At 42.1% G+C, this 144,179-nt stretch overlaps 5 protein-coding genes and 1 long non-coding RNA gene across 11 annotated transcripts in view; 3 read left to right on the top strand and 3 right to left on the bottom strand.

Moving 5' to 3' along the window:
- Positions 1–7,451: 7,451 nt before the first annotated feature.
- On the top strand, positions 7,452–29,275 carry LOC135247946 (protein HEG-like). Of its 2 annotated transcripts, XM_064321958.1 has the most exons (13): positions 7,453–7,688; positions 18,670–19,347; positions 19,665–19,745; positions 21,420–21,530; positions 21,761–21,870; positions 22,364–22,422; positions 22,704–22,846; positions 23,404–23,538; positions 24,309–24,351; positions 24,556–24,593; positions 25,118–25,205; positions 26,498–26,693; positions 27,250–29,275. In XM_064321958.1, the coding sequence occupies exons 1-13, from the start codon at positions 7,628–7,630 to the stop codon at positions 27,355–27,357; spliced, it is 1,851 nt and encodes a 616-aa protein (XP_064178028.1). In that variant the 5' UTR covers positions 7,453–7,627; the 3' UTR covers positions 27,358–29,275. The 2 variants fall into 2 exon arrangements, with proteins under 2 accessions (XP_064178029.1, XP_064178028.1); XM_064321959.1 differs by lacking the exon at positions 18,670–19,347 and having other exon boundaries at positions 7,452–7,688.
- A 2,232-nt stretch (positions 29,276–31,507) lies between these two features.
- On the top strand, positions 31,508–89,322 carry lrp2b (low density lipoprotein receptor-related protein 2b). Its single transcript, XM_064321960.1, has 81 exons — positions 31,508–31,743; positions 32,956–33,066; positions 33,185–33,307; positions 33,838–33,954; positions 34,635–34,745; positions 35,068–35,181; positions 35,605–35,721; positions 36,725–36,868; positions 37,719–37,835; positions 38,022–38,150; positions 38,318–38,487; positions 38,603–38,826; positions 39,736–39,942; positions 42,039–42,241; positions 42,409–42,549; positions 42,881–43,090; positions 43,681–43,873; positions 44,654–44,779; positions 44,996–45,126; positions 45,215–45,352; positions 45,896–46,177; positions 46,730–46,969; positions 47,844–47,966; positions 48,165–48,281; positions 48,900–49,277; positions 49,759–50,007; positions 50,364–50,572; positions 50,934–51,118; positions 51,392–51,620; positions 51,725–51,902; positions 52,125–52,253; positions 52,343–52,509; positions 52,924–53,067; positions 53,237–53,346; positions 53,458–53,635; positions 54,019–54,232; positions 54,735–54,971; positions 56,993–57,184; positions 57,954–58,874; positions 58,979–59,144; positions 59,276–59,434; positions 59,566–59,855; positions 60,552–60,752; positions 61,137–61,379; positions 61,752–61,877; positions 61,984–62,103; positions 62,929–63,060; positions 63,557–63,761; positions 64,792–65,087; positions 66,262–66,778; positions 67,159–67,311; positions 67,562–67,732; positions 68,781–69,004; positions 69,493–69,670; positions 69,845–70,041; positions 70,443–70,688; positions 71,098–71,226; positions 71,395–71,514; positions 71,616–71,732; positions 72,197–72,313; positions 74,249–74,386; positions 74,850–74,972; positions 76,374–76,502; positions 77,070–77,201; positions 77,949–78,074; positions 78,452–78,595; positions 79,196–79,361; positions 79,684–79,812; positions 80,117–80,337; positions 81,305–81,487; positions 81,799–81,918; positions 82,003–82,090; positions 82,232–82,296; positions 82,504–82,624; positions 83,441–83,528; positions 84,159–84,296; positions 84,392–84,490; positions 84,590–84,694; positions 84,792–84,866; positions 87,716–87,787; positions 88,687–89,322. Exons 1-81 carry the CDS (start codon positions 31,662–31,664, stop codon positions 88,726–88,728), a joined length of 14,001 nt encoding a protein of 4,666 aa, XP_064178030.1. The 5' UTR covers positions 31,508–31,661; the 3' UTR covers positions 88,729–89,322.
- LOC135247948 (uncharacterized) lies at positions 48,642–55,942 on the bottom strand. Its single transcript, XR_010328335.1, has 2 exons — positions 55,742–55,942; positions 48,642–54,969 (listed from the first exon to the last, which is right to left on the bottom strand). It is a non-coding gene; the product is annotated as an uncharacterized LOC135247948 (long non-coding RNA).
- A 7,479-nt stretch (positions 89,323–96,801) lies between the features above and the next one.
- On the top strand, positions 96,802–133,936 carry LOC135247950 (MAGUK p55 subfamily member 3-like). 3 transcript variants are annotated; one of them, XM_064321961.1, is made up of 20 exons: positions 96,802–96,959; positions 110,102–110,185; positions 113,002–113,120; positions 113,350–113,427; positions 116,341–116,421; positions 117,197–117,334; positions 118,177–118,258; positions 119,495–119,580; positions 119,832–119,906; positions 120,000–120,196; positions 121,223–121,287; positions 122,200–122,220; positions 123,589–123,630; positions 125,028–125,093; positions 125,896–126,057; positions 127,893–127,973; positions 129,135–129,228; positions 129,499–129,607; positions 130,812–130,940; positions 131,125–133,936. In XM_064321961.1, exons 2-20 carry the CDS (start codon positions 110,149–110,151, stop codon positions 131,302–131,304), a joined length of 1,842 nt encoding a protein of 613 aa, XP_064178031.1. In that variant the 5' UTR covers positions 96,802–96,959; positions 110,102–110,148; the 3' UTR covers positions 131,305–133,936. The 3 variants fall into 3 exon arrangements, with proteins under 3 accessions (XP_064178031.1, XP_064178032.1, XP_064178033.1); XM_064321962.1 differs by lacking the exon at positions 125,028–125,093; XM_064321963.1 differs by lacking the exons at positions 123,589–123,630; positions 125,028–125,093.
- A 1,838-nt stretch (positions 133,937–135,774) lies between these two features.
- Positions 135,775–141,620, bottom strand: psmc5 (proteasome 26S subunit, ATPase 5). Of its 3 annotated transcripts, none has more exons than XM_064321966.1 (12): positions 141,480–141,620; positions 140,467–140,538; positions 140,317–140,386; positions 140,042–140,139; positions 139,889–139,945; positions 139,397–139,627; positions 138,881–139,007; positions 138,050–138,240; positions 137,371–137,469; positions 137,100–137,210; positions 136,116–136,202; positions 135,775–135,955 (listed from the first exon to the last, which is right to left on the bottom strand). In XM_064321966.1, the coding sequence occupies exons 1-12, from the start codon at positions 141,564–141,566 to the stop codon at positions 135,902–135,904; spliced, it is 1,284 nt and encodes a 427-aa protein (XP_064178036.1). In that variant the 5' UTR covers positions 141,567–141,620; the 3' UTR covers positions 135,775–135,901. The 3 variants fall into 3 exon arrangements, with proteins under 3 accessions (XP_064178036.1, XP_064178037.1, XP_064178038.1); XM_064321967.1 differs by having other exon boundaries at positions 141,357–141,509; XM_064321968.1 differs by lacking the exon at positions 141,480–141,620 and adding an exon at positions 141,209–141,231.
- Positions 141,621–143,337: 1,717 nt separating this feature from the next.
- The window catches only part of smarcd2 (SWI/SNF related, matrix associated, actin dependent regulator of chromatin, subfamily d, member 2), a 15,019-nt gene continuing 14,177 nt past the window's right edge, over positions 143,338–144,179 (bottom strand). The window contains exon 13 of the mRNA XM_064321964.1: positions 143,338–144,179. This exon is cut by the window's right edge and continues 1,119 nt beyond it. The gene's annotated coding sequence lies outside the window, so the exon portion shown is untranslated.

The following is a 144,179-nucleotide window of genomic DNA, read 5'->3' on the forward strand; positions in this document are numbered from 1 at the left end:
TGTTCCTACTTTATTAACACAATCAAATTTGTGAAAATTAGGAGTTCAGAGGATCCATAGTGCCTACTTGGCCAATCCTGTATGGAGAGCTGAAAACTAACTAACTGTACACATAAAATCAATGTGTTTTTCTATCTGCTTTCTGTTTGGAGGTTGTTATTGGCATATACTGTATAGTAATTCTGTTCTTGTGTTCAGATGAAGATGATGTATCTGGCTATGAAGTCTTTCCCGGAAACATTGATCCAAGGTTTGACTCTTACTCTATTTAAATTTACTCTATTTTCTCTTGCTTGGGATTTCTTCAAGGATTTCACCATCACCATTTTAATGGGACCAGTTAACACTACGTGTGGGCAAGCAATGAGAGTCTAATTCTCTAGGAGCATTCCACCAACAGAAGTTGTCATGACATTTCACATAGAAACATAACCTTATGTACACGCTGTCCTGTCAACATAGGTAAGCCATAAATGGTGCAATAGGCAATAAATGAATAAAACGTCACTGATAGACATTATAAAACACATTCCTCTTCATTGCCAGGAAAAATTAGTGAATCATTCACGCCACCTTTTTTTAACTTGTGATGATTTTTACTTGTTTGAACGCTATTTAATATATTGTTTATTTACTATGATAAAATTCTGCCCAAAAGAAGATCGGAACTCTTCCCCCTTGAACATTCATGGATTTAGAATGTCCTTGGTCAGTCAAATAATTATTTAATACTTCTGGAAGATTATGGCTAATGTGCATCGATGTAGAATCACAATAGTGTCCTGTAGACTCCGCCTACGTGATGCCTTATTTTTAGTATAGGATAGGGATATCAGAGTAGCCTAATTGCTGTGTTTACTTAAGGTGATATCCAAATGTACTATTAATTGATTAGTAATGGAACACTAATTTGATCAAGAGCAACATAATTGTCAATCACACAAACATACACATAGCCTCCACCAATGGCCTCTAACATTAGATCAATCTTTTGGCATGGTAACGTGCTTAATCAGATCATTTAATTTACAGAAACATGTAACCCTTGTGTTCTTTTTGGGTCAAATTGGCCCTTTTATACTTTTAGTAAAAGGAATGATCCTTTTGAGAAATGTATTTCATAACCAGTGACTTAACCGGTGTAAATTTGGATTCTTTTGTGTTTTTTTTTGTTATTTCCTTGGCTTTTTGCCTATACAGTTTCTTTGAATATAATAAGATAAATATAAATCACATAAAGAAAGAATGACACTTTCAATGTTAAATGCGGTTTAGCAGAAGTAAATGGAAACCATTAACATTACATTACAGGCATTTAGCAGACGCTCTTATCCAGAGCGACTTACATTGTATCCAATTATACAGCTGGATATACACTCACCGGCCACCTCATTACGTACACCTGTTCAACTGCTCGTTAATGCAAATATCTAATCAGCCAATCACGTGGCAGCAACTCAATGCATTTAGGCATGTAGACATGGTCAAGACAATCTGCTGAAGTTCAAACCAAGCATCAGAATGGGGAAGAAAGGTGATTTAAGTGACTTTGAACATGGCATGGTTGTTGGTGCCGGACGGGCCGGTTTGAGTATCTCAGAAACTGCTGGGATTTTCATGCACAACCATCTCTAGGGTTTACAGAGAATAGTTCGAAAAAGTGAAAATATCCAGTGAGTGGCAGTTCTCTGGGCGAAAATGTCTTGTTGATGGCCAGACTGGTTTGAGCTGATAGAAAGGCAACAGTAACTCAAATAACCACTCGTTACAACCAAGGTATGCAGAAGAGCATCTCTGAATGCACAACAAGTCGAACCTTGAAGCAGATGGGCTACAGCAGCAGAAGACCACACCCGGTACTGGAGCAATGCTGGTAGTCCCTTTGTCAGATACAGCGAATGTCGGGACCGGGAATGAACCTGCGCCCTTTGGTTAAAGACAACTCCTAGCATTATAGTACCTGTCGCCACTATTAACAATACTGATTTGTTATATCTTGATTTATTAAAAATAAGAGCTCAAATGTTGCCAGGCACATTTTGATTAACAACATCACATGGGTAAAATTCTGCTTATTACAGCGATTTGAAACTTGTTGCACTGGCACTTTTATACATTTCAGGGCACCATAATATTTGGGTCAAATGACTTCACAGGTTTTTATGATTAGTCAGGTGTGTTAAATTGCTTCCTTAGTGCAGGTATAGGAGCTCTTTCAGCATCTAGTATTGATTCTAGGCTTTTTATTGATTTTGGTGACTGTTGGCATTTGTCAACACAAGGGCCAGAGTTTTACTAGTGGAAGTAAGATTGTGTTGTCCCAAACATGGTTCCCTGAAATTGGAGCTATGAATAAAAAGTGCTGTAATTTCTACATAGTGAAACCAAAATGTATGAAATACCCTTTAATAGAAGCTGAGAATCTGCACTTTAACCACGTGCGCATTGTTTCATAAAAAAATCTAAAATTGTGTGAGTAAAGAGCCAAGTCAAGAAAAAATATGTTTTTGGCCCTAATGTTATGGAGCTTTCTGTATATTGAGTCTTTTTGCATAAATCTTTGTAATGGTTTAATGTCCTGGGTATATTTGGCCCAGGCTAACATTATGGGACACCCATTCTCACTTATATACCCTGTGTAGTGAGGTTTGGTTCAGTTTAGTCAGAACAATGAAGTTCAACAACCAATCAGAATTCTGTATGTATGTAGAGCCTAACTTATAGACAATGAAATAACACAGACAATAATTTAGGAAAAAAGATTTATAATTATTGGCCATGAAAATGAATATGTGAATAGGCTAATTGAAAACAATAATTTTCATAATATTAGCAAGAATATTTATGAAATTCTTAATCAAAGGAAATTATAATTATTTGACTGCTAAACATAGAGGTTAACAGTACTATCATTAACAAAGGTTAATTTGTGTTATGCTTCAGTGATGCCCTACTTTAATTTAGATGGTTAGTTTGTTTAGTCAGTTTCATAAAATAAATTTTTAACAATGTAAAACAACAAGGTCAGGGAATTAGCTATTCCAGACCAACACACGCATAGCAAAACAACAAGCAGCAATAAAATAGCCTAATTAGGTATTACAAGTTTTATGCTATTCTATGGTTTGATGTAGGTGTTAAATAAAATGTGTTTCAATACTTAACAGCAATAAAAGGAGAGGCCAGTCCTTAGTTCAGTCAGGTCATGCGTCAGCTTATCAGCTGGTCCAAAGCCATTGCAGGTGCTCCTGGAAGACTTCTTCATTGAAGTCGGGTCACAATGGGTTTCAGTCAAGACAGATTTGGATGTGTACAGATCTATACTCGGGTCTGGCTGCAAGGGAGATATGGGGGAAAAGTCTGATGATACTTGTTCCTCAAAATAGCTGTTGGAGAGAAATAAACCACCTTGGTTTATTTTGCGGACGGCTGCAGGCTAACTCAGGCAGGTCTCGATGATCAGACGAGATGCTTGTTGGGGCGTGCAATCAATTACCTTAGTACACCTGGTCGAGTAGATAAGTGTCTTAACCCTCAGAGCAGGGCTGTTAAATTTTTGCTCACAAAGTTTGCATAAAACCCCATGTTTGTTTCCTGGAACGAGTTTGGTAGATTATATTGGGCGCACAAACATTTGATTGGCTCATGATATTGGAGCTGTCAATCAAACACTGATAGATAAACCATTGATTACTGCTTTAATGTTTAATATGTTAAATCGGGCTCCCAATTTCCTCTTAAAAGGGGCTTCCCTGCCCCAAGCTGGTGTCTAATTGACCAGGCAGTGAGTTTATTTCAGGGTCACAAGAGGCAGGCTGCAGGCACTTATTTTTGGCTTGGTTTCACTAGAAAAAGTTAATGGTGAACGTGACTCAGTCGAGGGTCAGTTCCTTGGTCAGGAAGTCAGAGGCCACAAATGTTCCTGTGTATAGTTACATATATCGTGACACAGGTAAGTAGTCAAGTAGCCAAACCTTGTTTTCTATAAGGTTATTCTTTTAATGTGCAAATAAATTAAATCAATCGGATCAATTTTTCCTAACGTTTCTTGGATGATATGTTTAAAATCCCATGGGCAATGTCTCCAGATTAGTGCTTTCCTGTACATTATCCAAATGCTTGGTAAAATAGGAAACTTCATAATCATAGTTGACCCTAGGTAACCTTGAAGACTTAGAGTGGCAGATGTTAAAAGAAATAGAATTCAGATTACAAAGCTGAGGAAGAAGCTGACCAAGAATACAGTGCAGTCTGTAAGTATTTGGACAGCAACACATTTTTTGCTCTGTTCTCCAGCATATTGAAATGATTTGAAATGAAGCAATGGATATAAGGTCAAAGTGCAGACTCAACTGATATTTGATGGTATTTACATCCAAGGTGAGCCATGTAGGAATTACAGTTTTATACAAAGTTCCTCCATTTTAGGGGACCAAAAGTAATTGGACAGTTGCCTGCTAACTTGATTATTTGCATGATTCTTTCTTTAACAAGAAAGCTAACAAAAAGTATAGAGTTGATTCCAAGTGTGGAATTTGCATCTGGAATCTGGTGATAGCTCAGCAAAGGCAAATGACCTAAGAATACTTTCAATTTTGAAGAAAAGCCCATGCTAACTGTTAAACACATGAAGAACACTCTCCAGAATGTAAGCATAGATGTGTCAAAGACTACCACAAAGAGAAGACCACACCAACATAACCTCAGAGGTTTTACTGCAAGCTGTGAACCACTGGTGACTTTCAGGAACAAAAAGGACAGGTTACAGTTTGCTAAAAAAAAGTACATAAAAACTGTACAGTTCTGGAACAAAGGCTTTTGGACAGGGGGGATGAGTATTTACCTGCTCCAAAGTAATGGAAAGTGCAAAATGTGCAGAAAGGAACTGCTCATGATTCAATGCATGCCATCTCACCTGTGAAGATGATAGAGGTAGTGTAAAGGCTTGGGCATGTATGGCTGCCACTGGAACTGGTGTATATGTGCCTGCTGATGGCAACAGCAGGATGAATTCTGAAGTGTACATAAACGTGATCAGATCCAACAAAATGCCTCGAAATTTGTATGCAGGTATATACCCTCAAATAAAAGCTGATAGTCTGAACATTAACCTCAAATTCATTGTTTTATTTAAAATCCAATGTTTTGGAGTACAGAGCCAAAAGAACAAAAATTAATTGTTAAAATACATAAGGACTGCACTGAATGTCACCTGCCCCATGCAGCCCACTACCAGGGAAAATTCCACTGGAGGTAGGGTAAGTGAGCATGTGCTTCTGTGAGACTTCTCGCCCACTCCCACTTGGTCCAAGGCCTTTTCCAGTTGCCTGATGCCAGACCTGATCAGATGTGTCACTCTGGCACTGCCTGGGGACTAGATGCACCTTCCCCAGGCCGGTCATCCTGACCACTGATCCAGCCCTAAGGATTGTGCCTTATGGTCTTCCTGCCAGGCCATTGGTCAGATATGTTGGTGTGGACGTCCAGAACCTCCACCCATGGACACGGGTGTCATCATTGTATAACCCCTTGTCTTTAAAAAAGCAGTTAAATTGGCAACTGCTAAACTCACAGGTTTTTACTAGCTTTTAATTTCATTTACCCAAGGTTGGTGTGATCAGTCCGCTATTAATCACCATTGTGTATCACCCACCAAGGTCAAACAAAGACTTTATTTCCCAGTTCTCAGACTTTTTATCTCATATTGTACCATGCCTAAGAGTCCTTATTCTTAGTGATTTTAACATTCATGTTTGCTGCCTATTTAAATATCCAGCAAAAGAGTTTACCCAACTGGTTGAATCTTTTCATCTTGTTCAGTATATTAATGGACCTCCACATAGGATAGGCCAGGGGTGGCTAACTCGTCAGACACTCCTTAAAAATGCTTTACCACTGCGAAGAGTCACATCAAAGGCTTTGTATGAACACACACACAGGAGACACCAGCACACACACCAACAACTTCCAATAACTTGCAATGACAAAACACTGTTTTAATGGGTCAGTGTTTTTCTTTTTTTTTCTTTTTTTAACCATGCATGTGGTTGGTTTTGACACATCGGGACTTCTTGCTTTCAACAGTCACTTTAACAACACTTTAAATCTGGATTGTATTTACTTGCAGCTAGACAGAGGAACTCTTTCATGTGTGTGTCAGAAAGAACAGAGCAATGCTTTCATTTTACATTTCTGGGTAGAAAAGATTGATTCACAAATGTAGTTGACCCAAACACTGACAGTAGTTTCAGTATTTGTGTCCACTCCTTTTATACCTAAACTGCGGCCATGCAAGATAATGCAAATCTGACACAAAAGAGCATGGAATCTAACTGGATATTTCTCAGTCCACACCTGGGCTAACTGCACCAACACAAAGAAGTGATTTATGATCATAAAACTATACAAAATAAGTGCTGGCTAGCTAGTTAGCCAGCTGCCTTTACAATATCTTGCTAAAAAAGAGGAGGGAGCATGCATATACAGGACAACACCATAATCTATTACAGACAAAAATGTAGATCTGACTAAATTCTTAAGGAGAAACTATTCTTTCTTAAAATGAAACTAAAAACCCCATTTCAGTTTTTAAGTTTTCAGTATGTAAATGCCATCTTATCATCCATATGCCAAGATAGGATATTAATAGGAAGGAATTATTTACAATTTGTTTTCACCTAAGCTCAACGTGGTGAGACTTTGTACAGACTCTATGCAACCTTTGGTCAATATAAATTTAGTTGTTTGTATATTCAAGACTAACTTCAAATCAAAGAGTGTGGTTTGAAGAGTATGAAAAGCAACTTGGCGGTCACTAACAGCTTGATTCAAGGGAGGAAATAACTGTATAGATGACTATGTCATCTGCATTTAAGTGAAGCATTGCTGGATGGATACCCTTCCCTAAATCATTTATAAAAATAGAAAATAAAACAGATACTAAAATGTAGCCTTGAGAAACACCTGTAGTGATCTCTAAAAATTCAGCCTTGTGGTTCTTCGCATGAACACATTGTATTCTGTGTGGTAAATCATTTTTGAACCAGCCTACTGTATTTTCACTAAGGCCGATGCAGTTTAGTCTTTGTAAAAGCAGGCTAATGCATGATCCACAGAGTCAAACGCTATGGAACGGTCAACAGACGTGTGGTGCGCAGTACAGCCTCTTATCAAGGGATGTAACGAAGTCGTTGGTTACAAGCATGACTGCCGTAAAAGTACACATCCTGACCTAAGGTCGGACTGTGATCCATTGAGGATATCATTTTCAGTTAAAAATAGCTTCAGTTGTGTATCCGATAGTGACTGAAAGATTTTGGCCAGAATAAATAGGCCGATAATTATTAACATTCATAAAATTCGTAGATTCATCGGGTTGCTGAAGTCTAGACCCTCCCCAGGGAGGAGTGGCTTTTAAGATTACGCCACTATGAGTCCCATATAGCTTTGAGTTCAGAAACACCTGGAGTAGTCACTGGTGAAAAGGGGATACATCAGGCGAGTTTAGCCTGACAGATAAGAACAGCGAAAAGGCACAACTAGGGTTTAACAACAGCGGTATCATTTATTCATTTTAAAACGCAAGCAATACTTTTTTTTTAGGTGTTAAACTTATTAAACTTTAAATATGTTAGTTCATAAACTTGTTTTTTTCTGCTGGCTTGTGGCAACCTGTTTCGGAGAGGCGGGTAAGCGAATTTACATATATCATTAAATACGAAAAAAGCATGGCAGTTTGAGTCTATTCTTAACTGCACTGTTTAGCCTAACGAGCTGATTATTAATGTTCCCTTATTATAAAGATGTATGCGCTTGGAGGAAAGCAGCATTTTAAAATAACCAGATAATCAGCTAGTATGAGATTACATTTGTTTCGATTTCTAAATTAATAATGCAGATGATGATCAAGAGACGGTAGAATTCTTAAATGTTTTAATGTTTCTCAGACTATTCAGACACGGCTTTCGTGATAACGGCTACAGCTGAGCTCTTTAATGACATGTAACTCACAGAAGAGTGACATGAATGGCCTGGTGAAGTATTACTGTAACATTAGGACGGTAGTAGACCCTGTCGCAATTAAACCGTGCGCTTGGTGTGGGTATGTAAGTGTATTTAGAAATATATATCTGTCAAATGCAGAAAACTATTGACACGAACATTATGGTGACACCCTTGGAATATCACTAGACACAAACAACGTAGTTTTCCACTTTGTGGCGGCTGAGTTAGTAATCGCTTTGGTTTATTTGTAAATGCGTCGATTAGCTATTTTCATAGCGGCTGTTGTCCCATTTTTCTATTACTTTGGAATAAAATTATCATAGGAAAAGTTAGATTCGTTATAATTCAAATAATTTACATTTCCATTTGTTGGATTTTTATTATCACCCTGTTCATTAACTTCAGTTCAGCTGTAGTTGTAATGATTGTAATGCCGTATTACTCTAGTATAATGAAATACGTTGGGCACACTTGTGTTTTTTTTTTTTTTTTTTACTGCAGTATTGCTGCAGTTATAATGCGGTTTCACTATATTATGTGCAATACTCATGAAGTAGAACTCTTTTGTACTGCATTTGAACTGCATTTTACTTTAAACTACAGTCTTACTTTTTAAGGGCAAGGTTATCACAATTGTTGTACCTGTGTATTATGTGAAGAAGCATAACCAAAATTGAGAAATTGGAATTTAATGATATAGAAATATTGATTCTGTATCCTGGCTAGGGAGTGGTTAACGCCCATCTCATGACACACTCTCTGGGAAGTGTTCTGTTGAGACAGTGAAACAAATTATCTTGGGACAATTCATAATATCCCCTAATATCCATAATATAGAGGGTGGTTTATGGATAATGTTACCTCACGAATGCCTTGTTTGTTAATGGTCAGTGAGCGAAGTTCGTTTCTTCCTCAAGGCAAAAAATCTGTCAAGTATTAACCAGGTGAATTACACCACAAGGGATTTAGGAAAGGTGTTTTTCATTGTGACTTCAGGTTCAAGTGGTTGTTACCAGTGTCTGTCTTGTCTGCTCCTTTACATCCACTGCATGGAATGATGTCAAAAAAGACATATAGGTTTTGTCCCTTTGTCAGGATTAGTAGAATAGGCTTGTTAGGAGTTAGCTTCTTGGCATTGAACCCCAACTCTCATTGCTGGTGTGTTAGTGTCATGAGTGCTTCATTGTATTTCCAAACAGCTAAAACAGCAGGGCAAACTAAATGTGAGCCATAGCTCTGACTCAGTACTTCCCTGCTGACTTGACTGAGGATGGTCACGTAAGACTAGATGAATGCGCTGACCACAGAAGACAGAATACCCCCCAAGACCAGTCAGAGCTGCTCTAGCATTGTCCAGACCCTGTTTATTAACTTCAGTTCAGCTGTAGTTGTAATGATTGTAATGCCGTATTACTCTAGTATAATGAAATATGTTGGGCACACTTGTTTTTTTTTACTTCAGTATTGCTGCAGTTATAATGCGGTTTCATTATATTATGTGCAATACTCATGAAGTACAACTCTTTACTTCCCTGCTGACTTCACTTAGGATGGTCACGTAAGACTAGATGAATGCGCTGACCATAGAGGACAGAATACCCCCCCAAGACCAGTCAGAGCTGCTCTAGCATTGTCCAGACCCCTCGTATTAACTACTTAAGTGTTTCATAGGCTTTTAAATAAAGGGAGGGGGCCGCTGTGTGCTCCTATGTTGAAATCTATGTTCCTGGCAGATTGACACCGGAAGACTGAAAGCAATTAGTTGGGACACATTCTACAGCCGTAGTTCTGCAGGTTCATTCGGGATTTCACCGCACAATTTTTCCAGACGTTCCTGTGGTTAAGGAGGAAGCTGTGAACCACAACGAGGAGCGAAACTCCAGCATACTTTAGCACTCGCTGATTAGCTCCAGCCTGGCCCTCCTGATAAGCGTGCAATGCCAAAGGTGCACAAATTCCAGCAGGGATGGCCTTGAGAGTTTCTGGAAAAGCCAGTGCTCCCCCAAGGCTTGATGGAGAACAGGAGCATTACAATGCAGAGGCCCCTTGGAAAAGTTAGAGCCCACTTGAAGGCTTGTTTTGAAATGTGGATCTAAAACAAGACCATTGTAAAAAGGGCCCTGCCGTGACTCACTGCAGTGTTGTCTCTCGCACATCCCCCTTTGCAGCTCACTTGTCCCAAACTGCTGCTATTCCAGACGTCAGTGTAGGAGGTGGCAGGTCTCTCAGTTCTGTTTTATGGTCACGTTTAATACTCACTCTGTAATTGGAGTACAAATGCTGACCGTAGGAGGTGTTACAGGATACGATAGTGAGGCTTCTTGAGAGCAGTGTCTGCTTCTGGGAACCATCTGTTCTTTAAGCATTAAGAGCCTCGCACAAGAGATGAATGGGCTCTCTGTGTTCTTTCAAAATTGATGGATGGATAGAATGGTAGAATGCTGCACCCCACGGTTCTGTGTTATCTAAAATGAATGCCCGAGGCTTGTGCTGTGATAAATCTTTTAGGATTTCGTGTACAGTCCAGGAACACTGAAAAATGAGAACCTCTGGAGTCAGAAGTTGTCTGGTTTCTTTTCACTGTGTCAGTACGTGTTGCTGCTGTCGGAGCAAATTGCTTTGACTCTGTGCTGCCCATGTCGCAAGCCAAAACGCAGGTGTGGCTGGTTTCAGAATCTGGTGTTGTCACTGCACCGAGACTAGCGGTTTGCAAAGAACAGCGGTTGGCTGATTTCCATACACAGGATTCGCGGCATGAGATCAGGGAGCTTTGCTTTACAGATTTGACTGTAAAGCAATTTGATCCTGCAAGTTCTTCAAAGCACTTTCTGGAGTGAGAGAATGGGAGACAGATTCCCACTAACTGGGTCATGGGAAATCTCTACCCCCTGTATCTATGCACTGACTAATCTGGGTCCTGTTGGTTAACACTTCCCACATGGAGCCAGGATGTCCAGGCAGTATCAGCTGGTGATATTGAGCAGCACATGCATTGTTTTGCCCTGTGCTAAAGACAAGTGTTTGAGAGTCTGTTGTGGAACACTTAAGAGTTTCCATCACAATTATGTAGGCCCAGGCTGTTTGTGTATTTGCTTTGGGGGAGTGAAGATAGGAGAATAAATAGGGAAATCCTTTATAATATGAAAGGAATTCGTACACACACAGTTTTGCTGCTGGACAAGGGACCCATCTGTCACTTCCCAAATGTAGCTAACTATGCTTGTGAAAATGTGTCACTTTCAATGGAATAGTCAAGCCAGAAGAGGATTTTGCTGAGTTACACTTAAAATACATTCCTATGTCTTCACAAAACAACAGTGAATGCAAAAGTGAAATGAGGCAACAACAAAGGAGAATTTTGGCATTTGTTTAAGTAGCATAATTAATGGTATGGTGATTAAAAATAGGTAATTTTCCTGGTTTTATCCATTACATTATATGTGAAAGTGCTAAAGTACACTTAGTGGTGTTGTCTTACAGGCATGTAGCTTAACTGTGTTCCAGACCTATATTAGGACAGGAGAGTAGGGCTTGCTCCAGGTAAAAATCAGGGCAGTGTTGAGGCAATGTTGTCGCCAGGGTATCATTACATTGTGAAAACATTTGAGTAACATTAAGAATGGGCTGCTAATTGGGCAGAGTTGGGGTTAGTTCCATTTCAGTTGAAGTCATTCAAGATTAATTGCCATTTAATCAACTGAATGAAAAATCTTTGTAGAACATTATTGGCATTTTAGATTAATGGGTATAATTTAATTTCCCATATTGATGAAATTTAGATGGAATTGGCTTTGACAAGAATGGCAGGTCAGGTTTGCTCGTTATATTTAATGACAGTGTTCATCTGCTAAACACCTGGAGTCTTACTGTGTGGATTATTGAAGCTGTACAGTTGGTGAGAATGTGTCTAACAGCAGGGGAGGAAAAATAACACACCTCAGAATGGTGTGAAATAATACATCTCAGAAAGACATGGTAGACCTTTTAGATCAGAGTGACAGATTTGGTATAGCAGTGCTTTGGTGGACAAAGTTGGCACTGAGTCTTCTTAACCGAGTAATGTTTAACCTCACATTGAGATCTGGGCCACTATATTGTCCCAGCACATTAAGCTGTTTCCATGGCAGTCTTTTGCTGGCCTGTACAAACAAAACGTAAATTAGCACAGGCTTACCCCAATATGCTAAAGTGAAAAGGTCAATAAAGATCTTAATGAAGGACTGCTTAATTTGCACTAAATCTATTTACGGTCCCCGCGTAATCACATGGTTTTGACGCAAGGATGCTTGTTCTTGACCCCACGACCTAAGTAGGTGTAAACTTGTAGACCTATCCTATCTCTCTGCGTTCTTTAATTGTGGCTTCAAACTGCCCGATGGGAGACAAACTATCTCTGGAATGCACTCTAATCCTGAGTAAGCAGGACATGTTTCTGTGGCAACTCCAGAAGCTGGCATAAGCCCTGGGTGCATTCATGATTCCTCAGTTCAGGCCTTTTCAAGTCCCATGTGTCTACCCCACAGCTAATTTACACCTTTGAATTAATGCATTTTGTGTTGTAAATTTGGGCATTTGCATATATGGTGATCATATATTTTGTGATTATGTTATTCTTTCTCTAACAAAGTGTTACAAACAACAATTACTATATAGATGATGTGGTCAATTAAAAAAGAAGACTTAGGCCATACATCACTGATGAGCAACATGTAGCTATACAGCTGTGCCAGAGTGAGTGAAAAAGCGTATTGCTGGTGTTAAACGGAAAGGCTGTTATAACGGTTCTTTCTTATTCATCGGTCAAACTGACTCACTGCACTTCTCTGTGTGTATCAGGTCTGACTCCCTAAGGATTATTCTTCCCGAAAGAGTTTCAGAAAAGCCAACTGTGTGGAACTGCTGTGAAGGTCCTTTTTACACTTTGGCCTACTTGGCTGAAACTGGCCCAAGCTTTCCTTTTTTTTTCCTCACAAAGTTTCACAACGCCTCAGAGAATGCTCCTGAAGCACGTTTGGCCCCGTTGCTCACTATTCTCAACCTCTCTTATGACAATACAAAATGCAACACGAGAGTGCTTTGTCATGCACTTGCAACGCAAGCCACAGCACTTACTTTTAAGCCGTGTGCTTTTAATTACAGCTAATCTGGTTTCGTCCTGCAGTCCAAAGACATGCAAGTTAGGGTACTTGCGGGGGGAGGATGGGGGTGTTCACAGGGCTTTGCTGCAAGAGAGCATGCATGCTCAGTCGACCTACCTTGTATAAAAGTTAATAAGTAAATAAATATTATAGTTCAATGGAACTTTGTACTTGATCATATCTATTGTACAAGTTGTCCTTGGCAGAAATTTAACATGCTTTATTGCTTTTGCTTATTGCTTTGCATATAGCAATAATTAGATGCCCGGCCAACTGAAAATTGCTTCCATGGGTGTAATAATTTAGTGGAATAATTAGTTCTCTTCACAACACCTGTTAAGCACATTTCAAATTAGCAGAATCTCCATCTACTGAGCACAGTTCATATTGATATGAAGGGAATGCAACACACGTAACAATTTGTGAAACCCACAAAATAAATGAGACTTAAATTTGAAACCCGCTTTGTGGTTTTCTTGATGTTAGCTGTTCTTGTAAAATGGCTTATCTGGTCTCTGCACAACAGACAGTAAATTTAGCTTTTATTTAAATCCTAACTCACAAAATCCTGAGCTGTTATGATGTGTAAATACTGTAGAACTTTTGCTCTGCAGTATTGTGTGGCTGCATTACACCACTAGAAGCAGAATAAAAATCCTAAGGTTGCAGCAATATGCGCAAAATGGTGGTGCCTTCTTACAACCAAACATCTTCTTATTGATCTGAGAACCTAAACTAATCTTGTGCACCTGTTGACTCACAAAAGCAGGAAACCTGTTAAGGTGTAATTTATCACATTGGCATGGGTTTGACTGACACATACCAGAACATTATGTGACAGTTATAGTTGTCTACCTGCCAGAGCTTGCATGGTCTGGGGCAAGGGTGTATTTACTGTGAGAACACATGGCAGTACGATGTGTGTGCATGTCTGTGCAGTGCTATTTGTGGTTACACCGAATGACACTTCGATCCGTAGGCTGTGGATTTGGAAAGAGGAAAGCACCACTGCTTCTACCTTAATAGAAGATTTATTCTCAACAAGCTAAATACTCCTCTTGTAATCTTGTCCTGAGCTACGTCGCTATGTCGAAGCGACATAGCTCAGGAGGTAAGACCGATTGTCTGGCAGTCAGAGGGTTGCCGGTTCAAACCCCGCCCTGGGCGTGTCGAAGTGTCCTTGAGCAAGACACCTAACTGCTCTGGCGAATGAGAGGCATCAATTGTAAAGCGCTTTGGATAAAAGCGCTATATAAATGCAGTCTATTTACTTTTGATATTAATTAGGACATTTAATGGAGAATGGTTTTGGGTTTTGCAATGTAACATCAGGAGAGTGTTCAGTTCTTTGAATTGAGGACCATGGTTATATATTCAATTCATTTATACACCTGAATATTTCACTGAAGCAATTGAAGTTAAAAACCTTGTTCAAGACTATAATGGCAGTTCCTCACTTAAGAATCTAACTTAAAACTTTGGAGTTGCAGGCCCAGTTCCCTAACCATTATGGTACACAGATGCTCCTCTTGAAGTTGTGCCTGATTTTCAATGGGCCATCTCGTATTAGAAACCTGACGCCCATTTAAGGCATGGCCCACAGGAATCTGTTCCCGCATCCTTTTTTTAAAATTTTTTTACAAACGCGACACAAAAGGACCTTGCAGGTCCACTCCCGTGAGTGGGGAAGTAGGGGGGAATCGGACAAGTCTGAATAGGCGTCTTTCAGGTTCCCTTGTGAATGTTTGGCCCCTGCCAGAAGGTGCGTCATCACCGCAGACAGGACCTGAATGCAGACCTGACTGTGGCATTGTTGAATGCACACTGCTGCAAGGAATGATTCATTTTTTAAACAAAACCAATATGGAGTCACGTGCTGAAAAAAAGTTATTTGTATAGTTTTTTCTTCACTGTTTGAGAGCCACCGTTAAAGATCTTTTTTTCTGGCTGAATGAAAAAGTGAAAATGGAGGTGTGGACATAGTATAAGATTCCCCTAGTTTAAACATTTGACTAGAGATGGTATCTTGGATAATGGAATGTGTCAAGGGGAGTGAATACTTAAAATGTGGATATAAGCAGCTTAGTGCTTAAGGCACATCTTGATTTTTTTTATAGGATTCTGCTCAGGGTAAATTGTGGTTCCAGAGCATGGATACTTTCTCCAATTAAACAGGACATCATATTTCTCTATCCGTCTTGTTGATGCACATTTGTTCTTGTTTGTTACCAGATGTTGATATATCAACACAACAGTGCAAATGCATAAGGGGCGAAAAAGCCATTGACTTGACATAGCATGGACCTATAGTATAAATGGTCTGTAAACTAATATTAAAATTTAATTGTGCCTATGAATTTGAGAGCATGCAGCTGTGGAGAGAATGTGAATTAGCAATGGTTAAATCACAGTTTAATTTTGTGCCCCTTTGCTTGGGGCCATTGGTCTGTGGGACTCCTCAGCAGTTTATGCATGAGGAAGCATGAACACAACTGTGAGTGCTGATAGGCTAATCTCAGCTGTAAGCTTATTCTTTAAACTTCTGTCAACTGGACCACTGAACACAAGTGTGGTTGGTCAGGAGGAGGGACATTGCACAGTGAGGTGCACAACCCAGTTGTTTATGTGATACCAATATATTTAAAAAATGTAAAAATATATATTTTTTTAATAAGGAAAATAATGACCAACCTTTTCACAGAGCGGTAAGTGCTGTATTGGCAGTAATCCTGCAATTGAACAAAGCAGAAACCTATGGAGTGAATATAGGAAAGGGCCACTGGTCATTCCCCCCTCACTGTTTGTCATTGTGTCCACACGGTGATCTGATTTTTGGTTAGGTTTCCATGACAACATCAGTGTCAGTGGTGGTTAACCATTGCTCAGCAGCATGGTGATCCTCAGGGAGGCTCCCATTTCAGTCCCGAAGCCTTGCAGTGCATTGCCATGGAGGCGGGACTTCAGCTGCCTCTTCAACCATATATGGTTTCCTTCTTCAAGCCGTCTTTGTGTTTTTGAGCTATACTTTCCCCACCATCCCTCATCATGAATATAGACTGAAAGCCATTGACTCCCATCTCTTGGCATTGAGGATTCTTATATGTTATATGGGATATTTATTTTAATTGAAAAGCCGTTTGGGGTTGGAGTGTGAGTCATAGAATAGAGGACGCTGGTTTAAGCATAAGGTCTGCTTAAGCCTTCCTGTTATTTTTATGTCCTGCACTCAAGTCTCCTGAAATAAGAGCTCAGCCCAGCCCAGGCCGGTCCCACCAGTGGAGAGCTTCATCAGCTTGGTAGTTGGGCGGGGGTGTGGGGGCAGTCTCTGATAAAGAGGAGGTGTGGATTACCTGGCACCAGTGGCCTCTACAGCCTCGGGCCTCCCTCCTCTACCATTCGGGCTTTGATGTCAAGTCAGGTGCTACGTGGCCCATCATTGCCCTCACCTTGAGGAAATGGGCAGCGGAGGCCTTGTTGGCTCAGGGCTTTTATTTTTCCTTTTCACCGTATTTGCTTTGTCTGCCCTTTCCACCCCGCCGCCTTTTATTGCCGAGCCTGCTCGCTGACGCCAGCCAGTATCAGCTCTCTGGCAACCCGGAGGCATTACAGGCTTTGAAAAGTCAGTTGAGCACAGTGATTTTGCTCGGTCTGAGAGAAGTGCGGAAAGGCAGCCTCCAAACTCATTTCTCTGCGTCATGAAAATCAACACAGTTATCTTGCCCTGGAGGAGTTCCCAGGCCCTCCCAATGAATACAGAGGTGTTTGAAGCCACTCCTTATTGGGTTGTGTTCTTTGTATCCATCGAAGACCAAACCCAAGATTTATTTTCCGCCAGCGCTAGTTCTTATACTTGGTTTATCCAGTCCACCCCGGAGTGTGTTTGTGAGTTAAGGCTTATTCGACGATGGTAGAATGTTTCTGGCATCAATTTAATTTAATCAGTCAATTTACAGCAAAGTATGTTTTAATCCATTTGTCGCCATTATAAAATATAGTTTATTTAACAAGCAATAAAGCCACGTAGTTACACAGCTTAAACTGCAATAGACTGTTACTGGTAACAAATACGCTGTTTATCGCTCACATTTTATATTTGCATGGAGTCTGTAGCTGGTTTTATGTTGCTGTGCTATACTCAGTGGGAACATGCTTAGCAGTATTTCTTGGACCCCGCGCCGTCCTCAAATCTGGCAGAACGCAGTACAGCGAATGAAACTGTATCCCACTGCTTCCAGCGGCACAGGCTTGTCTGTTCATTGTGGCGCTCGGGATCATGTTTACTCCAGGGAAGGATCTTTATCAGGTTGGGACTGGCCCCCGAGAGCAGCCCAAAGAAAGCCTCATTCTTAACCACACTACCGTTTCCCTTTCCTCGGAGCACAACTTCCACTTGGTGAATGGGGGGAAGGGGGTTGTGGTTATCAGGTGGCTTTCTGATGACAGGTCCATGGGGGTTGGAGTTCCAGTGCCTCTCTATGCTGTACGTTAAGGGACTTCAACATTGCCCACAGGGAGCAGATATGTAGCTTTGTCTCATGAAGTGTCCTAAATCTTTTCTTCCTAAGATTCAGATATTGTTTGCTCACTTTGCTGAGTGGTTACCCATTTTGCTTAACTCTTTTACGGCAAATCTTTTGGTTGAGATTAGGATTGTGCCTCGCCAATATAATTCTCCTTTTGTATTTTGTGCTGTATGAGGCGATGATCTGAACTATTTATGAAAAGCATATTGAATGTGGGAATTCAGGGTACAGGTTCAGGACCTCCTCTGTTTCCAATCCTCACTTTATTACACAGTAAGAAAAGGTGCACTCAAAACTTGTGTTGCAAATGATGTCATTCCCGGTTAGTAAGTGCTTTTGTTTTAAATTTGACCTCTCCTCAGCCTACACCATTGCGTCTGTGTTGTTCTTTTAGCAATGCACACAATTGTTTTAGGGATGTTGGCTTTTACCTGATACTAAAACTCAATTTTTTCCCCTCTTAATACATTTTGTCGGGAGTTAATGCAGGATTAGAGAAACAGGTTTGCTTTGTTGTCCTGCCTATTTTATCCCCAGGAGATCTTTTTTTGTAGTGGGGCTGTGTTTATGGGGGTTCTTATCAGGTGTGTTGAGCGGAGAAGCATTGTTTGTCCAGGGCAGAGTCAGATGACTGTGGGAGTACCCACAGCTGAAAGAGTGATAGTGGATGAGCAGGGAGGAGCTTGTTCTTCCAGCACACTGCAGCCTGTAACCCCTCTTTTTCTGCCTGCTGAGGGCTGGCTTCCTGACTGAAGCCTCTTTAGCCAGTAATAGTGAACACTAATACTCCTGTACTGTATAATACATACCATTGGGATATCTAATGAAAGTGAGAGGCCAGTTTCTAATTTTAGACTTCGTCACTCGGCCTTCTCAGTCTTCTGTCAGTCTGTTTTTCAATGTACCTGCTTCTAGTGTGTAACTTGTACATAATTTTCGAGGCATGTGATATGACCCAGAATATTTGTGTTATCATCGTAAATGTATGCTTGTTTCCCCTGCAGCTGAAACGATAAACACCCAACCACCAACAACAACATTAAAGACGGACACAACCGAGAGCAGCACTGCTACCTCCACATCCCCACTTACATCTACCACCCAGACCCCGGCGGATACGTCGACCACGTCTAAAACCAGTGAAATAACAACTACTCCAGGCCAAGAAAGCTCCAGTACAACATCAAGCACCACTGTAACCGAGAGCAGCACTGCTACGTCCACATCCACACCTACATCTACCACCCAAACCCCGGCAGATACGTTAACCACGTCTAAACCCAGTGAAATAACAACTACTCCAGGCCAAGAAAGCTCCACTACAACATCAAGCACCATTGTAACCGAGAGCAGCACTGCTACGTCCACATCCCCACCTACATCTACCACCCAAACCCCGGCGGATACGTCGACTACGTCTAAACCCAGTGAAATAACAACTACTCCAGGCCAAGAAAGCTCCACTACAACATCAAGCACCACTGTAACCGAGAGCAGCACTGCTACGTCCACATCCACACCTACATCTACCACCCAAACCCCGGCGGATACGTCAACCACGTCTAAACCCAGTGAAATAACAACTACTCCAGGCCAAGATAGCTCCACTACAACATCAAGCACCACTGTAACCGGGAGCAGCACTGCTACGTCCACATCCCTACCTACATCTACCACAACAGGTAATGAAAGTACGGTAACCAGCTCACCAACACCCTCTTCGACCCTTTCCACAAGTCCTGCCACAAGTCTACCAACATCTAATGGTATGCATGCCCCCAAAGCTTTTCTTTGACTGTCCATGCACCATCTGATCATGGCTTTATTTCATCAGTAATGGAGCACTTTTGCAGATCAGTTTTTCAGTCTCCCTGGCTGATCTGCCTCCATTGCCTTTCTTTCCTAGCTGCCTCAACTAATCTGATTAGTTGATTTGTTTCTGACTAAATTGCTTTAATGAAATGATTTAACATTTGATCTACAATTACAATCACTTCAGGAACAGAGACGACCAACAACACCACGCCAGGAGAGCCGAGCACTACCACAACTACTGTCCCCACCACCACTAAGCCACCAGGTATGTTCTCAAAAAACTCAATGTACAGCTATTTTAGATATAAACAATGCAATAAACTGTATGCAGTATCAATGAAGTATGACAAAAACTGGATATTTTGTGAAGGGATATATATTAGGGGTGGATGGAGATGCCACTATGTGTATTTGTATCTGTATTCGTTCAGCCAATATAATAATTTGTATTCGGATGAAAAATGGAAACGGGCGTGGCTAAAAGTGGAAGTATGTGCGGTTTTACCCAAAGCTGTATCAAATGCCAAAAATACCTGATTTTACCATTATAATCTCTGCCACAGCTATTGTTGAGATATTAAAGCATGGTCGTACAATGACATCATTAGTAATCTAGTTTAACAACAGGCAATTAGCTTTTTAAATCTGTGCTTAACAAACAATTGCCTATATGTAACATAGCTATAACTGGCTTTTATAACACTGAGGTAAAGAAACAGTCAAATCAAGTTTCAAACATAGACAAAATGTTTTTATAAATAAAAATATAGTTACTCATCATTACTCTGAACTGCAGAGTACAAACTGCATAAACCACACCACCACCTCTACCTGAGGGACACTAAAGTCAATTATAAACTGAAAAAAATCTTTTACGCACAGACATATCCAGCATTACAGTATTTCTGCAGCAGCAATGACCTAATTTCATAAAGAATACAAAACCATGTTAAAAACTATTTTCTTGACATAATGGACACAACTGAACTAATTTCAACATTTGAATTTCTGAACGATAGCGGTTTTGATATATAGGCTAATGCAAAATGCGTCATAGTCATATTACGGCAACACTGAGAAAAGCGCAAAAATGTGCGTGACAAAACACAAAATGGTAATTTTCTTGGAGTGCACTTTTACATGGTATGAATACCGTCGCTCTCCTCTTAACAATTCTGTGAAGAACGCGCAGCTTTGGTGGTTTGCTAGGATGGCACGCACACAGATCGGTTACATTTCACCCAGTCGTCATGTAGCTGCTCCATTCACAACTTGTTATCAAAGCATTGGTCATTCAGTTGCAGAAAAGTGTGCTGGAGTAGACAGCGACACGTTCGCACCTGGGTGAAAGCACCACGTTATCCATTGTTGGTACAAAAAAATGTACAAACTGCCTGTGATGTATACTGACTCGATTAAAAAAAAATAAAAAGCAGTTATTTTAAGCCCAAATATTTAGGAAAGTCGTGGAAAGAGGAGGATATAGCATTTACAGTGTTGGAGTAATTTAAATTTGAAAGCGTAGCTCTGGCCTATCAAGTGTTATGGGAAACTCTCACTCGCTGTCTCTCAGCAGGTGTGTGTGTGTGTGTGTGTGTGTGTGTGTATGTCTAATTGAGAAACTTGGTGCTGACTTCTGAGCGAATCACATCAAAGAGATGGAGAAAAAAGATCAGAATCCAATTAACATTGGCCAAATTCGGGAGGAGACAAGATTCGGAGAGAACGCATTATTTGAGTGTTGCCGAATATGCATTTGTATTCAGCACCATCCCTAATATATATATATATATATATATATATGTGTGTGTGTGTGTGTGTGTGTGTACTCTATACATACACAGGTTATTGTCCTTAAATCACCACTATCACGGTGGAAAACAACCTACTTAATGCTAAGCACTTAATGAATAGACTGCTGATTTTTTCTCATTTGCAGCCTGCAGCTCGAATCCTTGTCCCTTTGACAGCATCTGTGTTGAATTGTTTGATGGATTCACCTGCCAGTGTTTTGCTGGGTCATTCCTCTTTGAAGGCAGCTGTAGGAAAGGTAGGGCCTTCGCGTCTCAGGCGGCACTATGAATTATACGTGGGTTGTTATTCTTGTGGCTTGGAGTTTTCTGCAACAAGCATTGATAAACATCTACTAGATGATAAAACTGGAATTGCTTCTTGTATTTTGAACATTTTTTTAATACACGGCAGTACATTTTATTCTAGTTTTTGTCTGCTTGAGCATGGCAAACGGATCACGGCACCCTGTACTTCTTTCAATTTCAGCGAAGGTCTTTGCTGGCGACTTGCGTCTCACGGACCAGCTGTTTGAGGAGGGAATGAAGGACACCGGGTCCAAAATATTTCTGGAAACGGCCACAAATATACAAACTGCGGTAAGGGGACATGCTTTTCCAGGAAGGCACCATAAAAGCTGCTGTGTGTGTGTGTGTGTGTGTGTGTGTGAGTGTGACTTTTAGAGAGAGTATTTATTCCTTAGCACAATTTATATACTGTACATAGCACCTTATAGACCATTGTGTAACTCACCCACATGTCTTCAGTTACTTGTACTGAAAGCAGAATATGAAGTGTCTTGTAGGCAAAGGGTTAAATAACTGACCCCCTAGTGAGGAATTGCTTTTATACTCGAGGAGATCATACAACCTTAATTGCTTCAATGAATATTCAGCTGTCTAGATGAATAGTAAGTAGAGGGGAGCTATGCACAGTAATTTGTCCTGACTAAAGGTGATGGCTAAGCAACAATCATAGTATTCATTATGGCATCCAGAATTTGAAGGGGCACAGCCTCTTTGGGGAATTGTTGAGAAGCGGTAACATACCAGTGAAATAACACACCTTCTTGTATGCTTGCTATGTTTTTAGCTGAAAGCGGCATTGGGCAACGATTCAAATTATATTGAATCCAAAGTCCTGCAACTCAGGTGAGTGGAAAGGTTGTATATTTATTGGTTCTTTCTTACTGTTTGCCGCAACAAAATGAACGCGGCACCATTCGGGATTACTGCCATTGACTTTAAGCGTACAATCTTTTTCCTGGATGCTCTTTGTGTTTTTATTTGCTTGTATTTTACTTGTTATTACACTTGACATTAATATGCTGAACTCCTTCATGAAGTGAGGCAAGATGTTCAGTGTTCTTTCAGGGAAAGGCTCTGAGCAGTGAAAGCAGGGGTTGAACTGATTGCCTCTTTTTGTGCTGTAGAAATGGCAGCATAATCGCAACTGTGGACAACATTTACAAAACCACGTCCACTTTGACCCCGACGTCCTTTGACACTGCCTTCAACAAGTCAGTCCAACAGTGTGGAAACGACTGTGCGATACTACAAAAATCCACGTTCTCAAGTATGGTTCTCATACATCTTTGTTCATTTGAAACCTTTAAACTGTATGTATTACTTCTGTGTATGCCAGGTGTCTGCATGTCAGTCACAGTCCATCTGAGCTTGTTATGAGAGGCTAAATCAATGGCAACCCCGTTCCTGGAGATTTACCATCCTGTTGGTTTTTATTTCAACCCTAATGTGGTGCGCCTGATTCTACTAATTAGCTGCTCAGTGAGATCTCTAGCATTGAATGAGGTGTGCTTTGTTAGGGTTTGGAGTGAAAAGCAGCGAAAAGTTGCTACATTGTTTATCTTAGTCATATTTGTTACATTGTTGTTCTCCTCAGTGTGTCACTGTAAAAGAGAGCTTTCCTCTCAGTTGGCCCCTGGTTAAAAAAGATCTCTATCTATCTGTCTGTCTGTCTGTCTGCCTATCTATGTATCTATCTATCTATCTATCTACCTGTGTTGTCACATGACAGATTTTGGTGTACACTGACACTTTGAGACAGATAGAGGTATTGGAATGGTTACAATAGACTGACTGGCTTGTCCTCCTCTCTCGCACTGTCCACAGAAGTTGACCTATGCATGCAGAAACCAGCTCCTTGTGATGTGGATACAACAACCTGTAAAAATAATGATGGCAACTTGAACTGTGTATGCAAGCCTGGCTACATCAGGTCAACATTCTCGAGCAGAAGCTGCTCAGGTCAGTGAGTGGAAGTGGGCATTTACCATGTTATCTTTGTGTGTCCCAGCATTGTGTTCAATGGGTGTGTGTGTGTGTGTGTATGTGTGTGTGCGTGTGAGAGAGATAGAGAGAGAGAGAGAGAGCGAACAAGAAATCATGAGACAGAGAGCAAGGTTAGTGTCAAGTGTTCCACCAGTACTAGTAGTCCATGGACTCAGCACCCCAACTCATTTATTTATGAGTTTATGTTATTCTTTTGAGACCAGCGTTTCTATGGATACACTCTAAAGAATGGCTGTTTCCTGCTGGTGAATGGATGGGTGTTGTTGCGGAGACCCAAACAAAAAGCCTCCTTTTAGATAGCCTCTTTCCTGGGTTCCCGGACTCTCCCTCTGCCACGCAGAGCCGCTGGTCTCTCTCCCAGTCACCACGGTGCAGAGCAAAACAGTCACTTTCCCCCGTCCTTATTTTATTAAACCTGGCTAATTTCACAACAAGACCCTGGCGTGCGTTGGTATGACTGTTTGTTCTCATAAAGCATCAAGATCGGAAAGATTTGAATTCTGACGGCTGTGGGTTCCACCGAAAGGGCCAATAATTACATGATGGGTAGCTTATTGGCAGAGCACTCTGAAAGTGAGGCTTAGACCGGTGGCAGATTTGGTCTGGAATGTGTGGGGTGGGGTGGGGTGGATGATGGAATGTATATCTCGGCTGGTCAGTCTGGTCTGTCCAGCTCTGGTCTGTCCAGCTCTCCTCTTCTAACAGCTTCATCCTCATGCCCACAGCTTGCCCCAGTGGACAGAAAATAGAGAAAGGCATGTGTGTCCCGTGAGTACCATTATTCTGTCTGAAAGTTTGTGTAGTTTTTGCATTTTACTCATTGGCACCACCCAACGCCATCAGAATGTAACTTCATATGGTATTTGAAGTTTGTGCGTAGATCTCCCACCACATTTTAACAGTCAAACCTGTTTTAGGTTTGTATGGTCCTGATGGTGTGTAATGTAACCCAAAGTACCGTTTCCATTTTAGATGTTCATTTGGCTACTCAGGATTTAACTGCAATGACTGTAAGTATTGTTGGAACTTGTCTATACCCACTGTATAAAACTCTGTTATTGTTGTTTCTCTGTTATAGCAATTAAGCATAAATACTAATTATTTAAATGTAAAATGTTCCCAGAATCATGGAGAATATTAGTCCATATGGGCTAGCAGTTGGGAGGTTAATTTGAGTAAAGCATAGTGTTGGAGGAGTAAGGCTTCATGACCCCCGAAATGGGCGGAACGAACGCATGCTGTCTAATTCAGCTATTTTAAGCGCTTGCAGTATTTTTGGCACACAGAGAAAAAGCACTTCGCAGGTTTATGTGAGTTAGTGACAGGCTGCCTGTCATATCTCCACCCACAGTGGCATTCGTGAAGCCTCACATTCCGGTCAGTCTTGATAACAACTAATTAACGACTAATTACAGGCGGTATGCTCTTAGCGGCACAGCTTCCTGTTTCTAAGTGCAGCTGCTGTGAGTGATTTTGGTCTGTATTTGAGTATTTCTCCCTCGCTCTGACCTCTGTTGCTGTGTGCTCTCTGTAGCGAACCTGTTGGCTGTTGTGGTGATCTCCTGTGTACTGGGCGCACTGCTGCTTATCACGCTGCTGGCATTTACCATCTACGGCTGCAGGTGAGCTGGCGGCCCAGAATGACAGGCACCTCACAGACACCTCACTGTACGTTACATTACATTACATTATATTTATTTGGCAGACGCTTTTATCAAAAGCGACGTTAAAAAAAAGTGCATTTCAGGGTCATGGACAACTGCAAAACAAAGGTTCAATAAGATACAATACTTATTTTGTACAGCTATTTCTAGCCAAGAACACAGTTTAGTTCACACAGTGAACACTATTCTGACCTAACCTCTGCAAAGCCAACTAGGCAGAAGAACAAGGTACAGTATTAGGACAAGTACAAATTACCAAAAAGTGCTGGGATAGGGGAACATGTAACGAGTGTCATGAAAGGGGGGGGGGGTGGATTTAGAGTGAAATATACAGAGTGGCGGTAGTTAGTCCAGGTATAGTCTGAAGAGATGAGTCTTCAGAGCACGGCGGAAGATGGGTAGTGAGGGAGAGGTTCGAAGAGGGACAGGAAGTTCATTCCACCACTGGGGAGCTAGGGTGGAGAAGCTCTGTGATCCCTCTGCTCAGGCGGGAGGGAGTACAAGGCGCCCTGCTGCTGCAGAGCGGAGTGGTCGAGCAGGCGTATAGGATCGAATCATGTCCTGCAAGTAGATAGGGGCTGTCCTGTTGACTGCAGTGTAGGCGAGGGTCAAGGCTTTGAACTGGATCCTGGCAGCAACCGGTAGCCAGTGGAGTGATCGCAGCAGAGGAGTGACGTGGGAGAATTTGGGAAGGTTGTAGATGAGTGAGGCAGCGGTGTTTTGAATCGTCTGTAGTGGCTATACAGACACACGATTCCTTCTAAACACGTGCAACTCTGCCTGTACCTGCCTGTACCTATAGCTGGTCTGTGTGCCTACAGTAGCTCTTACACCTCCTGTTTCTCCTTACACAGAATCGTAGAACAGTATGTTTGACTCACAGGATGTTAGTGCACCAGAATAGTGCTGCCATTTTACAGTGCAGCATGTGCAAAAACTACTACACCTAGTGTAAAATCAAGGTTAATGCCAACAATTAAGATTAAGTGTTATCTAATGATCATGCAGAATTTCTACCTGAACCCAGTGAAATCCCATATGGAAATAGCTCTTTGTACCCACACCCTATCATGCCTCAGGTCTAAAGACCCTTACATATGCACAGCCCAGTGTCCCCTACATACAGTTTGATGCCCCACAGCTACAGTGTCAGGGCCCCTATTTTAGCCCATGAACAACTGAATCACAGTCCTCTCAGACCTGTGAGCAGACATTGTACAGAGCCTCTAACTCTCAGCTTGTGTTTCCAGGACGAAACCAAAAGACTACAGCAGTCCTTACCCCCCCGCTCAGGAGACCAGGACCACTTGGACCAATTCCAATGTACCCAAGATCCCGCGGGCCAGCGCCAATATAAATGCCCAGTGGGACTCGCCCAATCTGGAGATGATGGAGAGTGGCAGCACGCGGGCCCTGGTGGCCAAGGATCGTCCTGGAAACGGAGTGGTAAGTAAAAACGCGGGCGGGCGCCACGCCCTGCTCTCCCTTTTCTCCCCTTCAGCAGCGCACCTGCTGCTCCAGTCACTGTGGCCTGGATGAAGCCAGGTCTTTGTCTGGGTCCGCCCGTCGTTTCCCAGCGGAGCTGGGAAGCATGTGATTAGGGTTCGTTATCTCCTGGGAGTGATTTGTTTGGCCCTTTTTCAGGGCAGCCCTGCAGGTATAGGCATGACATGAGACCCACCTGCTGTATTTTCGATGTTCATTGTACTTTGACCTAGCGATAGAGGATAACTTTTCCTTGCGTAACCATTAGTGACACACACATGCATTCACACGCACGCCCGTGGACACACGTACCCACACGCACATACACACGCATACACACACACACACACACACACACACGCATTCACAAGCATGGACACACACTCACACACACACACACACACACACACACAACCGTGCACAGCCACACACATGTTGCCTCTTTGCTCAGTCAGTCGCTGTTGTACCACGAGTGGCGTGAAGCTTTACGAGGCCCATCATGTGCTGTGCTTTTCAGATGGGCCCTTACAGCGGCATGAAGACCTTCGCAGGCAGCGAGCCGTCGCCCTACTACGGCCGGGACAATCCACGCTTTATCGGCGATTACGAGCGTGGAACCAGATAGGACCAGCAGCAAAAGAAAACAGCGTCTCTATCTCTTTCAATTTCACTCCGAGATATCTTGCGCTGTAAACATGGCCTCCCAAACAAACCCAGCCCACTACCACTGGTTCATGGTGCTTCAGTTTGATATCCAATGTGCATTTTTTTTTTTTGCAAAAGAAAAATTTCGGGTTAAATTATTTCCTCCTTTTTATTTAATTTTTACATTATTTATGACGGCAACAACGCTGGGTTAGAATCTGAATGGCAGGATGTACACATAAACTACTATGGAATAAAATATTACAAAATATAAAATTTAATAATAAGTCATTGAGATTCCTCAGTTCTAAAAATATTGTAGGGTTATATACTATTATATAGACTGATGGGGAAACGTTTGACAGTACAATGGACAGTTGTTTTTAAAGCATGGTTATCTTTAATAAGACATTAAGCCATGACTTATTGAAATGATAATTTCTCTCTGGGTAAGTTATGGTGAAAGACAATGAACTGCAGTTCTGTCTTGTAATCATTTAACACATTTCACCCAGTTTTGAGATACATACTGTACTGAGGAATCAGTGTTAAGATGTAATGTGCATGGTATCCAACAGATGTCACTGTTTCCAAGCACACTCACGCACGACTGGGAGTTCTTTCACACTCTTAATTTTTATGCACACTTGTACTCTGTGGGCAAGAGATAGGGGTTCAGAAATTCTCTTGTGAATTGAAGCTGTTTTTGATTGTGGTTTTTGTTTGAACAATCATGTCTATTTATACAAGGATTATCCATCAGAAGCTGATATTAATTTTGTTAAAATATAACATTACCTTTGTGCACACCAAGTCATTCCTAATTATAACAAAGGCTTTTGGTTAATGTTAGGTTACATTTTGTTCATTATACAGTACCTGAAACTATTTTATGTGAAATGCACAGGTAAGTTTTAAGATGTAATGGCAATAACAAATGATGAATTTCTTAGCTGTGAACCTTATAATTGAATGGATTTTGTAATTTTTCTCATTGTACAGATAGACTTTTTAATGAAAAAATTCAGGTCTGACTGTTTGGTAACATCTGCGTTATAGGACCAGCCCCATAACCACAGTACCACATATTTATTAAAATGGGTTTACACATTTTTATTTTTTTTCACAATTATTATCAAGTTATTCACCGTTTCAAATAGCCAAAAAGATTTCAAACTACCAAAAGATGTAAACTCTCTATCTGTTTTTCTTGTTTACCAGCCACCATGATGGATACTTTGGTTTCATAGATTACTAAAGCATCTGAAATAAACGTATTTATTAATAAATCTAAATTGCCTCACAAGGTAAAGCTAGTGAAGTGGAATAGGAGTGGAATGATTGAATTTACTTTCATGACTGCACATATGCTGATTTATGTTATTGTTTCCAAATTACTTTATGGATTTATGTTCTGTTTTTGAGTCTCAAAGTTCACAACAACAAATTTTTAATTATTTTTTCTATACGGGCTGGAACCCAGGAATAATAGTTTGGGAGGATATATTATAATTAATGAGGCATAGTGTGTTGAGTGAAGGGATCGTGGGTTATGAGAGTGTCTCCCAGTTTTGCGTTTTTGAAATTTATCAACTGTTCATGCCATTTGTCTTCGCTCATTTCAAAAATAACGGGCATAATGCCAAAATCAAGCTTTTGATAATCCGTGTATTTCAATGTGCCAATATTATGCATTATATATTACAGTGAATGTGTTCAAATGTCACCATAGGTTTTAGTCATATGTATATAACATGTAATGAGTGCTTAAAATGATAAACTTTTTTTTCAAAATTTTCTAATTGTACATAATTTTGTAAAAGGAAACAGAAAAGGTTTTTTTTACACAGAAGGGCATGAGTTGGGAATGAACACTGAAATAAATTAATTTAAACATACAGCTGGCATCTGAGTGTTTTTGTGACTGTGATATGCATGCACTGTGTATGTAAAAAGACTACTTTTATAATGAACAAATTGATGGACTTTAACTGCAAATCCTGATAAGTTGACTTTATTAAAAAAATCAATAGATAGATAGATAGATAAAGACTAGGCTTGCTACATTACTGCATGAATGCTACATAATTTGAGTTCTTGAGAGATGACAGCTCTACAAAATTTCAAATCAATTGTTAAAAAAAGAATTTTAGGCTGATGTCCTGCATTTCCTGATATAAACTTCTCCGATTTTATGACTTCACATCCAAGTTCTGATGCAGACAGGAAACCTAAATAAGTTATTCACTTATAAAATTTGATGGCTAACACTATCTTTACATTATTATATAAAAAACAGCCATCAGAGTAACAGGTCCACGTATCTAGGAACATCTGCATCTTTTCCAACAAATACCCAAATGTAAATGTAAATGTGAATTCACAAATGTGAATTTCAATATGAAATGCTCCTCACTATACAAGCTCAGTTAAACTAGGAACGATTAACCCGATTAATTTTGTGGATATAAGAAATTGAGTTTGGACGGCATCTTGTATTTTCTGCTGCTGGGTCAGGTACAGTATACTTCTATTTCCAATGAAAAACAGTTGTACTCTGATAAAGACCAAAATAGCTCATTGTGTTGTGCCATTATTTTATTAGTAGAGACCATCTGGGAAAACTGCCAAATATTATTACATTTTAGCTTTTTAAACACCTACTATAGCAGCCCTATGTCTCAGTACTATAGCTGAGAAGTTGTGTCAGAGACACAGCAGTAATAACCCAACTGGGGTTCAAACCTGCATGCTCCCGATCACATGCCCAGCATCTTAACAATACACTGTGCCCGTTTTGGAAATGATGTATTATGTTTATACTGCTCAGTTATTCACTACAAATAACAGCAATGGTGTGTATCAAGGTAAAGGTAGGTGTGTGGGTACAGTGAATTTTGAAAATGATATCATGACTAAAGTAACAGTATACAGATCCACATAAAGTGTGAGAACCTCAGCACCTGGTTTGTGTGAAGGAAGAGGTTGTAAACTGAAACTTGCTTAAGCGCATTGCTGTGAAATGTCAATTTTTCGACTTATCCAAGATGCCTCGCATTATTTAATGCTGCAGTATTTTTGGTGGAAAATTAGTGCTGTTAATTATAGTTGATAATTAGTGTATCACGTTCTTTGCCAGTTCTCTTGGCTTTCCTCAGGAGACCACAGCTTGTTCTTGCTATACAATCCTGACAATCATAAGAGCAGCTCTCCAGCTCGTGTTTTATTATAGCTTTTTTTTATTTTAGCTCATTTGTATGAGATATTAAACCAAATGAATTCATTTGTTTCCTCTGGATGAAATGCCATAACACTGGTCCATCATGTTAATATTCAATTAATATAGCAGCAGGTAGCCATTGAAATAAACTGATAAAACAGTACAATACATGGCTCTTGAATTTATTCTGGAAAACACATTTTTATATCCTATGAAAGAAAACAGATTTTAGGATAGTCACTTATTATAAGGAACATTATGTTTCTAATATATCTACAGCTAACTCTTTGGTTGTATGAACCATGCATTTATCAATCAACCATCAAAGAGCAAGTTTTTGATGTGTAGATTCGAGTCCAGTATTTATGGGCTACCCCTTGGTTCAAACAAAATAATGTTTTGTCTCGCAGGCTTGGACTTCCCAGATAAATAAAAAGGGGATATATTTTAAAAGCAGAAAACACAAAGTTTTTTCATGAACCATAAATTGACGATAGATTAACATCGAACATGAGACATTCTTAATCTTAACTATATATTTCATTCCAATCTAAGAACATAATTACAAGTTAGCACACCTATTTATTGTATATAAGAAAATTCAGGTTAAGTACTTTTCTGAAAGATACAACTGCTATGCCCCCTCTGATACATATACCTATAACCTTGTTTTCTCAAAAGTTACTCCAATTTGTCAAACATTTAGTAAAAACACACTTTTGAATATCAAACAAACAATTTTACTCCATTGTACGGCAGCTAGAGTGTATGTATTTTTTTGCTGATGCTGTCAGCATTTTAGCCAGCGAAAGTTAATCTTACATGAATACTGCTGAGCCATAAACAGTATACTTTGTCTTTTAACTGAAATTTCTGTCTAAAGACCCAGGGTGAAGGACTTTCATCCATAAGGCTCGATGCCACTTGCTGGTTGCTCTTCATCAGAGGAACAACTGGAGAAGGAACTCAGTGATGAACAAACTGGAGGCACTGCGTGTTTATTGATTTTATTCTTCTTACCTACCTAAAAACCAAAACAGGAAGGCTGTTAAGCAGAATAGGGAATGTGCAGAATGGACCGTTTAGGTCTTCGTTTTTTGTCTATTATGTTAATACTTCTTTGTCAAGGGACCGGATTTGTTCAAGGTATGTATCAAATTTAATGTATGCTAATTTAATCTATGGGTATGAATCACATGATGAAAAACACCTGGATTCAATCAGCATTTGTCCTTCACTTTCACTCACCTTTTCGGCATCATTATGAAATCTAAAGGTTCGTTAAGATTCTTAAATTGGCAATGTTTTTAAGATGGCACAAGACAAAAGTACTTAAAGAATTCCATAGTTTACCCTAGATAGTTCATAGCAATATATATTTGATGAATATGATTTCAACCATCTAAATGTAGTCCTCATTAGACTGAATACATTTTTAAGCTGATATCGGAGGATTTTGGGATCGGGGTGTCTGAAGCAGCACATATCCAATGCATAGATGTAGCTCAAGCTATTTTACACATGTAATGGGTTTACTGAAAAGATATGCTGGTTCATTTGATTCTCCCCATTTATTTAAGAAGTTCATATCCATGCTTATTATTAAAACAATCCCACATCCATTATCTACTTGGTCTTTGCTACAGTATAGCTGTGATCTGTGCAGATGCCTTAAATGTGAAGTAATATGATGCCAAGTCAAATGCATTAAAACAGACAATTGAAGTGACTATATCAGATTCTATTCATGTTTTTTTCACAATATGAACACAACTGGGGCGTACAAGTGAGGTGCACGATCTACAATATCATTTCCTATTCTTTATGCACCGATCGAATAACTTCGAATTAACATGACAATTATATTCTACTAATATAATAATAATAATAATAATAATTAATGGGGGGGGGGTTCTATATTATTGTTTATCTGTGTATTTAAATTCCTAATCTGGGACAATACTTATTAAAACGCATTGATTTTATGTAACGTTCTACCTCAGTTCTCTACCTCAAATCTTTAGATTTTTAAAAGCTTGACTCTAGAATTTTATGTCTGTGAAAATGACAGTCTATGCAGGTATAAACCCAGTTTACTAAATAGTAAGTGGATTCTTAGACTCCTTCCTATTTGAGATACGGTATTATGATTATTTTCAGTGGAATATTACGGATTTAAAATGTCTGCTTGGGGCATTGTCCACATGGTTGGTGTACGAGATGCGCTGCCTTCAAGCTATACAGGGGACACGGAATGATTCTTACTTTTTGCGACTATTCATACAATTATGGTGTTGAGCCTGGGTGACGTCCATGACAAACTACGGGGCATTAGTGGTTCTGACTCTTGCTATCCAGGCCAATGCGAGAGCGGCCAGTTCCAGTGCTCCAATGGCCAGTGCATCAGCCAGAGCTGGCGGTGTGACGGCACCAAGGACTGCATCGATGACTCTGATGAGCTCAACTGCCGTGAGTTTCCCGACAGCGCACACCTGTACAGCCATATTTGGCTTAGTCAGCCCGTGCTCTGATGCAGGAAATGTTCATCTTTAATGCTTTTGCGCTTATTGTGCCCTGCGCCTTTCAGCGCCCCCTACCTGCAGGGCAGGGGAGTTCCAGTGTGTGACTGGAGGCGAGTGCATCTCCAGCCTGTTTGTGTGTGACGGCGAGGAGGACTGTGCCGACGGCTCGGATGAACAGCGGACCTGCGGTACGTACGGGCAAGCCACGTCTCTCCGGAGGCCCTCCCATTATTCTGACCCAGATCACTTTGTCTGTCACAGGACTGTCTCTCCCAGAGACTATAAAATTGCCCAGATTCAGACAGTGATAATAACTGGCCCTTGTGGCCAGATTGTATTCAGTGTGGCCCAAGATGGTTTAATGATGAGAGAGAGTGTACTGCCTCCAGGTGCACTTAGTGGCAAATGGACTCCATTTGGGCCCTGGACGCAATGCTTATTATAAGTTAAGTGGCAAGAGCATTCATCTCTGATAGTGGAGTTCACTATAGGGGATATTGAAAAGGGAACAGCATCAGAATAGGAAATGCAAAATAGTGACATCACTGCTTGACTCTCAGGACCCACCTGGCGGGTAGCATAAGGTGAAAGCCACTGCAGAGTAGCATTTGCACAATGTGACCCTGCATTCACATAGATTTAACATGACTCATTAAAGACCTCAGCATCTAGTCTTGGTGGGCTCTGATTCTGTACCCTTACTGTATGTGTTTTCCAGCTGGTCGTACTTGTAACCCGGACCAGTTCACTTGCCAGGAGGGCCAGTGCATCCCAAAGAAGTACACGTGCGACAGAGTGCAGGACTGTGTGGACAATTCAGACGAGAGAAACTGCAGTAAGCCTCATTCCTCCTTGCTCAGAAAGCTTCAGGAGATCCAGCTTAATCTGGTCTTCACCTTGTTCATTATGATCGATCTAAATGTATTAAATGTTACTGTTCCTCAGTATTTTTCACTCAGCATATGTCACTCAAGGTTTGTCACTCAGTCATTTATTTGTCTTTTGAAATGTGCTGATTTTGTCAGTTGCAGTGAGATTGAGCAAGATTTATGGCGGCTTTTCAGTCTTTTTAAACTGGAAAACAGTCACTTTCATGTACGCCTATTAAAACACAGCAGTTTCAGAAGCAGTGGAAGTGTAATAGGGGCTATTATATTGTAAACCTTGCCATAGCTCCTACTGTTCATAGTGGTATGCTGAAATACTTCACGGTTTCAGAGTAATAATTGTGTGGTATCCACTTCCCCCATGTTACACAGTTCAATTGCTGTCAGCTACAGGGAAATTCTTTCGCGTTACTCAACAGGATCTGAAATAAAATACAATAAACCCCAGGAATAGATGATATAGAGATCAAGCTGCACTTTCCTTGGCCTTTTATTTTATTTTTAGATTAATCCACAACATGGTTCACGAAAGGAACCTCACAGAAACACAGTCATTTGCTGGACAATAATGAAGTGCATGGAAGTAGATATTACAAGGAAGTAAAAGGTCCAGCATGATGTTTTCCAGACTACCCCAGCTGCACTGAAAAGACCTGTGCCAATGGAGCATGCTACAACAACTCCCAGCACTGCAATGGGATCCCGGACTGCAGAGACGGGTCAGATGAGAACAACTGCAGTAAGTGCATAGTTCAGGCCAAACAATCCAGCAGCCACACTTATATTATAACTCTCATCCACAGGCACACACACAAAGAAAACTTCCATTCAAGTAGACTGTGTGTCCTCTAAAGGTTTATTCATCCTCTATCCAAGAGATATACACACTTTGAGGTTTCATAGTGCGCATACAACTTTCGCTAAATAGTTTTGCTATTATAGAGAAGCCAGTGATACCAATAGGTGAGTATTATTTAAATTGACTGTGGCAATGTTAAACCAAAATCTCACACAAGCTAAAATGTAGCATTTCCCATAATCCTATTGGTTTCCTTCAACAGCACAGCACTGCCCCATGCACCAGTACCAGTGCATGAATGGTTACTGCATCCCACTGTCCTTTGTGTGCGACCACTGGGATGACTGTGGAGATAACAGTGATGAGGAGGACTGTGGTGAGTAAAGAGAGGCCGCTCAGAATAATGGTTCAGACACATCAACTTCAGTTCATTGCAGAATTATTTTGTGAGTTATTGCAGCCATATTGATGCATACTTACCAAATTCAAAATTCCAGGAAGCAGGAAATTCAACATGCTGTTCAGTGTGTTTATTATCATTAATATTGTTAATGTAATACATATACAATGAACATTTTAAATAAGGTTTCTGATTAGCTCCTTTGGAAAAAAATATAGACTTTCCATTAGAAATGAAAACTCAGCAGTCTCTTAGTAAAAATGTTTTAATATAAAAAAGGAACTATACTATTTTCTATTTAAGATCTATAAAATATGAACTATACTATTTTCTATAGGTGAGTATCTATGGTGACTAACTGACCTCAATGACGCTGATCATGCTCTCTCTGATCCCCAGCATATCAGAGCTGCAGTGGGAATCAGTTCACCTGCACCAGCGGCCGGTGCATCACTCAGGAATGGGTCTGTGACGGCTTCAATGACTGCGGGGACTACAGCGACGAGAGTGGATGTGGTGAGACTCAGATGCTGAAAGTACACCTGGGCACTGGAAAATATGTGATTCATACATTTAGCAATTTTTTTTCATGCATTCGACATTGATTATGTACAGTATATGAGACATTCAACAACGTGTGAAATATTCATTAAATGTATAAAACATTTTTAAATAATTAACATACAAAAACTGAAAATTAAGAGATGACACATTTGCTAAATGTTTGAATTGTGTTAAAATATCACTAAATAATAAAATGTCCTTGTAACGTTTAGATTTTCATCATAAATTTATCATTTTGGAATAGCTTATACAGTACATTACGCAGACTCGCCATTTCACACTCGATAAATATGAGAACTAATCGCATTTTTTGATTAAATATGGGATGAAATGTGTGAAAAAGGCAGGTCTTTAGCATCCTATTGCTAACAAGATATTAACAGACAGTCCAAGTCTCTCAAAAGTTCTCGGAGTTTCCATATGCCCCACATACCTTGATGCATAAAATCTAAAATGATACAATATCTTCCACAAATAGTTCTCGCATGGAAAGATTCACTTATTCATGCAGTTCCTCGTCTCCTCCAGTTCTTTGAGTCAAAAATCATGTGACACTTGGTAAATGATCTATGCTCACGCTCGTGACTAGTATAAAGTTAAAACATGTCAAAGTCCTGTTTTATCAGAGACACTGTGTAATGATCGGTATTTGGTATATAGATCATTATCGCTTCACAGAAACATGCTGTAATATTATTTAAACTCCCTCTAGGGTATAGAGGACATTTGCTTTCTTCTTTTTGGCAGACGTATCCCTTTCTGGATGTAATTAATTTTGTCCATGTTTACGAAAAGAATAGAATTTTAAATGATTTGCTCAGAACTGTCCCCACGGCACTGTTGGTCTATAACTTAAAATGAGACCATTTTAAAACCCTGCACACTAAATAGTGTCAGATTTAAAGGTATTATCTCAGTAGTATGTGAATGCATATGTGCACTTATGCATTTTCAGATAGCAACTCTCGAGACTGTTACCCTGGAGAGTGGGCATGCCCAGGTGCTCCTCTCTGCGTGCCCATAGGCAAGGTATGTGACGGACACGCTGACTGTCCCAATGGAGCAGACGAGACCAATGCAACTGCCCAGCTGACCTGCAGTGAGTCCATACATTTCCACAGCACGATAATACAAAGTAATGCAGCCATCAGAACCTTTCAGGGTCAGTTACAATAACAGTTCATTTGTAGTGAAATGTGAGGTACATGATTGTATTGTAAGTGCACTGTTATTTGTTATAGTAACACAGTCCATTATTGGTATTTATTTATGCTATTATTTATTTGGTGACTCACAGGAGGCCATCACCCTCCCCACCTCCCTCCCCTCGCCGTCACCAAGTCAGCTGTATCCATCCTTGTCAGATAAACATTGGAATGTTTTATATGTGGTGTTTGTATGCATGAGTGTGTGCGTGTGTATCTAAAATACATTATGTATCTTCAAAGTGACAGACTGCTCTCTTACAAAAAGGCAGTCTCCCGGATGTTGCGTTTTATTACAGATTATAATCTTAGGCCAAGGGATAAGGCTGTACACTTTATTATTTTATTGTTTCACCTCATAAGTGACTCATGACTTGCATTCATTATTATCTTTTTGGTTGTAAATCTTCCTGTTTATCTTTCCCAGTAGGATTTTTACAGTGACCTTTTCTAAAGTTATTTCCCTGCCCCAGTCTTTCCTGTGACCCCTTGAGTAACAACTCGAAATTTACATACCTGAGATGATGTGGTTGTCTGTAAATGTACTCAATCCCCATGAAACCCCTATCTCAGACCTGCAGTACATTGGCTGTCTGGTCCAAGTCAGGTTTTATACGATACAATTACCTGATTGCCTATGAATTTATAGCTTTACCAAAGAGGTCATGGGGGAATTCAGTGGGAGTAGTGCTGTGAAACAGTTGCGACGGGGTCAGCACAAGCTCCTCTTGGTCATTCCTTCAGGTCTGGAGCAGTGCTCTGCACTAAGCTGTGAGTACCACTGTCACGCCACCCCAATGGGCGGGGCCTGTTACTGTCCTGACGGCTTCGTTGTGGCTAATGACAGTCGCACCTGTGTCGGTGAGTCCCTCTTACGTGTGGAAAAGCACTATAAAGTCTGGCATGCAATCACAACCGATCAAAGTTGAAAGCATATTATGGTTCAAAGTGCTTTCAATCAACACATTATGGAATTGACATGATCAGCAGTATGACAATGTACTGGTTGGTGGTGATTGGAAGTGATGCCCTGGATGTGTTTTCCAGACTATAATGACTGCAAAATCTGGGGTATCTGTGACCATTTCTGTGAGGATCGCCCTGGCACACATCGCTGCAGCTGCGCAAATGGGTACTTCCTGGAACAGGGGCACATTTGCCGGGCAAATGTGTCAGGTAGAGTAAATAAAGCAGCCCCTCATACCCCATGGCATAAGTGTTCACGACATCATCACTCACAGTCCTCCATACACTAACCTATAGATCATTTATTTACAGTCTTTAATTGAATTGTTTGACCTGCAATAGTCTGATCCTTAACCTATTTCTCTTCCCCCTGTAAGATGGCCTCCCTCAGCTTATCTTCTCCAATGGCCAGGATGTGATGATGGCGGATGTGCACGGGCGGCTTGTTAGGACCCTGGCCCAATCAGAGAACAAGGGCCGAGCCATGGGCGTGGCATTCCACTGGCACAGACGGCGGGTCTTCTGGACCGACACTGTCAATAAGAAGGTTCGCAGAGATACTGCTGTTGCCTTTGGATTTCATCCACTGGCTTCAGTCACCCTTACAGTACCCAGCCACTTCCTGCACACGATATCCTCATGGTGATCTCGTGTCACTCCAGGTCTACTCAGTGAATTATGATGGGGGGGACCTGAAGGAGGTGCTGTCAGTTGCGGTGAACAGTCCTGAAAACATTGCCGTGGACTGGATCAATTTCAAGCTGTACGTGGTCGAGAGTTCAGTGGACCGAATTGACCTGTGTGACTTCAGCGGGGGGAACCGAGTCACTCTGATTGGAGAGAACCTCTTGGCCCCCCATGGACTGGCACTAGACTCCACAGTTGGGTGAGCCGAGCGACATGTATCATAACCCTAAATGTAGAGTGGTGTTTAAAGTCAAAGCCTCCATAAGTATTTAATCTTTATAATTCTCTCTATAATTTATAATGCATTATATCTCATTGACAAAGATGTGACAGCCATGTTTAACATTTATATCTTTAAACATTAATGTTTTTAAAATATTTTTTTTTTGGAAAAAGTTATTTGTAAATTACAAGGACTTGACTATTTTATCTGTGGAATCTCATTTTCAAATGTGCGTTCAACATATTTGTGATGATATATTTGTGTGATATACTATATGAAAACAGTTTTAAACATCTATCATGTAGTCATGCTGAGCTAATGTTATTATTTCACAAACATTTTTACAGAATTCACATTTTTAAAAGCAATTTAAAATAACATTTTAAATAATGCTATGTTTAAAGGCAATGTTGCATAGACCCTTTAGGTAATCTTGAACTTGAATGGCTTAGTAACCACCCATGGATACTTTTTACTTTCTGATATTTGGTTGGATTTGTCATTCTGTCCTGCTCAACAGCAACAGATGGCACATTTATGTGTGGTTGTGTTACAGTTGAACCCGATACTTTTCCAGACATTAATTTTCATATGGAGACATATGGAGACATTGTGGTTCCAGGTGGACACAAATGGATTTAAAAATCCATATTAGTTTTAATGCTGAATGCTAATTATAAGTATGCATCATTGATAATCTTTTAGGCATTGATCACCTTTTGAGGGAACTCTTATGTTCTGGACCCAGAATGCAATGAATTATTAATGTACTGACATTAGGATTACTATTTGTAAAGTGAATACTTCATATAGTTCATTGTCTGCAGTGAGACCCTGTGCAATGAAGTGAACATTAGATGATGTTCTGCCCTCTGTGCATCTCAGGTACATGTTCTTCACTGACAAGGGCTACAGCAATGAAGAGGTCAAGCTGGAGAGGGCCTTCATGGATGGCAGCAACCGGGTGGACTTGGTCAAGACCAGGCTGGGTGCTCCTTCTGGCATCACCCTGGATATCGTTACCCAGAGAGTGTACTGGGCGGACAGCCATTTTGATGTGGTGGAGACGGTCACCTACATTGGCCTGGAAAGGTAGTGTGGGAGGAAGCATGCCTGTAGATGATTGGAGTCCTAGCCTTTTCAAAGTCTACATTTCACAGGCTGCTGTAGTTTTTTCGTGTGGTTGCCTTAGGCAATCACACTACTATTATCTCACATATTCTTATTATTTATTATTCCTCACATTTTTTGGACCGCTACTCCTCCCACAGTTTTCGCGCCACATACACGTGCAATATGTCAAATCGAGCAGCGCGATTGGGAATGGTGTGCTATTACTTTATGGAAAGGCTCGCTGCACGGTTTTTGAGAAATATGACTTTTTTGGGGCAATTTTTCCCATAGAGAATGAATGGGGACTGTGACATCATTCACATGTGAGTGATGAAGTTACAGCATTGGTCGGCTTTGCACGCGTGATACGTTTTCACCTGGTTTATCTACTGGGTATTCAGAACCCAGAGACGGTGCATATCTCCCTTTTTGTCGTAATTACAGAAAACACACATTCGTGAACCTCAAATCCTGTATACCACAATGTAGATAAGACCTTGACGAAGACGTACATGTATGGATTGTGTTCAAATGAGGTTTCCTGGCGACTTAACCACCAGAAAGGATAGAGCTGAATGTGGAAGTGAACGCGATAAAACGGTATTCCAAATGCAAAATTACAAATGAAAACGCTGTCAGCTAGGTATATCAACAAACATATGGCTTAGGCATACCCAGAAGTCCTCAATAATATTAATATTTCACAAGATATTACGCAAATTTGTTGACAACGTTTCGTCAGGTGCAGCGTCTTTGAATGCTAGTGCTAACAAAGAGTGAATGCATTTAATGCGATGATGAGAAAACTTTCAGTTGACCTAAAACCGATATTCCAAAACCAAAATTAGACGTGTTATACGTGGTTAGAAAGCTTATACTCTCACCTACTGAATGAATGAATTCTCAATAAAGCCAGACTGTACTAAAAAGTGCAACAACGCCGTCAACAACAGCAGCTTCTGGTCCGGTCTTACTCCAGAAAACGATGTCATCTTGTAATACCACACATGTTGCTTTGGGTGTTGTCGAACTTTGTAGTACAATCTGGCTTGATCTACACTTCATCGATCCAATAGGTGACAGAATAAGCTTTCATTATGTATAATATGTCAAATTTTACTTTTGTAATACGGTTTTATATGCCGTCGTATCCGAAAGGTTCGTCTCATTATAGATGCATTACGCATTCTTTCTAGCAGTGACAGCAACGTTTTCTCACCCCGACGCGTTTGCTACAGTACACAACTCCGCTTGTCTGTTGATGTACCCCTCATTACAACAGAAGCTAGTACTACTTGTTACCAGCCGATACTTATTCACAGAAGCTGTATTTAAAATGAATTAAATTTCTAACACATAGGCCTATTTCTCGTCTCATTTTCGGTCTTGAAAATTTGACTCGGCTAACACGTAATCGGCTACTATCCTCTGTCTATGAGTTGGTCTCTAAAGTAACAGATTAAACTCTGAATTACTGCCCAATTAAGTGTTTTTAGTTGTATGTTGCATGGTTACAATGAGCTGAAATTCACTCAAAACCATAAGTCAATCAAATGAATCTCCCTAGCCATGTCTTGCTTTTTAAAATGGTGCGATCACGCAGTGTAGACATAGGGTTTTTCCAAGGTCTTCTGAACATGCCAGCTAGCATTATGATTCGCCGTCACTCGTCACCGCATACGGTGAGTAAAACACTGAGATCTCAAGTTTTGATGAAGGGATAATTTAGCTCTGAATATAGGCTATGTGTCGCAAATCAACTCGTTGCCGTTATGTTATAGCACGTACACAATACTCTGTTTCTGCTTATACTACAGAAACTGTTCACTCTATTCAGCACAAAGTCGACTTTGCGTTGGCGGCAACCACACTTCACAATTTCTGCAGGAATTGTCTAGTTCAGGAATATAATCCCACTACATGTTTCAATATTTTTAGGACTCTGTTTCCAGGTTTTACATATACAGCATCAGCTAATTTCACCATAGTCTAAAGACAAAGCATGCTGTATTTTGTGGCACAGCAACAGTGACAGTGTTGTTGCCAGTAAAATGACAGCGGTTCTCATCTTTCAGGAAAACAGTACTGAATGGAGGTACTCAGGTTCCACACCCGTATGGCCTGTCCGTTTTCGAGAACCACGTCTTCTTCACAGACTGGACTAAGATGGGTGTCGTACAGGCCAACAGGTTCAACGGGAGCAACCCAAAACTCTTGTACCGCACCACAAGCCGCCCCGGTCACATTGTGGTCTCACATGGCGTCCTACAACCTGTTGGTGAGAAAAATCTGCGTGAAAAATGATGATGAATAGGATGTCCAATGTTGAACCCAGAAAGTTTGATTTTGTCATATACCCAATTTATGTATATGTGTCTTCTGTAGTTTTGCTTGCGGCATTGCTTTTACCACTCTGTGTTTCTCCCCCTCCCTTTCTCCTCATAGTGAAGAACCCCTGCGGCCGCCACAACGGGGGCTGCGAGCACATCTGCGTGCTGAGCCACCGCACTGACAATGATGGGCTGGGATTCCGCTGCAAGTGTCGCCTAGGCTACGATCTGCAGCCCGACCGCCACTCCTGTTTCAGTGAGTCACAGCGTACACTTGGGAAGGGACTGGTGTGACAGAGGGCTACAGCTGTCGGCATGCTGTATCTTTAGGGTATCCAGAAAGGAAAGTTACCATTTGTGTGATGGGTTTCAGTTAAAAGAACTAGCAATGGGATCTGTTTTAAAGGTTATGAGCTTCAGAAGTGAAGCTACATGAAGACACTTACATTCTTTTCAGTAGCATTAGTCTATTGCAAGTTTCTTCTGTTCTTTTCTAATATCCTGTCTCTGGTTGGTGACCTGCAGCAAATGCGTGTCATATTTCAATTTTTTGAGGTCTCCTCTTTTCCTTTTTTTCTTGCCATCAGAGTTGACAGACTTCCTGTTGGTGGCAACACAGACAGCGGTACGGGGCATCCCATTGAACCAGTCCATGCAAGAGGACGTGATCCTCCCCCTTAGTGGCCTGGGGGCCACCTTCTCCTCCTCTGCTGTGGAGTATGATGGGAACGAGGAAGCTGTTTTCTACAATGACAGGACCAGGGCACTCATTTACAAGGCGGCTATCAATGGCACGAGTGAGTCTGAGACCCACATTCTGGACTGCATGGGTTTGATTTTCAAGCCACCGGCTCATTTCATAGGTTCAAATGGGTTCAGGGACTTCTTCCATCATATATCAATTGAAGAGAATTGTGGGAAAATAGTAATCCAAGTAAAACTTCTCTTAACTTGCCAATTCCATTAATCTTACTCAAAAAATATACATATACGAAGCAGTTAAAAGTTTTTGAAGAGTAAGCAGCTTCCATATGTATACGTCAGTATGTGTCCATTGTTAAAGATCATTGTTTTATTGTGCAGTGCATATCCACCCCTCCTCCCACCAAAAAAAGAGCCAACAAGGATAGTCTGTAACAATATTCAAAATTCAAAAGCCTGATAGCCAGCAGACTATGCCAATATAAAAATATTATATATATATTTGTGCCCAGAAAGAGAGTTCTTTTAAACTGAAGATTAAAGTGTAAACCTGATATAAATGAGACACCAGAGCTTGCAAGAGGAAACAGGCATGACCCTGTCAGCATGCTAAATCATCCTCTCAGTGGTGAGTTGAGTGTCTGTTGTGGTTGCGAGAGTGTTGTTTAACATTGTTGTACTACAGGTCAGCAGATCCTGACAGGCTACAGAATTGGAACGGTTGAATCCATGGCATACGACTGGACCTCCAAGATTCTGTTCTGGACATCCCCCTCCTACCGGACGATCGTTGCATTCAAGGTGACGGACAAGTCTCGACGGGACATCGTGACGGGCCTGAAAAATCCTCGGGGCATTGCAGTGCACCCCAGTGCTGGGTGAGCCATCGAATGCTGCAGGAAGACATGCTGCTGTCATGCATTTGATATTTAAAAGACAACGTGTCACTTGACCTGGAACCTTATAGTTATATACATAGTTATATATAGCTAACAGTATTGAGTATGAATCCTAGGAAGTTATACTTATCTTATACAACACCTTTGTCAGACCACACTTAGAGTATTGTGTGCAGTTGTGGAAGCATACTAAAATAAAGATATAGAAGCTCTGGAAAAGGTTCAAAGAAGGGCAACCAAATTGGTTTCTGGTATGAAAGATATGTTATGCGGAAGGACTTAAAATGCTTAACCTCTTCAAGCTTAGTTAAATGAGACTTAGGGCATTTTGAGTGAGGCTTTTAAATCCATAAAAGGAATTAACAAAGTGAGCTACAAGAGATTCTTCAGGTTAATTTTAGTTAGTAGAATGAGGGCACATAAATGTAAATTAGCAAAAAGTGAATTCCTCACAGACATTAGGTAGGTAAGTATTCATTCACACAGAGAGTAGTCATTGTGTGGAATAGCTTGCCAGGTCATGTAGCAAAGGGAGTTTTCAAGACCAGGCTTGATATGGTACAAGATACTATCTAGTTTGTAGGTAAACTGATCACTAGGTACACTTTAGTGGTTAAGAAAAATGGTAAGCATTGTGTGGCTGAAAGCCCTGTTCTCATCATTATGCCACGTTATGTTATCTTCTATTTAAGGTAATTCAAAGAGAGGGTTTCCACGGTATGCTATTTGATGTTAGTGTGAAATCATGTGCCCCTGCAGATACCTTTTCTGGTCGGACTGGTATCGCCCTGCTGTGATCATGAGAGCCTTCCCAGATGGCAGCAACGCAATTCCCCTCATCAACACCACTCTGGGTCGGCCCAATGGGCTTGCCGTAGACTACATGTACGGTGAAAGCCCCACGTGTCTGTTTCTGCACCAGACATTCTTATTGCTATTCGATATGTATGTGCCTGCGTGTGTTTTAGTTAGATCTGTTGATTCATCATCAAAGGTAGTGCAGTTTCATTGCATGATGACTGCACGTGTAATTCATTATGAATTGGTTGGTTTAATTAATTGCCATGCTCAGGTTTTCTCTGGTATGGCTCCATCCCCAAGGTTGGACCGGGTCTACTGGGTGGATGCACTCCTGGATAAGATTGAACACGTTGACCTGCACGGTCAGGACAGGCAGACTTTCCCCAACATCGGACAGATCACCGAGCCATTCTCCCTCACCATCCACACAGGTGGGGACATCCACCTCTGGAAATCAGAGGCTCATTTTGATCATGATTGCCTCTCTCTTATCATTGCGCTTGTGCTTCTCTCCCTCAGATCACCTTTTCGTGTCCGACTGGAGGACGAGGGCGGTGTTCCGCCTGCGGAAAAGAGATGGGGGAAACATCGTCCCCATCCGGCAGGGCATCTACGGGATAATGAGCGTAAAGGCCTACACTGCTTCACTTCACAGCAGTGAGTAAACGACAGGAATCACTTCCCTCAGCGCAGTGATGTGCTCAATATTTAGGATCAAATACTAGCTGAAAAAAAACCCCATCTTTTCTGGTAAATGGTAAATGGACTGCATTTATATAGTGCTTTTATCCAAAGCGCTTTACAATTGATGCCTCTCATTCGCCAGAGCAGTTAGGGGTTAGGGGTTAGGTGTCTTGCTCAAGGACACTTCGACACGCCCAGGGCGGGGTTTGAACTGGCAACCCTCCGACTGCCAGACAATCGGTCTTACCTCCTGAGCTATGTCGCCCCATTTTCTATTAAAATTTCCTGAACAAATGTTTCCTATTTCTTCTTTTTCATTAAAGTGTCTTTGTGAGAGTGTCTCTGTTAAAGGTGCTATAGAATAACAATTGAAAACTTCTCTCCTATTCATTTTCATACACAGTTTGCCATGTGTTAAAGGAAACATCCATGTTGGTGTTCTGTATGGCGAATCACTCATAAAGGGAGCTATAAGATAAAGAAAAAATGTTGAGTTTAAATGTTTCTCCTGCACAGATTTTGGCAGCAAATGCAATTCTCCCGTCCCGAATGGCCGCTGCAGTCACTTCTGCTTCCCAACGCCCACGTCCGGTCGCGTGTGTGGCTGTCCCTATGGCATGAAGCTGCAGGAGAACCAGCGCGACTGCGTGAAGGACGACTCGGTGCCACCGCCGGACACCAGCTGCGGGTCCTACTCCTTCCCCTGCGATGAGGGCCGCTGCATCCCCAACTCCTACCGCTGTGACGGCAAACAGGACTGCGTAGACAACACGGACGAAACCAACTGCACCGATTCAGGTGAGCTGATGAGCGTGTGTGTCTGGATCAGTGTGCGCCTGTGTGTGCGTGGGTCTGTGTGTGTGTCTGTAGGTGTGTGTATATTTGTAGGCCTGTGTGTCCGCGTCTGTAAATGTGCATGTGTGTTGTAGGTTTGTGCCTGTGTCAGTGTGCATAAATGTCTTCATTCGTCTTTATTAAAAACCACAGCTGTGTCATCCCATTCTCAGCACTAAGGACCACAGGGGCAGGTCTTACACACAATAAAACCACAGATGCCATTTTTTTCATACAGTGATGCTTATACAATGCTCAGATCTATATATAGGAGTTAGTCTTGTAACGTAAAGGTCACAGGTTCGATTCCCAGGTAGGACACTGCCATTGTGTCCTTGAGCAAGGTACTTAACCTGCATTATATATTATTTCTATATAAATGCTATATAAAAAGCTGTGTAAATCGCTCTGGATTAGAGCGTCTGCTAAATGCATGTAATGTAATGTAATATATTGAACACAAAAACACAGGGTGAAATACGTTACCATTACACCTACTCCTTGTCCTCTCGACAGGGATGACCTGCTCCCCTCGCGCATTCACCTGCGGGAACAAGCGCTGCATCCCCTCCGCATGGCGCTGTGATGGCCAGGACGACTGCGGAGATGGGACGGACGAGGACAACTGCCCCACCCGGCGACCGACCACCTGCGGCTCATCGCACTTCGCCTGTGCCAACGGCAACTGTGTCCCCAGCAGCTGGGTGTGTGACGCGGACAACGACTGTGGGGACGGCTCAGATGAGAGGAACTGCAGTGAGTATAGAGACGCCAGGACAGGGAGGAGCCAATCCATCTGAATCCTTGAGAGCGGGAGAATTCTCTGCATTTTATTGTAATTGTACGAGGAATAATATTTATAGTCCATTAATTATTTATTAAAATGTATGCAGAAATTAAGACAATTAAGGAGGTTTCGTGGACATGGATTTCTTATTTTTATAATATCTCCATCAACCAATTCTGTGCAATTCAGCCTAGGATATGTAGTATGTATTATTTAATATAGCAGTCATATGATTCCTGATGTTTAATATTCAACATAATCTAACAGTTTAAGTGTGCACAGTTTCTGTGGTGCTATACTGTATCAGCCTTTCATATATATGAGTGGAAGTATAGTGTAAGGTAACTGAAAGGGTGTAGGTTTGAGCCATGGATAAAAATTGTTGTGCTGTTGTACCCTTGTGTGAGGTGCTTACACTGTTTTTAGCAAATACCCAGTTGAATTAATGGAATATACACTACATGGCCCAAAGTAAGTGGACACCCCTTCTAATTAGTGAGTTTGGCTACTTCAGCCACACCCATTGCTAACAGGTGCATACAAACAAGCATGCAGCCATGCAATCTCCATGGACAAACGAATGCCAGGAGAACATTACCTGCCCTATTACATAGTGCCAACTGTAAAGTTTGGTGGAGGAGGAATAACGGACTGGGGCTGTTTTTCATTATTTGGTCTAGACCCTGTTTTTCTGGTGAAGGGAAATCTTAATACTACAGCATACAATGACATTCTAGCTCTCGCCAAACCTTCCCATCTTTCTCATATTTATCAATACTTAGAGCCAGCAAAAATCCAAAATGCTGAAAGAAAATGTCTTTATCTTTCCGTTTCTCTTATCAGACTCGTCCATCACCACTTGCATCCCAGGATTCTTCCTGTGTCCAGATCACCGTTGCATCCACAACTCCTTTGTCTGTGATGGAGACCAGGACTGCTTAGACGGATCCGATGAAAAGGACTGTGGTGAGAGATTCTTTGTTCTTTCTTCACAGGTCAAAAGACTGACTGCACCCTCTCTCTCAAAACATACATCAGGCTATGTAAGCTGTTGGTGCTGCATTTGCCCTATTGTAGGAAGTGTCTCAGTGTCTGTTTTATTTTATTTCTCCTCACTGTAGGACTGTCTGTGCTCAGGCTGTTTCATGCTTCTTATTTTCTCAGAGTTTTCCTGTAGCTCAAACGAGTTTCCCTGTGCCAGTGGAGACCAGTGTGTTAGCCAGATATACCGGTGCGACGGTGTCTATGACTGCAGAGACCACTCCGATGAGAGAGGGTGCCGTAAGTAAATACCGTGTGGCCGGGTGGTTATTAGGGGGGCCAATGGGATACTAATGTCTGCCCTAAAACCCCTAACCCTACCCAACCTAACCCTAACCCTAACCCTACCCTCCTAAAACCCCTACCTACCCTACCCACCTAACCCCCTAAGCCCCACCTAAGCCCCTAAGCCCCTAGCCCCTAACACCCTAACCCCTATACCCCCCCTACCCTCCCCTAGCCTACCCTAGCCCCTAGCCTCCCTACCTACCCTCTACCCACCCTAGCCCTCTACCCCCTACCTCCTAACCCTACCACTACTAACCCTAACCCTAACCCTGGTATCTACATGCATCAGCATAAAGCCAAGTAAGCCAAAAAATTTGTACATCACATTGTTTAATATTTGTCAATTAAATAATTTTTGCATCCCATACAAAGCACTGATTGAGCTTTTAATATGAAACATTACTGCTGGATGCAAGATCAGTCCTCCTGAGTACTGAGAATGACATCATCCACGCAGTTGTACTGCACTACTATTCACCGTACAGCGCATGTTCACAAATTCTATGTGTGTGCAAAACTGAGAATGTCCCTCAATCCGTTTGAGACGCTGACACCCGCGTGGTCTTGCAGCCACACGTGGCCCAGGTCTGTGTCACGACGACGAGTTCCAGTGCCAGGTGGACGGGTTCTGCCTGCCGGGCGCGTGGGAGTGCGACGGGCACGCGGACTGCCAGGACGGCTCAGACGAGCACAACGGCTGCCCGCCAATCACCTGTCGCCCCAGCTACTTCCAGTGCGACAACAAGAGGTGCGTACACGAGTCCTGGGTGTGCGATGGAGAGAACGACTGCCAGGACATGAGCGACGAGAGAGGCTGTCCCACGCCTCCCTTCAGCTGCCCCGCCGGCCAGTGGCTCTGCCCCACCGACCAGGTGTGCATCGGGCTGGATCGAGTGTGTGACGGGGAGCGGGACTGTCCGGACGGGGCCGACGAGTCGCCCCTCTGCAGTGAGTATGACCTCCGGGCTTTTTCTCGTGTTCAGAAATGCAATACGTGACGAGACGTGCGCTGACTCTCGAGCCGTGCACAAGACCCCCGACGTGAGCGGGGTTACATCCCCTGACACAGCATCCTCTGGGCTGTGGTCCCTTCTGTTCATCTGTACCCTCGGTGAATCAATTTCTACCTTTTTGAATAAAGAAAAATATATGTAAGGAGGACTGTTTGCTTTCCTTTTGAAAAAAAAGAAGGAAAAAAGCCATGCTATTTGATGTAAGCCAATAGCTGCTGCAGAACCTTTGAGCCCTCAGTCAACATTGAAAATACTGTTTTCCTGCTTGTCTATCCTCAGAAATGCTCCCTTTTGAATCAAGGGCACAGAATCTAATCAGCTCAAAGCTCCTGCTTCCACAGCTCGTTGCCTTGCTTTTAATAAGGCGAAGGGGGATGTTTGGGGAGATTTGTTCCACACGGTCTTTCTTTCTGCAGGCGAGGACGACTGCGCCGTGAACAACGGGGGCTGCAGCGGGGGCTGCGTTCAGGGGCCGTTTGGGGCCCAGTGCACCTGCGAGCCAGGCTTCCAGCTTCTCAACGACTCCAAGACCTGCGACGACATCGACGAGTGCCTGATACCGGGCATGTGCAGCCAGACGTGCTTCAATGAGCGCGGCTCCTTCCGCTGCTACTGCGAGGACGGCTACGAGCTCGAGCCCAACGGCCGTGTCTGCAAGGCCTCCGGTACTCATTCACCTATTCGTTTGAGACAAACACAATAGCAAGTTGATGCAATAACACGTACATACAATAACACGCTAAGTACAGCCAAGGTAAGGAGCTTCCAGCACAACAAATTTGATGACAAATTTATGAGTTTTATCATAGAAAATTGTTTTGCATTTTGCTGTTTATCTAACTCAAGAAAATAGTCCTAAATATCTTGATACTACTCAAGTACCAATAGTGGTGGAAAAATAAGCATGTTCCCCGATTAGTTTTTGGTCATCTCTCACAAAAAATTAGGTGTACGGTAAGCCAGCCTGCGATGTCTGCAGTGACAGAGGTGGCCACACTACATGAGAATAATGTGGTTGCAGGCCCCCAGGATGCCATACTTCTGATCACCAAGCGCAGTCAGATCATCTCCAACAACATCAGGCAGAGGCCCACCGTCATCAGACCTGTGGTCAGCGGCTCCAACATTGTCACCGTGGACTTCGACAGGGTGACCAATCGCATCTACTGGGCTGACGCAGGCCAAGAGAAGATCTGGAGTGCCTGGCAGAATGGCACAGATAGACGAGAGGTGTGGTGCATTCTGATATACAGGCTGCAATCTGAAACCTATAAGGCCTTGTGTATGACTATTCTGAATAAAAGAACATGAGACAATTAAGTGTCCTTTCAAGATTTTCAAGACTAATATATAAGGTATATAAGGTATGTCAGGCCAAGAAATCCTGAACATTCGGAATAAGAGTCTGCTAAGTGAACGCAACGTAACATTTCAAATATTTTCATTTGGTCTTAAAATTTGCAATGTGAAAGCAGAAGTTCACACCAAAACGACACAGAGTTGACTGTGTCTTGTAAAAAAACAGATTTGTGTTGCAATTGCATGTAGTTGTCATAAGTGATGAGTGCGCCCTCCCTGTGTTTATGTTCAGGTGTTCTCCACTGGACTGACAGTACCCGAGACCCTGGCTGTGGACTGGGTGGGCCGGAACCTCTACTGGACTGACTCTGTGATGGAGAACATTGAGGTGGCCACTCTGGATGGCCGGTTCCGGAAGATACTCCTGACCAAGAACATCACCAGCCCTCGTGGGCTTGCTCTGGACCCACGTGACTTGTAAGCCTGCGTCATGTTCTAAAAGAATAAAAATATGCTTTTTGCACATTTGCATTCAGTAGCATTACCACAAGCATTTTCCATGGTTTAAATAGTTCTCAGTTAGTTAAAATACAAATTGTAGATGTTCAAATACAAATTGTAGATGTGCAGGTATTTGCTCAAGTGTTGATTTTATCTCCATGCATCTGTTTGACAAAATCTTTGAACTTAGATGAAATAAGTATTGGAAAAATGTGAAATTAATGGGTTCTTTTATTTATCATGTGGTAGCACCAATTTGATGTTCTGGACGGACTGGGGTCAGAATCCAAGAATTGAGAAGGCCAGCATGGATGGCACATTCCGGCGTGCCATAGTGACAAAAAAGCTGTACTGGCCCAACGGGCTGACCATCGACTATCCCACCCGCCGGCTCTACTTTGCAGATGCCTATCTGGACTACATTGACTATTGTGACTACGATGGCAACAATCGATTCCAGGTCTTTGCCAGTGATCTGGTGAGTCTGTGGACAACGTGTAATTCAGCATATTCCAGACTCAAGAGATTGCTATCAAGAGAATTTGATTTTAACCTTTGACCCCATGGTGGCTTTCTGTGCAGTTGCTGCAGCACCCTCATGGCATGACCATCTTTGAGGACTATGTGTACTGGACAGAGCGGTACTCCAGTCGAGTCATCCGGGCTAACAAATTGCATGGAGGCAATGTGACCACCCTCCTGACTGATATCTACCAGCCCATGGGCATTGTGATGAGTCACCCAGTCAAACAACCTCCTTGTAAGGACTACAGTAAATGCATTATGACACACATGTAGCAGGAGTGTACAAAGCTGTATGCATTTTATAAGTACCATAAGCAACCTCTGTTATTGGTTTAAAACATACTGGATACTGGCTCTCTTAGAAGGCTTGGAAACTAGTGAGTCATGAAGTGAATTTTGCTTTTCATTAACTCGTTAGCCTCTCAAAGAACAAATAATGTGGTTTTCATTCAACCAGCGGTGAACCCTTGCCTGAACAGCCCATGCAGTCAACTGTGCCTGCTGTCTGGAAGGAGGCCAGTGTACTTCTCCTGTGCCTGTCAATCAGGCTGGCATCTGAACAGCGACAGATCCACGTGCACCAAAGGTTGGACCTGGCATAAATGCCTTTGTCGATTCAGATATCACCCGCCTGTCTGATTGAAGACGTTAACCGCGGCTGTTTATTTACTTCAGATGATAGCCCCTTCCTGATGGTTGTCAGGGGCACGACGATCTTGGGCATCCCGCTTGACCCCAATGACACCTCCACCAATGCAATGACCCCGGTGTCGGACATCAGCCAGGGCCACGACATTGATTTTGATGACCGGGAGCAGTTTGTCTACTGGGTCCAGGGCTCTGTGAGTGACAGACAGATTTAGAGTGCAGACTGCAGAAGATGCCTTTAGTACAGTTCCAATTCACTTTGTAGAAATGACACTGAGCATAGAACTCTGGAATTCTTATTTCTAACCTTGAACGGGACCAAATAAATAATTATATTGCAGTCAGAAACTCCTTTGGCATTCCAAAGTACTGTATTATGTTATCAGTACAATTGTACATTTTTCATAATAGGTAACTTTGGTCGATGGCTGTTACTTACTGTAAATATAAGAATATGAAACAAATCCCAAAATTAATGATAAATGCTGTCATATTTGACCCAAAAATGGATCCCTCCAGACAGACAGTATTGCCAATATACTGCAGAAGGAATGTTTAATCACCGATGTGTGATTGCTGCTGATGTTTTCTTCTCAACTTCTCAACAGGGGTCTATTTTCAGAGTGAAGACTGATGGAAGCAATCGAACTCAGTTTGCTCCAACAGCTATTATTGGCTCACCCTATGGGTTGGCCTTTGATTGGATAACCAGAATAATGTATTACACAAATCCCACCAATCAGGCCATTGAGGTAAAAATGACGCTTCTTTGTGCAAAGTGATGGTATTGATTATACCGCAGCATTTAGTGAAAATAAATCTTAATTATATGCTCAAATGACAGTAGTTGTTATTGCTGTAGAACAGTATTTTCCCCAGTCATTGTACTGTACATAAATTAATAGATAACATCTTGTATAGGTCATCCGAGTAGATGGGAGTCAGCATTACAGGAAGACCCTCATCACAAACAATGGGAAACCGGAAGGGGTAGGGGAGCCCATTGGAATAGCTCTTGATCCAGCCAGAGGGTAAAAAAATGCACTCCAACTCTTTATTCATGCACTTGGACTAGATACAGCTTTCTGTTAATGTGCAAGGGTTCTTGACAATGATGATGGTGCCAACCATTTATATTACAGAAAGTTGTTCTGGACAGACAGGGGAACAGATGCTGGGGTCCCACCCAAGGTGGCCAGTGCAGACATGGATGGGAGTAATTTGAAGGTCCTGTACACCGGCAACCTCGGCCGCGTTGAGTACATCACAGCTGACATTGCTGAGAGCAAGCTGTACTGGAGTGTCACCAGCTCCGGAGTGGTAGGTTTTCACCACACCAGGTGAATAGGAAACCATTGTCAAAAGCAGAGTACAGCATAGCCTAAAGCATAGAGTAATGTTTAGCTGACCCCTCTGACAGCCACAATCCAGGTATGTTTTCCTGGAAAACCACAGATGAATAATTGTATAACTAGTAAATGTAAAACCAGTGGTAAATGAAATAAAATTGACAATTCATTTTAAACTGCAGGTAAATATAAATATATAAATATAAAAAAACATATGTGTTTAAATATAGAAATGCTAGATACACCATTACAGTTAGCATTTTATTGTTGATAAAATTCAGTAATACATGTTGTAAATCTGAATTATAGTGTAATGTGTGGAGGAGGTTGCAAGAAAACATTTTTTTCTGACAGATTGAGTGCGGGACAATGGATGGGGTCAGCCGCATGACCATTGTGAGTGGCCTGTCGCACCCCTGGGGAATCACCGTTCACCAGAACTACCTCTACTACACCGACCAGGACTACGAGGTCATTGAAAGGGTAGACAAAGCAAACGGGGCCAACATGGTGGTGATGAGGAGCGGTTTGACCGGGGTCGGGGCCCTCAAGGTCCACGCCCGAGACAGTGAGTGTAGCCCCTGGCACTCCCAACTGCCCATGCAGTCACTCCGTTGCTCGCACTGATAAAACTACAGTGCAGGAGGATGTAAAGTACACCATGAATCAGTCACTACCTACCCATTCGTTAATTTATTCAACCTTAGCCCCAATTCCATACAACTGCAGAGAGTAATATAACAATTTTTACCTCATGAACAAACTCTCATAATGGCAATTAATATCCATTTTTGTTGCTGTTTAAGTAGGATATAATGTGAGGGTTTTGATTGTAAAGCATGCTTGTTTTGAAGAAAGCAGACCCTAGGGTTTTGGTGGCCCTAAACAAGAATGCTCTTGTGGCCCCAAAGTGCTCCAACATAAATCATACCGACCCCATAACAGCTGAATTGCATGGCCCTGGGATGATTGTGGCCCTAAACGATTGCATAGAGTGTTTATACCAGTGGCCGGCTCTGGTTTTGAAGGTCAGGGGTAGACAGAGGGTGTTCTGTTCTATCTCTACGCAGACTCTGCAGGGACCACCAATGCCTGCAGCACCAACAATGGGGGCTGCCCCCACCTGTGCCTGCCCAAGCCTGGCGGACAGAAAGCGTGCGCGTGCACCACAGGCTTTGTGCCATCTGACGATGGGTCCCGCTGCGAGCAATATGACTCCTTCGCCGTGGTGTCCACTTCCCAGCTCATCCGTGGGTTTCACATCAACAGCTCCGATCACTCCGATGCCATGGTGCCGGTGGGTGGCTGTAAGTATCACAAGATATATATATATATAGCTATTATAAAACGGTAGTTCGGGCCCTGGATGCTGATTGGTCAATACAGCATTCCGGCTGTGCAATACTTCATGGTATAGTAACAGCTATGTCAAAACATACCTGTTCACCTTGCTGTGTATAATATCACTGCGGACCTTAAACTGTCAACTCTTTCGACAGTAGCCAAAGTTATTTTCCCAACAACGTTCAACGTTACGGTAAGCTACAATTGAGAAAACTCACTATAAAAAAAGGTGCAACAAACCAGGACAATATGGACAATAAAATGGACAGTTTTAACATTACGTTTAATAAGAAAGCACAATTACTGAAGTTAATGTGTGAGTAACTTGCCACACAGGTGACGTAACCGGTGTGGCACAGGCTTTATCTGAAGTGACGCACAATAACTGCATACTAAAGAACGTTCGAACAGCTACAGAACACAGGTCAGATAAGGTAGCTAATAGTACATAAAGTACCAGTTATCCGTAGCCATGAACATATACGTATTTCTGCTGTATTTCAGAAAATAAAGAGGCTCATTTTTTTAATGAGTGAAAAAGTCATTCTATGGCCAGTGGCCTGCTAATGCTACTTATTCCACACAAGATTTTGTCTTTACATCCCAATTGTAATTAAATGTCCAGAATAGCTAAAAACCGAACAAGGAAACACAAAATAGCTGCACTACAGAGTACCATACGATGTTCTCACACACACGGTCTAATTACTGTTGCCGTCTCTGACCACCTCACCTCTTCATGCTTCACAGTTTGCTTGTAGCGCTCAAGGGTGTGTCATCAATGGAGGTGTGGGTGGGGTTGAGGACGGAGGAGACAAACACAGAGTCTAGAAGGGCTGCAAAAAACCTGCATAGTATACCGTTAATATTTCCACTGTGTTGTTGTGTTGCTTGGCAACCATTCAGTAATTTGCCGTAGAGCTATATTGCTTGGAGGAAGAATGTTATTGTATTTTTTATTAATAAATGATGGCATGTATTGAACATTCCTGTCTTTATTTGGCTTCACGTCGTGCCTAACAACACCCTTTAGCTGTGACTATATTCATGATATTGCATGGCCTTGTTGCTTATAAAAAGGCTAATAATCAACTAAAATGTGTCGCTATCAAAATTAAACAAACAAGGCATGTCTTTGCACTACTACTAAAGATTACAATATGGAAAAATCCACTGCACCTTGGAATAAAATCAAATAGCTTGTCAAAGTGACCGAAGCTTGTGGGTCGCTAAAACAGGTGGCGCATTGTTAAGAAGGCATACTGCAAACAAGGCTTCGGTAATGCAAATACTAGTCCTGATCAATGTATAAAGGATTCATTGTCTTAATGTTCATGTATTTTGTGCCAAACAACATCCATTTCAGAATCTTTAAGGTTATGCTATGCGTAGGACTTCATAAGAATGAGATTTTGACTGCCTGTATTCAACCTCAGTAGAGGATGTTTTCACTTAAAAATATTATTTTGCCAGTACTTTTGACTTCCTGGTCCTGATCCTGGAGAGACCATTTGTGTACACTGTTTTTCACCCCGACCACTGATAAAGAATTTGTTTGATTTAGTTGTTAATACAGATTTTACATTTATCAATGATTAACTGCTACTGTTTAACTAAGGCATGGAGTTATGTTTACATTAACAGCCGTGAAAGCATTTCTTCTGCATATTTCGTATCAAATCTACCCCTTAAAGTAATGCTGAGCCTCAGTATGCCAGAAGATTTTGTTGTTTTACCTCTAAAGTTATTTAAAAACAAATTAATCATGAGATGAACAAATCAATAAGAGGTTGAAGATACAGTATATCTTTGTGGTCTTGTTTTTACACAACAACATACTTAAAGTAATTATGTCAGTCAACAGGATATCCAGGTCAACATGTAAACAACTGGAGCTGTAATTTTCCTGCGAAAATCAGGAATACTCGACATACGAGCAACGACATACAACACCATAACCATAACTGTGCTTCACTGTCTGCAGCTTATTACTCCAAGATTGACAAACTGGATCTGCACATTCCATCTGGCTTCCTGTACTGGAGTGATAACAGCTCCTACAGCTACTACAGAGGGATTTCCAGGGCCAAGACCGACGGCTCACGCTATTCACGCGTCGTCTCCTCCGGCGTGGGGACGGGCGGGATACAAGGCTTTGCCGTCGACTGGGTTGCAGGTTAGCTCTGCGCTTATCTTGCTTTGTGCTTTATGTGTTTAATAAACGGGGTCCTTATGAGAAGGCAACAGGGTGTCCCGGTTTAATCATCTCCACTGCTTCAGGGTGCCATTTTGAAGAGAGCAATAAAAGACATGGCTGAACAGGCTTGGTTTTTAAATTCATCACGCAATGGGTTGTAATCACCTTGAAGGAGGAATTCTGTTTAGAGTCTTTAGGAATAAAGAAGTATTTTTTTCATTTCCAAATCAGCCAGCACCACATTTTTCTTCCTCTGACAGTCATTTTAAGGTTTGACAAGGCCTTGTCACATCAACAATATTAAAATTGACCATCATATCTCAGCTCTCCTAAGAACTCACTGCCTCCACATGCTGAAACTGCATGGGCTGACAGGTGTGTTTAACTAGACAAAGCTACTGTTTCTCTGTCCACGTGACATCCGCAGCTTAAGCACTGGTCTTTGGTACAGTGATGCCTCCCACAGCTCACAATAAAATCCAGTGAAAAATCCAATATGTGGCCAGTAGTCCTGTAGAATGAAGACCATAGTTATTGTCCCTAGCATCGGCTAAGGTTTTATATTCAGTAAGGTTTCCCTTGCCTCATGGGATTAGATTGTGACTAATGGCTGTTCATAGATAGCTGATCGTGCTGATTTGCCCAATAAAAAGCTGTGACAGCTGGCGGCACACATTGCAAGGGACATTGCTGGTATTTGATTAATGTGATTGGGATGAATAAACTACTCTGTTTTAACCTGTGACAGGAAATCTGTACTTCACAAATGCCTTTGAAACCCAGACCTACTTGGAGGTCCTGCGCCTCAACACCAGCCTGAGGCTGGTCCTGCTGAAGAGCAGCACAGACCGGCCCCGGGACCTGGCCGTGAGCCCCAAGCTGCGCTACCTGTTCTGGACCGACGGCGGCCAGACACCCAAGATCGAACGTGCCCAGCTGGACGGCCGCAACCGCACGGTGCTGGCCTCCGAGACCCTGGCCTCGCCGCGCGGGCTGACGGTAGACTACACCAACAACTTCCTGTACTGGTCAGACGACGTCCTGGACATGATCTCTTGCATGGCGGCGGACGGCAGCCAGCGGCAGATCGTGCGCTACGGAAGCCGATACCCGGCACCTTATGGGGTCGCCATCTTCGGGAACTATATGGTGTGGGTGGACCGTAGACTGCAAAAAGTCTTCCAGGCCAGCAAGCTACCAGGAAACACGGACGCGGCAGAGGTCATCCGGGACAACTTGGAGGAATTGGCGGACGTGGCCGTGTTTGACGCCCACGTCCAGCCGGTGTCCGCCAACCAGGTGGGCTTCAACCCCTGCCAGGAAGACAACGGGCGCTGCCAGCAGCTGTGCTTCGCCCTGCCGGAGAAGCAGGAGCCCAAGTGCAGCTGCGCCCACGGCTCGTTGCTCAGCAACGGCGTGTCCTGCGGGTTTGGCCTGGACGAGTACCTCATCTTCACCACTGACTACGCCATGAACAGCGCCCGCCTGGACCCTGATGACCACAGCGTGCCCTTCCCAGCCGTCTCGCTCAGCTCCACCGTGATGGCCCTGGACTTTGACTTCCAGGACAAGAGGGTGTACTTCGCCCGCTCTTCTAGTGTGGGCAGGAGCAGCATTGGCTACATCAGCACCACCTCTGCCTCCAGCCCACCTGTCATCATCGCCTCCAGTGAGACAGTGCTCCCTTACCCATTGCACGCATTTCACCTGATTAAAATGCTTTTAAACATGGACCCCCTTGTAATACTTGGAACCCTTGCCTCTCTCTTCCAGATCTGGCTGACCCAGAAGGGCTGGCGTACGACTGGATCCACAAGCGCATATACTTCACCGACTACTACAACAGGAGTGTCCAGTCCATGGGGCATGACGGACAGAACCACTCCTGCGTCATCCGTGCAAACCGCCCACGGGCTATCATTGTGGACCCCTGTTACGGGTAATAATGGGAAATTTCCCAAACCCAGCGAGCTGTGAGCTGTGACTTGTAACATTGGCTATGCCTGTAGAATCACTGGAAGAAGGCTGTATCTGTAGGCCCACTAGACTTGTATGTTATTCTCTCTGTAGGTACATGTACTGGACAGACTGGGGCCTTCCTGCCAAGATTGAGCGGGCCACACTGGGAGGAAACTTCCGCACTACAATCATCGACCACGAGCTGGTGGAGCCCAATGGCCTCTCCCTGGACTACGAAGACCGACTGCTCTATTGGACTGATGCTTACCTGTAAGTGCCAGGTAGAAGAGCTCTGATTTACAGGGCTTCAGTAAATGCTATTGAATGTATGACCAGTAGGCCACTGTTTAGCATGAGGTGACACCTACAGTACCTTGATGGCTGATGTTCCTGTCCGGCAGGGACAAGATTGAGCGCTCCTCTCTGACGGGTCAGAACCGACAGGTGATCATCAGCGGGACACAGCACCCGTACGCCTTGACCGTGTATCAGCAGCACGTGTTCTGGACTGACTGGGACACGCGCAGCGTCTTCCGGGCCAGCAAGGACGACGGCTCGGACGTGACGGTGCTCGTACAGGAGCTGCTGTACAAGCCCAATGACATCCACGTGTTCACAGCCGCCAAGCAGGAGCTCTGCTCCAGCCCCTGCCAGCAGTTTAATGGCGGCTGTAGCCACACATGCGTGCCTGGTGAGCCAATCACTTTCCCTATCAGTCTCCACCCCTGCTTACCTCAATCTCAGTCTAGAGCCTGCATGGCAAACCGAGAAATCTTACTGGCCCGGTAATTCTGCCAATGTTTTAGAATTAGATCAAAATCACTGTTATCGGTTCACCTCCCCTCCACCCTTGGTGCACAGTCCTACAGTGTTTTGCTTGAGATCTAGAAGCTCTTTGGTGGAAAGATAGAGGCCAGCCAAGGCTATACTTGTTGCTAGTTTACCATACTATAATCTTGTGATGCACATACAGGTATACATGCAACACATAGATTACCACATCAATGATACAGGCTAATACTACATGCTACTTGAAGTTCTGGTGCTGAATATATCTAATTACTAAATACGGTTGGACATTAACTGATTAGGGCTATTGTTTCTTGTGAAATAATTGTGAACATAATTTGTAAGTGCAGTTTGAAGTAAAAAAAAAAATGTATTTAGGGTTACAGATAACACAAACAAATGGAAATGGCATAATTCACTTGCCAAGGCTGGTATGAGTGATGTATGATTAATATGTGTTCATATACTTTTTATGCTTATGCCAGTCAAAACACTTCCTCTGGGCTTGGTTTTCCATAGGTCCAAGAGCCATTTTATGGTCGCTACCCACACACATGGGGACCTGCCCCATCACTGTCCCTCTCTCCTCATTCCACAGGTCCCTCCGGCCCTGAGTGTCAGTGCCCTGTGGGTAAATATTACCTGGCCAACAATGGCAAAGACTGCATCCCGGACACGGGGCACCGCTGTGGGACGGGGGAGTTCACCTGCCTCAATGGAAACTGCATCGCCCAGCGGTGGAAGTGCGATGGCTTCAAGGACTGCTCGGACAACTCAGACGAGCTGGAGAGGGTGTGCGGTGAGGCCCTGGCGCTGCTAAATAGCCACTCAGCTCAATGCACTGGACACAATGCAGCAGAGCGCTCTGCAGTGCCGATGAAGCTTTACGCGGAGGCTACTTGGCTATTACTGGTTTGGTGTTTTCATTTTCTTAAAACATTTAATCATTTACAAATAAAAACATACTTTCAAATACTTTTATACTACGATGTTAGTATAAAATATGCATTTGACACAGGTTTATTTCAATGACAGCACATTTTTTATATTTACTCAGAGGATAATTCCGTCCACTGCAACTTATACAACCAGCAAAGCTATAACAAAAAACCAAGTGTGGCTGCAACAGGAGGAAACACTTGACCTGGCAGAGGAATATTTATTCATTCCCTATGTCCTGCAGCTTTTCACACCTGCTCACCCACACACTTCACCTGTGACAATGGCCGCTGCGTGCCCCTGTCCTACCTGTGCGACTACACCAATGACTGCGGGGACAACAGTGACGAGCACGACTGCCCCTTCCCCACCTGCAACCCAGCCACGGAGTTCACCTGCAACAGTGGCCGCTGCATCAGCGCGGACTTTGTGTGCAATGGACGGAACGACTGCCAGGACAACGGGACCTCTGACGAGATAAACTGCCGTGAGTCACAAGGAGGGCGACACGTCTGTACATGTTTATCACCGTCGGTACTCCACTCTGTCTTTATAGAAGTTACGCTAACAAGAGCGAAAATATCCTCAAATGGGTTTTAAGCAGTTGTTATGCGTTATTTATTGATCAACAGGTCATATAAAGTAAATTAATAATGTCATGCACACCCTGATGTTTTTTGTTTAATATGCATAACATTATCAATTTACTTTTATGACCTGTTGATCTATAAATAATGCACAACTGCTTAAAACCCATTTTAAGGACAGTTTCACTCTTGTTAGCTTAACTTCGGTAAAGACAGAGTAGTACCATACGGACGTCTGCGTGTTTGTGACTTAAAGCCCCTCCCTCCTCCAGCGGACCGGACCTGTGCCCCAGGCCTAATCAAGTGCGACACCACCAACATATGCGTCTCGCGCCTGAGCCTCTGTGACGGCTACAACGACTGCGGGGACAACAGTGACGAAAACCCGCTGTTCTGCGGTGAGTGATGTTGGGGGGGAGAGGGCAGGGCGTTGGGCAGTGCCCCCGGGGCTGGGGTCCGAGGGTGCGGGGGGCTCTGGTGACTCTGCTGTGTCTGGCCTTTCAGAGGGTAGGACGTGCGCGGCGGACGAGTTCCAGTGCGACGCGGGGAAGTGCATCCCGAAATCCTGGGTGTGCGACTTCATGAACGACTGCATGGATGGCTCCGACGAACCACCCTCCTGCCGTGAGAACAACTCTGATACTTTAATAAACATGCAAAATTATGGATTAACATGCCAAATTATAGATGCAGTACATGCTAAATTATATGCATGCCATATTGTAGGGCTGTTGTCATTATATCTAGAATTATTTTTTTAAATCAGGGTGGTATGATGGTGCAGTGGATAGGACTGTTGCCTCTCAAGAAGGCCTTAGGTTAGAATCCCAGCCGGGGCCTGTCTGTGTGGAGTTTGTATGTTCTCCCTGTGTCTGTGTGGATTTCTTCTGGGTACTCTGGTTTCCTCCCACAGTGCAAAGACATTCAGGTTATGGTAACTTGAGAAATGAAATTGCCAGTAGGTATGAATGTGTGAGTGAATGGTGTCCTGCGACAGATTGGCTACCTGTCCAAGGTGTGTTCCTGCCTCTTGCCCAACATAGGCTCCAGCACCCCTGCGACCACGATCAGGAATTAGCGGGTTAGATAATGCATGGATGGATATTTTTTAAATCCGAAGTATCTGTAAATATAATTTTTTTGGGCCATTCCCTCGTTGTGTCCTTGGTACAGCTGGCATTTATTTTCAGATTTAGAAATAATTACATTAGAATTTCATCTGATGTTGATGTACATGATGTTACAATTGTAATTATTGGGAAACTTCTGTAAATTTTTATTTAGGACAAAGTTCCTTTGGCTTTTTGGCATGGCATTACGTTGCTTAACAGATCAAACTGAATCCCAAGTGTTTATAGTTGCATAACTAGAGTTTCCTTTGTATATTCACATTTTGGGGTTACTTTAATGTGTATTGAATTCACCCCTACCCTCTTTTTCCCTCCCTAGGTGATCAAGTTCATACTTGCCACCCCGATCAGTTCACCTGCGTCAATGGCAACTGTATCCCAGTCACGATGACCTGTGATGGAAACAATGATTGTGGGGACAACAGTGATGAGGTGGCAGAGTTGGAATGTGGTGAGAGAGAATCTGCTTCTCCTTTTCCGATGTCCCAAAAGCTTGTTCACCTTAGACTTACTGATTACACATATTGGAATGAAACCTCACTAATTGTATTTTCCTAACCAAAAACACTGCAAATTTTCTTGCTTAGTTAGTTAAATAACATTCCAAATTCACATCACAGGTACATACACATTCCTAAACATATTGGGATTATACAAATATGAACAGACTGAGTCTAAAAGGTTTGGCAGTCACCTGGAGTGTAAACAGAACGTTTAGAAAAAGGTTGTCCGATCATATCCGAAAAGAGCTGATGAGCTGAGTGTACTTATCATGGTCTTGACTGAAGACTATGATTAATTCATTTTTTAAAAAGTACAATAATCCTCTCTCACTTTTTGGACAAGATTGGACACCCTTGGTTTTGAAAGATGGCAATAGAAGGCAGATGTGTGTAAAGGGAGCCTCTCAAATTCAGCTCATCCTCGGCTTGCGCTCGACTCGTCAGGTCTGAGGACGTGCCGCCCGGGGGAGTTCACCTGCCCGCCGCCCTGGTACCCGGGCAGCCCGCGCTGCATCCCCCAGAGCTACCTGTGCGACGGCGAGAAGGACTGCGCCGACGCGGCGGACGAGCTGCACAACTGCCCCAACCGCACCTGCCACCTCAACGAGTTCGCCTGCTCCAACGGCCTGTGCATCTTCCTCCCCTACCAGTACGTCCCACCCCACGAAGCTCAACCCGCTAACCCTTACAGAGAATGGAATGCATAAGATTTTACAGCACCTCAATGTATATGGGAAATTGACAAATTATTGCTGCTTTCAGCTATTGCAATATATTTCACTTTTCTGAAATATACTTAAATTATTTTTCACATATTTTCACTATATTGCAGTATATTCCATATAATTCGGTATGCCTTTGGATTCATTTCGTATAGGACAAAGCATGAGAATGTACATTGTTACCACACCATAAAAACTGGCAATGGTAATCCTCAGGTCTGGTCCTGGGGAGCCTCAGCTTCCCTGAGTTTTCGTTTTCATATTAAATTCAGCAACAAATTGAATTGACCCAAGAAACCAGGTGAGGTATATTAAACTGTATTTTAAACTGCTTTAAAGTTATACTATGCAGTATTTTTTAGCCTGTGTTTACAATCAAAGAAATGTCCTCCTTCGTTTTCAACCCCACCCACTCACCCCTGAGTGCCCAGTCGAGTCACAGACACGCAAATTCATAAGACACTAGAATAATGAATGGTGAATTTCTCCTAATGTCTCAGACTGGACATTAGCCTACATTGTCCAGTTGGAACCGTGAACCAGACATGTTCAGATCAATTGAAAACTGGACATTCCGGTCAAAAACCAGGCGTCTGGCAACCCTAGCTGCATAATGTAGCTAGAGGTAACGTTATTTACAGGTCCAACAGAAAACAAGCCAGCTCTGCATTGCTTTTCATCCTCTTGGCGAACACTCAGCTGACGGCACTGAGGAAAATAAATTTGAAGGTTACAGTCACTCTGTTATTTCATTGTTATTTCATAATATTTGCATGTCACAAAATCATGCATAGCAGGCCTTCAATTGCTCAACTAAGTATTGATTAATGAAAAACAACAGGCCCAGTAGCTCTCCAGGACCAGTGTAGACTCAGGGAGGAGCCAGTTTTGTCTGTCAGACAAAGCGAGCCAGTCCACAGTGATATCAAGACTCCGGTCTGTGTCTCCCCCCCGCAGTTGTGATCGGGTAAACGACTGCGGGGACGGCAGTGATGAAGTGGGCTGCACGTACGACACCTGCGCCAGCCACCAGTTCACCTGCCAGAACGGCGCCTGCATTCACGCCTCCTTCGTGTGCGACGGGGACTTCGACTGTCTGGACCACTCGGACGAGCTGGACGGGCTGTGCCACAGTCCTGAACCCACCTGTGCCCCCGGGGAGTACCTGTGCAAGTCGGGCCAGTGCATCGACATCCACAAGGTGTGCAACAACCAGAAGGACTGCCCTGACAACAGCGACGAGAAGGGCTGCGGTAAGGAGGTGCTACATGGCACTGCCGGAAAAAAATGTGTCCATTTTATCTTGGATTATAGATTAGAAAATACCCGTGCCCTGGATTCCATGTGGTTTTGCATTTTATATACAGTGAGCTCTGTAATGCTTTGCACAAATACATATTTTTTGGTTTGTACTCCACAATTTTGGATTAGATTTGTTATTAAACAGTTTGAAAGTACAGATTCTGAGCTTTCATTAAAATGTATTTTGACACGTTTTGTCTTCTCCATATAAAAATTACAACTCTTTATACATATATCCCCCCCCCCCCCCCCCACCTGCCATTTTAGGGTACCATAATGTTTTGGACATATTCATGTTATGTAAATGAAAGTAGTCATGTTTACTATTTTGTCACATATCCTTTGCATGCATTTACTGTTTGAAGTCTAACCCATAGACATCACCAGGAGTATCTTCTTTGGTGATGCTCTGCCAGGCCAGCACTGCAGCCATATTCAGCTCCTGCTGGTTTCAGGGGCTTCAAGTTTTCTCTTTAGCATATGAAACAAGATGGAGTGAATGACTTAGCCAGTCAAGAATTTTCCTGTCTTTGGATTTGTAAAACTCCTTTGTTGCTTTAGAAGTATGGTTGGGACCATTGTCTTGCTGTAGGATGAAGCGTCGTCCAATGAATTTGGAGGCATTTGCTTGAACTTGAGAAGATAAAATGCTTCTGTGAACTTCAGAATTCATTCTGCAGGTTGCTATCAGCAGTTACATAATCAATTGAACACACCTGACTAATCATAAACACCTGTAAAGCCATTTGTCCCAAACATAATGGTGCCCTGAAATGGGGGGACTATGTATAAAAAGTGCTGTAATTTCAACATGGTGAAACCAAAATGGCAAAAAATAGGCATTACTAAAAGCTGAGAATCTGCAATCTAATTACACGTGAATTATTTGATTACAAATCTAAAAGTGTGTTGTACAGAGCCTAATCAAGAAGAAATAAAAGTATTTGTACCAAACATTATGGACCTCACTGTATTTGTATCTATGCTGTATTATGAAATTTGACTGTTTTCATATTGAAGAAGGAATATTATCTGGCAGTTTTTGTATTTAAAGACCTAGACAATTATCTTACTTCCTAATTATCCTACTTATATGCTGACTATTTCCCTCTGCAAATCCTGAAGGCATCAACGAGTGCCTAAATCCGGCAGTGCACCAGTGTGCCCACGAGTGCACGGACACGCTAACGGGCTACTACTGCTCCTGCCGGCCGGGCTACCGGCTCATGCCGGACGGCAAGGCCTGCGAGGACGTGGACGAGTGCCGGGACACCCCGGCCGTGTGCAGCCAAATCTGCGAGAACTCGGTGGGCTCCTTCTTCTGCAAGTGCGCCCCGGGCTACCTGCGGGAGCCCGACGGCCGCACCTGCCGGCAGAACAGCGGCATCGCGCCCTACCTGCTCTACAGCAACCGCTACTACATCCGCAACCTGACGACCGACGGCAGCTCGCTGTCCATAGTGGTGCAGGGCCTGTCCAATGCGGTGGCGCTGGACTTTGACCACTACGAGCAGCGCCTCTACTGGATCGACGCGGGCGCCGCCCGGATTGAGCGCATGTTCTTCAACGGCACGGGCCGACAGGTGGTGCTGGACCACGACGTTCCCAACGTGGAGGGTCTGGCCATCGACTGGGTGGGACGGTGAGCCTGAGGCAGGCTGGGGGGGAGGGGCGGGAAGGGGGAAGGGAAGAGCCGAGTAACTGATGATTCTGGAATGATAGGGCCTTTTCATTACTGAATTATAATATTTTACTTGGAGTTTATTGGTCAAATAAAGTAGAGTCAAAGTCAACGTTCTGTGAGCGCTTTGTGTTGCTGTTACATATATAATGGGTGCAAATTGTCATGCCGACAAGAGTCATAACATGTATTGCCACATATTTCATATTCTGAGTGTCAAGCATTTTGCCGTAAACTTTTTTCAAGCTTTTCATCTGCAACATCCTAACATTGAGAAGTGTCACCTAGATATCTAGTGATGTTCATTTATCAGTTACCTTGTGTGCATGTGTGTCCTGCAGAAAAATGTACTGGGTGGACACTTACCAGGATGCTCTTCATGTGTCAGAACTGGATGGACGTTTCCGCAAGAAGCTGTTGAAAGGCTGCATCTCGCCAAATAATACCTATTGTTTTGTTAACCCACGGGCGGTGGTGGTCAACCCCAAATTCGGGTACGAGTGCCTTGGGAGCATGTGATTATGTACTGATTACAATACTGCTGCTTTTAGACAGAATGACTCCTTTGCTTCAAAGGTGAAGCTCTTAGCTAATCAATTATTCATTCATGTGGTAGATTAAAGCTTTGTAAAAAAGCTTTTGTGCAATTTGGAAAGGAGAGTTCTCAGGATTTGGGTAATGGTGATGGAAATTGAGCCTTGGGAACTCTGTTGACACATGATTTTTTCCCCTCCTCTCCACAAGATGGCTGTACTGGACAGACTGGGGTGACAGGGCGTACATTGGTAGGGTGGGCATGGATGGCACAAATGCCATGGCCATCATCACTACCAAACTGGAGTGGCCCAACGCCCTGACCATTGACTACACCACCAACAGGATCTTCTTTGCTGATTCTCATCTCAACTTCCTGGAGTGAGTGAGACACATCTCTGATACATAATGCACACTGCATCACAGAAGACCCCAGATTACACTCTGCACCCCAGAATAACAACGTGTACCACTGCAAACACACAACCACACATTACAACACAGTGCTCCCCAAAACCCTCTATACAATGCCTCTCCCCAAACCACACGCTGTGTGACACGAAACTGCTGGTGAGACCACATCATATTTTTATTTCATTTTTCTATTTTTATTTTTTTTAACCTTTATTTAACCAGGAAAGGCTCATTCAGATTCAAAATATCTTTTTCAAGAGTGACCTGGCCAAGACAGGCAGCGACAAATCAATTATACAAATTTAGAGATAGACACATATATCAAAATACAGCTGACTGAGTTACGAATCACAAGCATAAATATAGAACACAGCACCAAATCTATTCAGAACATAGACATTGCAATGAGACTGCCTCTAGATCCTTAATCATAGATTTAAAGACACCAAGAGAAAACCAGGTTAGAAAGTTTAAAATGTTTTTGTAACATATTCCAAGTGCAGTAAAGGGAGCAGAATACATGAATGCCTTTTTACCTAACTCCTTACGGACATTGGGGACAGACAGTAGGAATAAATCTTTAGAACAGAGACAATGACCTTCAGCACTTTTCTGCAAGATATAGGTACTTAAATACGATAGTAATAGGTTGAGAATTGCCCTATAAATAAAAATGGAGCAGTGACTTAGTCTACGTGTGGCTAATGCAGGCCAGCTAACCCAGGCACACAGAATACAATGGTGCGTGAGTGCCTCACAATTGGTAAAGAATCTTAAAGCACTATGATAATTAGTATCAATGGCTCGAAGACCCTGCATGTAAATGTGAATGTGCATTTGTACATTTTCCATACTCTGTGAGCCTGCAGAAATACATGAAGCTACAGTTAGACAGAAGGACAGGACAGTTATCCATGTGTCCCAGTTCCACCACTCATACCGTTACATTATGAGTGTTCTCATAACACTCAGTCAGACAAAATAACCAAATGTACTGGCCCTGCTTTCTACACAGTTATGCTGATATGGACGGGCAGAACCGTCACAGAGCCATCATGGGCTCCCTGCCCCACCCCTTTGCCGTGACACTTTTTGAAGATTGGGTGTACTGGACAGACTGGAACACCCACACCGTGGAGCGGGCCCACAAATTCACAGGCGAGGGCCGGCTCACCATGGGCAACAACACCCACCGGCCCTACGACATCCACGTGTACCACCCCTACAGGCAGCCCCGCAGTACGTGCCCCTGATGACCCCTTTCTAGTAAAGCTAGTGATGATAAAATAAGTGGGTGGAGCTATTGTGTGCTGTCATGGTCTCACTGGAATTGAATCATATGTGTCAGTGATTAAGAACACATGGCATCTGCTCCACTAAATGGTGCTCATGAAAACTCAGTTTTCCTACTGAGCATGAGCAATGCTTAACCTGTCCATGTACACCATGACACAGAATTCCAGCCTCTTTTTATTTTACGTTCCTTTTATTTCATGGACCAAGATTGCCATTATTATTACTTTTTATCAGTAGGAAGCAATAATCCAATCTGTAATCATCACACTTGTATCATATTGGACTCAGCAGATTAAAAAGTCAATACCTAATTATGTTGAGAGTGTTGAAGAAGCTTTGAGTGGTACTCTGGAAGCCTGGGTATGAGCTAGCCGTACTTCATGACTGGCTGATTGAGTGGGCCGGTGATTGATTAACTTGGTCTGTCCCAGGTGAGAACCCCTGTAAGAAGAGCCCCATCGTTTGCAGTCACCTGTGTCTGATCTCACCTGGTGGGGCCAGTTCCACCTGCGAGTGCCCGGACCACTTCATTGCCCTTGCCGTCGGATTCAAAATACAGTGTGTGGCCGACTGTTCCAGCACGCAGTTTCGCTGTGGCGACAATGCAAAGTGAGTCCACGTGGGCTGTGATAGCCTTTTCTGACATGGAATTACACACAGTGCATTGCACGCTGTGTTTAAACTCTTTGGCGTTATTGTTGCCATTGACTTTTCTCTCTGAAGTTTTCTTCTCTCTCTCTCTCTCTCTCTCACACACACACATCCCTGTGCTCCCTCCTCCAGGTGTATCCCCATCTGGTGGAAGTGCGATGGTCAGTCTGACTGCGGCGACGGTTCGGACGAGCCCCTCACCTGTCCTCCCCGACTCTGTCCCGTCGAGCGCTTCCAGTGTCAGGACGGGAACTGCACCTACCCCAGCTTCCTCTGCGACACCCATCCCGACTGCCCCGACGGTTCTGATGAGGACCCAGCACTCTGCAGTACGTCCGCCTTTCTCCTTAACTTCCTCCTCCTCTTCCATTCTTCAAAAATGGCATCAAACAGAGCACCAGCAGCACAGCTCTAATGGTGAGGACACATGAGTTTTAAGAGCAATCGTGACCAAACAGAGTGTTGTCTTTGATCCTCGCTTGCTGCTGCCAGTCAATGACAATTTATAGCCGTGGTAGCATTAGCATGTTAACGAGATTTCAGGCAGCATGTTCCTTCTTAGAGGAGTGAGCATTGAATAAAATGAAAAGTGACATTTTCCCAGTAAAACGTCCTTTTCTCCCTGCTTCATTCCACCTGTCACGCTGATCAGTCAGGGAAGCAGATAGCGGAGATGCGACCGCACGCTAAGTTAGCATCCTTTAACGTCCTTTAACGTCCTCTTCGTCAGGTGACCACCGCTGCCAGGAGAACCAGTTCCAGTGCGCCAACAAGCAGTGCATCCCCAGCACGTGGCACTGCGACGGCTTCTCCGACTGCGCGGACGGCAGCGACGAAACCGCCGACAGCTGCGCCCAGAAGACCTGCCGGCCCGGGCAGTTTCAGTGCAACAACGGCCGCTGCATCCCGCCCAGCTACGTGTGCGACGCCAATAACGACTGTGGGGACAACTCCGACGAGCCCTACAACGAATGCAGTGAGTGGCCATTCCAGTCTGGGGCCCGGGGTGCAGGGGAATGATGGGACATTGATGTTGCGGATGACTGACAGCCGACGCCGGGCCTGATAGAAGCTTGTCGACCGTGTCCGATGGAAGCCTGTGCAGAGAAACCCGCTGGGACCTGGCTGAGCTCGGAGGCAGCAGTAACACTTTGATAGCAGAGCGGAGGTGGCGAGCACTGATTGACATCTGCATTCTCTCTTTCTCTCTACTACCCCTACATACTTTTCTCTATCCCTTTGTTCTCCTTTCTCCTTTTCCCTTATTCTCTTCAACTCTTCTCTCTCTTCTGCAAATCATCTCGTCCCCTCTATCTCGTTTTCGAATCTCCTTCCTGTCTTTCCCTCTGTCTGTTTCTCTTCATCTACTTCCTGTCTCTCATTAGTGGGCCCCGACCATAAGTGCGATGAACACACCGAGTTCTCCTGCAAGGGGAACTACCGCTGCATCCCTCAGTGGGCCGTTTGCGACGGCTCCGATGACTGCTCCAACAACAGCGACGAGGAGGGCTGCGGTGAGTGCGCTCGGGCGGAGCACCACGGGCGGACGCTATTCCATCCTTCCCAATGAAGGGTGTATTTGCTGTGCAGTTGCTCATTTTGCATGCATTCCACATTATCAAAGAAAAAGCCCACCCATGTTAGCGGACGCTCCGCTCACGGCGACTCCCTTCTGGGTTTAGAGGACGTGACCTGCGACCCCATCGGGGACTTCCGCTGTGATAATCACCGGTGCGTGCCCCTGCGATGGCGCTGCGATGGGAACAACGACTGCGGCGACGGCTCGGACGAGAGGGACTGCCGTAAGTAATTCTCAGCGCAATGTTCCGGAAGCTTCCGCAGAACAGCAGAGGTGCATGGTGAGTCTGTTATGATGCGGTTTGTTTGTGTGTGTCGAACGCAGAGCCGAGGCCCTGCTCCGAGAGCGAATATCGCTGTGACAACCAGCAGTGCATCCCCGGCGCCTGGGTGTGTGACCATGACAACGACTGCGGGGACAATTCGGATGAGAGGGACTGTGGTGAGCGGCCTGTACCCCTGTTTTTCACATCTTCATGCTATTCATTCCTCTGATGTACCTCCCTGCACCTGCCAATTGAACAATTCTCATTTATTTGATTTGTTGACCTTATCGATGGTGTTTTCTTTTGTATTCTTGTTTAGGGTGGCATACTTCAGTTACATAGTGTTATCAGACATTTTGAACAATGGAATTGCTACATACAGTAGCTACAGTAGACCACGGGTGAACAACCTTGTTAGTGGTTCACTTGTCGATTAGACCACTGTAAAATGTTAAATTTAAGAACACAAGAAGAGTCTCGAGGTCTATTGTTGTCATTCAAGGAATGCAGCTGAAATGGTAGATGACATGCTAGGACCAATTAAATGATTAGGAACAAAAGCTCTTAATACAAAAGTAGATATGGCCCTGCTTCCCCACTGCTGACTTAGGCTGTGTTGCCTTCCTCTCCTTACACGTAGAGCTGTTCACGTGTCGCCCGGGGTCCTTCCAGTGCACCTCTGGACACTGCATCCCGGCCTCTCTCAAGTGCGACGGGCGTGCCGACTGCCTGGACCTCTCTGACGAGACCTCGTGTCGTAAGCATGCTCCTGCGCCGCGCTACCGGCTGCGTTTCTGATAGAGGTTAAAGCCGTGTCCTCGCTCTCAGGTCACACCTTTGATGCTTTAATGCCCTGCTGTGACAGCTTCTTAGTAAACCGCCTCCATTGTTGGAACGCTCGGATGGAAGGTGGGACGGACGCCCTCTGCCAGATCGGCAGTCGGGAGAGGGAATCGACCTCCCCTCACCTTCCTGTCGCCCACCCTTAATTACTTGGCTGCCAGTCAATGCTGATAATCACTGTAGTTACCGGGGCTGCTCCACTTCAGTGGGCAGAAGGCTGAGAGCAACAGTGCTATCAGCAAATGATACTAAATACTCAACTGATAAGTTTGTGTGTGTGTGTGTGTACTATGGGGTGCCAAATGTCAAGTAAAACACATTTTCCCAATTATTTTCTCAGATTTAGCCTAAATATTTCCCCAAAGATTTACACTAAATGTTTTTTCTCATGTAATTCTTACATTTATTTATATTTTTATAAAATGTAATTTTTATATTTATTTCTTTCCCCCAAATCTGTGTTTAAAAGTTAAATAATTAGCAAAAATGTAATATTTCTTTATGTCTTAAATCTTTGGTTCCAAATTAAGCTTGTGTCTTAAATCTTGGTTTTTACTGAAACAAAGATTAAACCTTTGATTTTCTATTCATTTTATTGCAAACTTTGGTTAAGACTTTGAATAGGTTTATGCTAAATATCTCATTTGAAACCCAAGGTTTGAGATATAAAATTAAAGATATAAATAAATATTTATTTTTGCTAAATATAAAACATAGATTTATGGTAATATATAATTTCTTTGGTTTGGGAAAACTATGATTTAACATATGAGTTATATATGTATTTTTAAAATAAATATTTGTTTTTGAAACCAAGGTTTCTGACTTAAATATTTTTATTTTACTAAATATGTGCTTCTGAGAAAGATATAAGATATTTACGGTAAACATTTATTTTTTCCATTAAATATTTATTTTTGGAAATCAGATTTAGCATTTGTTCATTGTTAATTAATTTGCCTATACATTTTGAGATATGTCAGTTAAATCAGAAAATATGAACTAAAGGTTTGTTTAGCATGTCTGTTAAGTCACAGAATAAAGATTCATATATGGCCCAAATCTGGAAGAAAATGCTGTATTTAGGCTAAATGTGAGAGAGAAAAAAAAACACAGGAAAAATGTGATGTCTTTTACTTGACTTTTGTCCCCCATATATACAGTAAATGCGTGCCTACATGCTAATGTGTGTTTGCGATAACATGGATCTTCTATGTATGTACTATGTATGTATGTATGTATGTACTCTGTATGTATGTACTATGTATGTATGTATGTATGTATGTATGTACTATGTATGCATGTATGCATGCATAAGATGTTCTTTAGCTGAAAACAAAGTGGTAAAACAGACAAATTAATTGTGAAGCCATTGTTGTGTTGGCATATGAAAGGAAGCGACAAACGGTTATCAAGCATGAAGGAGGGGTTTTGTTGCTATACTGGCGGCAAAGCCTGACAGAAGGGCACGATCAGCCATTTCCCGTTACACAATCGCCGTTTCACTTTGAAGGCTGGAATTTGCTCATCTGGTTGAACACAAGTCACTCACAGGCAACTGGCATTTGAAGAAATAACGAAAGCAAATGAGAATCGAACAAAGGGGAGAGCCGTGAAAGGAAAGGCTGTCGATGCTATTGAATGACAATGCAGCCAGGTTTTAAAGCCCCGCAGTATGTGTGAGTGTGACAAGTGTTTTAGCAAAGATCCAGCAGTAAGCATGTCAATGCTTCTCTGCAAGCTGCTTTCTAAAGGAGCTTCCTCTAAATAAGCTGCTTTCTAAAGGAGCTTCCTCTAAAAAAGCACCCAAAACTCACTGCGCCCTCTCCACGCTCTTCCTCATCCACAGCCACCCGCTTTCCTGGAGGCAGATGGTGCCCGCCCAGCCAGTTTGAGTGCAGGAACCGGCTGTGTGTGCCTCAGAGCTGGGTGTGCGACGGCTTCGACGACTGCGGAGACCGCTCTGACGAGGCGCTCAACCTCTGCTGTAAGACCCCGAGGGCGAATGACCTCACCCAAACTTAGACTGTGCCCCATACGAGCGCTTCCAATTCCCTAATTTACTGAACCACCACTGAACAATCACTAAATTCATCTGAGCTTAAAGGACGGATGACTGGGGATATTAAAGTCCTAGATTTATGGATTAAATACCCACAGTAACTCCAAAGTTAAGGAGAAATGAATGTGCAAGTGGGAGTGAAGCGAGGCCTTTTGTGATTGAATTAAGATTGAACTGGGAATTTGTTTCTATTTATTTTATTTAACCTTTATACAACCAGGAAGACCCCGTTGAGGTCTCATTTTCCAAAAGGGACTTGGGTTGAGGATGAAACTATAAAAAACGTCCTCTCCAGCACCCTGCGCAGGATTATCGGCAGCGTTTATTGTTTAATGTCGATCCGCGGTCTGAACGATCCTTCTGGCACGCTCTATGCTCTATTCTCCAGGGAACGTCACCTGCGAGATGCCCAACCGCTTCCGCTGTGACAATGGCTACTGCGTCTACTCTGGCCTGATGTGCAACCAGAGGGATGACTGCGGGGATGGAAGTGATGAGAAAGAGGACGTTTGTAAGGACCTCTTCAGCTGCATAGCCGCACAAACACACACACGCACACATGCTCTCACACACACAAGTTTCTCAAAGACGAATGCAAAGGCAGTGTTTCATTGTTTATTGCTCAGTATTGTCAGTTCAGTAAGCACTGATATTGATGACAAGTATGTCAGAAATAAACAAAAATGATTAACATGAAAGAAAATTGCTCAAATTGACAACTAAATGTTAAAATGCATTATAGTTACATGGAATTGAAGCTGCAGTATAAGAACATAGAGGGTGTGTCCCAATATGAAAGCAGCTGCCTCGCTGCCTGCATCCTTGGAAGTGAACTCCCTCTGAAGGCAGCACCCCGATGGTAAAGGAACCTCAAAAGGTTACGAATTTAGGACGCACTTTGAAGGCAGAATGATGTCTCAGAGGCTTTCAAACTGACAGACCCAACCAACGCTGCTGTTGTCCTGATTCTCTATTTAAGGGAAAACAAAATTAGTTTTATGTTCAGCTGACTACATAACTAGCCACTAGTCAAGCTACTTTATTTGGTTTTAACCAGATTATCATGATTTCAGTATGTTCACTGTATGTAAGGCAAATTAACGCTAGCTATGTTGTTCTATTGGAAAGTAACGTGATTACTTGCAAGTTAGCTGGCTAGTTCAGGGAAAACTGACTGAGGCTTAAAAAACATTACATACATTATTCTAACGTATTAAATAATTAAAATGTACTTTTAGATGTGACTGCAACGAATGATCAAGTTCACTGTATGTTCACTTGTCCACCAGTTTGCTAGCTTGAGCCACCATTAATTTGACAAACGTGAGAAGTCTGAGGAAATCGCAAAGATGCATGAGATCCAAAATAAGGCACCTTAGAAGGACACATTTTTTGATGACTTCGGTTTGGGACATGGCTATGAAGGATGTGTGAAAAATTGTGAAAATTCTGCCTTCAAATGCTGCCTTCTAAGGCAACTGACTTCCTATTGGGACATAGCCAGAGTGTTTCATAATTGTTATTTATTGAAAATCAATTTTTTATTTGTCATTTTTATGGTGCTTCTTTCCCTAAGTGCCACTGGAGGCACAGGAATCCCTCAGGTGTACTGTTGCAGGACCAAGTTTAAAACCAATCAACCCAAATATTTTTCTGAGCTGAAGTGCAGATTAGTGTTGTTTCAATTTGAAGTAGTACACGGGGGGTATTACTGTACATGGTGAAGGGCACAAAAAGCATGGAACAGGGAGGAGGGAAGGCTGCATAAGAGCAGAAGTCTGTGTATATTTTGTGATGGCCTCTAGGCTGTGTATATTTTGTGATGACCTCCAGGCTGTGTATATTTTGTGATGACGTCCAGGCTGTGCATATTTTGTGATGACGTCCAGGCTGTGCATATTTTCCCTGGCAGGTAGAGAGCCCACCCAGGCCCCCTGCACTCCCCAGCAGTTCAAATGTACCAACGGACGCTGCGTGGCCCTCCAGTACGTCTGTGACCACAACAACAACTGCGGAGACCTCAGCGACGAGATGGGCTGCAGTGAGTCACAAACACACACACTCACACACGCACGCACACTCACACACACACAAACACAAACATAACACACATATCGCACACAGATACAGCGCGCGTATCACCAGGTACATTCACACGTGCATGTGCTAAACTCAACTCTGTAATGAAAAAAGGCTACAAAGGCATGTGGAAGACGCAGAGACAGGGAACCAGCAGCTATCCTGCAGGTAGACACAGATTTCCTGAGCACAGACATTTGATTAATTATACCCGCAATCTGCACAGGTTCTCCAGTATGCTTTTGTACATAAATTACAGTCACAAACAATCCCTGGGGAAGGAGGGGTGCTTTCATAAATCCTCTCCAAACGCATACCTCATAAATCTTCTCAAGATTTTGTATTAAGGACATGGCCAAATGGCTTCTTCTGATGTATAGATTATGGCATCAGTATGGAGTGGTGGCTAAAGCACTGAATCACAGGGAGGCACTGTTTCAGGAAACTTTTATTTCCTTTTGAACATACTCTGCTGATCCAGCATGTATGAGGAATTCAGAGGAAGTAAACATGCTGTAATGTGACGCAGATTTTGGACACGACCGGACCTGTGAGGAGAAGCTCTGTCAGCAGAACTGCACCGACTTGAGTGGAACGGGCTTCATCTGCTCCTGTCAGCCGGGCTACACTGTTGACCCAGACAGCACCTTCTCCTGCAGTGGTACCCATGCACGCACACACACACGCACACACACACACTAATTTGCAAATTCAGAGGAGCGACCTTTATTCTTTAGCTCGGTGAGCCAATTGCATCTTTGTGCAGTGCGGCAAGGGGAGATGAGCAGGCCTGTGCCCTTTAGAGGTCCGCTAATGACTCAGATAGCGCAAATGTAACTGATGCCTATCAGTGGAGCTCAGAGATGTGAGTGAGCATGTTAATGTCTGATACAAAAGCAGACATCACCCCCTGGAGATTGAAAAAGAGTCAGAGTAGCTCTTTGACCTTTAGCTGGACAAGCAAACTGAATATCCTGCTAGGCAATGCAGCCAATAGGGCCATGGGTTCAAACCTGTAGCAGACCCACCGGCCTTAAACACACATAAAATATGCACACACACACACACACACACACACACACACACTTTTACGGTGATAATTATTAATGGTAGCCAGCCGGTGGAACCCGTTGGATCATCTCCTATTATAGGACCTTGCCAGTGGATTCATGAATCATAGAGCCTCTCTTCCCCTGAAAGCAATGCTCACGGCTTTGGAATTGAGTCAGAGGAGACGGCTGGAAGAAGCACTGGCACGCTATGAAATGCAGCATTTACGCAACCTTTATAAACCCAAACACGTGCAGTCACCTGCTGTTCACTGGAAGCTACGATACAGTCTGTGTGAATAAGCAGTTTTCGGGAAACGGAGTACCTGGCTGAGCCGTCTTCCCTCTCTCCATTTCAGACATCAACGAGTGCGAGACCTTCGGTACCTGCCCGCAGGCCTGCGAAAACACCAAGGGCGGGTACAAGTGCGAGTGCGCCCCCGGGTACCGCAAAGTGGGCGAAGGCAACGAGTGTGAGGCATCCGGTGAGGGCTCCCCTGCGGGTTTCGTTTGGAGCCATCAAACGTCAACGTCCTCAGTCTCCGTTACTGTGATTCATGGCCCATTGAGTGAATTAGCACGAACACCGTTGTAGTCTTACGTATGCAGGAAATTATGTAAAGAGTGTTTGTGCTAAACTGGTAGCTATTCTCACTTTGCTTGCTTTTGAACACTTTTTGTTTTATATGTGTGGGCCTTTTGCTTACGTGCCTGTGAACGTATCTGCGCACACGTATTCATGCGTTCCTGCACGTTTATAAGCGTGTTTACCATTGTCGTTGTATGTGTGCATTTATACGTGCTCGCACATGTTTGTGTGTCTGTTTGTGCGTGTGTGTGTGTGTATGCTCATTCACCCTAGGCGCTGGGCCTCTCCTGCTGCTCCCAGAGAATGTTCGTATCAGGAGGTTCAACCTGCAAACGGAGGAGTACCATAACTTCCTCCAGGAGCAGGACCGCATTGTGGCGCTGGACTACGACTGGGACCACAATAACACTGGATACAGTAAGGGTCACCCTTGTGTCAGTCATCTTTGTGTCAGTCCTGTTCCCCTATGGCTAGTACAGCACAACTCTTTTTTTTTTAAAGATCTACATTAGTACATCATGCTGCCACCATGTAGAACACAAGTGGGGTTTGTGAAAGCAATCATTTTTGTTGCCATGGAAACTCGTGGCCTTGAAGGCACCATTAATCCCTTGTCCTTGTCACATAATTCCAATAATCAGTTTAGTTCCTTTGTAACTTTGTGGAATGGTTTTGATGTAATTTTAATTACCTTTAATGGGGAATATGTGATAGTGCCTGTCCTGTCGGTTATTAACAGTCATTCGGTACGAAAGCTAACCAATGTGGTTAAAATGAAATCCAGAGGGGGTCTCCGACCATGTCCGCACTATCCCTGCGATTCCCGCCATTCATAGGGGACAGCCTATCTTTTCCTGCATCACACTTTTAGTACGTACGTGCAAGCACTTTGTCAGCTGACTTGTATCACTGAACATGTTTTACTAGTCCATAAACACAAGACCTTAGCCTCCATTTTATGACACACTAAAAGTTGGGAGTTACGGCACTCGTGTATCCTGTCCTTGTCTCTCCCAGGCATGGTGTATTTCACAGAGGAGGGAAAGAGCCCCCAGCCAGGCGCCATCAAAAGGGCCTACCTACCAGCAGTGGACGACCACAGCAACAACATTGGCGCAGCCATCGACATCGGCATCAAATACATTGTCAAGCCTGATGGCATAGCAGTGGACTGGGTTGGCAGGTGGGACGATGGGCCTATGTTCAGTAAAGCTAGTCTAATTTCCTTCTCTTTCCATGGCAAGCACATCAGCCTGTGCTGATATAAAGGGAAACACACAAAAGCTTAAATGGCAAAACTGCATCTTGCATTGGATTGCCACAGAAGTACTATAGAGAGGAGTCCTCCAAAGTCTTATATCATCATGCATTGATTTTAACTGTTAATGTACATTCAGGTTAAAAGTCATTTTCTTTGGTAATTCCATACGTCTAAGGCACATTTTCTGTAGGCCAGTCTTATGTGTTGCACAGACTAACATTTAATCTCTCTTACTGCTAAAAAGGAACCTGTACTGGGCAGACTCGGTAGTGAAGCGGCTGGAGGTGGCGATGCTGGACGGGCGTTACAGGAAGCACCTTGTCAAGACAGACGTCGGCCAGCCCTCCGCAGTTGCCGTCAACCCTCGACTGGGGTGAGAGTCTGAGATCAGTCTGAGACAGTTGTTGACACAATCAGTTTTAGGAAGAGGAGGATGAGCACTTTTGTGCACATATTGTATGTTTGCAGTGTGTGTGTGTTCCTTTAAAAGGAAATAATTTCATTCAAAAGGCAGCCCATACTTTATATACTTTGTAATTTAATGTAGCCTATATTGCAAACAGTCAAGGATGAAAAAACATTCCTAAGCTTTGTTGTTAGCTCTGTGTATTTTCCATTTGTTCTGCCTCACTTCCTGTTTGGCTGCCTGTCTGTCTGTCTCTCTTTGTGTCACTCAGGATGCTCTACTGGACTGACCGAGGCAATGTGCCCAAGATTGAATGCTCCTGGATGGACGGCAGGGAGAGAAAGATCCTGGTGGACAATGGCTTGGGTTGGCCCACAGGCCTATCCATTGACTTCACCAATAATGACCGCATCTACTGGTCAGATGCCAAGGAGAGTCGCATTGAATCAGTCCTACCATCTGGCGAAGATAGGCGTACTGCAGTATATATTGGTAAGCCCTGGAGGACGACAGATACAGTTTCTTTGAGACCATTTCCCCCATTCAAACCATTCACACTCAATATTTGTGTGACCCACTGTGCCAGAGTATATTTATTATGGTAAAATATGTGAACTGAAATATTAATAAAATATTGAATTATAGCATAAATCCCTCACAGACACAAAACTAAACATACACACAAAAAACTACACTCACAAACCCACACACACACACACACACTAACACATGCGCGCATGCACGCGCAAGTACACTGACAGACAGACGGATACACGACCAAATAACTGTTACTTTTATGAAGATGATTATATGCATAGATTGCTGTGCATGACTTTTGAATTTTTCTAATTGAAATAAATAATTTGTAATATTTCAAACTGTGTTCATGAACAACCATATGACAGTGGTTATAATTGATTTAATGAATATATACAGTTTTGTTATTTAAATGTACTATATCAGACACACACACACATATACATACACACACTCACACACATCCAGCAATCTAACAATTATACCATCCAAAAAATGGGAGAGCAAAAAAGAAAAAAGACTGCACTCCCCAGTTAATAAACTTAATTTAATAAATGTTTAATTTGAAGAACTATTGAATAGTATGCAGATATCAAACAAAACAACTTTCAGAAGTATAATTCACTTGAATGTTTGAGCTTTTATTTTCAAATTTTTTTTTACGATTCATTATTAAACTTTGATTTTTGACTCATTCAGCCAAAATGGCATGGTTTATTCAGTAAGAGATGAATTGAGCAGTACATAAGATAGTTGCGAGTCAACCACATAAAATAGTAAGCAGCTGACTCGGTAATATCTGAATGATAAAACTGGCAGAGGTCAATGAATGAAAGGACATTTAAATGCCAAGTCTGAATGACCTGTTCTCATCATTATGTATTTGCACGTTTCTCTGTTCTGACGTGTCATTGCCCTCTAGATGTGAGAAACCCCTTAAGTGTGAGCGTCTTTGAGGACCATGTTTACTGGAGCACCCAGGAAAAGGGGGAGGTGTTCCGGCAGGATAAGTTCGGAAAAGGGCAGAAGATCAAGCTGCTGACGGCTGGCCCGTGGCTCACGCAAGTCAGCATCTACCAGCAGCAGAGATACAACTCTATAGCAAGTGAGATGCATTTTCTTCTCATCTGGTTGTCTGTTCGCCCAAATTGATAGGCTTTTATGATTGGCCTTTGCAAATTAGGAAAATAAGAAAAACCTTTTTCAAAAACTGCTTTAGAAATATAATAAAGGAAAGTAAATATCAACGTAGATTCATAAGTAGTAATTACTTTGTTTCTCTAGATGTTGTTGTTCAGTGTTACTACTGTTGTTATGGCCCTCATGAAGGACATTATATCGGCGTATGTACTTTCATGTGCCTGGTTGTGTGATGTAATGTGCTGTGTAGCGGACCAGCATGCTTTATGTTCGCAGTGAGGAACCCATGCAAGGGCACCTGCAGCCACCTGTGCCTGCTGAGGCCTGGGGGTTACTCGTGCGCCTGCCCTGAGGGAACCGGCTTCGTCTCAGGCAGTAACACCGATTGCGACGCAGGTACCATTTTGATCCGGTTTCATTTCCGATTGGGTGTGAATGTTCGGTGGGATTTTCACTGTCCTTTCTCCCGCTTCCCGACAGGCTTCGACCCCCCACCCATCATACCTCCTCCATGCAGATGCCAGAACGGTGGAACCTGCTACTTCAGTGATAACCAGGCCCTGTGCAAGTCAGTCTATTTATTCAGAAACTACAAGCCCACTAATTCTATGTGCCCTGGTTCTTTTTGTGCTCCTGTGTCAAACTGGGATTTTTAAAGAGAAAGAAGGAGGTATTATATCTAGTTCTGATGTCTTTCGTGGTATTACAGGTGTCCACCTAACTGGAGTGGAGAGTTCTGTCAGAAGGATGACTATGCAGCTCTTTCTGCTTCAGGTGTGTGCCTGTCGTCCCTGAAATCATTGCTTTGGACATTAAGTTAAGCCAAAAGGTCAAACTCACCTATCCCTCTGATGGCTTTCCTGGCTTGTGCACTTGAGAGAGGGACACACAAACACTCGCACACACACACGTACACACACACGCAAGCACACATACACACACGTACACACACACGCATTAACTGGCTGACTTTTTGTGCAGTGGGCATTGCCATCGGAGTGTCTTTGCTTCTCCTGCTGCTCGTGGGTGGCCTGGTCTTGGTCGTACAGAGGAAGGCCAAGATCCTGGAGGCACTTAATCATGTCCACATCCCCACATTCAGGTGAGTGGGCCAGCAATGCCAATACCATCAGAGTGTCTGTCATCTTATAAGCCAAAGCTTTACCTATGCTAAATTGGAACTAAACATGCACCTTATCATAATGCTTTTATGTAGATCATATCAGTATTAATTATGATAACATTTCGTTTTTTATTTTTTTTGTTATAAGTAGTACAGTAGCTAGACTTATATATATATATTTGTTGTTTTTAGTAGTTGTTGTGTTCATATCAATGTTCTTATTATTTATAATATCTTTTGCAATATAGACAATATGCTTTTCTGCTTTACAAGATACCCTGACAACTCAATTGAAACATTCTTGTACACTCCTTCTTGCAAGTCCTTTAAAAGGTTTTACACCCACCATTTAAATTAAATTCACATTCCAATTCAATCTCTCGGGAAGATTTCAAGTGCAGTCTCTACTACATCCACCGACTGCCTTACTGGCTGAAGGATAGTGTTGCAATTTCCCATATATAATGAAAGCTGAATGTTCCTGGAAGATCACATGACAGACGTTCCTTCTAAAATAATACGGTTTTGTGATGTGATGATTCTTTACTCCTCAACACCCTTGCTGGAGGTGAATCACATGGACAACGCTACATAATTGTTTCCTTGATTATGCTTAAAAGCAATTTTACTCATTTAATTTCATATCCCTGCCATCCTGTTTGAATTCTTGTTCCCAGAACGCACCTCTTTGCAAAGCTGCCGTACCACATGTTCCTGACAGTGCAGTGCTTAACTCCAATGGTGGAACAGGGGTATATGACTGCTGCTCTCTTTGGTTCATCTGCCCCTTTTTAGGAATTGGACAAGTGATTCTGCTGAGCAGCAGGACCGGCACTTTCCTCCCGGAGTACAAGTGGATGTCCACAGCCCGAGCCTCGAGAAAGTCAGTTCCTTCCTGTGTTCATGGAAGCCATCCTCTCTTAATAATTTTAATCTCAGAAAGAAATTTCAAACGAGCTTAGGAAATGCTTGAAATATCCACAAAAGCCACTGAGCCCTTAATGTGTATTATAAAGAACTAGTGTTCTGTCTGATGCATGTAACAGTGCAGACAGCGCCTTTCCATTATAAGGGACTGCATGTTATGTTGGTGATATACAGCTGCAGTGGCACATGTTGAGCAGCTGTAGCTGCTTTCTCATTCTCTGTGGATTGGACTGTATGCATTAAACTGTATCCGACTTGCCATCAGGGCCTCCTGTTATTGCTTTTTTTCTAATGAGCTGTGTTGGCCCTTTTATCTGGTTATCTCCTGGTTTTTTTTTTCTTTTTTTCTGCTGTTTCCGGTGTTGATTTTTTGTTGTGCTGTTGTGCATGGCATTCGTTTAGACGCACATTTAAGGACGAGATCACCCCCTCTGATCTAAAGCTGAAAGAGAATAGTGAAAGAAGGGCAGGGGGGCATAGACACTGGGCATGGTGGGCGTTGAGAAAGGGTACCAGTGGTCCCCATGCGTCTTGCGGCTGCATTCTTCTTGATGATAGCCCTCGCCCTTCCTCTCGCGCCCTGCAGCTGAACGAAGTGGAGGCCGTGAAAGCGGACGAGCCCGCGGAGAGCTTCGAGAACCCGGGCTACGCGGCCGACCCCGGCGGCAGAGCCGCCCCCTTCAGCTTCGCTACGCAGGTGACCGCCATCAGCGCCGCAGCCAAGGTAACTGTCGTCCACGGAACACAGCCGATTCCGCTGCTCTGAATTTACGGCCCGGTGACGTAGGCCCCGCGCTGCTAACGGGTCTGGGGTTCCAGGAGAACTTCGTGAATCCGGCCTATGCTGCTGAGTTCAGGATGACCCCCGTACCAAACGGCATTTCTAGACCCGCCACCGCTGCCAGCATGCCTGAGAAGGTAACCAATCCGTGAAAAAACCAACTGCCTTAGAATGTGTGCCTTAGGTTTGTATTACACAAGGATATTGACTCGTATTCCTTGAAATTCACATTCAAGGACACCTTTGAAAATCCCGCCTACACTGTAGAGCCCACTGAGGCAGCCATGCCGGGTGGCATTACTAAGGCGTCACCCATGGCTAGCTCTCTCACCAATGATAAGGTAACCAGCCGCTGGAAAGAAACAACAACGTATTGTATTGTGTGCTTTAGTTCTGCATGGCTCAGTGTTTGCGATTTTATTTCTGCTGTGATCCCAGGAGACTTTTGAGAATCCTGCCTACGTCGCAGACAATAAAGATGTGCCATCTGAATCTGACACTGCTGCTACTGAGGTAACCGTGACGAGAAGATATTAAGATAAAGTATTCCACTGCGTGATTCGCCTTTGGAGATTTTTAGATTATGGAACTTAATATTCTGCTGGAAGTTTCTCACAGTATGCAGTGAGTGATTGCCACGGTCGTCATTACCGATATGAAAATAAAAATGTGATACTCCAGAACATTAACCGCAACCTCATAATGAAGCCCAACATTAATCTTGTTTAGTGCTGCAGGGTTATGATTTGAAGTGTTTTCTAGTCATTGGAGATAATTGAATTATTATTCTAATCAATGTATATCTCCATCTCCTCATTTGTTAAGAAATGAAATGCAATAAACAAAAGCTTTGGCTCACTAAATCTTGAAAAATGCCCCTGAGTTCTATTGTAGAATTCATAAAAGCCCTGCACCCAAAGGTTTTGGCATATGGCTTCCATCAGTGAAATGGTGTTGCACGCTAATGGCAGGTGTATATGCCTACTTCTACAGCCGGGTTGTCAAACTGAATTCCCAGGGGGCCACAGTGCCTACAGGTTTTTGTGGTTTCTTTCAATCAACTGCCAATTAAGGGCTTGTGGATAGATTATTTAGCCAATCAACCAATCAGTGATCAATAAATTACTGGTGCCAAGCACACCCTGAAAAACCAGCAGAAACTGTGGCCCCGGGACAGGAGTTTGACACCTCTGCTCTGTACTATCACCATGGTTTAAAGCTAATTAGAGATAGTCTACCAATCAGAGCCTCTACTTTCAGGCTATTAGTGACTACTTAAATCATGGCAGCAAATCCAAAATGTAAAATGGTTCATAGGTCTATGAAAGTCAATAACTACAATTCAGAATATACAGTACTTGATATTTTGGCTATGATGAAGACTATAGCCTACCTGCAAAATCCAAGGTCTGACTGACAGTTCTTCTCTAAATAGCTTGTATACCTGTGGTGATGCTATAGAGCGAGATATATAAGACTATGGGCTCTATTTATATCAATGTTGCACAGCTTGTGGATGCATTCAATGGTGCGACAAGCACAGCTCAAAGCACGTGGCACAGGTGGAAAATGGGATGGATTATGTTGAATATATTATCAGCTGGATTCATTCATAGCCAATCAAATGACCTCTTTTCATTCCCTTTAAGAGCCATGCTCATTGCGCTGGGTGTAATGCCAATTTCCGTTGTCTACCACTGCAATAGAAGACAAGGATAACAATGTACTAATCAGGCATTTCTCCCAAGAAGTTATTTTGCGGGAGGTGCAGGTTTTAACTACATAATAGAAATTTGTTCAAATTTTCTTCCGTCAGAATAAAAAAAAACATTGCCTAAACATACAATAGCATACAATGCAGGCGACTTTCTGCTTGGTTATTACATTACATTACATTACATTACAGGCATTTGGCAGACGCTCTTATCCAGAGCGACGTACAACAAAGTGTATAACCATAACCAGGAACAAGTATGACGAAACCCCTAGAGAGAAGTACCGGTCCAAGTACAGGGAACAACCGCATAGTTCAACTTGGACCCTGATGGTTAAACTGATTAACACTAACAACGAGAACGGCAACAACGCAATCTATGGAAAAATAAAAATAAATAAAAATACAAGTAGTCGTTAAGACAGGCGCATCAACTAAGTCACCTATGAAACAGCTGCCTAGTTACAACCCTAAGTTTAGTCATTTACAGGGGGGGAAGGGAGGGATGGGGAGAGGTGCAGCTTGAAGAGGTGGGTCTTCAGTCGTCGTTTGAAATGGGTCACAGTCTCAGCTGTTCTGACCTCCACAGGGAGGTCATTCCACCATTGTGGGGCCAGAACAGACAGGAGACGTGTTCTGGAAGTGCAGGTGCACTTATTATTTTGTCTTCCCGGTTAGCATGACACGCGTATGAACTTTATTTTAGGTTGCTGAATGATACACCCTCCAGACAAAACAATAACTTGGCTTGTTGTTTATCTGTCTCTCTGATACTCAGCACTCCCTGCAGATGTTAAAATTTGCTTGGGAGGAGATAACTAATGCAGTTAGTGCATGCAGCTTCTGTATACAATTCTGGCAAAAAACTATGGAAACAGTGCAGTGTAGTTTTATCTATGCCCTTTCGTCTGTTGTGGTTTCTCTGAGCCAAGCTCAGTTGTTGTCTTGACCACGAGTGGTAATGACATTCTGTAATCATCAGTAATGTGAAATAAAGTATACAAGCCAAAAAACATTTTTCTGTCTTTGCACAACTATTGTCATCTAATCTAGAAAAATACTGCACATAGAAATATATGTTCAAACTGATTATAAAATTTAATTAGACTGCTCAATTATTTTGGTATGAACTTATAGGGAGGCAAAAAGGGAGGTGTAATCATTATTACTTGTTTAACACAAATGCTAATTATTGGTTTATTTTTGTTTTATGTTGATGTTACATGTATTACATATTACATTATTAAAATGCAATACCATTTCACTGATGAAGGCAATATTCTGAAATGTTTCAATCAGCGAGTGGTGATCTTTTCTGTATGTAGTCACTGGATTCTTTAGATATGCACCACTGTTCTTAACACCGCTGTGATAATATCAAAGTCAATTTCTATGTAAATGTCTTAAAGAATGGTTGCATGTTCTAGAGAAGGTTAGTATGCTGTGTGCAGAGGGTTTCATATTGGAATTGTATTATAATATTTTATTTCACCTCAGAATGTACTGCTTATGGTATGTAAAATTATAGAAACTATCTATGCATATAACTTACTGTGAAATGCACATACATATATTGTAAAATAACCTCCAGAATGCTAACAAACAATTGTGTATATATTGCATGAAACTCTTCTCTTAATACTTTTAGGATCAGAACCAGCAAGAGAATCTCCCCCGAACTAAAGAACCCGATGGAATTTTCATAAACCCAGCGTATGAGGTGAGTCATGGGGAAGGGAAGCGAAGCATTTTATCCGAGCCCGACGCGAGCTCTCGCAATACCGCAGACGTGCCTCCGGGGGGACCGCGCGCGGGCGGGTCTTCTGAAGCGCCGTAAGCGGCGACAGATATAGCGGCGGAACAGTCGCTCACCGGCTCCAGCGCGGCATCCCTCCCCAGTTGTGATCCCTGCTCCGGGGCCAGCAGTCGCAGGCTGAGTCCCGGTGCACGTGGCATTAAACAGAGAGAGAGAGAGAGAGACTGCACCCAGTGATGAATGGCCCTGCCTGAAGAGGGCCTTGATCTGCATCGGGGAGCGCTGGGGGACCGGGGGGGTGACGGCGCTCAGCGGGGGTGAACGTGGGCAGACCTTGACGTCCCCTTGAAGGCGCGGCGGAGCGGCGGGGCGAATGACGCTCGGGAGCCCCCCCGACCGGCTGCTGAAGCACGGTGGCAGCGCGCGAGCGCGGTCGCTGCTGCCAGTCCGCCTCGCTGAGCCGCCGCCGCCGCGCTGGCAGGCCCCGCTCCGCGCCAGCCGCCCCGCTGGCTCCGCGAGCCGCGGTCTGTCAGGTCGCCATCTGCCCCCATCTGCTTCCCCGGCCGCGGCCCCCTGCTCTTTTACGACCTCGTCGCCATTTGACCGCCCCCTTTATCTGGGGCTGGCTGCAACCAAAGCAACCCGGCGAGCCTTTGTTTATGACAGGGGGGAGTGAACCGTGAATTCGGATTAAAAACAAAAAAAAAAATGCCTGACCGTAAATCAAGGACCATGTCTCGCGGTCCAGATGTCTCATACCGACAGTCTTTGTCACATTTTGTTTGCCGTGGATTTATGTACGCTGGGTCTGTTTGCGTGCGTTGTGGAATTGTCCTTAATTGTCTATTCTTTCTTCTTCACAGGACTCCACAATCACAGCCGGTATGGGAGAATCTACCATCTGATCACTTGTTAAAGCGACAACAGCTTCCCAGCCAAAAAATTTGACGCTATCTGGAAACTCCCATAACTTGATTGCCGCCTTCACGTACCTTCTGACTTGACCCTTTGCCTTTTGAATCGGACTTTGATGTCCCCATTGTGTGGTTGAATCGTTGACTGTTGAACTATACCTCCCCCATCCACATAATTGCATTAAGCCATTTTACATCAAATTGTGTCCATGTGAATGTTTTTTTTATGAGATGTTGCCAATTTAACCTCTTGGTGGTCTGTCTATTTGCAAGGTTGTTGTAAGGTTAGATACCGACAGAGAGGAATGGATAGAGGCCATGCAGTAGGAAAGAGGTGTGGGAGGAAAAAGAGTGTGTTGATAGATGCTGAGTTTTTGTGAAAGTATGTACATTAATGGAAAACGCAGATGGCATTTATGACTAGGCATTAGAATTTATATCATGGGCATTGCATAGAAAATGTAGTTGATCTCGTTATTGTCTCAAACTGTGCTGTAATTATACAATTAGAATTATTATAATACATTTGTAAATCAGTATTGTCAAATATGTTATTTCATTAGAAATAATCATTAATGACCTGTCCAGAGTGTATTCATTTTTCTCACCAAATGCATGCTGTGATAGGCTCCAGCCCCCCCAAACCCAAACTGTGTTTCAACAGTCTTGGATGTCGTGCCTCGAATCTGAAAAAAGAAACGTGTCTGATAGCTGTCAGGCACATTCACATCCACAAACTGAAAAGTGGTTACTGCTAATGAAAAAAATTCTGATGTCAAATAATTCATAACATGTATTAAAATTCCATCTTCAGAGGTAATAAGCATTATAATGATAACTCTCCTCAAGGGGAAAATACGAGGGCCCCATAGCTTAAAACACACAGACAGTGTGCTCTCCAACAACGTTAGTCTGATTCTCATCATATTTGGCATCCATGATCTACAGCATGTCCCTGTGTTAAATTGCAAAGGAAATTTTAATGTGTCCAAAGATGGGCGGCAGACAACAATTTTCATTTAACTAAAATGGCTGACCATGCCCAAATTATTGCGTACAGATTTAAGATTATTGCAACAATACTTCAGGGATGATAGAAACCCATATTATGGATGAGCTTGCACTGGCATGTACAGGCTATTGCATTTATGGGGTACCGTACCACTTCAAAATAACAATTTTTAAATAAGTACTACAGATGTAGCCTTACATTCAATACACACCAAAAGAGTAATGGATCATATATGGATGAGATTTATAGTCCATGACAAAGTACCCCCCACAGCGAGTGCTGCATTAGCACAAAAATACATGTGATGCCTATACATCTCCATACATGAGGGGATTAAGAAAATATTTGTTAATTTGAAAAAAAAACAAAACAATTTTTTTCCTGCAGTACACATACTATAGAGTTTGCATACACATTTCCATGTCAGTTCAATTTCAATTTGTGCATTGATCATCACATAAGATAAAGTCTATTGAATTTATAATAAAATCTGTGCATATAGAAGTATTACGAATGAGGTCCCTGGAGAGTTTCCTGGGAGCATGCCAGCTGGAGCCTTCAACATCTCTACTAATGATAGAGACTGAACCATGTGACTGAACCATCCAATGAAACCTCCAGAACAGACAAGCTTCTTTTCTCTCTTTTCAACATTAGGGTACCCAATCCTTCTGGAGTATGTTAAGTCTCCTCTATTGATATTTCATCTACAGAATAATACATCATTGCAATGCTTATATTATTCCCAAGGCTGTATTGTGAAAGGAGACATATTAAAAATTGATTTTTTTTTGCCTTTTTTTTGTTTTGGGGACACCCGTTTTTACTTGAGGGACATTGGTTTTTATATGAATTCTTTTGAAGATGATGCTAAATTAGTTAACAGAGCATGAAACAAAAATGCCATTGAAAATATTTAACTATTTAAGTCAGCTCTTTTCTCGGTTCGCAAATGCTCAAATTCATCAAAATAATTTCACAATCAGCCCGACTTTCCTCATAAAGATTTTTTTTTTGAGCCATTACTCATTTGTAGATAGAAGCATGTAGAGAGGGTGTTATGTCAACACAGAAGTTACGCACTTATTATTTCAGTCTTTGGGGTTGTTTGTCCTGACTCAAAATTCAAAGCGGATTGAGCAGGCAAAATATCTATTTTCCTTTTTTCACTTTCAAAATGATCATATGAAGTGAGTATGATTTTTGTTTCCCTGAGTAATTTTGACCTGCATTCAATACAGCTCACCGCCTTGTCGGAGGATTGGCTTTCCCTGGCTTAAGATTGATGGGGTGCTTCACAGCCTTGCCATTCAGATCCATTCATCGGAATTGCCTTAGGTGGGAAACAGGGAAACAATTCAATATCTATTGAACAACATGCAACCCGAGCCCAGCAACTGCCTTAAAGAACTTCACCCCGAACACTCAGGAGCTCTGGGTCAGTCATGTTGTGGGACAGACCATTCGAAGATATGAACGGGTTATTGTGTAGCTATGACAATGACAAAAAATTCGGACAGCCATGTGTTCATCAGACCGACAAACCTTTCTTTTAACCTGCACTCACCTACACGATTATGCTCTTGCTCAGGTCTAAGTATCTATTTGAAAGACAAAACTCCACAGGTATAACAGATGAGTCAGAGGATTCTGAGAGAGGAGATCACCACCCACTAGTCAACTAATCCCCTACAAGCAAACACTGGAAACAAATTATACATGATGATAGATTGCCTCTGAATGTGATAACAGAATTAATGTGAATAAGAATAAATATTGCAGCAGTGCACTGAAGCCCATGTTGAATAAGGATGCTACCTGCAAGTCTCTCTCCCTCCATCTTTCCCTCCCTCTCTCTCTCTCTCCATCGCTACCTTCCTCTCTCCTTCCCCCACTGGTGCGGTTGTAATTTATTTTTATTTATGCAACACTGCAAAACCCTGCATTAAATTCAATTAGAAAATTTCAAGCAACATGAATGTTCAGAGGCTGTGTGCTTATTGGCTGCCCACCAGCATTTTTAAAGTTTCAATCTAACGGTGCAAAGGTGGTGGTGTGAGAGTGATGCAGGGGATTTTAAAAATATTCCATTGGCTAAAAGCAGTACTGATGATTCTAACAATTATTATAATATATCAAATCTACAAAGGTCTGCATCTCATCTAAGCTCTTTCAGGCATTCAGCAAATCATAAAGAGCAAGTGTACACCTTTGAATTTCACCATGGGTATTCCTCCAAAACAATTTCCCCCGCTAGTATACAGTATATATTCCTGTCTCACGTTGTGTTTACCACTAGGAACTTGAACATGTCTGATCATCAGCAGAGGTGTGCTTCCCTCTACTCCACAGTGTTTTGATGTGAGGACAAGGGTGTCCTCAAGGACCATTCAGTATTCTTTTTGAAAAGGAGCATGTGATCATGAAAAATGTAGTGCATTAACGAGCCCTCGTTAGCATTCCTTCCTCTGCTTAATGGACAGTCAGGGGGATGGGACCCCCCATAGATGTAAATCCTGTCTTAGAAGTTAGTAGTTAAGGACCTAGTTCTGAGTGGCACTCAACCTTGAATAAAGATGTACGCGTGTATGTTGCAGTTTTGAAGTGGGCTTGACAGAGAAGCCACCGCAAACCATTTCTCTTTCGCAGCTAAATTCATTGGCTGTCCACTTCTTGTTCTTACATTTTATTTACTTTCTCATTCAATGGGAAAGGACGTATCAGAAGTGACATATAATGTTTAGAATTTATTTTTCAGGGACACTTATCATGTCAATTTTTAAATAAAGGGCATTGTTTAAAAAATTCAAGCTCCCTGTTCACTCCTTCTTTCAAATACAGTGGTCCATGTTTCCATCCCTCCTCTCCCACACCACCTCGTTATACACACACAAGATGGCCTTTTTTCATGTAGATGAGTACTGTCTTTCTGTACAGGAACTAGAATTGACGGAGGACTCGGCAGCACTGAGACAGACTTGTAAATCCAATCTTACATTCTAAATTGGGAAGAAAATGAAAAAAAGGAAAATGGTGAAAAAACTGATGGACTGGCTTGCAGATATTCATGGAAGACCTGACAGATGGACTCCCTCGAAAGAAAGAAAGCAAAAAGACCTAAAGTTCTAGTAAAACGGGACAGGGGGTGACGATGTGCGGGTGGGGGAACTGAATTTGTGTTTGCTTGGGACTGAGCGGCTGGCTCCCATTTGACAGTTTTATGAGCATCGGGACAAAGGCAAAGCCTAAGGCCCCGCTTTCTGGAGGAGATCTAGCTGAGATTGATGGTGGCCATTGACACAGAAGTCACTGAACCATTCTGAGGTGTTAATATTGCTTTTCAACCTTCAGACTATTCCACAGGCACTTCGTGCACAAGCAGAATTTCACCTGCTCCTTGTGTACCAGAGGAGAATCTCTTCGTTTCGCCTTATTTAGTAAATTGGTTGTGATATCGAGTTATCGTAAACAGTATCATTTGAATATACAGGACATTATCCAGTTGCTGCTGTTACTAAATGTAATCCTCATTTTAAGAAGCAATTCAAATTTGGCCCTGTACTATATGTTTATCTAAGATGTTTTCTTTTCTAAAATCTTTTCTCAATGCACACGGTGGCTGCCAGAAATTTTCCTGTAAAAACTAGGTCAATGATAGCAGATGGCAAGTGCAAGAGATAATGCTGGTTTGGTGATTGCCCTATGATATGATTTAATATAATGGTACAGAGGACAGATTTGCCTTTTTTTTTTTGTTTCCATTAAATAAATTATCATCCATTGTATAAACACTGTAATTTAAGATTTAATTTCTGGGTGTTTTACATTATAGCTTCCCAGCATATAGATTATAAATCTGGCAGAATGGGCACACGGTATATCTTTTTCATCATATTTCTGAACCAAATTCACAAAACAGGAAGCAGAATGTAACATGCTTCAGTGTTAAGGCTGCAGCTGTCACCCCAAGTCATTCTGTCTACTGGGGCAGCAGTGCCCCACACTGGGCAGGCAACCAGAAGATCAAAGGTTATATGGTTTAGTCTTTGAGTCACCTAACATGAATTGCCTCAGAAAATATCCAGCTATATAAATGAATAAAATATAAACAATCCATTATCCAAGCTGCCCTAGATAGAGCATGTTGGCAAATTAAAAATAAAACAGATTATGGATCTTTTCTCTGGAACTCTGCTCACATTTACTTAAATCCTTCCTTGTGTGTTGTCAATATCCTCAGTTATGTCCCTTTACAGATTTGAAGACATGTGCCAAGGCTTAATGCGTGCAAGAGTGAAGAACCACATCGATAACCTGAAGGCTCTGCACAGCTGTATGAAAAGCTAGATTCCAAGCTGGTATACATGTTTTTCTTTCTTGACTTTCTTATAATAAATTGTTCATACAGAAACATGCAGAAATACTCCACCACCTGACAAAATAAACAAAATTTAAATTAAAAAAAATTATAAAAATATATAACCATAAATAAAATACTTTTTAAGATGTATTAGACTGAACTAACTATAATTACCTCAATATTGCATGCATTTTGATTAATATTGCTTCTCAATATGAAGCTTTTTAGCAGGTTCTTCAGCAAGAATTAATTGGCTTTATGATTCAATTTGAATAGAAAAAGATTTATGTAGAATCATGATTAAATGTTAGATGCTATCTTCTGAATCTAACATTCTGTTTATTCATATGTGTCTTACGTACAAATGTGAAAATAATCTTTGAGTGTCAACAGGAAAATAGTGCACTGTCTTAGAAAATGTGCTGCTGCCTGTCTTGACCAGAGCTCCCTTGAAAAAGTGATTTTTAATCTCAATGGGACCTTATCTAGTTAAATAAAGGTTTAAACAAATAAAAAAAAAAAACAAAACAAAAAAAAAAAAACATGATAAGTAACTTTATGATATTCACACCAGCAAAAAATCAGTCACTTGCATATTGAAATTCAAGTGGTAAATGTTCAGTTTGTTTGGGGCTAAGCTGTGCTTTATAATGCAATGATTTAATGCATCAAGGGATTTTATCAATATTAACCTTTTTCATAGACCTGAGAAAATAGAAAACAAGAAAAATAGTTTATATAGGCACAGCATTCATTTAAACATGCTAAATGGACAGGCAGTCATGCGCACAATCACATAGACAGATGTTCATAATGTAATGGCTGAACTGCAACAAGAAGATGTAGTACGATCTATTACTGTATATGGTCCATCAAAATCCTCTCCAGAGGGCTGAACATTATAATCTGAAAGACTGCTATTTTGAGCAGATGGTAAAACCTACACTGCCTTTATGTCCAGAAGAAAAGCATTAAGCAGTCTGGGCTCGACATTTACAATGACTCTGAATATTGTATTAAAGGCAGAGGTCATTACTGTAGCCTGTCCCTGCCTGCAGTTTGGCATGTATATACTGCTGTGATTGGTTAAAATCACAAATCTTCCAGATAAATTAAATAGTCTTGGCCCTGAGTGAATATGCCATTGTACATAATATTCTGGATTTGGAAGCTGAGCCCGATAACCAGAATTTGAAGGCTGACAGTAAAAAAACTCAGATTAGGTCACTATGAAGGTTTTACAGGGGAATGGTAGGTATGCACAGGGATGTATAAATGGTAGAACACAGGAATTATTTTTGCATTGCAGTGTGCATTTTTTGACCTTTTCAATGAATTATATATTCCAAAGAATTATTTGACACTCCTGAAATATATAAATGTGGCCTATAAATTAAATTCATAAAGGTGCATTGTCTTCGGTCCATATGATTTTTAAAGGTTATTCTCCTCAGATTAGACAGTGTGACAATACAGTGACAGATATTTGTAATAAGTCATTTAGTCCAAATAATACAGAAGCTAGATTTGATCATTTTGGTAAATAAATGTGGTTAAAATATTAACATACCTTTGCATAAAAAAATAAAAAAAAACATTAAATCCTGTCAATATGCTCATATATCTCTCAAACATGGCACCAATTTACGAAATCCATTCCATTTTGAAAGGGTCAACAGATCTCTGATTCAATTAGTACCACCGATTTGAGGCTTTCTCTCCCCAGGAGCACGGCCTTTGTTCTGATTAATGAGCCTGTGTGGAAACAGGACTCCTGCGGTCCTCCTTGAAACCTTTGCGTCCTCTGAAGCCCGAGAGCAGCTGCTCCGCTACAGCCAGATAATGAGAGGAGGAGGAGGACTATGCTCAATAGTCAACTCTTTACTATGGCTCTGACAGAATGGATCACACAACCACGCCCACGTTCTCTTGGACAGCTACCATCTACACATACTGTGCTCTACACACACGATGATCACACACAACACACATGCACTCTCCCTCTCTTGCAGACACATGCCTCCTTCCTTTCCCTGTGTGCACGTGCGTGTGTGTGTGCGTGTGTGTGTGCGCACAGAATGCATTTGTACATGGTCCATTTGGTAGCACAGACATCCCTGGGGAATGAAAACACAGTACAAAGGCACTCACAACAGCCCACAGCCCTGTTTACCTCCCCGGTGTGTCGGGCTCATGGATCTGACAGCTTTGTTTCCTCATCATTATACAGTACATGGTTTGTCAGAGGACAGCAGGACCACAATCACAACAGAGCAGAGGAGCTTTGCCATTTTTGTCTGTTATATGTCTGAACATCAATCAAACCAAGGCCTGTCAAGTACATGCCGTTACCCGGAGCGCAGAGAGAGAGCAAGGATGGAGGGAGGAAAGGAGGTATGGCAATAGATGAGCGGAGAGGTGGATGGGTGTGTGCATTTGAAACCTGCACTACGGGAACTGTGGAGGAGGGAAGCGGGAGTGATGCTGGTGGGGAGGGAGTGAACTGCTCGCGTGACAACATCGAGTGATCGATCTGCGTGTATTTCTACACAGATAACGTCTGTGAGTTCAGACAAAAAATGTTCATTCACAATCAGTGAGGAAGACAGTGGGGGGGGAGCGGGAGAGAGAGAGAGAGAGAGAGGGAGGTAGAGCAAGGGGGAGGGAGAAGGGGGAGGGAGAGCAAAATAGAGCAAGCGAGAGGCAGAGGGAGAGAGAGAGAGAGAGAGAGCGAGAGAGAAAGGAGGAGGCAGCGGCGGCGGGCTTGCACAGAAGCGAGACGAGGAATTAGGTGCAGGCTCGGAGGAATCAGGCGGCCACCATCGGAAACCAAAGATCACAGAAATTAAGGTAGGGACGGCGTTTGCGTTCGCAAAATTCGGTTGATAATCCAGCGGGCTCGCGGAGCCACAGAGCCAGAGGGGGGAGGAGAAGGAGGAGAAGGGGGGCAGAAGATTTAGAGGATTGAGGGATTGGGCTTTTTTTCTGGGCTGCTCATTGGACGGCGCGTGCCAGAGCGCTGCAGGAAAGCCGAGCAGCAGCGGAGGCAGAGGATGCTGCGCTTCTTGGCGTAAGCGATGGATCTGGGTCCTTGCACAGTCTGCGTACGGTTCTACATGTAGGCTCTGGTCCGTGCCGTTGAACGTGGCTGCGCACTATTGTGGTAAGGAGGCAGGGAGTCAGAGAATATTGCAGGACCGCGTGCGTCGTGAGTGTGGTGTTTTAACGAGGAGTGACTATTCCGTCCCCCCCCCCCATCTCTCACTATTCGCTGTTTGACTCCTTTGATTCTGCAGATTTGCTGTGCATGCGTGTCAATGTGTGGGCACATCTCCCTCTGAGTTTGTGTTAATGTGTATGCATGTGTACATATGTGCGCCTGACTGTGTGCACGTGTGTCTGTGTGTGCGGGAGCCTTGCTTGTCATGTGCGTCGGTGCTCTCGTCTCATAGCCACAGCCGGAGCTGTAAAAGTTGCATTAATTAGCGCAGCGGGTCTGTGAGCAGATGAAAGCAGGGGTTTGAGGAGTTGACTGCTTGATGAGGCCGTATGAAGCACTTTGCAAAGCCTGCGTATGACAGAACCCGGGTCTCAGCATGGGAACGACCGAGCGCCACAATTTGGGTACCTGCAAAAAAGCACAGCAGCTGCCTGCGTTTGCTTTCTCTGGCTCCTCAGGCGCTGATATGGATGGGGGGAGTGTGGGGAGGGGGAGTGGGGAGGGGAGTGTTTTTGTGCATTTCCCTTACGTGGCTCCAGTCATGTCCTCAGGGCTCCAGGCTTCTGTTTAATCCTCAACTTTTCCCAGCGTGGTGCAGGCCAGTGGGACAGCACCTACTCGCCCCCTGTTCTCTGCAAAATTTAATTCAGCTTCAGAGGCGATCATTCCCTCACATAGCTCTGATCTAGTTGTGCTGGCACAGCCCTACGGAGTTTGCTGTCTTGTTTATTATTGTAGTATCAAGGTGACAAAATGATTATAGCAAGGATGAGAACTGCGCATGCATATTTATGAATCTGCAAAACAGTTTATTAAAAAATCATCAATGTAAAAAAAAAAATCCCTAAATAAATGATTTGCAATGTGATGCAACTAAATCTGTAACCATGGGGATGGAAGCAATGGAAAAAAGAGACATTCCATTTATTTGGCAGACACTTTTATCTGAAGTGACGTACAATAATTGGATACCGAAAGGTCATCGGAGAGACAAGGGTTATCGGCAAATTCAGATTTTGAGCCTTTGAGGGATATTCAAAGTTTAACCTACAACAGCATCAGAGGACCAAATGGAGGTGTGGTTGCCAGCTCTCGGCAGTAGGGGAATTTTGGAGGGAGGTGGGAATTTTTCTTTATGCTCAAATCCCCCACCACAGAGTCCAGGTGCGCTTGAGTGACTGAGTCATACACAGACTTTCAATGTAACTGGGCTCGAGTCATTTCTGACACATCATGCACAATACAGGTCCGACTCGTACATGATGAGGTTAGGAGACTCTGGAAGCCGTTGCAGGATAGACATATCTGTTAAAGAGACCTTGTCTCTAGTGCAGGGGACTTCTCTGAATGGCAGATGAGCGACTTCCTTCGATTCACTGTAAAACAGCAGGGCTTGTTTGTGGCAGACTGAATGGGAGACTGAAATCTCACAAACCCCATAATGGGCTGTCAGTGAATAGTCAAATGCTTGCAAATACTGAAAGATCAATTATAATCAGTAAGACAGGGTTTGTGAAGCCTCATTTTCACCTTGCCGGGCTGAGCCGACAGCACGAGTTAAATGGGCCACATATAATCCCGACCTAGGGGTGGCAGAAGGAATATCCTCTAACCATGACCGAGGCGCCGCAACCAGAATCTGCCAAAGGCCCAATCTGATAATCTCTCACCAGTTGTTGTTCATCAGGAAGTGATTTGGGGAGTGGATGTGGGGATTGCTGATGGGAAGCAGAGGGTTTAAGATAGTTGAGGTCAGGGTCATCATCTCATTTAGTCAAGTGTGCGATTTCTGTTGGAACCAGCGTGATTTCATCAGGCACCAGGATTAGAGCTGAAACTCAGACCTGACCAGTGTAAGGGTTGGATTTAAAGCATGCGCAGCCACTTTTAACCTACGTAGCCCAGGGCTCTTTCGAATGTCTGGTCCATGCCTTTGCTTGCCAATGGATCAGAGAAGTCGACCAAGCACAACTGATGAAACCATTAGTCCTCCACACTAACAGGCAAGAGTACTCAACCAATCACGGCTGACTAAATGGTCAGTCTGCCGCTCCAATGGGCCACTACTGAGAACCCCAATTATGTGCAAGCATTGTTTGATTTTGTGTTTGAGTTTGCATTGCCATGGAGCTATCATGGAAAATCTCTATGGGTCCTGATTTGAGATGTATGCTGCGAGATATAATCATTTCTGCAGGCCAGGTTCACAGTCTTTTTTTGTTGTTGTTGCATGTTTCACTGGAATCATGTCTGCTGTATGGAAAGAGAAGATCTATATTGTATATTGCAGAATCCATCATGTTAGTTATTTGAAATATCTCCGCATTGATTGAGATGGCCTTGTCCATATCGCTTGATGAAAACATAGGCTGTGGCAAAATAATGACAATGAAATACGATGCAGCAATAACTGACAGGAGGAAAGAGCACTGGCTTTGGAATGAGATTTCTCTCCATTCTCCAGACCCTCCCACGACTGTTAGATTGAGGGTGCCATTAATCCCTGTGTTAATGAAACAGCAGGCAGTTATCCACAGGGCCTTGTCTGATCCAGTGGGCTCTCCATCCTACATTTTGATTTAAATTGAACGCAACCCAATGACCATGCCAATCATCAATGTAGCTACATATTTAGACTATAGCAGTGGTTCTAAAATTTGGTCCTGGGTGACTGCTGTGTAGGCTGGGACCTGGAATTCATGCTTCATGACATGCATAGTTATTTCTGACAACGTCTAAAGAGGGTAAATAATCACTCTAAACACAAAAAGAAACCAATTTAGAAAAATAAACAGCTTGTTAATATTCTGGGATTGCAATTGTGGTTGGAATGAAAACCACCATACACAGGTTTGAAAGCTACTGGAATATAGGACTGATATTGCGAGTGCCAATCATAAAGAGAAAATTCGACGAAGCAAATAAAATTCAAGGTTCTCCATTCAAAATGACAAACCACAAACTCTTGACCTTGATTCTTGGTGCAACCAATTATTTCCTGCTGCTCACCGGATGTCACTGCAGCTCAGAAAACCCAGCAGGAATAAGAGAGAGAGAGAGGGAGTGCAGTTGCGATAGTGTGTGTTGCTGAATGCTGAACAGCTGCTCACCCAGCTTGTAACTGCACCATTCTTCGAGTGAGACGAGCATAAATCTTCAGGAGCTTTATCAGTGACCCACAAAAGACGAAAATGCAGATAAATCCATGGTCAGAGACAGGGATGGCGCTTTCTGGAGGTTGAAGGCATGTGGAAATAGAGTATGTGCGGTACCGAGCCTGCAATTTTTCAGCTGCTGAGAAATACTTTATATATTAGCCATTACAGAAAGCTTTAATGGGTTTAATGCAAAGTCCATCACTGCAGTTCAACCTCTGGTCTGTCCACAGTATATTGTCAGTTTCTATATAATGGCTGAGCTGTAAGAGCTGGAGGCTGTCCTAGAATGCACCCCCCTTTGGTAGGTGAAAGAAATCTTGCAGCAACATTCAAATATCAATATGGGTTAACAGGGGAATCATACATGGAGGAGGCTAGAGTTTCATTTTAGCAAATGGAGGTGGAGGAGAAGGCTCATTTTATTCTGTCTTATCTACTGCAGTAAGGAATCGTCCTATGAAACAATCCTTTCCAGAACACTCTCTGCCACCCTTGCTGTTGTTGATAATGATTATGACAGCTGCCTTGTGACCTTTGACCCATCTATCCTGAAACATTCAATGAGTTCCGTATAAGACACGATACTAAAGGTACATTGTGCGACAATGCCAGCATGTTATCTCCTCTAGTGAGCTTAAAGATGGCCCAGCCTTTTTATTAAATGGCCTTATCCCTGTTGGCCTTTTAGTTGGGCATATGGGCACATGGGAATAACTCTGTCCACTCGTCAGCCCCATGTCTCTCAACACACATGCTTTTTATATACTCACATCTCTCACAGAATGTCAGCTTGTATTAAAAATAGATTGTAATGAAGTAAATGCACTTCAGAGCCAGCCTCTCTTTTCTAATTGATTACCAATTTAGGGAATCTCCAGAAAATCTACAGATACAAATCTGGCATATAAATAAATTGTTTAATTGTTAATCATAAAAACATAATGATATGAGCATGAATCTGATTTATTTGACTTTCAGAATACATACAAAATATCCTGGTAAGGAATGAACATTATTATTATTATTATTATTATTGACAAAATTGAATCTAAACTCACAATTACACTGAGTGTAATACCTTTTCTTAAGTCCCACATGTCGGCAAAGTGAGGATTAAGTGAAATATATTTAATGTTTCAGGTCAATTTATAATACAACTCACCTTATTAAGGTTATAGGGAGATTGACACTCTCATAGTAAGCATTATGGTGACATTAAATATCAATATTTAAAGATATTTTTGGGAGGGACAGCTTTGGCTATTATGGGAATGTTGGTGAGCTGCTATGTGGAGACAGTAGATCAGGCAACAACTAAACCAAGTTACAAAGTCAGTAGTGGCACTCTGACTCATGCTCTATTCTGGTATGACCTGACCTGAAACATAGTGCCTGTAGGTATATTAACCAATTTAAGATACAGAATCACCAGGCCACCCCTGTTGACACACATACACATGCATGCATCCCACACTCACACAGACACACACATTCACACCTCAAATCGCACACCGCCCCCCAGTTCCAGTTTCTTACATCTTGTCTTTGAAGTTTCCAAGGTCCCATAATGGAAAATGGTGAATTTGAGGTTCTTGACACACAGTAGAACCAAATGCTTTATGGGTCAGTCGGAACTCAGGTATTAATACATGCATTAAGAATGTTATTTGGACAGCGCAGATTGGAGCATGCTCACATACAGTATTGCAGACAGGTAGTTACTCAGCTGGTGGCCCACCAACAAGTTGCAGCCTGCCCTGCACGTACAGCTTGTGTTGAAAGACACGTACCTGTGTAGGTGCATACTTCAGCACAAGCTGGCATCACTAAGGAGGCATCCGGTTAGAATCCACCAATAAACATTCACTACATTATTGATGCACGCAAAGGAAACACACAGTGCATCAAGGAAAGGTTATTAATAATGTTAAAGGAATGGAGGATTTCTGAAGTTGTGGCTCTGCATTGCAAACAGAAACAAAGTAATAGTACACAGTACACTGTAAGCTCCATAATGTTTTGGACAAAGACATATTTTTTTCTTGCTTCAGTTCTGAACTCCATAATTTTAGATTTGTGATCAAGCAATTCACATGTGGCTAAAGTGCAGATTTTCAGGTTTTTTAAAGGGTATTTGTATGAATTTCGGTTTTCCCAACTACCTAGTCCCCCTCATTTCAGGGCACAATAATATTTGGGACAAATGGCTTCACAAATGGCTGCCTTTGGAGTCTGCTATTGGTATTTGTCAACATGAGCACCCGTGAAAACAACAACAACAATAACAAAAAATACAGTCAAAGAGATCAGCCAAACCTTAGGCTTAACAAAATAAACTGTTTGGAACATTAATGAGAAAGAGAGCACTGGTGAGCTCAGGGCTAGTTGCCTAAGGAAGGCCTCTATAGCTGAAAACAGAAGAATTGTCACCATACTGAAAAAAACCTCCAAACATCTGTCCGACAGATTAGAAACACTCTTCAGAAGGCAGGCATGGATGTGTCAGTGACTACTGTCTACAGAAGACTTAAACAGAACTACAGAGGCTACACCGCAAGTTGCAAACCACTAGTTAGCCGCAAAAACAGGATGGCCAGGGTACATTTTGCTAAGAAGTACCTAAAAAAATGCCTTCAGAGTTCTGGAAAAAGGTCATGTAAACAGATGAGACCAAGATTCACTTGTGTCAGAGTGACTGAAAGAGTAAAGCGAGGAGGCCAAAAGGAACTGCCCAAGATTCTCAAAGTACCCACCCCTCTCATCTGTGAAACATGGTCATGGGGGTGTTATGGTTTGGGCATGTATGGCTGTCTCAGATACTGGCTCACTTGTCTTCAGTAATGATGTTACTGCTGACAGCAGCAGCAGAATGAATTATGAAGTGTACAGAAACATCTTATCTTGTACGAGTTTTTCAAAGCTAAATAGCAGAAAAACTGGCCAAGTCATTCCTCCAATCCGAATCCAATTGAACATTTTCTGAAGAGAAAACTTTAATTTTAGAAGGCAATTAGCTTGCAAAACCAGTAGGAGCTGAAGATGACTGCAGTACAGATCTGGCAGAGCATCGTCAGAGAAGATACTCAGCGCCTGCTGATGTCTATGGCTTAAAGACTTAAAGCAGTCATTGCATGCGAAGGATATGTGACAAAGTATTAAACATAACTACTTTCATAATATTAATATACAGTATCCCAAACATTATGGTTCCCTGAAATGGAGAGGCTAAGTATAAAGAAGTGCTGTAATTTCTAGTGAAACCAAAATGTAAAAAAAAAAAAAGAATCTTCACTTGAATTGTTTGCTTACAAATATAAAAGTGTGGCGTGCAGAGCCAAATATTGGCTGATAACCTAAATGTTGGCCTGCTACAGATTACAGATACAGATACAGTAGTTTTGTTGAGCAAGGAGAGTACATTTACCACACCAATCACTATTAGACCTACTTCAAGCATATGTTTGGAAGTAAGTTACAAAGACAAAATAGGATAATTTATCCATAATGCATCACTAGGAATACCATGTTCCATATACAGTAAATGCAAACTTTCAACTCACATTAACACATCCTTTCATCCATCCATCCATCCATTGTCTATAATCACTTATTTTTGGTCAGGGTCACAGGAGGTGCTGGAGCCTATCCCAGCATGCCCTGAGTGACAGGCAGGAATACACTTTGGACAAGGTTGCCAGGCCATCGCAGGGCACATCATGTTCACACAGACTACCACGATTAAGTGCATGAAGCATTTGAACCATAAACTAGTAACTTCACTGATGCACAACAATACAAATCTGCCGCAAGCATATGGTGATAAGCTCATCCAAGAAAGAAAGACAGGGTTGAACTTGGACAAGTTCACTAACGCTGGTTTGCTGCCATGCTAAAAAAGCTTCAGCATCCAGTTATATTGAAGAACAGGTTACACAATGATAGGTCTTTCAAATGGTCTGATTCAGCAGATTCAGGTGAGGAGCGCATTTACTGAGGCGGAATCGTTTTTTGCTGCTATATTACCTAAGCTGCCAAGAAACCTGCAGCACAAGGGAATTTTATGTGTTATGGTGGAACAGAAGTATAAAAAGACATTTGCAAACAGCAACGGATTAGTGTGCCAACAGAACATAAGGTGATAGTTATATGCTTGGCATTTTATGCTTAAGTATTCCTGGCTGCAAACATTTTTATGGCGGTGAACACTTTATCACTAAGTTGATACTTTGGACAATGAGGTCTTATATTGCTGGGTTATCTATTGAATTTATGACAGAAATTTTGCTGGATCAGTACAAATTATACTCTGCACTTGACTCAGGGGCAATAGGTATTAGATTTTATACCCATGATTTCATCCTCATTGGTCCAGAGTCAAGTGATCCAGCAAGAATTGTAGTCCATTATTTATTGATTGCTACACAATCACCTGCTACACATAATACATAAATGTATAATCCTCAGGACCTTCTGAATCAAAACACATGGTTCAGGTTGTCTTGTAGAATGAATCCGTAGACAAAACATACCAGCTTTTGTATGGATTTAGAATATTTTGTTTGTCTGCAAGGAACAATGCTGTTCCATCTTTCTGGATCCACTGATATTTCACAAATCTATTCTAGTTGTAAGGATAAAGCTGGGCTATATTTTCCGCTCTCCAAGCCAGAGCAGCAGGAGCAGATGAAAGGCATTTTCACACAGCTTGATGCTTCATGAGCTCACTGCTGTCACAAGAGTAGCTAGTGATTCCATTGCAATCATACTGCATCACGCCAAGAAAAACACACTTCAAGATGGCTGACATACCCAGCAGATTTCTGCCTCACAAGGTTGCTACCCAGAAGTTGCATCAGATCAAAAAATTATGCTTAGCAGCCGTTTATTCATCCCTGTGCTCACATTCATTTAAAAACCTGGAATGTTGACTAAAGCATTTTGGGATATAAAGGGTTGATGGGTCCTTCAGTTGGGAATTGACTATGCTTGTGCTTTTTTGTTTTTGGAACTGAGCTGCTCATATTTGGTATGGGGGGAATTTTGGTTTGCTGGTCTTGAACTGAAAGTATAATTTTCTCATTTCTAATTTTCTGTTAATCTAAACCTTGTATAAACTGAAAATTGCCCTGTTGTGGTGCTGCAATTCAGTATATGTGCAGTCTGCTTATTCAGGAACGTGCTAGTTTCTATTAGACAATATTACCGAAAATCCTTAGAAGATATATTTCTTTTATTTTCTGAATGGATGTGCCAAATTCAGGTGCATGATTATTCAGCTAATGGATACAACAACAAAATATAGTCACACATAGTAAAGTAGGTAGCTTAAAAAAGAGACATTTAAAATCTGTTTTTTAGACTAGGGAAATGTGTCACTGACAAAGCTATCTATGAAAAAGCTGATTGGGATATCTAACTTGCTAATGAGATAACTGGTATATCTAGCTAGCGCACTGGACACAACACAAACACTAAAAATGATTGAAAAATAGTTTGAGTTTTCTTTCTGAGTTATGCAATACTGATTCCATTCTATAAATAAATCTACAATTAAACAAATTTGTGCCAAACAATAATTTAAAGCCAAGACAGCTTTGTTACTGGCTGGCAAATTAATTTTTATTAATAAATCTGTTTATAGGAATATAAGAGGTCAAAACACAAATTGAAAGCCTTGAGAATGGAAAATTAAGGCATGGATGGAATAACTGACAACTTAACAATACAGCAACAAATAAGATTCAATGGTATTTGAGTTGATTGATTTGTTTACCATTAAATGGCATAACAACAGCTATTAGCCAATAGCCGTGGAATTAAATCCAAGTTCATTCAATTTTCTGCCTGGCCATGTGTCACAACATTTTTCACTTAAATGTACTGCAGTTGCATATTATCTTTTCAAGGAAAGCCCTGCCAGCCAACACACATGAAAGGTTTCTACAGGCATCTCTATTTGCCTGATGATATCCAGCCAATCATAATCACATATTTATCTATTGCTAGCTAGCTAAATGCAGTTAATGCACATGCACAGTGACTGACCTCAGCTAGCTTAAGAGGTTGGAAATATGATTGGCTGCTAGCTAACTAATTCTCTTACTGCCTGGCTAGTTTTTTTTATTATTTTGATGGGTTACCTCCTAGTAGTAATGTACTGTATACTGTTACTAAAGTAGTAAGAGATAATGTATATAATTAGCCGGCTTGTATATTTTCGGCATGTTGGACAATAAGGATCTGTTGGAATGAACTGCTGCATTTACACGTAATCTATGATAACATATTTGGCTTGCCAAAAGTGTGTGATAGCAGTGATTATCTGTCCAGTGGGGATGCAATGGTATGATACAGTATGACACCATCCCAAAAAATATGGCTTAATGGTTTCACAGTGTTATGTAATTATTTCTCTTTATTTTATTTTAATGTTTCATGAATGTAGCAATGCATATTACTAACCAGCCAACCTCTTTTGATGGAGAGATCAAATAGTGAGCAGTTGGTAGCTTGCTAGCTAACTGAAGTAATTGTTATGTTACTGGAAAGCTATCTTGTGTATTGTAAATGAAGCTATCTATTAATTTTAATTTGTTATTTAAGAACTCAAAAATAATTGTTAGTCAAAAATTGAATGGGATTAAGAAACATGAGTTGGCATATGAACGTCTGCTACAGACTAAAACATCACCCTTTGTAAATCAATTTGTGTATGATTAGTTCCATTAGCTGGAACTCTTATTGTACAGAATAGAAGCAGTAATGTAACTCGCAGAGCAAACCTGACCCTGTGACAAAATAACTGATAGGTTAGGTTTAGTAGACAGTTTAATTTTAGTTTAGTTCGTTTTTGGTATGAAAATAATTATAAACCTTGTATGTCATATCTGAGTGTTGTCCATTTCATATATGGATTTTTATTCCTCTTACAGTGATGCATGTTCAGCCATCGCCATCAGCAGTGGTTTCGCACCCCCACTGCCTCTTTAGTTGTATTGTACATTTATCATCCTGCCCCTTACACACAGTCAGCAGCAGTGCAGCATACAGGCTCTGTCCAAAAGCTTTGAAGTCATGTTCCTGCCTAATCTGATCTGTACAGCCCGCAAAGGTGAAATATGGCAGAAACCACACCAAGTCAATCAGTAGTATTACTTCAGATCAGGAAAGCAAGGGGCATGCAGGTGGTGCTATTTCAGAGCTGACGAGACCAAATCTCTGCTTGTAATTGCTTGACTTTTCCAGATTGTGTATGATTATGCTTGGCTGGGTGGCTTCAGTCAAGCAGAGCTGAATAAACAAAATGGTGATGATCATCAGTGGGTGGGGCTTTTGATTTACGCATTACTGCACGTGGACGTGAATTTCGTGAAACAATAAATGTGATTGCTGTACATTTGATAAATGTGTTGCCAAATGGAATTGCAGGCATTGAATGAAAGGCATTTTAAATGAATTACGTTACAAAGACCTTTAGGTAGTCTTAGTAATGCCATTTGATGGTCATGGTGTTATTAAATTAATACAATTTTATTCAAGCACATCCAACTGTTTAATATTTTAACTGAACTGAACATCTGGATACAGAACATTGCAGGTATAGTATCAGAGAAGGCAATTGTATGCAGCCTTAATACTATGGCCATATGCACTTTAACTCCAACACCAACCTATTGGAGACAACGTTCCTACTTCTATGACATGCCCACAAAACACCTGAGAATTATTACAAAATGCAGCGAACTGTTCAAAGTGAACTGTCTGCTCAATTGATAGAACTTTGGAAATATATCAGAAAGTTCAAGGTTTATTTTTCAACTGGAAAAACTCTTTGCTAGCATGTTGTTAGACTTGCTAATCAATGAGGTCTGACCGCTTACATTTTCTTAAACAGATTGATTGATTGACAGGAAATCATACAAGAGTAAATTCTGATGGTATTTACTGAAACAAAACACCTACTTCTATAAAAACAAGAAAAGCCAAGTTGTAATCAGGCAACCTTGAAATCCTTTGAAACCAGTAAAAGACAGTCAGAGAAACACTTAAATCATGTCTTCAGTTATATTGATTGATTCAAAAATAGGATGGGATGAAAACTAGCACACACAAAAAAGAATTTGGTGGCCAGGCTTGTGCAGTAGTTCCGAGAGACAGGCTAGAATTTCTCCCCATGTTATATGAGGTCATAGCTATGACCGAGAGCTACATCCTTTTTATGAAGACATGACTCACATGCTATGAGTTCCTTCGTGTTCCTTTCCCACCGTCCCATCTGATTGATGTTTCCACAAGGGTTTCTGCAACGGAGGCAGCAGGAAGCGGGATTAGGGCCGATGCAGGGAAACCCGTGCTTTTGGGGCTGGGTCTTAAGTGAACATCAGAGAGCCACAGGCATCAGAGTCCACTCAGCGGGGTGCATCCAGAGACTTGTACCAGCACTCCAAGCCGTACTGCAGCACACTCCCACATTGGTCTCTTGGGGATGCCAATTAAGTAGTGGTTGAGTGGAAGTGTAACTGTAGCCTTGTTCTTCTCACCATTTCTTCACAATGTTCTCTGTCAGAAGTACACTTAAAGTATCATGTACAGATGTATTGGTTTTTTATATTTGCTAAATGAAAGCCATAATAATATAATAAGCCAATGACTGTGCTTAGAGTTGTAGAAGGGCTATTCCTTTTTTTTCAACAATGCTCAGGCTCATTCGCAGTTCCTTCAAATAAGCTGACATTGCGCTTTACAACAGCATTTGAAAAGTGCCCATTTGCATGAAGCTTGTCTGCATGAGTGGAGTCTGTATGACTGCACACAATGTGCTGTAGCTGTTCATCTTTTTCAGGTACGGTTACATTATTACGGGTATGAATGCAATTTTTATAATTATGCTTTTGCGGTTGTGCAGTGATTGATTGAATGCGAGACTGCAATGCCGGGGACATATTTATTCCTGGGAAATTAAATACCAAGTGGACGTTTTGAGATGCAGTCATTTTTCATTTGCCTTTGCAACTTCGCACTATGCTTTTAACGCGAGACCTTGGACCATTAAGAATCAGAATGAGAGAAACCTGCAATGCTGTGTGCTTTGACAATGATAAGAAATTAATTTTCTGCTAACAACATTTGAAATTATAAATAGATAATTACTGCATATGCCTTGTGTTACCAATATCCAGAGCAAGCTAGATGTTGGAGGCCCACATAAATAAGAACTGCATTTTACTGTAAGATTTCAGTCATGTTCCTGTCCTGACATACTGTACATACACAACCACACAAAGCGACACAAGCTGAGAACAAAAACAGTACTTTGCAGAAAACCAGTATTCCCTCAGCCACACACACCTTCTAATGATAGCAGTTTATCACTTCTACTCCCGGCAGGTTATAGCAGGCTGATAACAGTGCATATTCACACAATAGGCAGGCATCAGCAATATAATGTAATCTGTGAGTGCATGTGTCCTGTATTATTCTGCCACATTGACATGTTTGACTGCTGAATTTGGATTTTTGCTGCTGACTGTGAATGCCAGAGAGAGAAAGAGGGCGGGGTTGTAGGGACTAGGGACAGCCTTACGTTCTTTCTGTTTCTGCGTCTGCCTCTTCAGCCTCTTCAGTACTGCCCCTCCCCCAGGCTTCTCTGCCCAGCGGATCAATGAAAGAAGCCATGCCGGTCCTTTCTGCAGATGCAGGTAGGAGCTCATGCATGACTTACCTGTAAGGTATGAATGATATCTCAACCAGTGTAGGTATGTTGGGTATACAATACATACTTGTAAATGTGAATTACATAGTGACCAGGGGCCTCATTTATAAATTATGTGTATGCACCGAAAATATGAGTACACCACTTTTCCTGCGGACTTGGGATTTATGAAACAAACTTTACATCAAAACATCTCAATGAGCAAAACCTGGAATCTAGATGTCTAGAATGGTAGAAATCTAGGTTGAGAGATGTTTTCACATGAACGGACTAGGTTAACCCCAGTGTAGGTCAGATGTTACCTGGATATGGCCTAGCTATGTCCTAGGTGACTAGAACATTTAAACTTTTCCACCAAATGTAGCCGGGTTTTCACCAGAAAACCTAGATGGCATTTCTCTGACTTTTCACCAGAAAAAATTTCACTGGAATGTCCACATATATGAAAACTATGACCCATGCATACATTTTAGAGACTGTGGGAATTGGTGACTTTGATGGCAAAGTAGTGAAATGCAGATAAACATCCTACAGACCCATTGCAGTCAATTCCATTCACTTCATATCAAAGTGCACAGCCTTCTAATAATAATATCCCTTGTCAGAGTAACATCCAGGCTGAAGTCCTTTCTGTCTTTTTGGTGTTAGTCTATATTTAAGCATCAAGACTGCCTGGAAAACGATAAAGTCGCCAGTTACACCTCCCATGGGTTGGTTTCAGTTCCAGGGGGGCAGTGTAGGCTCAAGCGTTCTTTTATCCCAGGATCCATTTGAATGCTGAATGCGAAATCCAACAATGTGATTTGAATTTGATGGTGAGGGGTGTAATTGAAGAGGTGGATTTAGTATCTGCACATTTTGTCTGGATTTATTTTGTCTTTCAAGTATATAACTATGGGAAAAAGCCACTTTAAAATTCCATTTAATCTGACAATATTATCCTATGGTATTGTGTTTTGAATAACGTCTCATCGCGTGCTGATAAATGTTGTGAGTCAATTAGTAAAAGCAACCCTTATTATTCATTCCTGGCTGTGGTAACTACCATTACCCCCCACCCCCTCCCAAATGATGCTGGTACTGGAGGCACGTTGCACAGCAATGCGCTTTCACTTTAAATATCCGACCACTTCTTTTTCATTTCTGACTTAGGTCTGGATGCCGTGACATGCTGCCACTCAACTAAATTTATTTTATTGGTTATGCCAGAACAATATCCACCAAACAATATAGCCTGTCTGGCCTCTAGCTCCATAACAAGCGTCTTGATTTCACAGTCTGTACAGATTGTCTTTCTGGGTCAGGCTTCTCCATTTTCCCTGTCAATTCATTGTAATGACTTGCTGATTTATGAATCAGTATTCACAATGGGCATTCCGTTTACCGTTTATGGTTAATTGTGAGAGTTAATGGGGCAATATACTAGGCTCGTGCACAAAGAGCAGATTGTGCACAGGTGATCATATGGACAGTTTCAAAAATAAGGGTATTTCTGAAGGTAAACTCTTCTGTTCCTTTATTTTGATTAATCTTTTAGTGTAGAACCTACAGGAGTCTACTTGGGCAGGACACCATTGTATTTTTCTTGCAGTGGGTTTGGGTGGGTGTAGGTCAGCTAGGTTGCTCTGGTTACTGTTGCTAACTCCTCCCAACAATGCTGGCTACATCTACTGTACAATTTTCAAGCTAGATGAGAGCAATGATTAGGGTTAAATTGCATACATTGTTACATGTTGTCTTGAAATGATTTACTATACAGTAAACACACATATCTGTACAACAGCCTAGCACCTACTCACTTGTATATCTATACAAAGCCAGAAAATGGTACATAGCGCTTTGCCCTCACATGCACAGGCCTGAACTTTTTTCCATGTTATCTGCTTGCATCACAGAGCGAACCTTTATCGTATTTGTCATTGGCAGTTTTTGATTGATGAGATGATATGGCCACAGGGAATTGGTGACATTTATACATTTCACAATCTTCTAACATTAGTGATTAATAATGGAGCTATCTAGTCAAATGTAACCTAAAGATAACTTTTTGCGGCACATAAATTTAGCATAGCGATGAAGACACAAACATATGTTCATTTCTGCAACTGCCAAATCTGTGTGTGCGTGAAGAGGGGAAGGGTTGGGATGCTGCCAAGGTATGCACAGGAAGTTAAAATTAGCTACTGATGAGAAATTAGTCCGTTTCAGCACTGGTATACCTGGTGGCCACAATACCTCAGCCAGTGTGGCAGCTGAAACAGATTATATTCACCAAATAAACCATTACTGCCATTTGGACTGGGTTTTTATTTCAGCCCTAGCTAATCAGACCTGAAATTTCAGATCATGGGGGATTTGAGGAACCAGGCAGTTCGCCAAGGGGCCCCCCAACCATTGCCTTGGCTACATGCCTAGGTCTTGTTGATTTCACCACATCCTGGTGGCATTCAGCTTGTGGGGTTATTTTCATCATTTTATTACATTGCAGCCATTTTTGAGTTTCTATTTTCAGTGGAATTTATTTTTACTGCATTGCAGTAAATATGATGTAAAGGTACTGTGATGTTAGGTGCCAAAAGACACCTTGGATACCGTTTTAAAATATGGTACTGTAAATGGATACATTCGTAAAAATCTGGTTTGGACATGCTTTGAAAAGGACAGGAGAAAACAGAAAAGCTGTCTTCAAATGTTGTGAGTGCGACATCTCAAGCTAATATCTTGTTTGGCCATACTGTATAGAATATTCTTCTGACCTAATGGCTATATTTAAGACAATGCGGTGTTTGGTCTTTTTTATAGGACTGCATGAAACACTGGCCCTGCTGACCTCCCAGCTACGCCCAGATGCCAACCATAAAGAGGACCTGGTCTTCCTCAAGGAAGTCTTCAGCGAGAAGAGCCTGGGATACCTGATGAAGGTGCAATGCGTTTTGTTTCCGGAACAAACAGGTTTTACCCTTGTATGTTCTCAATGCACCATGTCTTCCGGCTTGTTGTGTCAGCTGTCTGCCATTACATGCAGCTTTCACTTTTTGATAATCGCAAGATGGATGCCTGTGTGATAATAGGCAAAGACTTCTCTGTTGGAACCATGTGGAGAAGAAGAGACGTGGCTTAAGCTCGCTCTTTTTTTCCGATGTGCTGTAGATCCATGAACGACTGCGACAGTATGAGCGCCAGAGCCCGACTCCTGTACTGCACAGCGCCTCCTCTCTGGCGGAGGATGTAAGTAACCAACCATGAATATGTGTAATATAAATATTACATTGGTGGGTATCCCACCACTTAATATTTTATTCTGTGATGAAAATGTTTTACAAGAGATACAAATGTACACATTGAACAGTGATGATAGTCCTAGTCATCGGCTTAAAATCAAAGTTTGTCATTTATTGTTAACACTTGCACTGTTACGATTCACAAACTCAAATGATTTATAGTGGTAAAACTGTCTACAAATGATAAAGGGATTGATTTTAATCTGGATGAAATTGTTTTTTTGTTTGTTTTTTTTTTTTTTTGAGGTGGGAGAATGTATTTGGGAAGCATGTTTTGCCTGTATATTCCCTTCTGGCCCTGAATAGCAACAAGGTCTAATCCACAGACTGTGGAATTCTGGGTAATGGGGCAGTTTTTCAACACAAGTGAAGTTACAGGAGGAGAATGGCGATCAGGACCATTGTAAATGTATGAATATATGAATATTTTAGTACTCGAGGAGGGCAAAGACTGTTCAATGTGTACCCTCCCCCGGGCTATGTCAGTGGGGTGGAGACAGAGAAAGCTGGAGTCACAGTGGGTGGGGAGTGAGAGGGGGAATGGGAGTGCAGGAATTTCAATTTATGCATGCTGTGGGCATCAAGCACACACCATGTTTATCTTGTTTTCAGTAAGATGGTGTGTGAACAAAATGTGATACGAATGTAAATATCAGAGGCATCTTTGATCTGAAAGGATTTTGGGCTCTGTATATTGGGTAAAGAGCGCGCTCCCGCTATATTTTACATGCAAAAACACAACTGGAAATTCAACAGGACCCAGGAGTAAGGATTGCTCTGCTTATTCCCAAACAGTTGCTTGGATTTAGGTATCATTTGTCCTTGGCTTTGACATAAAATTCACGCAGTTTGACAGATTAGTGCTGGTGAATTTGCTTAGATTTTTATGAAAAAAAGAAGAATTCTTCAGTATAAGTCCGACTAGTGTCCTGAACATAAGTGTCCTCATGTGAATGCTGTGCAGATGCATTATCTTTATGTTATATGGATATATTCATCTAGTGATTTTTTTTATTTTTCAGTTTCTTTACAATTAGCAAACATCTGTTCAACTCTGGTCAAACATTTATTCAAAATACTTTCACCCTTTAGAAATTTTTATTCTCTCAAATAATGGATCTGCTGCATCCTCAGAATTCTCAATTCAACATCAATTTGACAGTACAGTAAATTCAAAAAGTGAATGCAGCTATATACCTTTGATGTTTAGGAATCAAATAACGAATGACATAAAGGAGCTAAATTAATCCAATCATTTCTATAAGTGGACCAAACAAATTAAATTTCTGTCCACGGAAAGCTATAAAGTTGAATTTAATGTCCAGAAAATGTGAATTTTGCTTTCAAATGTCTTTATTTAAAGGGTCATATTAACGCAGTAAAAGCAACTTACTTGTTGCGGCTTGTGTCCTCAGTGTTGTGTCCTCATCAGTGTGTGGGCAACAGGAGGGAGACCATTCAAATAAGCAACTAACACCTGGAACTGGAATTTGATACACATCAAAAAGTTGAGTCCATCTCAGGTCACAAGGATATCGTAGCTATGAATATTGAATTCAGTCAATGAAAATATGAAATCCAATATATAAATTATAAGAAAAAAAACTAAAAATACTGTCAAGATGCTCTAAGCCACAGAATCTTCACATACAGCCAATTAGTGGCCAATAAAATAAATATGTAATGGCCAGCAAAAGAGTTTATTTTTTGTTCAAGAATGGTATCAGTTACCACAGTAAAATTTGCTCACAATTGACCAGAGCAGAAGAGTTTCTTCTGGAAGCTCAGAATTAAAGTACAATTTACAATTTACTATCCTTTACAATTTGTCCTTTGCTGTGGGTATATGTGGGAACTCACCCTCTGGAAAAACTTAATATAAAACATATAATGTCCCAGATGCACATAATAATGAGTTTAACCAGCTGCTTCATGACTTGCAAAGCATGACAAAGTGGCTGCTGGCTGTTTCTTTTCAGGTGGATTGAGTCTGTAATGCAGACAATTTCTGGAGCTGGTGCAGTTTTCTGGGCAGGATAGAAACAACTCTAATGCATGCACAAGAAAAACTGCTGATTCTCAAAATGTTTTTTGAAATAAGCAGCCATATCCTGGTGTGTGAGTGTGTGCGTGAGTGTGTGTGCATATAATGCCTTGACTTTTATTATTTTTACTTCCTTTAAGTCCTACTTTTAGTCATTATCTTGCTGCTCTTCTAGCAGTGCAGTATATCAGGGGATTGTGTGTTTAGACTGACAATGTCACAAAGTGTTATAAATCTCAGCTCAAGTCACTGTTATACAGAGACTTATCAAGCATTAGAGGTATTGGCATGTGAAAACTATTCTGAAAGCGTCGTACAAACTCTCAATTACACTGTATTTCACACTGAAAGTAGTTGAACTAAAGCACAGCTACCCTAAAGAGAAATGTAGCTTGTGAAACTACAGTTACACAAAAATGTAGTTAAAACTACTTCACAAAAAAATTATCATTCATATGCAATGCCTTCCTTTGGAGAACCACGACAGCTCAGTGGGGAAAACCAGCAATGTGTGGCAATTGGCAGTTTACCATTGGTAAAGGAGTGGAGTGCTTCTCACCAATCAAGATTACAAGGAAAGGATGTAGGAGGTGGTATTTAGTCAGTGGAGTTTGGAAAAAAAAATTTTAGGGTCAAAAGTAGCTGGTAGTTCCTGTAGTTACACCTCGAAATGACAAAAAATTAATTACTACAACCACTACACAAATTTGAATGTAGTTGAACTTCCTGCAAGTGGCTGCAAAATGTAATTAAACTGCTAGTTTAACTAGGCCCCAACGCTGGTTGCCAAAATAGCAGCTGTGCTGTGATTGGCAGGTGGCAGAGGAGCTGCAGAGTGGACCAATGAGCAGCGATGAGAAGGAGCTTCTCCAGTTGCTGACCGCACCTCACCTGAAGGTACCAGTTACCAGCCACATGTCAACACACTTCAGTATCAGTTATTTTGACACTAGCTTCACATGCACACTGACATGTATCTTCCCCAATATACTGTAAGCTTTGAGGCATAAACTATCACAGTGGTGCATATTGGAACTTTGCCCATCTCTATCTTTGGTGGTGTTTACTTACCATGTGAAATGCGCTTTGTTTGGCTTTGGCTAAAGCCATCAGCCAATTGATTGAATTATAAATTGTAAGCCCATTTTAGCTAGTCCTACAAGCAAACATGCATGCTCTAACAGCAGTTCATTTTGGCCATTTAACACACAGGCTAGGTAACAGTACTAACCACTAACCCTCATGCATCCCAATATCAGACATTATATAAAAAAAACACAGGAACAGACACAATGATTGTATGGTGAAGGCTGTCAGGGCACTTAAAGGAGAAAACCTGTCATTACACAGCTCCGGTAGAGCCATTCCATATCTTACAGTCCCTACCCTCAAAGCATTGATTCTCCTTCATTAAGTTTCCCTGAATTACTGTAATTAAGGAAAGCTCACTTTGAGTGATTGCTCAAAGCAAGATGGCAATGGCATAATGGCATTCAGAATGGCATTTAAATGTCCTAATCAGGCAGTTCCTAATGGCAGTGCCCTGGAGCATTTCACTCTCTCGGGCACCTTTATTGTGTTCCATTTCAAGATAAGAAAATGGCAGACATTTTCTTCAGTGTTATTGCTGAGCGTCTCGTTTCTACTCACTCTCCTCCCTCACTGATTTCAGGCCGTGCTCACAGTGCATGACACAGTCGCCCAGAAGAACTTTGACCCCGTCCTGCCGCCACTGCCCGATGACTTGGATGACGAGCTGGAGGAGGAGTCAGTGAAGATTGTTCGCCTGGTGAAGAACAAGGAGCCCCTGGTGAGTCATGGACTGGGTCTACAAGGGTACAATGGAGTCAGCTTCTTACCACTATACCTGGCCCATGGATTCACTGCAATTTCATTCTAATTCATGCAAAATCTGAAGAATCCAGGAGGTAAAATCAAACTGTGTTCAACAGTTCCTAGATGATCAATTTTCCTTATTGCTTTGTGGAACATTTAACTAGTTAATGATGATTTCATACAGTCAAATCAACCCCAACAACAAGTACGTAATGAAATAAAAGCAACTGGGCACGCAGGACAAATGTGAAAAATCTGACAACCATTCCTTTTGCCTAAAATCTCAGGGGTCTGAAACCTTTCTATTTCCTCCAGATTTCACGGGTCTATTTCTGTCCTGTTATGAGCCCAGTGAAAGCCCCAGAACCTTTGGTTGTCTTATGTCAGTGGTTTCAAAACAGATGGGGAAGTGTTGGGTTATAGGGTTTACGTTGTTTATGTCATGAGAAAATGTTACATGTGGGAAAAAATGTACCATATATCATACACATACTAATGACATTCTTACTGTAGCAGTTGAATTTAACTCTGCAATAGATAATGTACTAGTCATACAACCTACAGTAAATGCATTAGTTTTGGCATAAAAAAGCAAAGAATTCCACATTTGAAATTCCATTCCATAATTCCATATTTAACAAAAAAAACAAACTTTTTTTTCATATTTATATGAGGTTGGGTGGGAGCAGGGAGGCTGAGAAAATGCTGTACTCTCATAAAAGTATGTGAATGGCTGTCTTACATAATAAGCATTCCATCGTTAGCGCAATGTACAGGTTCAGAAGGTTCAGTATCTTCCTTCTGTGCCACCGCCAGGGGGCAACCATACGGCGAGATGAAGCCACGGGCGCGGTGATCGTGGCCCGGATCATGAGGGGAGGCGCCGCGGACCGTAGCGGTGAGTGGCTCCGGCCGAACCGGCGTTCTCCACCCTGGGTCAGACCCTGAATCTCGCACAAGGGCTGTGGAGCTTGTGACTGGCATCGCCGCCGGGCAGGCGGGTGATGACGTCATGAAGAGAGTCACGTCGCTCAGCTTAGCAAGGCCAGGGAAGATGGCGTGCATTGTGCTCAGCTGGGGAACATCGTTAACCCTCTTGCTGAAAATCTGACATTACAGGGAACATCAGATAAAAACAAAAATTTCAGAGATGCCACAGAAGTGCACAGGTGTTTATATGAGAGTGTGCAGACTCACAAGTTAAACCGGCAATACACTCAGGACAGGAACTTGAAACAGAATGCACTTATCCAAGGTGACATACAGAACATGCCATTTTAAAAAGTGCAGGGTGAAAAGAGCAATGAGAACAACAGTATGAGAAATGAAAACTAGAAAATTTGATTTTGGAACTGCATTGTGGCATTCCTTCACAGGGATCAGTTAAGCAGGGCGCAGGGCTGGCCACTGCTGTCGCCATGGAAATAATATCTGCTGTAAACCGAGGGAATTCTATTAACGTCTGTTTCTGCTTTTTGTCGGTACTTCAGCATATGCCCTGCATGCAGATGCTCGGCCAGCTTTCACAGTTTTGATTCATTCATACACCCTTGAGCACTACTAATATAATGTTTATTGTATTTTGTGCACCCGCTTTGAGTGTTTGTGTGCACCTGCATGTATCAATCCTATAATATGCCTTTTCTGCTGCACCAGTTGTTTTCTAGAGCTTGGTTCCAACACGTGGCTTCAGAGATTAACGGAGATCACAGGTCATATTTTATTGATCGCTCATTCACTTCGATTGAGAGCCGGCACTGAGATATTTGCTTTAATCACCGCGGGTTAAACAGTGGGTCTCCAGCTCTGCCGCCATACGAGCCATCGTTTGCTCGGATGGGCGCCGTGATGCATGACCGCTCCGGGCTTTGTTCTGAATAAGACTGTGTCAGGCAAATCCGAGGCATCCTGCTCCACGGCCAGATTTAATTACAAGACTCTGTAGCCCCCGCCGTCTTGGCTAGAGTGGTTCTGTGAAGCAGACAGTGCATTGTTGGGAAGTTAGGATGAGCTAAAGTCTCAGACAGAGGCGGCTGACTTGGCATAGTGTGTGGGTCTTTACATGTGTACCTCAATCACCTTGGGGAAAAGCAAAGTTAAAGTGATGCTACGTGTGACCTATGTCCCCCTCCAGGTCTTGTACATGTGGGAGATGAGCTTCGGGAAGTAAATGGAATCCTCATCATCCACAAAAGACCCGATGAAATCAGCCAGCTTCTGGTAGGAAGGTTAATTCTCACATATTATTGCAATCTTATCATACAGTTAATAAATTACAAAGAATGAATGTATTGTAATCATGTAATGAACATGTGAATGTGAATTTAATTCTGCTATAAATTGAATTGCAAAAGAAACCTACTATTAAGAAAACATGATATTTAAAAAGAATTATAATTTGATATTTTGAAAGAATGATATTTCATTTTTTACTTGTGTAAAATATCCAGTTTCTCATCTTACTTTTGCAGTCACAATCACAAGGATCAATTACCCTCAAAATTATCCCTGCTCTGAAGGAGGAGGACAGACTGAGGGAGAGCAAGGTGGGCAGTGTAATGTTCTACTCTGGTTGGTCAAGTGTGCTGAAACATGTGACTACATCAGGTGACATTTTCTCCGCATTTTCTCTTCTTCAGGTGTACATGAGAGCCCTGTTTGACTACATCCCCTCTGAAGACAAAGCCACGCCCTGCCAGGAGGCGGGGCTTCCCTTCAAGCGCGGGGACATCCTGCAGGTGGTCAGTCAGGACGACGCCACCTGGTGGCAGGCCAAACGGGTTGGGGACAGTAACCTGCGTGCTGGACTCATCCCGTCCAAACACTTCCAGGAGAAGTAAGGAGAACTTCAACCCAGGATTCTCTCTGATTTGCCTGTTAGATTTTATTGGACACCTTCTTGTTCAGTAAAGGGGGGGAGCCATCTTGCTGGCACTTTGGTGTTACTCTCAGTCTCTTTTTGTTATCTTGTAAAGACTATAACATTGCAATGTTATATAGTCAAGCTTTTAGTTACCTTGTAAAGACTACAACATTTCAATGTTATATGGTCAAGCTTTTTGTTACCTTGTAAATACTATAACATTACATTGTTATACAGTATAGTCAGGGAAAGGGCCATGCAGTAGTATCTCGTTGCACTACAACTATATTTTTCCCTAAATAGGAAATAAGGGGATGTTCCATTTTACTGATCCTCTTCTGATTTGACATGTGCTCCAATTTAGACAGGTTAATCCCATGAGGCCTAAGGACATTTTTAGACTATCCCTGCCTTTTACCATGGACCCTGTAAAAATGGCTTATTTCTCCAGATAGACTACAGGCACTATGTTGCATAGTTAGAAAGTAAGCAAGTTTATTATGGAGTTTTGATTTCTGATTTTCTGTACTTGTTGCAGTAAGTTTTATTTATTAGGTGTCCCTGACCATATGCAGACTAAGACTGGAATGACTTTCTTGGAATGATGCCCACACTATCCTGTAGTGAACAAGTAGTGCTTTCCGAAGCACTATAGATTGTGACGAATGAGATATCCAACTATACATTCTGAGCAGTGATGGAGATACTCAACTCTAGAATGCGACAATCAACAGATATTCAACTGTACACTGTGATGAAAGATGGATTGGGACATCCAACTTAAAGTCTTTTCTACTGGGAGGCCATTGGTCCTTAAGAGGTTTGAAATGGTCAATGAAATAAAGAGATATGGTAAAGCAAAAACGACTGCAATACATTTAAACTAAATGCAGTTATCTGCCAATTAACCTGCTTTGTATTTATTATCTTGCTTATGACAATGATAAATCACTTGTTGTCCAAGTTTGTATTGATTTTTTCTCTTTGCCATTTTGTCAGACGGTTGGCCTACAGGATGAAAATGGGCACGCTTCATAACCCCAACTCCCCTAAAGAACCAGTTTGTAAGTTTTTCCATTACCAAATCAGTTGTCATGATCTCCTGAATACTTTGACCATGGAAATGGTCTGTTTGCCATCTTGAATAATTTGAGATGTATATTTATTATTCATGCATTTGTCATATTTATTCCTGTGCATTTTCCATAGTAGAAGCATTAGCGTTCCTGTCCATTTACTCCACAACCATGAGCATGTGCGAGAGAGAGAGAGAGAGAGAGAGAGAGAGAGAGAGAGAGAGCATAATTATGAATTAATCTTTAATGCCTAGTCCATCTGGCCAGTCTGATGTTTTAGAAGGATAGGCCATAACGACAGTGTAGCAAAGCAAACATTTTCAAACCCTATTGCATCCTATCCTTGCTTCCCTGTGAATGCAGAGACTCTGAGTATTAGTGAAATGGCTAGGTGAGCATTTAGTAATGCAGTGGCACATCGTATAATTTAATCTGATGGCAATCCGATTAGCCTGAGCCGGTAGTAGATAACATGGGTTTAACAATATGTCAGCTACCTCGCTAGAGAGTTGCCATCCTAGAAAATTCTCTCAGATTAATACTCTGTCGTCTGACTGAATTTTTATTTTTTTCCTGGAGAAGAGCAGCTAGGAAACTGGTAGAGGCTGACGTCATTCTGCCAGGGATTAGCTGCCTATACAAAGATGAGATGGCATTTTAGCATGTATCGTAATCTGTCAGCTGCAGACAACCTACAGTTTAGACGGCCTTGTTTTAAATTCACACTCATTAAAGTGGCAAGCTGGAAATGTTAAATTTCAGTACTGTAATGTGTTTGAAAAAGGTACAATTGGAAGGTCTTATATCTTTAAACTCGCCTAATCTAGTCCTTTACTGTGGGGGGATAATGCTTTATGTTATAGACGTGTCTGCCTTTTTCTCTCCCCACTGCTAACCCAGATGACCAGGGTTGTGACAAAGGTAGGCATATTGTAACCAAAAAAAAACTCATGTTACTCATATCAGCTTAGCTCAGTTTTTGCAAGCACTTCAATAACATTCCAGTGATACTGTGCATCCATGCCCAACATTGTATTGATGTTACTCTCAGGAATAGAGTATTGGAATTTCAATAAAGACTAGTCAAGGGTGTTTGGTTATGCTGTGGTAAGTTTACAGAAAATACAATATTTGCATAACAGCTATGAGAATGATATATAACTTTGCCCTTAAGGTAAAATGGGACTACATTGGTTGTGATAATGCCACTGTTTGAAGAGGCGGTTGGCTTTCACCAGTGCAGTGCGATGGGAGAGTTAAGGTTAAAGGTTAAAGGTTAAAGGTTAATCTCCGAGGGGCTGGGTATTTGAGTTTACCCTCAGAGACTGTTTCTCCCTGGGATAGACGGGCCCTCTGCTGCCTTTGGGCCATAATCCTCCCATCTGTCTGGCTACGTGAGCAGAACATAGATTCGCAAAACTGAAATATCTTCTTTGCCCAGGTGGGGACTTGCTGCTGAAGATAGGAGTGAATTTGAGTCCCTCCTCTTCTTCTCTCATCTGCCCTTCTCTCTTTTAACATCTCTCCTTTTTAATCTGTGCTCTCACTTTCTCAGTTTCTTACCTCTTTTTATATTTCTTTGTTCATCTATCCTCTTCTACAACTTTATGAACTTTACAAGAATCTAATGGGAAGCAACTGCTGTTGTGTACATATAATGGTGCCATTTCTCATAATAACAAGCATAATAGAAAGTAAAACAAAAAATTGATATTTTCCCCTTTTCAGGGATACAACTACTTTAGGATACCAATGAATCCAGATATAAGATTTATAATTTATATATTACACACAGGCAATCAATATTCAGCATCACAGATATCCTAATGGAGTAATTTCAGAATGTACTAAGCAAGTATGTTAGGCTAGGACCACTTGTGTTACAGGTAGAACACTCCTTTCTCGTGCTGTGAAATGAAGTATGATGTCGTGCTGTGCAATGTTGCCCACTCTCATCCAGGGAGGCTCAGACCAGGCCTTCTGATGCAGTCTCACTATTGGCTGTACATTGAGAAGTGCCCAGTTTAACCCTTTGTGTCCCAAGGTTGTACAAGGCCTCTTTCGTCACAGCTGGAACGGGGGCTGTGACCTCCGTAAATGCCCTTCTCCCCGTGCTCCTGTTTGCCCGTGGCTGCTTGCCCCCTCTCCTGCCCACTGCCAGCCTGCTTGCCTACCCCGCTGCGGTGACTGCATCCCCCCCTCCCTACCCTGCCCCCAACTCTCCGACAGCATCCTCCAGGACTCTTGCCCTCTGCTTACCCCCTGTTCTCCCTGCTTGCCTTCCCACAGAGGACTGTGACTGTGAGGGCTATTTCAATGGACAGTATATAGGTGAGAGCATGCATTCGTTCTTAGCTTCCTTGCTAACAGCAGCTGGGCTGTGTATGGGTGCATATCAGTGGCTGTGGTTTAAAATGGCAGTGTGGGCGTGTCTCTAAGCGAGGGGTAAACGAGGGGAGTGGCCTGCTAACCAACATGGCTGCTTCCAGTTTATCTATGCCAATTCTGAAAAATGCTAAAAGGGACATTTCCCCTGTATTTTAACTACTGAAAAAGACAAATACATGTATGTATTTCACTACCACATGTATCAATGACATCTGTCATTATTTATTATTTTTTTCATGGGAGAGGCAGACAATAATAATATAGTACTCTGTGAAATAAGCTCTTGGTTTTCACATTTCTGGCGTTCCTTTTTTGTTGCTCTCAGAATGCTCAAAATATCCGCTTGCTTTGTATTTACATTTATTGCTGAAATGGCATACAGTAAGATGGTCAGCAACAAAACAGGAGGGGCGGTCGGTGTCACTTGAATAAAAAAAAAACAGATGATTACAAGCAGGTTTATCTAAATGTCTGCCTCAACCTCTCTTTCTGTGCTGAAACTCCTCATCATGTGTTTGGTATGACACATAGACATAGATAACTCCAAGAGACTGCTCTACTAACTGTAGAATGGTCTAAACACAGCTGGAATTTATTTGACACCTTGTACTGATAAAAAAAACTCTCAAATGTACAATATCCACCAACCCTACATGAAATACTTTATACTGAAAATAAAGTTTATTGTATTATTCCAGTGTTAACCTCAATGTTTTGATTAAAGTTTCACTTCACCCTATAGATTATAGCTAGTGGTATATCATTGCATTCCACATGTCATTCTGTAAACAGAATCTAACCTTAGGGCTGCTTATGAAATCAGAACTGTAATTATTGAGTATAATTGTACTTATGGATCATATATATTTGATTTGAACCTTTCAAAGATTATAGAATTTCTAAACTAGGTCAAATTCATTTAAAAATGAACCCCTGGAAAACTGAGTGGTTGGACATTCTGGGCATCTAACAACTTGGGGCTTATTGCAATGGCTGTCGAGTTGTTTGGACATTCCAAACATAAAATGTCTCAGTATGCCCAATCAACATGCCTGCTGCTTCTGTAGGTTAGGTCAGGACACAGGGAGCAGTGTCAAAGTCCCAAAGTCCCTCCCCTCCGCCCCCTCTATCCTCAGCCCCTCCCCAAACCTCCAGCGGTGTTTAGATCATCCAGGGCCACTTTGCCAGTGCCTGTGGAAGCTTACGCCTCTGACGCTGTGGCCAGGGGCCCCCAGGGGCCCGGCTTTGGATGCATCGCGGCCCCGACCGAGCATGTGTGGTCACTGTTCCTCCTTTAGAGGCATAAGGCTGGTTGTGTAATGGTCTAATACTAGTTATAGTTTCTCCAAAGTGTAAGCCAGTTGCGCCTTCCTGTGGCCAAGCATTTTCCTGGGAGTTTTACACAGGTACTGTCCCAGTTTTACTCAGGTACCAATACAGCCGTTTCATTACTTATGTGTCTGTATGTCTATGGATATTTATGTGTGTACTGTCCCTTCTGCAAACACAGGCTTTGCTCTGGCTCCAAAATACAGTGGGATTGCAATAAATATTGCATTGACTTTTTCCATTGCTTTAACTTGAATCCATTTTGACTTCAGGCTTTTTACACCTAGTGTACATAACAAATACATAGCAAGTGGAAGCATGAAACATTTATTTTGAAACCAGAGCAGAGCCTTGGCTGAAAGACTGAATTCCAGGTATAGAGTACATAGTGTGATTGTGATAATCAGGTTTAAATATATCCTGTTTTCTCCCATAGTTGAGATAGGCTTCATGAATTACAGAAAAGTAGTTGTGCATACTTATTCTTTTATATACACTTATCCTTTTAGATTTTGTTTAGACATACACAGAAATATCTCCCAGGTATCAGGTTCTGATATCTAACTTTACTGGCAGAAACCTGTGGTTCTACCTAGTTTTCCTTTGCATTCATTGGCATTTGAGAACAGTCCCAGTAAGGTATGCTAACGGTAGCCAGAAGTTGTTGACAGAGCTTGGCCCTAGCTTAGGAATGAATATTGTAACATACAGTGATGTTTCTTTTTGTTACATGGCAATGCACATCAGAAGCCACAGAAGTGGAAATGGAAGCTAAAGCTGTCAGACAGAAGAGCCTGGCTTGTGTTTCTGCGCTGTAGAATGAACGGTAACTCACCGACCTGCCGATTCCTAAATCTCCGCCGTGTGTCTGTACCCCAGCTGGACTTCGCAGAAGCTTTCGCCTGAGTCGCAAGGACCGGCAGGGGTCCCCCGGAGAGCCCCGTACCCCCGAGCCGAAGGAGCCAGAGTTCCTGACCTACGAGGAGGTGACGCGGTATCAGCCACGCTCCAGCGAAAGGCCCCGTCTGGTGGTGATGATCGGTGAGAGATCTGGACCCGGCCTCTGTGCCGATCCTCAGCGTCGGCTGGAACCCTTAGGCTAAGGAGATCTGGACCCGGCCTCTGTGCTCACCCTCAGTGTGGGCTGGAACCCTTAGGCTAAGAAAATTAAGCGCTTTTACAAACAACCAGCACTGCGACTTAATTAATTCACTTCAATTATGTTATACGTAATACTATTTTATATTTACAGCTAGGCATTTACAAGAGAAACTCAGAACTCAGAATACTTGGTTTGATATGCTACAATTTCATACCACATTTATCAATGCCCATAGAAGAACTAACTATGAATGTCCGGCCTAAACAAGACATTCAGGGATATTGAATAAAATATTGAGTTCAGCTTTTCGCGCTAAAAATGCTATCCTTGCCTGTTAACAACTCATTCACGAAAGCATTGCAGTAACTGCAAAAACAGTTAGTGAGCGCAGTTCACAAGCACAATAATATGTTATATTTTCAGTTGCAGAACATGATGTTTCAACCACCTGATCAACCTTCATAAGATCTGTGCATCATTAGTATACATTTGAGGCTGCAGATCTAAATCTAAAAAATAAAAATAAAAAACTCAAAAAAAGCTCCACACCTGTTTTTAAGTTGAGATAGTGTTGATATAATAACATTCATTCAGAACTTACCTATCATTTTACAAGGGATTCATTTTAAGTAAATAATCGTGGAATAATTACAAAAAGACAGAGTGGTTGAATGAACAGAAAATGAGCCTCTTCATTTTCTGAAAACGCTATTGCAGTTCATAGAATTGGACCATTCTGGATGAATGACTTTTATTAAAGTAACAAGGTTATTGGAACTGTCGAAATATTTGTCTCCATACAATGAAATAGCATACTTGAATTATAACACAAAACAAATGACAGAGGGCAGGTTCAATGTCATCTTTATCATCAAGCAATTCTAATATTGCACGACTGAGCCTGTAATGATGAATACATTCTGTCTCTGCGACACCCTTGTACAGAGTATGTTACCACCAGGTTTTATGTTGTCTTAAAAAATCCATTCTTATCGTAAGTGATACTTTGTTAATTGGACACGCACATGTTGAGTCCCATTTGCATGAAATTGGTAGTTTTGGCACTGGCCCTTATGTAATCACAATCAAAATATGTACGGCCCAGACAGAGCACCCTCCATTTTCCTGGTAGTGCTGTAGTGTGTATTTTCCACCCACTGTGGGTGTTTTGTGAATTATATTTTGATTAGCTGGTACAAAAACATCACAGTGCTTTTGTGGATCCCCCACAGTTTCTTCATTATAGTGAGTGTGGCTGACCTGATTCCAAACCCAATTTCATTCCCTCAATTCCAAATGTATACATGTATACATGGCCAAATGTATTTATTCCAAATAATCTCACACTGGGCAGTGCTATGATGGGTACACAGCTGTTAACTCAGTTTTTGTCGTAGGCCTCTTTCAAATCATCATCAAAATCTGCATACCCCTTACACAGGCATTAGGGATAATCCACTGACTCCTGCTCATTTTGACACATACTAAAAACTGTTTCACTCAAATGTTTCAAATTTGTTCGGCAACATATTCATAAGGAGTGTGCCACAGAAACTGTATTCACTCATAAAGTATTTAGTGGGCTTGTAAAGATTGGGAGCCACTGAGACAGAAAGATGAACATAATACAATGTAATGTAGCTACCTTTACACCTATCCTTCATATTAACTTGAGGAGTTTGTATTTCTTTTGTGCTTTGTGAAAGTTGGAGTGGGAGGGAGACTCGTGGATTTGGAACGGATTTAGAAATCGCTATTTTCTGGCACACTGCAGGATCCCTGGGTGCCCGGATCAATGAGCTGAAGCAGCGGGTGATTGCAGAGAACCCCCAGCGCTACGGGGTGGCCGTGCCACGTGAGTTCTGTTCTCACCCCACATCAGAGGCCTGCGTCTCTCAGCTACCAGCACACCTGTGTGTGAGGGGGAGGAGGGCATGGGGTCACACCCCATAAAATATTTATAGATTCATTTAAAATGTCACTTGTTCGCAGAAGGGACTGAAATATTGACCCCCATTTTTCATACATTGAAATGGCATCCCCCTTTGTCTTGATACTATAAACAAATTGGATTGGGTCATGGCAACATTAATGGAATGGCCCAAAAATACATTACCTTACCTTACAGATTTTGGCAAAACATTCCATTGGTTCTAACATCCCAGAGTCCACCCAAGTTACAATTACCAGGGGGCAGTAAAGCCACTACAGAAAATGTGCAACCAAAAATCCAAATGTAACTAAAAACAAGGTTTATTACACAAACAACAAAAACAAATCTTACAACCAAGCACTACATGCAAATGTAGGTTGCCAGATTTGGGCTGGACAGATCAGTGGGCTGGCTAGAGCAAGGCCTGCAGAAGACAACTGCCCTAATCTCTGAAGCAGTAGACAGTTTATCCACTGAGAAAGAAAAAAAGTGAGTCTACTGCAAGTTATCTAGTCTGACCAAGCCTCACAAACTAAAATAGAAATAAAAGGATAAAATGAAAGAAAACACTGCCTGGCCACTGCAACCTATACAACACAAACAACTTAAAGAAAAAAGACAATGAGGGTTTACCCAGTTGTGCTTCATTAACTGATTAGGCGTCTTCAGCTCCACCTACAGGTAGACACTGACACAGCCTCCAAAAGAAACAAAAATCAGGAGAAAAACACAAATAAATATTGGTTTGTTCTGTATTTTGTCTTATTTTCGTAGTTTGTTAGCTTGTGCTTTAATTTACATTTATTTTTTATATCAAAATATTGTTCAAAACTGAAAATATATAAATATGAAAATGAATATAAATACATAACATGTCAGTTTTGCTGATTTTTCTCGAACATTAAATTGATCAGTGAAAGATTCTTTTTATTTACTGTTATACAGTAAGTCTCTTTTCTGCATCTGTGAATACTACAGTAACATAGAGCACTGCATGTTAGTGAATTGCTAGATTGTGCACACTCCCACTAATCTTAATGATGCGTGGCATTAAAAAGGCATTTTGATTCTTTGTTTCCACAGACACCACCAGGCCTAAGAAGAGCCATGAGAAAGAAGGAGTGGAGTACCACTTTGTCTCCAAACAGGCATTTGAAGCTGATGCACAGAACAACAAGTGAGTTCTCTTTAAAGTAAATTGCAGTTCTAAAGTAGTTCTAACCATTATTCAGTTTGACTTGGTTATTGCAGTCTGTGTGATACAAAAGGTACAACACTGCATGAGGTAACTGGAGGCAAAGCAAACTTATCATGGATTGTGCTACTGTGCCGCTTCATGGTATGCTGTCCTGTTTTCTTCTGTGTTTCTCAAGATTCATTGAGCATGGAGAGTACAAGAAACAGTACGATGTGCCATATCAAGCTGTTTTGTTCTGTGTTTGTCTAGATTCATTGAGCATGGGGAGTACAAGGAGAACCAGTATGGCACCAGTCTTGAGGCCATACGCAGTGTGCTGGCCAGAAATAAGCTCTGTCTTGTGGATGTGCAGCCAGAGGTACGAGCCCCCGATAATGGTGCATTTGTGCTGTGAGGCTTTGACACAGTAATACTCTTCTCTTGGAAACCATTTTACTGGAATCATCATTTAGTTGCTTTGATTTTTTCAGTTATGCCTTTGCAGACTATCCATTTAAACATAATGCTCTATACATGCATACAAGCAAATTACTGAAGGAATGCATCTTCACCTTGCTTAAATACAACAGTTCTCCATGCAGGATTCAAACCAATGGAAAATCAAGTTAACTTTAACCACGCCATATAGTGCCTCTCTATTGAATGAATAATGGATTAATTATTCATGGAATAATTAACTTCTTTGATAAATTCATTTTTCAGACACCTTTATCCAAGTATCAGCCATTGTGCACATTCAGTACATCCATACAAGGCAATGCTCTAAAAATATATCCCACAACCCTTTTCTCATACGCACAGACCGCAATGATAAAATATTTTCAAAATTACAATATGCTTAGTCATACCTTTGCAGTGACACCTTGAACTTGCAAGCTGAGTGAAAGAGCTGTGACTTTTATCATGCGATCCCCCTCACGGTGGGTGTTAGTTCCATCCTCTCCACGGGCATGCCAGTGTTTACAGGCTGAGTCACCAGTTTGCTGGACTACTCTCCAAACAGCCAGCAGGGACACTCTGAGGAGTTTAGGTGATTAATGGGTTTCACAGCCTGGATCTCCAGTCAGTTAAACCACTGTGTACCGGTCATACTGACGCTGCTGGGAAGACTTCAGCTCTTCTGCTCTATTTTGCTAGCCTCTCCTTTCCTATTAGCTGTCTTCAGTTCTTACCAAATACAACTATGCTACCACCTAACACAACCATGATTACCCCTCTTTCGAAGTCTCTGTGGCCTCCTCTTACAGCCATGCTAACCATAATTATGTCTATTATTTTATACATGCTCATATGCAGGAAAGTTATTTAAGCGTAATATAGTTATAAGCTTTATTACCTTTTTCATAGCTTCTGCTTTGCATTTGGATGTTGTCCCTCATGTACATAGGTCATTTTTTATTCACTACCTCTAACACTGAATTGTTGCATTAAGATTATATCATCCATTGCTTCATTTTGAACTGGATTGATATCATAGGGTACACAGTTACCATATTACTATGCTCCTAAATGCACAACCATCTTACCTTATTTCTTGCTGTGCTGTGAACTCTGACCCTCAGGCACTGAAGACCCTGCGCACTGCCGAGTTCAAGCCTTACGTGATCTTCGTGAAGCCCCGGGTCCCCGAGAGCCGACGGCGACGCAGTGCCGCCACCTCCCCAGGGGGCGGGGACCACGGCCGCATCACGGTGAGACTGCCCCGCCCACAGACACCGTCACGTTCCGGTCAAGGAGGGATGGGTGTTCTCAAATTAGTAACAGACGTTTAACGAGTTCAGGAAATGAGGGCTTGTCCCAAATGTCTGTTGAGCCCAGACTCTTCCTTCTTGAGTATCAAGCCTGACTCTCCCTGCCCCTCTTTCTGCTACCAAGGATGAGGACCTCCAAGAGATGCGTCAGTCAGCGCAGCTGATCGACCAGCAGTACGGTCATTTGGTGGACCGGATCCTGGTGAAGGAGGATGCAGCGACCGCCTGCACTGAGCTGCGGAACATTCTGGAACGACTGGAGCGGGAGGCCCAGTGGGTCCCTGTCAGCTGGGTGAGGACCTAGCCCCCTGCCGACACGCCTGGGTTTGTGCACTGACGCCTTCCTCCGACCCTGCTTAAAGCAACCGCCCTCCACCTCTGTCCTGCTCCCTGTGTATACCTAACCTCCATTACCTTCAAACCAACAAAGGACAAGCCAACCGAAGGTGAGCAGAAAGCAGGTGACACAGCCCAGGAGTGGAATTCGGAACAACTTTGGGCGATCACATTACTCCAGGGATCTGGTGGAACAAAGATTGAAAGTGTTGAAGGTTAGCAGTGGAGGTTACCGTTCATTGGTTGTTCTCGGTTCTCAAAAAGAGCAAGCAGGGTTCGGACAATGGGTGCAAAGCTGTTGGTGACACTGATAGCCAAAGTAACAACCTGGTGCGTGGGCCAGGGATTTGTACCAACATTTACATGACAATGATATCACAGCTTTCCCTTTGTTTTAAATAATTTGACAGGTTCCAGATCTTTTTTTCTCGTTTCATAGTGTGACCACTGCAATGCTATGCCCATCTGTTTGCTCTCCTCACAGCCCGATTGGGGTGAGCCATGAACTGATGCATTCTTTGCTACATGAAATGGGTTGCCACGGTGTGTAAATTTTCCGTGCATGCTTTGGCATGCTGGCAGTGCCGCCACCCACCTTTTTTCTCTCGCTGACCGATACCATTGGGCTGTCAAGCCCTGGACTGCCAGAGTATGGACCAAAATCACCTGTGTCTCCGTTGTGTTTGTCAGACGTCAAATAAACATGCATAGTGTTGGTGTGACTGAGTTAAAGGGATCTTGAAGGACACCAAGGACCTTTCAGTGGGGCTTCAGTTTAGCATCAATGACAGCTCTTTTCCTGTAATGAAAACTCGATGTGACCACATGGTGCTCCCCAGTCTTAAGACCACCTCAGGGGGAAAGTCTTTCTGGGACAGGCATATCTCTGTGTGAAATGTGTTCCTCAAAGGTCAAGCTGTCACTTCAGGACATTCAATGTATGTTATCCATCCTGATTAAATGTATGTGATGATTCAAATGGGACAGTTTAGAAAATGCTGTATTGAAGTTGACATGGACTTCAATATTGAACCTTGTGAATGTTTAGGCGGGATTTACCTTGACTGTTCAGTGATGTGGAACATTTGAGGTGTTTTTCAAGTGCATGACAACCTGTCAGCTAGGATTTACTTGTTTAAACTTGACGATGGGCATCAGGTTTTAAATGAATCAATATGCATTGATTTTGCTTCGAGGCACCTTTTGATAATGTTTCTCAAGCTGTTATATTACATTACATTTACTGACATTCCTAAGAATACATCGTAATCGGTTACATGACCAACTTTAACTCAAACGTAAATATACGAATACCTGTTTGTGGAGATACCTGATTCAACTGCAAATATTTTAGCCTTTGACCCAAAGATTGGTTTCTGTGCAGATACGTTTTGGTGTGTGCATGGGTGTTATATACACATAAACATGCTCAACATATCCTTTGATGTGAAAATCTGAATACATAAGAAAGTTAGGGTCTGTAAGAGTCTGTCTTGTCTTCTCAGACATATGCAGCTTGGATACAACTGTGCAACAACCCAAAGAGGGTGAATAACCCTTAGATCAAGATGTTCTGCAGCATTACATATTGCTTTGCTGTTTTAAGACAGGAGAACCCGTTCCAATTTGGTACACCAACTGCAGTGTAATGATAATGCGATGAACACGTTCTGTTTGGTGCAAAAATCAGTCCACAATTACAAGTAGGGCTGAACTGTACATAGAAACATTGTGTTTAATCTTGGTCCAATGTCCATGGTAAGCGGAATTATCGTATTCTACACCAGGCAAAGCAATCTTACCAGATTAGTTTTTTGATTTTTCAAATCATGTTCTTATGAGTGTCCAGTCCCAAGTTTTATCTAAAAGGCATGCAACAATAACTTACACAATGTTTTCTTTCTTTGAGAACAGTTAGCATATGTTATTTTGTATCTAAGATATCCCAAGTGATTCTATAGTCATTCTCACCATGAACTTGGTGGGCTTTCTGTGGAATTGCGTTTGATTCCTCTGAGGGAAAAGACAAAATTTCAGCTTGCAACCACAAGCGGTGATTATGAAACAACAAAGTATTCTTTAATTGTCTAGCATGCAAAATCTCTTTCCTTAGAAAACCAGGCATTAGAGGTTCCAAGAAGCAATCTCACTGTAGTTATACCGGAAGATGCTAAGGCTCCTGTCCAAGGGATTGAACAGAGCTAAGCTGTTTCTGCAAGCACAACAGTTATGCATGATCACAATGGCATAACAAGAAACAGCTGGCTGCTTTACTTTTTGTGGTCATATCACGAATGGAAATTCCCAAGAAGGTTTTCCTCTATTGTGCTGGTTTTACATTCTGGGAGATGAGTCTTTCCCAATTTAACCATGGGCTGTGTATTTTTCAAGATGTAAAATTCTACATCGAATTTCCTTGGTATTTAAATATTTTAACTGACATCATGATTTTGTTTCAAATAAGTTTATTCACGCAAGATTATCTTGAAATATTAATCTTGCTTAAGAAGAATGGGAGATGCATACAAAACCTTCAGAAAATGTATGTCATGCACTTATGTTCTAAGTCTTGCAATAAAAAAAAATCTGTGTAGTAGTAATAGCTGGAAGACCTCCATTTTTCCCTGTAAGACTACATCTTAATTGTATCTGGCAACGGTCTGATTCATTTCTTGTGCACTTACAGGAAGCTCCTAAAGACTGCCAGAAATATTTTATTTTCCTTTCAGAACTCTTACAATAGCTTATAAGGCAATTTCCATGTTGGGTTTAAGTAAAATGTACCATAAAAGTGCCATAGTAAAAGAAAAAAAAAGAAACCGATGCAGTCATTTGTGATTTGTACTGTACAAATTTAATTTATAGTTGGAGGGGCCAAGAGGTGTCAGGCAATCTGAAACAGATCGTTATGTTCAGAACACTGGGTAATCATTATTACTTCTAGTAGATTTACCCCCTATTATACCCGATAGGGGTAGCATAGGGGGTAAATTTCTAACATGCCTTTCTTCAAAGATCTTCAACTGGCCTGTAGGAAACGTTAATGGTTTAATGGAAAGGTCTGAATGGCACAGCGTCTGCAAGAAGTTAGGATCGAAATGTACTTCTTAGTGTTATCGTTAAAAAAAAACCTCAAAGATACATGGCATCATGTGGACTACATCTACAAGCGGTAGACTTAATAGAAGATTGACTAGAAGGACCACACAGTGACAAAGGTGACAAAGTTAGTTCGGTTCCTTGAGTGGAAACAAATTCCATTGTAACATTTCTATTTTAGCATGGCCAGAAAAATAATTGCTCTCAATAACCTTCTATCACTAAACATTGGCATGCTGATGTATTTTTCCTATACCTTTAGCGAACTAAAAGGGAACTTCACCATAAAATCAATATGCAATGGCAAATTAGTCTACTATGTGCAAAAATAGTCATAATTTATAAAGATAATGTTTTTCAATCAAAATAATTCACAACTCTACCCATGATGTTCTCAGAGCACAGGTGAGGATTTTTGTAGGGAAGGTTTCAGAATTTACCACATGTGGTTTGAAAAACCACCTTTTCCAGTGCAATAATAAATTGGAAGCCATCGCCAAGGCCAATGAGAGGAGGGCAGGTAAGCAAGAAATATCCAGCAAGGTATTAACCGGCTTAATAGATAGTGACTCAACTAGTTTTTAGACAGAAATACACTGCCTTACACTGCCATCAAGCAATCATTCTCATTTAATAATTTAGTAAATGAGGTCCACAGCTGCTAGCATTTTGCCTTATTTATCAGAGTCTACTATGCCAAATAATTAAAAATCAAGCAAGCTATCTGAGATTACCCAATAAATAAATTAACTTTAGGGATGTATAGTTTAATTTAGAATGTTATCTATTTTATATACTGCAAGGATCACTCTTTATTAATAACAGCGCACAACAATATCTTGCATCCTGCTCATCAGTTTTTTTTTTTTTTTAAACACACCTTCCACAAACTACCCACTTATTTCCAGTCCATCCCTTACAAAACTAGAGAGTAAGGAATAAAGGTGATGCACGGCAGACAAAAAGACATATTTTGGATGCAGGACATGGAAAGTAAGCTTATCTAGACAATTAGCTTAATTTACTTCAAACCTTCCAACAGCAGATGGATCAGTACAATTATAGAAAATTAGGCTGAAGGTCCCATGACTGTCCAGGTATTGTTCATAGATGCCAATACTGTTCCACCAGCTAAGAAATGGATTCTCAACAAATTCTGACTTCTGAAAAATGAAATGCAAGTAAACATAAATAAAAGGACGCTACACATAACATAACAGATCATACTGTAATATGCAGTATGATCTGATATCTCTGAAAGAAATGTGATGTATTGGAGGTGCATTGGACTCGACAAAGATGTAGATGGGTGCTTTTAAGAACACAACCAGTGCGCACATAAAGAGATTGACTATTTATTGATAATTAAATTGGATAGCAGTTACAAACCAAACCTAATGGATAAAGAAATATACATATGTAGTTGAGCGGACATCTGGAGCAGAGACTGACCATCCCTTGTAGAGCTACTTCCAGAGCTTCTTGATGGACATGTTCTTCTCGCTGTCCTTCTGCATCACCTGCTCAGAGACAAGACAGCGTTGAGTTCACCTGCACTCCTTCACATGCCGAATCCACACAGCAAAAGGGGATGAGGAGCAAGGAAGACCACAAATAAAACCGAAAGAAAGAAGTTTCCATTTAACATTTTAGGGGATTAAAAGAGACTGATGGACTTGCCTTGGCCACAGCCATCTCAAAATCCTCCTGCGTGACGTGGACTCTCCTTTCCCTCAAGGCGTACATCCCAGACTCTGTGCACACGCCCTGAGGAGCAGCAACACAGAGAGCGGGGAGAGACAGATCAATGTCACACTCTCAAACTGAATGAACCCTAAAGTACAGCCTGCAACAAGCTAACACATGCTGCATTTGAGGCGGAATGGTAAAGTAACCAGGAATGATCTTGACAAAACACCTCACTTTGCTGCCTTTCAGTCAGATGAATGGTCAATGTATTTTCGAGGTCTATTGTTTTATAACAAACTGGAAAAATTGGGTAAGTCAACTGATTTGTGCAGCTACATGAGACAGAGAAAACTGGCTATAGCAGGGGACAGCATAAACACAAACACTTATTTCAATTTAAGTCGATTCACAAATTCTGTGGCGTACCAAATCTCTCAGAAATTATTTACCAAATTTTGAATACAATTCTGTATAGTCGCATCTATATAGCAAGAGAGACTGCAATAAATAAATGACAAAAATACACATATAAAGAGTTGCATTCCAATCATATGATTGGAATCATAACTGAAGCAAGTAATGCCTGATAATTATGTCCTTTGCCTGAAAACTACACTGCACATTTTAGGAGAAGTCATAGATTAATGTCGATAGTGATTATTTGCATGTGCTACTTTACAACCATTTTATTCAAACTGTTTCAACTGGTGAAATTCCAAGTGCATTTTAAGTTTTATTTTTTAAATAAAACTGAATGCTACTTGTTGAAATATTTCTTCTTTCTTTAATATGCAATAAACGGAAAAAGGCCTATTTAGTGCCATACAAATTCTGATTGCACCAAATCCAATAGAAAATGGCAGCACGCAGCAGTGACGTACACAGAACTATAAACTGCCCCATTTCTTACTGTGGCTCCAACATAGGGAAGCTGGAGGCTTTTACAGACAGCTCTTACTTCACCAAGGTGCTCACCTTGACCTCTGCTCCTGAAGCTCCTGGCATCAGCTCCGCAATCTTGCGCAGGTTGATCCCGCGGGTCAGGTTCATCTTTCGGGAGTGGATCTTCAGGATGTCCAAACGGGCCTGAGGAAGCAAAGGAGCAGATCTCTTCAGATCAATTATGCTGTACTCCATTTGTTGAGTCCGAAGGGAGCTCTCCACCTCTTGACACCAATTCATTCTATTATTATTTACTCTATGACCGCACACGTTCATGTGAATGAGCAAGTAACGATGGTCTGACCTCTTCATTCGGAGGGGGGAACTCAATCTTCCTGTCGATACGACCGGGCCTGAGGAGGGCCGAGTCCAGGATGTCGATACGGTTGGTGGCCATAATGACCTACAGGACAACAGATCAGGCAAGTAAAAACATCAGCGCACGAAAAATACAAGTTATGAGTAATGTCACGGCCGTTTTTTTTCCTGACAGTCTTACAAAGATAAAATTTACAGAGAAGACATATTCCACATTGGTATGTGAATAACCATCACGAAATAAATAATTTACACATGCAGGCTATACACCCCAATTTTTCCGCTACATTCAAATAGCGGGGGTGTCCCGCTACTACACGATTCTCACCGCCGATGCGAGCAAATTGCTAATAATTTATGCCAATATTAGAAACATGTAAAGGGTATATATGTTTCTAATAATGAGCCTCGTCGTCGCTGAAATAAAATTTCAAGCCGAAACACAGCACACGTTATATACACATTACCCAGTCATTAATTTCCTTCTGTATTAGTACTCCTCATAGAAATACCTTTTCAGAGTATGTGCCATTTTTCCTACATTTTAACATACAACTTATATCAATGAATTCACAACATTCCACAGACAACTGCCGGTTTGTCAAGCATACCGAGGTCCATTGGAGAAAGGACTAAAATGAGCAGATAAAGTTCCCATCCTTCACCTTGATGTTTTTGGTGGCCTCAAAGCCGTCCAGCTGATTGAGCAGCTCCAGCATGGTCCTCTGCACCTCGCTGTCCCCACCCGAGCCGCCCTCCAGGCGGGACGAGCCGATGGAGTCGATCTCGTCCATGAAAATGATGGAGGGCGCGTGCTCCCTCGCCATGACGAAGAGCTCGCGCACCATGCGGGCTCCTGCAGTCACATGAGACGTTACAGGACTTCAGCGCCACGTTACCCACAGACGGACGCTCTGTCACTGTTTTCGTATAAAATACATGCGTGTGTTGTTCCCTGTCCGTTTACGTGAAAATAACAAGTTTAAAAACAAGACAAAACTCGTCGTAAACTCATACATGTATGAGCTGTAAGGTCAACTAAATTTACTTGTCTTCCAAGATGACTGTGAGAGTACACGTGTTCTCACCCATAGATGAATGTACTTTTTCTAAGTGTCTTCACATTGCTATGAACTGTTTTGGGGAGAACAAAGATATTTGGGCCTTGGCACTTTCCATAGGTAAATGGCATCACAGGGATCTTGTCACCCCCACCCCCCCATTTCAGTCAGATGGCCATTGGTGCCCTAGCCTAGACCTGCTCAAAATCGTATAGGAGATGAGAGAATGCTGGACGGACAATTAAACTCGTCCTGTATATGCCCATATTTGCTTGTATCAACATAAAATTTTTAAAAAGAGTTAAATTACCATAAATACTGAACACCTAGTCATAATGCGATCTATGTCATCACGGTGCTCATGTGTGCTCATCGCAGTGTGGAGTTTGGAAGGTCTGTCAGAATGCACACTGAAGCGGATTGATCTGGACTCACCTTCTCCAATGAACTTCTGCACCAGCTCCGAGCCAGACACCCTGATGAAGGTGCAATCGGTGTGGTGGGCCACCGCTCGGGCCAGCAGGGTCTTCCCTGTGCCAGGAGGCCCATACAGCAGTACGCCCTGGATCACAACGGACATTTAGGGGTCAACCACACTTGAAGGTAGCCCTTCCGATATGACCACACTTACAGCCATCTCTTCAAAATGCTCTGATTTTATAGCTACTTAATGTTACAAATCATACATTTCTATTAGAGCAACTTGTCCTTAATGTGCTATCTAAAGACCCTGGCAACACGGATGCCACAAACCCGTTTTCCATCTTCACGGTTCATTCACAGCAGGGGGTCAAAAGAACCAACTGGGGCTCAAATCAGTCAAAGCCAGTAACAAATGGCATAAAAACTCCCAACAATGTAAGTGAACTGGTAACAAACCAGGGTGCAGTATGAGGACAGTTATTAACAGAAAATGAACCCCACCCAACGCCCAAGGCTCGAGTCACCCACCTTGGGCTGAGCAATTCCAAGAGCCTCAAACAGCTCAGGGTGCTTGACTGGCAGCTCAATCACTTCCTTGATCTCCTTAATCTGTTTGTCAAGACCGCCGATCATCTCATAAGTGGAATCAGGCACCTTCTCCACCATCATCAGAGATACCAGGGGATCCACTTTGTTGGGCAGGATCTTATGGAGGGTGTAGCTGTCATTGCGCAGGGCAACACGGCAGTTTGGAGTCACCTTAAAAAATGCAAACACATTATCAGCACATTTGGTAAAACCTTGTCACAGAATCTAAATCAGCAGTCAAACAACTGAATGCCAGCAAGGTCCAAAAAAGTACATGGTATGTTGAATGGGGCTATATATACATTACATATACTAGAATCATCTTTCGAATATTACGAGTGGGGGGATACCTCCATTTGCCTAGGAATACTATATAACACTTGACAACCAAGTAGCAAAACTTAAATTACTAACAAAATTTAAATTACTCACATCATTAATATCAATGTTCTTATCCACATCCACCACAAACTTTCCCTCTGGATGCACCTGTGATAGAGAAGATAAAGAGATCAAAGGCAGTGAGGTGGGGCTGGACTCAAACACATCCTCCTTCAATGTAAGACAGAGGCCGCAGGGTCTCACCTTCACCAGCACCTTCTTCTTGTCCATGGCCCTCACTACCTCACCCACATAGGAGCCCTGTTCCTGAAGCAGCTGCAGCTCCTCACGCAGCAGACGCACTGAAAACAGAAGTGCAAACTCCTATATTAATAATGATCGCACAAATAGATGTACATAAACACTGTAGGACCAACAAAGGGAAAAAGACAAATATTCAAGCAAGTTTTTAGGTAATTAAATAAAAATTAATTTTTTTGTGACAAAATACAGATGAAGGTAACATTACACAGCCTTACCTTTCGCATTGAGCTCATTTCTTTGTGCCTGCAGACGTCTAAGATTCTGACTCTTGTCATTCACCGTTAACTGGGGAGAAGAAAAAGGTTTATTTACACATTCTGATCCAACAGAAATCATATAGCTCATTTCATTAGTGATTTGCCCACCTGAAGCTCCTCGATTTTGGACAGGTAATACTGCCTGAGACCAGTGCCTCCTTTGCTATCCTCCATCTCCATCTGCAAACATATCAGGGACATTATAACTTCATAGTCAGAGCACCAGGAACGAAGAAGCCTATTTACCTAAAGCTGGTTAGCTTTATTAGAAGACATTGTAAACATGGTTGAGTTTTGCTTGATTAACATTGGTAACAGAGCATCAACAATTACCGCATCAAGAATGGGTCGTTAGAGTTAATAAAACACTGACAGATGTATTACGTCTTGTACAGCCAACCAATATAACAAAACATGTTCATTGTAAAGCCAGCGAGCTGCATAATGACAAAGTTATCGTTAACCAGATTAAGGCGACCACTAAGGCAACTTTCTACAATGCTATTTGGTTTTTTCTCCGAATTTGGCAATCGCCTAACTCGTTATTAAATTTATCTTCGCAAGCAAGCTAGGAAACATAATCGAAGATCGAAGATTTGTAATGATAAATTAAAATGCAATAATATATATACATATCACCAGCTAATGACTAATAAGCCACAAGAAAGAAGTTAGCAATCTAGCTAACAATAGCTGTCATGCTATACATTTTGCAACAGAACGTTAAAACAATTGAAGGCGGACGACCAGTATCCATTTAACATTATCCAACTACAAAGATATAATTATTCTACAAGGTCGGTCAAGCTTTGTCAAATAGCTACTTAGTTTTCGTTTAGCAAGTATGCACCTCGGCTTTTTAACGTTATTACCCCTGTACTGTAGCGGTGCTGATATGGCTAGCTAGCTTGCAGGCTCGCTACAATGAGACAGCAAACCGCATCAATTCGCGATGGAAATCACAAATTGCCACACGATCATTCAGATATATATTCCACCTGATACGGATATCCCATTAGGAATGAATGTCTTCAATTGTAGTGGTTGGCTATGTTATAAGAGAACGCCCAGCAATAGACAGTCAACTATGATTTAAAAAAACAATAAGCACCGTCCCGTACATGATCTAGTCCATCCAGCGCCATCTTTCTTAAGCTCACTTCCGCAGAAAGTCGAGGGTACTTCCGAAATGTACCGAAACTGGTCATAGCCGCAGAACACAGCGACAACTAGCGGAATTTGTATTTTGCGCAACGCAAGAACCAATTAATTCTCGTCGACGCTAGGAGGCGTGAAGACAGAAAGAACGGGTCGTTTTTTCAAGGACCAGGGAGTAATCATCTCTAAACAGTGAATTGTCTTTAATTAAACATTTCGAACGCTTGAACTAGTGGCACGGTCAGCCGTTCATGTTGGGACGAGGGTGGCATTAACAACATACTTCACACTTGAAAGTTTTTCAAAATTCAAATTTATTAAAAGTCCCTCTGAGCAAAGATGTTCTGTCCTAAAACATGTCAATACCACTACCACTCCTACTCCTACTCATAATAATAATAATAATAATAATAATAATTAAAACAACAACCACAATAATTCTAATTATAAATCAATAAATAAAAATAAATAAATAATTTCTGATTGTTAGTTCTGGAGTATGATGAAAGAATGGAAATCTCGTTGATGTTCCAGACTGGGGAAGGCAAGTTGGTTCAAGCCAGTGCCCAATAAGTAACTACTTAGCTTTGGCTTCACCTGAGCAACAGTTAGGCCTGAGACAGGTATGACCAGATTATCCGGTTTCCTAAGACTTTCACTCTCAACTGCTTGGAAACTCTCCAGCAGCCCAACTCAAACATGTAGGGGCAGTTTCAACAGCATGAAAGGTTTCCTCTGTCCGTTACGCCTGGTTAAACACCCGGTGTACGGTACATTGGAAACACCCTTTGTGTGTACTTTCCACAATATGTGCAATTCCCCCTCATTGCCTGTTTTAATCTTCATTTATAAATATACCACTATATTTACAATCAAATACATTATTGAAGCTGTTCCTTGATAATAGATGGTTCTCATAATCACAAGGCAGGTATTCATTATTGCAATAAACATTCTGCATTCATATGCAATACAAATGAGGTTTGTTTTCAGGTTGCCCTCAGCCCTTCATTGCTAAAATGCTGTATGGTTTTAAACATAACCAATCATGAAAATGTTGACTTCAGAATTCTCCAATCCCTGGCCATTTTTCTCATCACAAAAAAATGCCAAAGGCTGCAGAGACTACAGAGTTTTCATGGTCTTTTCTCCAACTATTCATAGACTAAGCATGAAAAAAAAAAAAATAAATAAATAAATAAATCCACCCTATTCATTAAAACTGTATTGATTTCAAAGTTACAAAAAACGTTTTCCTTATTTCTGGGAGTCAGAAACAAGACTGGGGTGCAAAAATTAGTACTAAACCATAATTGCACATAATATTTTACAAAAGAACAGAAACAACCATCAAACGGATCCTTCAGTACTGCAGAAAGCCTTACCCCTTAGAGAAGTTGCCTTGGTAGGGAAATTATTAATCACGGTTCTAGCCATTTTGAATACTTCTGTTTTCCTCGTTAGAGTAGCTGGGCTATGGCACAAGTTTTTTTTTTTAATCACTTGTTCTTTCCCAACATTCGTTCCGATATCCATTTCTCTGATTTGCATTAGTAACATATATAGTGTATTTTAACAACAACCCTAATTCTTACGTATGTTTTATACTGGACACTTGTACTTCATATTGCACACCCTCACTGTCAGGCTGCACACTAAGATTCATGTTTTGTCTGGTCCTTAGTTTTATTTTTATTCATCTTTTTATTCCATGCAAACCAATCAGAGTAAAGGTGAGTGTTCACGTTCAAAACATTAGGACAAATTAGAATGCGTTTCTCAGTTCAAGTAAACACAAATGAAACACCCTGAACAGTACACTTTTGTTCCACCAAGCACGTTTAATTTTTTAAAATTTTATTTATTTTTTACAAATGTACCAAAATCCCAAAACATATAAAAGCTAAAAAAGGTATAAAAAGCTTCGATTGTAAATAGAAAAAACATGCAAAATTCTTTAAAAAAATTCTCAGAAGTGTGTTAATTTCCTGGTTCAGAGAATACTGAGATAGAACAGTCCTTTCCTTGTTAAATGCAGTCACCTGACACGATAAACCAACTGACAAAGGTCAGACATGTCATGGACTGAGTTACATTTCCTGGATCCCTTTAGGCCACAACTGAATAGGGCAGAGCTGGTCAGCTTGTCCTCAGTACCATTGTGGCTCTTTGTTCTTCAGGTCTAAGTGCTTTGAGCAAGTTCTCCAGGATTTCAGAAAAGACAAGCAATCCTTACACACTCACGGCCTGGACTGGAAACCTCAACAGCTGTGAAGAGTGCAAATAGCATATATATATTTTTTTTTCCAATTTTACCATAGTCTGTGCTTTTGACTGAATAATACACATAAAATCAGTTAACTTTTGCCAGCTGTGAAGTAGCTGGGGAGACTTGTGCTAGAAAACATGACAAACTGCAGACAACAACTTGAAACTGAGCCATCTTTCCTCATAAGCACACACTGAAAAATGTCACGTACACCATATGATTGTCAACACTTCCACATGAAAAATACACCTCTTAGTGCAACAAAATTGGCCACAAGTATCTTTGCGCAGATGTGTCACATTTTGGGAATGTTTTCTTCTCAACACTTTTACAATACAAAAAAAACAACCTGCATCAGGTTTGCTGAGTTTACTCCAAGTGGTATAAACTAACA

The sequence above is a fragment of the Anguilla rostrata genome, chromosome 2, assembly GCF_018555375.3.
Source record: "Anguilla rostrata isolate EN2019 chromosome 2, ASM1855537v3, whole genome shotgun sequence".
NCBI classification, from domain to species: domain Eukaryota; kingdom Metazoa; phylum Chordata; class Actinopteri; order Anguilliformes; family Anguillidae; genus Anguilla; species Anguilla rostrata.

Coding starts and splice junctions, on each gene's coding strand:
- LOC135247946 (XM_064321958.1), top strand. CDS start 7,628: ATGTTAGTTCATAAACTTGTTTTTTTCTGCTGGCTTGTGGCAACCTGT. Junction 22,423..22,703: donor TCCAAAGTCCTGCAACTCAG/GTGAGTGGAAAG, acceptor TTTGTGCTGTAG/AAATGGCAGCATAATCGCAA. Junction 25,206..26,497: donor TTTACCATCTACGGCTGCAG/GTGAGCTGGCGG, acceptor TTGTGTTTCCAG/GACGAAACCAAAAGACTACA.
- lrp2b (XM_064321960.1), top strand. CDS start 31,662: ATGTGCAGAATGGACCGTTTAGGTCTTCGTTTTTTGTCTATTATGTTA. Junction 39,943..42,038: donor ACCTACATTGGCCTGGAAAG/GTAGTGTGGGAG, acceptor CTCATCTTTCAG/GAAAACAGTACTGAATGGAG. Junction 51,119..51,391: donor GCTCTGGACCCACGTGACTT/GTAAGCCTGCGT, acceptor ATCATGTGGTAG/CACCAATTTGATGTTCTGGA.
- LOC135247950 (XM_064321961.1), top strand. CDS start 110,149: ATGAAAGAAGCCATGCCGGTCCTTTCTGCAGATGCAG. Junction 122,221..123,588: donor TGACCAGGGTTGTGACAAAG/GTAGGCATATTG, acceptor GCCTTCCCACAG/AGGACTGTGACTGTGAGGGC. Junction 123,631..125,027: donor TTTCAATGGACAGTATATAG/GTGAGAGCATGC, acceptor TACTAGTTATAG/TTTCTCCAAAGTGTAAGCCA.
- psmc5 (XM_064321966.1), bottom strand. CDS start 141,566: ATGACCAGTTTCGGTACATTTCGGAAGTACCCTCGACTTTCTGCGGAA. Junction 139,008..139,396: donor TTGGAATTGCTCAGCCCAAG/GTGGGTGACTCG, acceptor GTTGTGATCCAG/GGCGTACTGCTGTATGGGCC. Junction 137,211..137,370: donor TCCCCCCTCCGAATGAAGAG/GTCAGACCATCG, acceptor TTGCTTCCTCAG/GCCCGTTTGGACATCCTGAA.